General features: G+C 43.2%; 8 protein-coding genes and 2 long non-coding RNA genes across 14 annotated transcripts in view; 5 read left to right on the top strand and 5 right to left on the bottom strand.

Annotated features, from left to right (window-relative positions):
* LOC127378884 (A disintegrin and metalloproteinase with thrombospondin motifs 5) overlaps positions 1-9,028 on the top strand; it is a 16,866-nt gene extending 7,838 nt beyond the window's left edge. Inside the window, exons 2-8 of the mRNA XM_051428226.1 lie at positions 1,423-1,555; positions 1,817-1,984; positions 2,496-2,779; positions 4,061-4,244; positions 4,338-4,513; positions 4,602-4,777; positions 5,024-9,028. Coding sequence (XP_051284186.1) covers positions 1,423-1,555; positions 1,817-1,984; positions 2,496-2,779; positions 4,061-4,244; positions 4,338-4,513; positions 4,602-4,777; positions 5,024-5,714 — 1,812 coding nt within the window. The 3' untranslated portion in view covers positions 5,715-9,028. The remainder of the gene's footprint in view (positions 1-1,422; positions 1,556-1,816; positions 1,985-2,495; positions 2,780-4,060; positions 4,245-4,337; positions 4,514-4,601; positions 4,778-5,023) is intronic.
* Positions 9,029-11,163: 2,135 nt separating this feature from the next.
* adamts1 (ADAM metallopeptidase with thrombospondin type 1 motif, 1) lies at positions 11,164-17,331 on the top strand. Its single transcript, XM_051428227.1, has 8 exons — positions 11,164-12,210; positions 13,049-13,389; positions 13,498-13,630; positions 13,744-14,201; positions 14,310-14,496; positions 14,698-14,876; positions 15,110-15,285; positions 15,390-17,331. Exons 1-8 carry the CDS (start codon positions 11,586-11,588, stop codon positions 16,129-16,131), a joined length of 2,841 nt encoding a protein of 946 aa, XP_051284187.1. The 5' UTR covers positions 11,164-11,585; the 3' UTR covers positions 16,132-17,331.
* Positions 17,332-23,980: 6,649 nt separating this feature from the next.
* On the top strand, positions 23,981-33,570 carry cyyr1 (cysteine/tyrosine-rich 1). Its single transcript, XM_051428280.1, has 4 exons — positions 23,981-24,351; positions 28,507-28,606; positions 30,021-30,181; positions 32,422-33,570. The coding sequence occupies exons 1-4, from the start codon at positions 24,273-24,275 to the stop codon at positions 32,553-32,555; spliced, it is 474 nt and encodes a 157-aa protein (XP_051284240.1). The 5' UTR covers positions 23,981-24,272; the 3' UTR covers positions 32,556-33,570.
* Positions 33,571-33,689: 119 nt separating this feature from the next.
* appa (amyloid beta (A4) precursor protein a) lies at positions 33,690-69,910 on the top strand. Of its 2 annotated transcripts, XM_051428232.1 has the most exons (17): positions 33,690-33,877; positions 51,319-51,486; positions 53,732-53,861; positions 54,123-54,235; positions 55,015-55,205; positions 55,499-55,842; positions 56,431-56,598; positions 60,212-60,345; positions 61,373-61,447; positions 61,536-61,694; positions 62,348-62,476; positions 62,571-62,670; positions 63,750-63,962; positions 64,105-64,158; positions 65,131-65,222; positions 66,849-66,995; positions 67,474-69,910. In XM_051428232.1, the coding sequence occupies exons 1-17, from the start codon at positions 33,818-33,820 to the stop codon at positions 67,573-67,575; spliced, it is 2,379 nt and encodes a 792-aa protein (XP_051284192.1). In that variant the 5' UTR covers positions 33,690-33,817; the 3' UTR covers positions 67,576-69,910. The 2 variants fall into 2 exon arrangements, with proteins under 2 accessions (XP_051284192.1, XP_051284193.1); XM_051428233.1 differs by lacking the exon at positions 56,431-56,598.
* LOC127378914 (uncharacterized) lies at positions 40,380-41,254 on the bottom strand. Its single transcript, XR_007888215.1, has 2 exons — positions 40,842-41,254; positions 40,380-40,746 (listed from the first exon to the last, which is right to left on the bottom strand). It is a non-coding gene; the product is annotated as an uncharacterized LOC127378914 (long non-coding RNA).
* A 643-nt stretch (positions 69,911-70,553) lies between the features above and the next one.
* On the top strand, positions 70,554-73,110 carry atp5pf (ATP synthase peripheral stalk subunit F6). Of its 2 annotated transcripts, none has more exons than XM_051428283.1 (4): positions 70,554-70,661; positions 71,287-71,456; positions 71,943-72,067; positions 73,009-73,110. In XM_051428283.1, the coding sequence occupies exons 2-4, from the start codon at positions 71,287-71,289 to the stop codon at positions 73,038-73,040; spliced, it is 327 nt and encodes a 108-aa protein (XP_051284243.1). In that variant the 5' UTR covers positions 70,554-70,661; the 3' UTR covers positions 73,041-73,110. The 2 variants fall into 2 exon arrangements, with proteins under 2 accessions (XP_051284243.1, XP_051284242.1); XM_051428282.1 differs by having other exon boundaries at positions 70,559-70,661; positions 71,229-71,456.
* Positions 71,375-71,682, bottom strand: LOC127378912 (uncharacterized). Its single transcript, XR_007888212.1, has 2 exons — positions 71,580-71,682; positions 71,375-71,545 (listed from the first exon to the last, which is right to left on the bottom strand). It is a non-coding gene; the product is annotated as an uncharacterized LOC127378912 (long non-coding RNA).
* A 2,614-nt stretch (positions 73,111-75,724) lies between the features above and the next one.
* jam2a (junctional adhesion molecule 2a) lies at positions 75,725-90,320 on the bottom strand. Of its 3 annotated transcripts, none has more exons than XM_051428275.1 (11): positions 89,946-90,320; positions 84,848-84,913; positions 84,542-84,652; positions 83,436-83,585; positions 83,153-83,340; positions 82,804-82,906; positions 81,918-82,025; positions 81,745-81,757; positions 78,056-78,127; positions 76,866-76,899; positions 75,725-76,650 (listed from the first exon to the last, which is right to left on the bottom strand). In XM_051428275.1, the coding sequence occupies exons 1-11, from the start codon at positions 89,992-89,994 to the stop codon at positions 76,612-76,614; spliced, it is 933 nt and encodes a 310-aa protein (XP_051284235.1). In that variant the 5' UTR covers positions 89,995-90,320; the 3' UTR covers positions 75,725-76,611. The 3 variants fall into 3 exon arrangements, with proteins under 3 accessions (XP_051284235.1, XP_051284234.1, XP_051284236.1); XM_051428274.1 differs by having other exon boundaries at positions 81,745-81,760; XM_051428276.1 differs by lacking the exon at positions 78,056-78,127 and having other exon boundaries at positions 89,946-90,318.
* A 4,440-nt stretch (positions 90,321-94,760) lies between these two features.
* mrpl39 (mitochondrial ribosomal protein L39) lies at positions 94,761-103,345 on the bottom strand. Its single transcript, XM_051428268.1, has 10 exons — positions 103,174-103,345; positions 102,067-102,273; positions 101,665-101,804; positions 100,419-100,518; positions 100,050-100,117; positions 99,260-99,372; positions 98,579-98,644; positions 98,265-98,418; positions 97,762-97,809; positions 94,761-94,952 (listed from the first exon to the last, which is right to left on the bottom strand). Exons 1-10 carry the CDS (start codon positions 103,208-103,210, stop codon positions 94,842-94,844), a joined length of 1,044 nt encoding a protein of 347 aa, XP_051284228.1. The 5' UTR covers positions 103,211-103,345; the 3' UTR covers positions 94,761-94,841.
* Positions 103,346-104,114: 769 nt separating this feature from the next.
* On the bottom strand, positions 104,115-117,419 carry LOC127378906 (ras-related protein Rap-2a). Its single transcript, XM_051428279.1, has 2 exons — positions 116,619-117,419; positions 104,115-105,350 (listed from the first exon to the last, which is right to left on the bottom strand). Exons 1-2 carry the CDS (start codon positions 116,930-116,932, stop codon positions 105,113-105,115), a joined length of 552 nt encoding a protein of 183 aa, XP_051284239.1. The 5' UTR covers positions 116,933-117,419; the 3' UTR covers positions 104,115-105,112.
* Between the last annotated feature and the right edge of the window lie 1,723 nt (positions 117,420-119,142).

Raw genomic sequence — 119,142 nt, forward strand, 5'->3', positions numbered from 1 at the left:
AGGCAGTTTGTTCCAAACCGATCTGCCCGGAACGGGTAAACACCCTCCCCATAGAGCCTCTCACACACGACCCAGCAGGCCTGTCAGCACCACTTAACATGACGATTCATCCTCTCCACGGGACGGTGTGTGTGTGTGTGTGTGTGTGTGTGTGTGTTGTCCTTTTTTGGATGTTCTCGTGTGCACATCCATGTATTATTTGTCTCCATACGTCTATGTGCGGTGAATAAACATTTTAAGCGTGTTTGCAGCGGTGTGAGTGTGTACGCACACGCACGCAGGCCCATGTGCAGGCGTGCGCGCTCTGATGTGACGGTATGATTAACTGATTGATCTCTGCACTCAGCGGACCAGCCAGTGCTCCCTGAGGCCTCATCTGCATGGACATGTGTGGGAATCAAAACAAAGATCAATACCATGCACTCTGGCACCCCATGAGGCAGACAGAGAGACAGTGGAAGCAGAGGAAGGAAGCGGGTCCTAAAAGCAGTGACACTAATTTCACATGTCAAAACTTCTAGACACAGGAAGCACTACTTATCTTCTGTAGCTCTGGTGGAGAAATGTACTCTCTTCATTTGAATATCTCAGGTTGGATTTTTGTGTTTCTGTGTTTGAGAGCCAGAGAGGCTCTAAAGCAGGGCATTATGGGAGGTGTAGCATCCAGTGTTTTTGGAGCGTGGAGGCTCTGCTGCATCGATTTTGTCCTTTGTTCGTTTTAAAAACTCTCTCACAATCCTTTCCAACTTCATTAGGAGGTAGAGGCTTGATCAAGAGAACCAAAGCACCAAGAAGAACATGACGCCGGGAATTCAGCCTCGACACAATGGCTGGAATTTGACGCTACTTCAGCATCTTTACAGATTTATTTATTTTTTTTGTGTTTGCAATATTGTATAGCAAGTTGAAATCCAGCTTCTACTGCATCACCACCCAGTGGCACTGACTAAAAAGGTACAGAAGGAGAAGTCTGGCTCTTGACAGTAACAGTGGACCAGTCACTGCACTCTATATAAGTATCTTCAAAGAAACCATTAGGAACACATGTTTGGTCTTCATTAAAAAAGAATGTAGCAAGATGAACATGATAGCTGGAAGGTCCACCAATGCCTGAGGAAAGGGGGATGGTTCATAGTATCTTTAGTTAAGACACAGCAGCCCAAGACGATGATTGACAATGTCTTGTGTTTTTGTTGGTATGCCCTCAGTAAAATGAGTTTCAGTTAGTGTCTTAAAATAATTTTTTGGAAAGGTTTCACATTACATTTAAGCTGTTCTGAGAGAGATTATCTGGAAATAAGGCTGACTGTTCCTCAGGTATCAATATAATCACAAAACTATTGAAATATACCTTCCACTTATTGTTGGAAACTGTAATTTAAACTACTACTAAATACTTCATTACATTTTTCCCTGGTCCAGGACCTCTGCGGCCACCACTCCTGCGACACCCTGGGCATGGCGGACGTTGGCACCATCTGCTCCCCGGAGAGAAGCTGCGCCGTCATCGAGGACGACGGCCTTCACGCAGCGTTTACTGTCGCGCATGAGATAGGTAGGCATGGATACACACTCACCAGCATGCAAACAAAGATAGAAACACGCCGGGGCATGCATATGCACATCTGTCAGCACATCTCCCTTGTTGATTAATATCACAGGAGTATTCCCTGATGTCATACACCTGATACCCGAGCGCCCGGCGTGTTTCCTTATCTAATTTTTGCTGCGTGTGCGAACCTGCGACACGTCTCATCACTTCTCCCATGCATCAGCTCACATTCTGTACACGGCGTCCTTTCTCTCCGTGCCACAGGTCACCTGCTCGGTTTGTCCCACGACGACTCCAAGTTCTGCGAGGAGCGGTTCGGGGTGAACAGCGACAAGCGGCTCATGTCCTCCATCCTCACCTCCATCGACGCCTCCAAGCCCTGGAGCCGCTGCACCTCGGCCACCATCACTGACTTCTTTGACGACGGCAACGGTGAGCGTGGGAGAAAGTGCAGAGCAATAAAGGCCGGTGCTTGTGGTTGAGCTAACAATCTGCAGCTCTTTTTACTAGTGAGAGCTTTTCCCAGCCAGCAGAAGTTGTATTTTCTCCATCTACAAATTGCATCCATGTGAATTAGACTTTTCTCCCACAGCACCTATCATGGAGAGCTGCTTACTAAGAAACAAAGCTGCAATCTCTGTTAGCAGAGTTATTTACAATCCTATTAACTTCTTAAAAAGTCTAGTTGCAGTGCAGCCAAAGACAGATCACTGGCAGGAAATCAAGATGAGTCACACTTTGCGTTCATAAAGCAGTTTCATTCATGACACACTAACGCTTTCGGCGCAGTTCATGTAGCAACAGCATCCTTTTGAGACTGACAGTATCTGCTTCTGCTCCAGCACTTTTACTGAGTGACAGCTCACACAGGCCAAACTAGAGAATTTAGAATAGGTTGCAGCTCCTTTTTTAAAATCCCCTCCTTCTTGTTTCCTGCAAACAGCCGAGTGTCTCCTAGACTCGCCCCGCCAGCCCCTGTTGGGCCCAGAGGAGCTCCCGGGGCAGAGCTACGACGCCGTCCGCCAGTGTCGCCTCGCCTTCGGCCCCGAGTACACAGTCTGCCCGGGCATGGACGTGTGTTCTCGGCTGTGGTGCGCCGTGATTCGCCAGGGACAGATGGTGTGTCTGACCAAGAAGCTGCCGGCGGTGGAGGGGACTCCCTGCGGGAAGGGACGCATCTGCCTGCAGGGGAAGTGCGTGGACAAGACCCGCAAGAGACACTACTCGGTAAGACGGGTGGGTGGTATCAGAATGTGAGGGAGGATTGGAACGTGGAGATAGAAGGTGTTTGTCAGCTCAAATCTAAAATAGATTCCTTTTTATAGTTCAAAAACTGATATTTTAAGCACCACGTTGTGCAAACAGACAAAGGAGAAAGACAGGGCAGCTGTGAGGGAAGAAAAGAATGAAGTAGAAAGAAAAATTGTCAGATTCTTTATGTGACTTCATTGTGTGGTCTGCTTTATTTATGCCTCTGCTGATCTGTGCTATTTGTTCTCTTGGCCTCACTTAAACAGATCTAAATTGAATTTAGCCATGATGAGTTAAAGGACCAAATCTGTTCTTGGCACGCTGTCGACAGTCTGTGTGTGTGTGTGTGTGTGTGTGTGTGTGTGTGTGTGTGTGTGTGTGTGTGTGTGTGTGTGTGTGTCAGGGAGGAAAAGAGAGCGAAAGTCCAAAAGAATGGGAATGAGGGAAAGAGTATTTTCCTTGCCTTTATTTGTCACATGACATTTGATGGGACTGAGTCGATCCTTGGCAGGCGACCGTATGCGTGGACACGGCCCAAGTTCTTACACGCTTCATTTTCGCCGCCTTGTATGACGACCAGTTTACTGTTCAGGGCGACGTTGAGCTCTTCCATTTTAGACTTCAGAATCTTTTAACCTCTAAATATTTCTTGCAGTATGATTGCAGATTAAGTAGCTTTTACTGTGGAAAGAAGTGGTTCGAGTAAGACTCAGGCAGTGGAGCTGAATGGAAAAAAGCTGTTTCCAAAGGCGCTTTGCAGAACTTCAGGGTTATTAAATCAACGTTGTCTCGTAAAATGTTAAATGCTACTTATCCGGTCATTTTTTTCGCTGATGACTCATATAGCGCTGGTTGGAAAAACACAAAAATAAGTATATTACCTTAAGAATTTCATTCAGGCCGATCCTCGGGGGAAGCATGTGAGCTGTTATGCCACGGATCCAGTCACGCTGTCTTAATGAGCGGCTTCACCACATGAGGATAGCCTCGTTCTTCTCTTTTCCACACCACAATGCATGCCACATTTTCTCTATCACAAATCTCTCCGAAGGGCTTTCCCTGTGACACGTGGCTTGGCCCGCACTCCGGCTCCCAACATATCTGATAAGCACTAATTGTCCTCTCTCATCTCCTCTTTTTTTCCCCTCTCTTCATCCGTCTCTACTCTCTGATCTCTCCTCCGCTGTCATTTTCCCTAAACTCATATCTCCTCTTTCATCTTCCCTCTCCTCTTCCCTCCTCTCCTCCCTCTCCCAGGCGTCCAACCACGGCAGCTGGAGCTCCTGGGGCCCTTGGGGTGCGTGCTCCAGAACTTGCGGAGGCGGCGTGCAGTTCGCCCAGCGTCTGTGCAACAACCCGCCGCCACGGAACAACGGGCGCTACTGCACGGGGAAGAGGGCCATCTATCGGTCCTGCAACGTCACACCATGTCCAGCATCAAGTGAGTGTGACTGAGAATGCACACATGTTGTTTGTTTATTTATCATGCAGAATGTATCATTTTAAAACCTCTTTTATTGGAACCTTTCTCCAGACAAGGGTTTCCGGCAGGAGCAATGTGAAGCCCGCAACGGTCCTCAGACAGATCCTAAAGGGGTGAAGACCTTTGTTGAGTGGGTGCCTAAGTACGCAGGAGTCCTCCCTAAAGATGTGTGCAAGTTGACCTGCAGAGCAAAAGGAACAGGATACTATGTGGTGTTCTCTCAGAGGGTGAGTTAGTTAGAGAAAAAAAAGGCTGCAGTGTATTTAATGAGAAAATAAATGTGGAGGTTGACGGTGATTTTGTGTTTGTCTTCAGGTGGTAGACGGGACAGAGTGTCGTCCGTACAGCAGCTCGGTGTGCGTGAAAGGGAAATGTGTACGGACGGGCTGCGACGGCATCATCGGCTCCAAGCTCCAGTTCGACAAGTGTGGTATATGTGGAGGCGACAGCACAGGATGTATACGCGTTGTGGGCAACTTCACCAAAAAGAGGTGAGAAAACAGGCCTTATGGTCATGCTGACTAAACATAGATATGAAATTAGCTGTTGTTAGCGTGGCAAAAAATCCAGTTTAAACAAATAAGAACTAACAGGTATATTGTTTAAATGCAACCCACGCACACTAATCCTAAACATTCATATGTATATTGTTCGCAGTGCCTTTGCTTCCTCACTGTAACAAGCTAACATCTCTCCGACCTGATCTGACCTCTCTTCTACTTTCTCTTCACAAATAGTAAGGGCTACACTGACGTGGTGAAGATCCCTGCAGGCTCCACCCACATCAAGGTTCGTCAGCACAAGGCTAAAGACCAGACCCGCTACACCGCCTACCTGGCCCTCCGACGGCCCAGCGGCGATTACCTCCTGAACGGCAAGTTCATGATCTCCACCTCAGAGACAATCATCCCACTCAACGGCTCTGTGCTTAACTACAGCGGCTGGAGCCAAAGGGACGAGTGGCTTCACAGCATGGGTCCCGGGGCCCTCCAAGAGGCCTTGGTGATCCAGATTCTTGCGACAGATGTTAAAAAGGCTCTGGATGTTCGTTATAGCTTCTTCATGCCCCGCCGGACGGCCCCACAGCAGCCGTCAGCTCCGCTCATCCCCAAGCCGAAGTCAACCTCCGCGCAGAGCACTACGACAGTCTCCACCACCACCACCACCACCACCACCAGTAGCACCACTACATCTTCCTCCACTCCTTCTGTCCTGGTTCCAGGGCCACCTACAGCTCCAGGTCCCTCCACCTCAACCCCAGGGCCCCAGTGGGTAACAGGGACCTGGATGATCTGCTCCAGGACTTGTGACACTGGCTGGCAGAGCCGGACAGTGCAGTGTAAGGACCGGGATGGTAAACTGTCCAAAGGCTGCTCGCTAGGTTCCCGCCCCTCTGCCTTCAAACACTGTCTGGTGAAGAAATGTTGAGCAGAAATGATTCATAAGACAAGAAACAATTTTAATCTGTACGTCTGATAAAGGTCTCAAGTGTTGGATGTAGGACTGTGGACCGATGACTTTAAGACATACAACCCTAAACAGGACTGTGAATGTTGGCTGAAAGCGCCTGGACCAGATACACAGAGACTCAGAGACAGATTGGCATGGATGTACCTGACTATACGCCAGAGGAATGTCCTGGGATCACAGTAGCTATGCAGAGCTGGCACGGAGGACAGTTTCCGTATGATAATGACAAGTATGACCCTGGCATAGCTGAGGACTTAAATTGCATGTCATTTCCACATGGACAGTAACTGATTGTCTTCACTTCGGTCTCCAAACCCCGAAGGCTTACTGTGTGTTGCCCTGTAATGGCATGTGTTGTGTTTTTTGTTTTTTTGTTAATGCTTTTCCATGTGTTCTAATCACTGTGGGGATTTGGAAGTCGCACCCCTTCGTCGTTTGTCATGAGTGTGTCCGAGACAAGAGCCCCAACGATGGGAAGCACTCGTTATTCAGCGTGTCGCCACTTCTTGCCTGCGCCGTAGCCCTGTCCCACGACCATTGCCATTCCTCCGAACTTGGTTATTCCGGTACCTAAAAGCGGCTCGTAAAATTTGTTACAGGAAAACTTTTGAAAAAACTAACTCACTAGATGGTAGTGACATAATTTTACTCCCTCCAAGAAAGGTATCTTGCATTAAGAACAACACAAACCACGTAAAGTTAAAGATTCCTATTTCGTTAGCCAACGTTCGGCCAAAAGGTACATTTGAGTGTTCATTATTACTGAATAAAACAGTAGGCTGCTATGAAGATTGACTTCCAATGTTCTCCCTGTGAAGAATTTTGAGCCACTTGATGACTGAAATGTCCAAGTTCCAGAACAGGTTCATACATCCGATGGTCCTGGATCAGGGCTACCGTTATGCCCCCGACTATAAGCGTCCTTTTCTTTTTTGGACGGATCTGTCCGGCTAAAAACTGGAAAGGAGCACAAGCAGAGGGGACGACTGAATGTTATCAACTTCCCATAGCGCGGACCGTTATCTCGAGAGCATCCAATAGAAAGCTTATGAATATGCGAGGGTGACTTCACGATCGACAGTGAACGGGTGAACCCAGACAGCACGGTCGTACCGCGGGGCTCACCAATCGCTCGTACCCGGTCTTAACCTGTTCACATACTTTTCTGTGAAGAAAATCCGTCCAGGTGACAAAACATTGGTTGTACTGAAACTGATAATCACCTGCACAGCGTCAAAAACAGCAGCATGGTGCGATGGGAAGGGAGCGTACGGTGGCCTTCAGAGGACAAACTTTTCGACAGTTAAATCGACAAAGGGGCAAAATAACCACGACACTCCTTAACATTTATGGAGGTTAATGATGACTCACAGGTTTGGGGCAGTGCTTGATGTGTGAGTGTGTGAGTGTGTGTGTGTGTGTGTGTTTGTGTGTGTTAGCACATTCATGTACCCAGGCCTGTGTCTTAAACTCATGCAGTATGTACCAGGAAGATGTACTGCTTCTTCACTCTCAGTTCCATTTGTATCAATCATTAAGTTGGTGCTGGGAGGTTTACGGTCCTCATTTGTTTTTTTTGTTCTGGTCAATATCTGTTTGTTTGTCCTGTTTATCTGTTTAAGAGGAAATGCTAATATGACAATGTGTGCCCTGGATACTCGCAACGACAGCAAGAGAGATACTAATGCAGCCATTAATGTCCTTTTGCAATTCAACTCTTCATTCTCTTTCTTTTCATTCCTCATTCTCCGTTTTATCACTTTAAATCCGGTATTTAGAAAGGATTGTTTGAACCTGTTTCCAGCCCTGACGGGTGGTGTTTGCCACATTGCAACAGTTCAGACTGTGCCACAGGATGGATGACTTTAAAGGGTCGGTCCACCCAAAATACAAAAGAGAATATGTTTCCACTCACACAGATAGTTTCTTTTATTGTCAGTTATCAATCTGGTGTAGATAAATGACATTTCTTTCGTGGTGATCACATTTGAGCAGAAACAATGCCTCAGTTACTTCAGACAATCCACAGACCTCACTGTCAGCTACTTCTTCGGATCTACTTTCTACCGAAGAAATAGTCCCCATGACTACTGGAGGACACTGATTCTGCAAAGAGATATTGCTTTAAGTTCAACGATATAGTTTGACATTTTGGGAAAATACACTTATTCATTCGCTTGCAGAGAAATAGATGAGAAGATTGATACCACTCTCATGTCTGTCCTTTAAATATGAAGCTAGACCCAGGAAATAGTTAGCATAGCTTAGCATAAAGACTGGAAGCAAGGGGAAACAGCTAGCCCGGCTTTGTCCAAAGATTAAAAATACGCCTATCAACACCTCTTTATCACGCTAATGAACACATCATGTCTCGTTTGTTTAATCCGTACAAAAAGAAAGTATAAAAATGACAATTTGCCCCCGTTTCCAATCTTAATGCTAAGCTAACAGGCTTCTTCCTCTATCTTCATATTCAACAGACACGTATGAGTGTGGCATCGATCTTCTCATCTGGCTCTCAAGAAAATGAATAAAAATGTAAAATGATTCCTTGAAGCGAACAAACAAAGCTATGTGCATCACAAGATACCAGTAGAACATTACCTCAGCCATCCTGAATGGTACAGAGTGATGCTGATTATGTAGCTAATGGACTTTTTAAAATACCTTCCTGTAATTGTGTTAAACTTTCTGGCACCTGTTATATGTTCCTGTGTGGCAAGCCTCACCCATCTGGCGTCTGTGCGGGAGAAAAACCAACGACTACACGACCCGGGTCAACATACCACTCACCAAATATCCTTCTCTTCTTCCCTCACACATTCACATTTATTTACATTATGTAGACATTTTTGTACAATGAATAGATCATTCATATATGTGTTAGTATTCAACCATATTTACACAGAAATATACACACACAGACACCATTGAAACAATCCATCATTCGCACAGTATTTGATTATTTCAGAAACCCTCTCACACACACACACACACACACACACACACAACCTACTCTGACTCTTCCAGTGGGGAAACCCCTCTCGCTGAACGACAGAAACACAGCACTGAACTTGTAATTTATTGTTTGTACAACTGGTATGTGTGAATAAAAAAACAATGAGATGAGTTTTATTTATTATAGTAATTTTGTATCAAATTACTATTTAACTTAGGAATATGACTGTGCAGAATCATTCCTTTGTAAGAATATAGTGTTTCTTTTCTAGTCATCCACATGAATATATGTACATAAAATCTATATATTTAAATATCTGTGTGTGTGTGTTGTTCATTTCGTCATGGCATCCCTTTAAGAGTGCTATATGTACAGTATATTATGGGATTGTTATTGATGATACAAAATTCAAGTTGCATTTTAATGTAGCCAGTGAAAGAGTTTCTCATTTAAACAACCGTATATATCATTGGGAAGGTTGATCTATAAAAATGCAACATATTTTGTAAAGTAACTGTCAGCTGTAGCTGTCAGATAAATGTAATAAAGTAAGAAGTACAATATTTCTCTATGAAATGTGATGAAGTAGAAGAATAAATCATCATAATGAAATAAATACTCTGGTATCATCCGCCACAGGCCAGAAGATACATAAAGACATAAACTTTAACATTTATGATAAATATTCTGTTACAAGATGTTTAATTGCATTTTCTCTGTAGTTTTAGTTTCATGTCATAGTTTGATGATTTAAAAAAAGAATATGGCACTTAACTGAGGTTCAGATTGGAAAAAAGAAGATTCCAGCCAAAAAGCCTCAATTAAAAACCAACTGAAGGAGTTTGGTGGTTTGACAGTTCATCCATTTAGTTATATATTGAACTGTCTTCAGCTTATTGACATAATGACACTTATTTACACATATTAAAACTATAATATAAGCTTGCAGAAAGGATGTATGTGTGGGTTAAAGTCAGGAAACTGCAGAGCTCCACTGCATCCAAATGTCACCTGGTTATCATCTCCTAATCCGGCAGTTCTGATAGGATCCTCAGGCAGAGGCTCTGTCTTCCACAGGTACATCACTGCTGCCTCCCTGCGGTCAGTAGCTCACAGCTTCCACCTTCCCAAGCTCCCAAATGTGATGCTGAGGCGCCACCTGTCGGTTAAAGACATACTTGATAGATCTAGTCATGGAAAATCTGTGCTGCAGTCGGGGGGATTTCCTAAACTGCACGCCTACCATCTGCTGGGAGATTCAAACATTACAACGAGTCACTCTTTGTGACCTGGTGCTGTTAAGGTGGACTTCCATAATCGGTCCCCCTCACAGACTCATCAGTGAGGTTTTTTCCAGTGAGTTAGAAGTTACACTGCAGTGGAAATGGTGCCAATAAGCTCTCTAGTCTCCATCTGAAGTCACTGTTATGTTATTATATGGTATTCTTACATTTTGAATCATTATTTTCAGAGATTTTCTGCAGTTTCAGGTCTAGAATATATGCTGTCCTTCAAATAATTACAGGATTTTGTTAGTTCACCTCCCCTGAACAGTCTGAATTAATACATTTGTTTGCTTTGAATAGAGTTAACTCATTTGTGATGAGGCGCACTGATGATAATAGGATTTCTGCTTTGCCAGTTATTTTTAATGAAACTCCAGCGTAAACTCTTCCTGCCTGTTGGGTAAGGGGGGGGGACAGCGCGAGCGGGCGGGGTAGGATTGCGGAGGACGGGGGCTCTGCCTGCCTTGATTCCACCGCGGAGGGAGCCCGGTGGAGAACCCGCTCCACCTTAAGACCTCAACGGCCCCTCTCTGCTCCCTCTCCCCGGGGAGCAGAGCTGCGGAACCCGGCCACGGCGCACCACAGCCGGCTTGGCACGGGGGGGAGGTTAGTACGGCTCCCGGAGCCTTGGCCAGCACGGTATGGTTACCATTCCCGACCTGCTGCCATCTCCCTTCTCCAGTTGCACTGACACTACAACACTGCTCCACATCAGCCACTGCTGCCTGTCACCCTGATTTATGTTGGAATAGTTCAATAAGCGCTGTGCAGCTCGGTGATTGAGTTAGAAAGTAGAGCACTGTAACTGTGCCAGAGTGAGAGGTTTGGTTTTTATTTAGCCCACTCATGTCATAAATGTATACACTAATGGCACATGTAAGGGTGAAATGATACATTAGGCTCTATGAGACATATAATAGAATATATTCTGTATTAATATTAGTGGGTTGTGAGTGTACATCTTGTGACAGACAAGCAGAGTTTGAAGAAGAAAAACGCTCCTCTGCCCAGAGCTCTCTTTCCTCCACAATGGTTGATTATTATGGCAACGCTCCAGGTCGCTGGTGCGTTTTCGTTGCGCACGGGATTTGGCCCCTCTCAGATCAAAGGGCCCTCAGGAAAGGGGTGGTTCCCGAGGCAGGGGGATATATAGGAGGGACCGGCTCTGTTCTGACTGCAAGGCAAGAGCAGAGAACAGACTAAAGCGGGCCAGCAGAGGAAAAAATCTGCCCCCGAACTCAAAGAGAGAGCTAGAAACTGAGACATCTGCTGAGTTTTGGAGAGAAAGAGACCTGTTGGAATTTACTGCCGACATCCAGCTTTTATTTTCATTTAATGAAAGGACTTTCTTTTTTTTTTGCTACAAGTCAGACCTGCACATAATAACTTTAAATGAGTTTTGCACTGGATTTGATCCTTTTTTAGGTTTTTATGCGTGTGCGTAATTTTGGGGACAGTTTTGTGGAAGTTCAAAGACTTGGGGTTTGTAGCTTATAGTGGAAAACCTTTTAAAGGATTTACTTGCTTCCTCGTAGAGACTTTATTATCAATTTCTATTTCCACTTGTTGGATTTCAGTTAAATTATGTTGTTTTTACGTTGCGTTTCCATTGGTGTAATTGCCGCTCTGTGCCTTGGCACGGCGCACAGCGCCTGGGAGGAGAGCACCGTGGTGCCGGTCAGACTAGATCCGACGGCCCGGTCGGAGAGCGAAACTGAACCGTGGCGGACTCTCTCCGCAGAGGAGAAGGAGAAGGAGGCGGAGATGAGGGAGTACCGGTTGGACGTATTTGGCAAGGAGCTGGTCTTGCAGCTTGAGCCTGACCAGACCTTCTTGGCGCCGGGTTTCGTCTTCCACATTGTGGGGAGTCCCGAATCCGAACCGACACAGGAACCCAAGAGCGGAACCGAGCCGGGTTGCTTCTTCTCGGGCACAGTGAACGGAGAGGAGCACTCTGCCGCCGCGCTCAACCTGTGCCACGGACTCAGGGGCGGATTCTACTTTCAGGGTGAAGAGTATTTTATTCAGCCCCTTAACTCAAGTGACTTCCTGGGCACAGAGGAGGATGTCCACATGATCCGCCGGAGAGGTCGGGCAGCTTTGGCTGAGGAGGGGAGCTCAAAGTGCGGGGTCAACGAGGACGAGGAGAGGGTGCCAAAGAATCTGGAGAAAGAAACCAGGCACGGAGCCGCTAACGCAGACCAGACAGGTAAGGCTGCAGAACACTACGCCCATTTTACAGTTTATTACTCCCTTTATGAGAGTGTGAGCCTAAATCATCAGACCAGCAACCTTAAAACTGGCCAAGAAAACAGAAAAGGTGATTTATTTACTCTATAGAATGGCGTGAAATGTACTAAACGCATCTAAAGCTGAAAGCAAATGACTTATCTTTTATATAAGTCACTGAGTGTAGTGAGTATGCAGACCAAACTGCTGTCAGCTGGAGTTGTGCGTGTGCCAGAGTCCACAGCATGCGCAATAGACTCAGCTACCTTTTTGACAGCGCCGTTACGCACAGCCAGAGAGGAGGAAGGGAGGCGGGGGGGGGAGGAAAGAGGGAGGCGAACCTCTCCTAGGGGGAAAAGGGAGGAGGAGTGACGGAGGAAGGGGAGGGGAGCAGCGGGGTTGGGACCAGCCGGAGCCCGGCAGTGCTGAGACGTGTAAACTCGCCTCCTGGTACAACTCGCACCGGCAGACATTTTTCCCCAGAAAGGATTTTCGGCCTTTCTCAGGCGCACAGTTTTCCACCAGAGAAGGTCATTGTAGGAATGTGGACCCTGAGGAGGAGGGGCCGCCGGTGGTGTGACGCTGAGTCACAGCCAGGCTCCTCCAGGCACATCCGGGCCTCCCTTTGGAGCCTCTATCCCCTAGAAAAAACGAGCCTTTGTATCTGCTATTTAGAACAGATTGACAGTGTGCAGAGTGTTCCAGACAAACTGAACCACTTCTCTCAAAAATGTCTCAAAACTTAAATCTCATATCAGCTCACATGACCTTTGAACCTAATTTGGTCTGACCTCTCTTTCTCTCTTCTCCCCCCTCAGCCCACCACAGGACCAGGCGTTTTGTTTCCACCCCTCGCTACCTGGAGATCATGCTGGTGGCCGACCAGTCCATGGCTGAGTTCCATGGCGCCGGGCTCAAACCCTACCTGCTGACCATCATGGCAGTGGCATCCCGCCTCTACCGCCACCCTAGCATCCACAACTCCATCAGCCTGGCGGTGGTGAAGCTGCTGGTGGTGTACGAGGAGGAGCGAGGCCCTCAGGTGTCGTCTAACGCCGCCATGACCCTCCGCAACTTCTGCCAGTGGCAGCGGCAGCACAACCCAGCCAGCGACCGCCACCCCGAACATTATGACACCGCCGTGCTCTTCACCAGGACGGTAAGTGGCAGTGGGAGAAGAGGAACTGTGTTTAGACAGAAAAAGAGGGAGAGAGGATGCATTCAGGAATATTCAACCATTCATTTTGCCCTCTCTCTGTCTGTTTAGGACCTGTGTGGCGCCCACTCTTGTGACACTCTGGGCATGGCAGATGTTGGCACAGTGTGTGACCCTGACAGAAGCTGCTCAATTATTGAGGATGATGGGCTGCAAGCAGCATTTACAGTGGCACACGAGCTGGGTAAGTAGAAAAAATCCTAATGTGTGTAAAAAAAACCAACTGTTGCAATGTAAAATTAATCACACACACACACCAGGTGCTCAAAGAACCCTTATTTCATCTCTGTCCTCCAGGCCACGTCTTCAACATGCCTCATGATGACGCTCAGCTGTGCTCCGGGGTCAACGGTGCCCACTGGGGCTCCCACATGATGGCCTCCACCCTGTCCAACCTGGACCAGCAGCAGCCATGGTCCCCCTGCTCCGCCCTCATGGTCACCACCTTCCTGGACAACGGCCATGGTCAGTGCCTGCTGGATAAACCGGTCAAACCTCAGCTGCTGCCCCAGCCCCTGCCCGGGACGGTCTACGATGCAGACCACCAGTGCCGCCTGACGTTTGGCGATGACTCCCAGCACTGCCCCGATCTGAGTACCACATGCGCGGCTCTGTGGTGCACTGTGACTACATCCAATGGTTTGCTGGTGTGCCAGACTAAGAACTTCCCCTGGGCTGATGGGACACCATGCGGGCACGACAGCTACTGCCTGGCTGGACAGTGTCTCACTAAGAGCCAAGCCGCCAAACACCAGGTAGGACCCAGACCCAGTTGAATAACTTGCCATATTTTGCTTGCAGTTGCACCAATTTATATTTTAACCAGTTCAGAATTGTAATTGTCATCTCCTTGGTGCTTCCAGACTCCTGTCAATGGGGGCTGGGGAGTGTGGGGTCCCTGGGGCGACTGCTCTCGGACCTGCGGCGGAGGAGTGCAGTATTCCTTTCGTTCCTGTGACAACCCTTTGCCCAAGAACGGGGGCAAGTACTGTGAGGGCAAGAGGATCCAGTACCGCTCCTGTAACACGGAGACCTGCCCTGATACCAATGGTAAGAGATTCTTGCTATCACATAGAAATAATTCATCTGTAAAATGACATAGACCCACATACTGTTCTCAGGTTTGCAAAGCAATACGTCCTTCAGCTTGAATGCATTTGTTTTGATGTACCTTGCACATTGGTGTGAAAGTTAGCATGTGGGCTAGGCTGAACAAGCAGTAAATCTGACCTCTCTGTGTCTCTTTCTCAGGCCTGTCATTCCGGGAGGAACAGTGCCTGGCCCACAACGACATGTCAGCCCAAGTGTCGCTGGGTTCAGGCGAGGGTGTCGAGTGGGTGCCCAAGTATGCTGGAGTTTCACCCAAAGACCGCTGCAAGCTGGTGTGCCGGGCCAAGGGGACTGGATACTTCTTTGTCCTCAAATCCAAGGTGAGAGTTGGTAGATTGTATTAAAAAAAAAACTCTATGGGTTTTTTGTTTTACGATGTTACAACATTCTCAGGGTCTCAGCTGGAGGATCAGCTGTTGTAATTTCTCTCAGCCCTTAGGCTACTGTCTTACTGGGGGGAAGACTTTCACTTTTTTACCTTTTGACTCTGTTATGTAACAGTTTTACTAGACATAACTCAAAAGTTCCATTTGTGTCTCTCTGCTGCCCCCAGGTGGCTGATGGTACACCCTGCAGCCCAGACTCCACCTCAGTTTGTGTTCAGGGCCAGTGTGTCAAGGCCGGATGTGACCGTGTCATCGGTTCTAACCGCCGCTTTGATAAGTGCGGTGTGTGTGGTGGCGACGGCTCTACCTGCAAGAAAGTGTCTGGCGCTCTGGAGCGTGCCAGGTAAACAACTAACCGCCTCACTGTTGTACACAAACATCTTTTAATATATGCATGTCAAAATAATCCTTATGGCTGAGTCTGACCTCTCTCTGGCTCTGTTTCAGGCCTGGTTACCAGGATGTTGTAACTATCCCTGCTGGTGCCACCCACCTGGACGTCAAGCAACGTGCCCCAGGCAATAGTCGTCATGACAACAGCTACTTGGCAGTGCGTCGCCAAGATGGAACCTATCTGTTAAATGGCGATTACAAGCTGATGACCATGGAGACCGACATCGCCTTGCAAGGGGCGCTGTTGCGATACAGCGGCTCCTCTGCCACGCTGGAGCGCATCCGGAGCTTCTCGCCACTCCCCGAGCCCCTCACCATCCAGGTGCTGTCCGTGGGGGAATCCCCAAGGCCCCGGGTTAAGTACAGCTATTTTGCACCAAGACCCAACAATGCTGCTTCAGTCCCCAGCAACAATGGAGGCCGCCGCCAGTCTATCAATGCCATCCGAGAGGTGGGTGGAGCCGAGTGGACCCTGAGGGAGTGGGGTCCATGCTCCCAGACTTGTGGAGGAGGTATGCAGCAGAGAGAGGTGGTGTGTCTAGATCCCCAGGGTCGTCCCTCCAGAGATTGCCCGGAGGAGCTGCGCCCCTTGGCCTCACGGCCCTGCGCCACCCAGCCCTGTCCCTCCTGGCTTCTCGGAGAATGGTCGGTATGCTCCAAGACCTGTGGCCGAGGCTTCCGCAAACGCCAACTGCGCTGCATCGGCCACGACGGGCGCACACTAACCCATGACAGCTGTGACCCCAAGGATCGGCCGCGACCCCTGCTGGAACTGTGCAATCAGGGCGCCTGTTAAGGACTGCTTCCACAATCTAACCTCCTTTCATACACCCAGCTTTCAGAGAGACATAAGATCAAGACTCTGATCTTCACTGCCTCCTTTTTCCCATGGACAGTGAGAGTCAAGAGGTCGATGAATGTTTACATCCAGAGCGAGAGTGCTGCAGGTCTTCGTGGGTTCCAGAAAGTCTAACAGTCCCACACGTCAGTGGGTCTACAGTGACTGTGACTGTAAAGGCCAGTTTCTACCCATTCCATCCATCCATTCTGGGGCCAGATGTTGGCCCTCAATGGCACCTCCACCTAGCTGCAGCAATAAAGACTGATCACAGCTTGCTGCTTGCCTGGCCTCAGCGCAACAGTGGCACATTATGCCTCCCATTCGGGGAAAGAAAGCATGGACATTCCTGATTTCCTAAAGGAGCGTGCTGCTTACCGTGCCAATGTCATGCTTGTGCATGTGTGAGTGTGAGACTGTGTGTGTGTGTGTGTGTGTGTGTAACATTTTTAATGCATGTATATGATGTTTGTCCAAGCTGGGCTGGACAGACACATAAGGGTTGGGGTGGGGGAGGTTATTGCAGAGTATATAAAGAAACAAATAAAAGAGAATAGCTCATATTCTACTTGCTCACCCCATCAGGTATGGAAAATAAGATAGCTAATAGTCATAGTGTTTATGTTTCAAACTTGCCAGTCTACGTTTATTTATCACAAACCTGTAGCACTTCATCTTTGTTTTTGCCAGCGGCACATTGTAACACCCAGTTGTCTCTCAACGCCTCAGTACACAGTACTTTATCCTTTAGCCATATCTTGCCCTCGTCTACACAGCCTTCAATGAGGGAACTCTTCCAAGACCAAAGAGGAGTGTGTGAGTGTGTGGGTGCATGTGTGTGTGCATGTGTGGAGACCTAAAGAGGGACTTGTCTCCTGCTACTACTTCATAAGTAAGTCTCTCCTGCCTTCTGCGAAGGCACCTTTGTTTTGTTTTTTTCTATCAAGTCTTTTCCTTTTGTACAGAATATCCAAACATTATTTATTTTTGTACAGCCTGTTAAATATAATCATGTGGCTTTTTTAATATTATTTTTTATTTGTTATTGAGATCACAGAAGGGAGTAGAATATATAGAGTATTTATACAGTGTTATATATATATATATATATATATATGGTCCTAGGTTCATGAATAAAGTATCACATTGACTTGTGCAGCTACTGTCTCCAGAGTGGTTTGTCTGTTTGATGTTTGAAGGTCCATTGATTTGCCACACACACACACACACACACACACACACACACACACACACACACACACACACACACACACACACACACACACACACACACATTTTAAACATTAGAATCTGCCAATTACCCAACCCACTAACAGTCAGTTTGTGAACACGTCCAAGGCTGCCAAATATCAGTATCAGTACTAATCTACATATCCAAGCCCACTGATATTTGCCACCAACGACTTGTACTTCAAAAAACTTCCAAGTAAAGGTGGAAAACCCAACATTTCTCTAGGACTTTTCTGTTACTTTCGTCCATAAAAACAGGGATGGGGAATTCCGGCAGGTGAGCCAGATCACTTGGCTCAGCTCACCAATAAGAGCCGGCTCTTTCGTCTCCCAAACGGCTCTTCGTTGGCGACTGCGCTTGGGTCTTGTTACTTTTAATGTTATTCCTAAAGTGAGACGTTTCTGTATCAAATATATAGGATTATTATATAGGAAATAGGATTATTTTATAATCTGTTTTAGATTAGCCTAATTTATAAACAAAAAAGGAAGAAAGATTAGGATAGATAGAGCCAACTTGTTCACTGACACACATCACTGCAGAAAAACAGCATCAGGAGTGTGGGAGATGTTACAGAACAGGTCATAGGAGACATTAAACCATCCTGACATCAAACATGATTACATCTCTTGGTAACACCTCTCTGACAGCTGCAATTAAATCAATACAGTCATGTCGTGCAGCATGTACATTAACAATGTGTGCGACTGATTCTCAGCGTCAGAGTCAGAATGCAGTACACAGTGTTGGTTAATGATTTCCATGGCACCATAAACCAAGATCACACCTGTTCGCCAAGTTACAGTTGCACTTATATACGTGGAATGAATGTGGTCAGCAGTTAGGAGAGGACACACACACACACACACACACACACACACACACACACACAGGTTTGTCTTTTTTTATGCTTGTGAGGACCCTTGTTCACATAATGCACCCCCATCTTGTTTAAAGAAGCCTAGCTGTGAGTTCTGTGAGAGCGGGAGTGGGCAGAGAGATCCATCTGTCAGTGCGGAGGGGAGGAGTTTGGAGAAGGCTGGGTGTGCTCTATTCAAATCCTCTGTCTGAGATCCTTGAGTCTGAATCTCTCAATTTGCTTATTATTTACATTCTTTGAGTTCTGTTTACATGCTTTGTATGTATACTTACGTATGAGACAAAGCTGAAACCTGTAAGTAAGGCAGAGAAAATGTATGTATATAATCTTGTATTTACTAATGTTTTCTATAAATAGGGTCCAGATGACAGCTGGAAAGGTCCTTTCAAAGGCTTGAAAATATGTAATATGATAATCTAACTCTAATTCTAACATGAACCCTAAACCTTAAAACCAAACAGCCTACATACACATAAGTGAGCTGTGGGGGGCGCTGTTTGACAGGCTGTGAACACACACACACACACACACACAGGTGTTTTCAGTTAACCTGGTGGATTAGACCTCTGCTCAGGACTGTGTGGGCCTTAATTGATTAACGTCAGTCTCTATTAGGGCGGGACAAATGAGACCTTTATCGTACTTATTGGCGATAGAGATTTGTAATGTAATGAGTTCCCATCAAAGGACCAGCCCAACTTCAACCCGAGCAGAGGTCTAATCATCCAGAATAACTGAAAACACCTGTGTGGGTGTTCACAGGCTTTCATTTTGGAATAAAGGGGTTCACCTACCCAAAATGTGAATGCATTTCTTTGCAACTCAGGTTTTGTCCACTAGATGGGAGTATTTCAGCAAGTCATCCAATTTGGATCTACGGTCTCTAAATCAGCTGCGAGCCTAGGGGCCATTTTCTCCTAATAACTCTTTTAGGAGGTATTCATGGATTCTGGGGGTATGGGGCCCATTTAGTCAGGTTTGTAATGCAGCCTAAGTCTAAAATTGATGTTTTAAAGTGACATGGTAGCGTGCTAATGCCTTTCAGTCTGTTCCATATCATTTGTTGCATGTACCTGTTAGCCTCTGCTACTTAAATTAAAGCTAACATACCAATGCAACATTTTCACACAGCCTAACTGTCCGTCCCCCCCCAAATCAATGCAGCCAAATGATTTTATTATCATTAATCCAAGTCATTAAGCCTTTTAAAATGAGTTTTTATCTGTTTGTCTGGAGTATATGTGCAAACTGGAGTTGTGGCTTGGATAAGAAAGGTGGATTATAATATATTAGTCCAAAAATATGCTGTGAGTCACTGCTAAAGGTTGAATTAATAACACTTATTTCCGACACTTGAGCTGATAGTGGAATATACTGACGTCACATTAGATCAATCAGACTGCTGAACAACTGCTGCTCTAAAATTGCTCTAATCAAAGCCGCACTGATGCACCGTTTTAGATTCGACAAACAAGCGGCCATTGTAATGTAGACATACACCACATCAGTTATTTTTTTAGAGATGAATGCCATTCTGAAAGCTGTAGAATTCACATCTTAAACTCTTTGCTTTGTTTTAAATTCTCCGTGGTCGGGCATCCTCCCCTGAACCTTCCGGACCCCCGGCTGGAACCAGAAAATACCTCAGCACTGTCACTAAAAGGCCGAAGCCTGTGAGACACTTCCTGTTGGGCCCCCAGGAAGATGATCTCCCGCCTTGTCAGCTCCCACTGCAGCAGAAAGGAAATAATTATCCTGTAATTATGGATGGTTAAGAAGAAGATTGGCCATCTCTGTAATCTGCGTAATAGCATAATGTGTTACCAGACTCTGTAAGCCTAAACAACTGCTGTAGGCGAGGATGTATACTGAATGCGGTTTTTTTTTCTGACCTCACAATTGACAGAAAAATACACACAACCAGGGAGGAAAATATCATTAATATGTACGCATGTAACCTTTTTTACCTGCTTGTTTTTTTCTGTCTCAGCTTCCTTACCGCTCAAAAGCAACATCTGGAAGGCATTATGAATCATCGCTGCTCAATGTGGGTGGCATTTCCGAGACTAAATTATCTTCATCCTTTTGCCACCCTTGGTTGCCCATAAAAGTTTGTTTAAATTATGGCAAATTTGGTCCAGTTTTCCAAACTTCAAAGGAAGAATCTATTCCACTGTGGCCAAAGGCTTCAGTCAGGTCTGCGCAGTAAATGGAATAGAAGGTAAAAATATTGATCGCATAATTTACTGATCTCCTTATTAACACATATTAGAAAAATCTACTTTATTTGTCCTGTGCAATTATTGCTGCATTGCTGCTTTCCTGTTGCTGCTATTTTTACCTAAAACCAAAAAAAGCTAAATCCCTTTAAAGTATATATTTATACATTATTCTTTAAAGGTCCAGTGTGTAACATTTAAGAGGATACATGAGCTTTCACTAGTGAATAATCACAAACAGAAACCAGACGTTTTTATCTACAGAGGGGGTGGGACCTCTTCTGGCGGAGTCCACCACCATGTTTCTGCAGTAGTCCAGAAGAGACAAACCAAACACTAGCTTTACATGAGTTTCGCAGTCCTCCAAGTGGTATTCAATCTGCGACTTCACCGCTAGATGCCACTAAATCCTACACACTGGTCCTTTAATGCACACCACTTTTGGATGGTGAAGTTTTATGGTTGCTAACATCCTACCAGGGGCCTTTTCACAGCTATAATTTAGCTCTTTAATGATCAGTTTTACGACTATAATTAAGTCTCTACAGGTTAGCACAAGTGGTGTTTTTGATCCAAAGTATTCCCAGCACAGAGGGGGGTGTGTAGAGGTGGTGGTCTGCCCCTGCTCTTTTTGTCGTGGGTATCCATTCAGTGGTAAATCAAAGTCCTCCCCCCCCCCTTACTTGTTGCTTGACAAAGATATTATACCCTACCAGGTTAGGTTTAACACTATTCCCTCCACTGTGATGCGATTTCATGTCTCTGGTCTTGACTCCCCCCCAGCCATAGGGTGACTTCCTCTAGGCATGAGGCTCCTATTAAGTTCCCGGGCCCTATCAACCTACTCTTCCTTACTCTCTGTGAAATGGGTACAGGTGCTAGAATATGTGGGTCCAGATTAACTAAACATATTAATAATGGAAGATGCAATATGCAAGCAGATAACTTAAACAACATTTTGACATGGATCAAACTAGTTTTAATTTTCAATTAAAGGACCAATATGTGTGATGATCAGGATTTAGTGGCATCTAATGGTCAGATAGCAACCAATTGAAACCTCTTCACTGAACCATGCGAAAAAAACTATGGTGGCTGTGAAACATTGAAAAAAGTTCCCTATCTAGAGCCAGTGTTTGGTTTATCTGTTCTTGGCTACTGTAGAAACATGGCGGAGTCCGCCAAAGGAGGACCTGTTCCCGCTGTAGATAAAAACTCTAATTCTAAGGTAACAAAATGTTCAGGTCATTATGCTCTAATAAAAACAGACCTATGAATATGATATGACTCAGTAAACCTAAAGACTTGGGGCCAAGGGCCAGTATCCCAGTTGGAAATCCAGCAAAGAATGTAAGAGTTTCCTTTTCAGTGGTAAATAAAAACGTTCCTTTCTTTTAGATGCTGCCTTACTGCTATAGAGACCCATCATGGCCCTCGCTGCCCCGTTTTAGTGCTTGGTTTGGCCCTCTGGGGTTAGACTATTTTTCCGCATCCCTCCTCACCAGCAACAAGAACTCCCTTCAAACTACAAAAACTCTTTCATCTTATCAGGAGTGTGTTCTTGTGTCTCTTTGACATATGTTCTGTGTTAAAGGGATGATGTTTTCAGGTTACCCCCATCTCTTACACAATGGCTCCAGGGACAGATTTTAAACCCGAAGAAAGGCGGTTTGTGTTGTTTTTCCTTTCTGAAAATAGACCCTGAGTCACTTCCCACACAGGTGCGAAAGCGGAGTGCTGTGCCCCCTTTGGGTCATTACTGTCTGATTCCGCTTTCATCTCAATAGAGGTCGTGATGTGACGGCAGCACGCGAAGCAGGTGTCAGGGAGCAGAGAAACTCACGCGCGCATTTAGAAGGCCATGCACATGCGCTTTCTGCGTCAAGCTTCACAGACATAACAGGAATAAGACCGGAAGACGGATAATTCTTTAAAATAAAAGCACAAACTAATTTAAAAATCCCCCTCCAGACATGTAGTAAGACATGCAAACAGTCTGCTTGGAGCAATAATGTGTGTCTGATATGTTTTACACATTAACATCCTTAAAAAGGCATCTACTTATGTCTCATTAAAAATGCCATAATCTATGAACTTGTATAAATTGTATATATTGGACCAGGGAAGACTCCCAAATTATTAGTGATGTCACAAATCATGATTGTAGGCCCCGCCCCTTAAAAATCAAATTTTCAATAAGCACAGAGAAACTTTCCACTTTCAAAAACATCCTTCATATGACAAAATCTAAACACTACCACGGTTACTAAGATTTTTTTTTTAAATACAACCTTAAATTTGTAAAGCAATGACAATGGGGTAAACCTGCTAGACCAGAGTCAACAGATATTAACAAAAACATGTCTGATAGAAATTCTGTTTTCAGGTTTAAAAGGTCACTTTGTTGATTTTACACACAAAGGTCACGCTGCAGTCATGGGAAGCACGCAGCCTGTGAAAACAGTTGTATAATGTCATCTGACTGTGTGTACAAAGCAGTGAATCAAATTCAATCAAAACCAAATAAATAGTGATAGGGAATAGGGAATAGCAAACAGTGATGTTTTGGGTGCCTCCTTTTATTCTGCTAGACATCGTATTAAAAATCCTACATCATTATCTTAATAATTGGCATGGCATGAATACTAATATTAATTTACAATAGTATCTAAGGGAAGGAAAAAGAAAGCACAACAGGCATACATGTATGTCACATTTAACAATTCAGTAAATTGAACAGCTTGCTTTCACAGATGTTTTAAATATTAGCTATTATCCCCGTTTCGTAAAACACTAGACTAAACATTTGCACTAGATAATGTTTATAGAAAATAAACATTACACATACAAACGTGTGTATGAGATACCAATGAGCACAAATAATATAAATAAGAATAGAACAAATATATTTTTTAAGCAATAAGAAATAAGGGAGATAAATAATGACATATTTGACATATCATATTTTTCTTGTTTTTATTTTTTATCATAAATGTCATATGTTTTTGTGATAAGCAGTTTGTGTTGCATCGTATGCATGAATTGTGATACATAAACAAGTAAATAGATAAATAATAATCTTATTATCATTATTATTATTAAATAAAAATAAATATAGAGAAATCTATATACGAATATGATAATAGAAAAATAAAATGACGATGACAAATTATGATAAAAAGACATAGATCAATCTAGCTGAATTATTCCAAAATAATGTACACTGCCATATAGTACCCAATTAGAGTCTTATTTTGAAAATATTGACCAGAAGTTTCTCTTTGATATGGTGACTTCAATCTTCTCTCTCTCTCTCTCTCTCTCTCTCTCTCTCTCTCTCTCTCTCTCTCTCTCTCTCTCTATCTCTCTCTCTCCTCCGCGTAAACTCAACAGGGTAATCTGAGCAAACTGGGGACGGCGGGGGAGGGGAGGGGAGGGGAGGGCGATAAAAAGCCCAGCAGGCAGTCGGAGGTGTGGGAACAGGACGGAGCGGCGACAGAGGAGACGCTCTCTCACTCACACACACGTGGAGGAACAAACGGAGCTCCACTCTCTGAGCGGAAATATTGAAATAAACCCGAAGTCATAACGAGGGGAGGAAGGGGTGGTGGTTGGCGGGGTGGGGAGGCACAACAATGCTCCTGGGAGAGCCAAATAGGTGACCGCTACAAGTACTGGGAAAGAAGCGCTTTCTGTTGTCTCCTGTCAGTGATTAAGAAAATAAAAGCAGCCCAGGGACTGCAGGGTCATGGAAAACCCCTGCAGGAGGACGCAGGCGGGGAGCTGGAAACTGCTGAGGAACTCGCTGCTGCTTTCTTTACTCACCGGTGAGTTTTTCAATCAGTTCAGACACTTTTTTTTTTTTTTTTTTTTTTTAAACCAGCCACATGTCCCTAACTTACCACTTCTTCATGTTTTATTAATGAATTACTGAATAGAAAACAAGCTGCTGGAGAAAAAGAGGAAAGTGTTGGGGAACTAGGGGAAAAAAGTAAAGAAATCCTTTTTAAAAGTCGAATATGTGTAATATTTTATTCTGGAAAACAGAACTTTAAAAGGGGTTTATCCCCAATGAAGCACAGACTGAACATGAAAACTGCTGGAAACTTTTAATCTGAGTCAAGTCTGTGGTACAGTGCTGTGGAAGGGGGGGGTGCAGGGATATGTGTGTGTGTGTGTGTGTGTGTGTGTTAAAAGGGGTGGGGGGTGAAGGACATAGTGCCATTGTCTCCCAGCGTGTGGAGAGACAGGAGCCAGGACCTCCGAGGACCACCCAGACAGACACCAGAGGTCTGCTAGTGGGACCTCCTGCAGGCATTTACATTGAAGTATCCCAGCTTTTATGCAGGGCTGGGGGGGGATTTAAGAAGTGGGTTGGCTGTGACCTCCATCATAAAGGAGACATCCGTCAAAACTTGTTTTGATCACAGAAAAACAAAGATTTCTGTTTTAAAAGTGTAGATTTAAAAAGTACACACAGTTGTTTAATAGCATTGTGAAGGTCCGTCCTCCTGCAGTAATTAAAAGGCTGCTTTCAGTCTTTGGTTCTCTACCTGTGTGTGAACTCATGCCTGGAAATGTGCATGTATGCCTTCAGGCACACATCATTTGAGTGTGAGTGATTGCTGAGAGAAAGCAGATCCTATAAGCAAAGACACACACACACACACACACACACACAGGCAGAGCTTGTTTTTCTTTGCATTGCCCTTGATTTGAAGTGTGTGTTGACGCTCTCCCGATTTGTGAAAGACTTTCTACACGACAGCGAGGAACACAGATATCGCCAGCTCGTGAAGGAAGGTGGATGGTTGGGGGGGGGGAGCCTTCAGATGAAAAAGGCTCGTGTCGTGGCAGCAGGTTGAGACGAGTACACAGAGAGGCACAGCTGTGTGTGCACTGCTTTTGAATATGGAGGCTCTGGCTGGGTGGGGGTGGGGGATAATGAACCACATTAATCACGCACACAAAAGCATGTAATAGATCCTGCAAATGCCACGTCTGCAGGAATAAGCATGTTCGATGTAAAATGAGCGTGCCGGATCATGAATTGTGTCGGTGCAGGAGTGGTAAACGGTGGCTCTTAAATCGTCTCTGATTTGGACCCCCCCCCCGCAGACACACGTCAGTCATTCTGTGTCCCATTTTTAAATGACCTCCCACTCAAAAAGTAATTAATTCAGTTGCTGGAGCAGAGTGGCTCACGATTCTGTGTCCATCGGTTCTCACGCCTTCCGTTTCTGTGGTACAGGTTTAGAGTAACCTTCATCAACTCCTCCACTAAAGGGGGGGCACTCCATACTGCACTTCCATAAGGTGGGGGGGGATTCATCCTGACTTGTATTTATTAGTATGGGTCAAGCTCCAAAAAGGCTGGATCCTACACTTCCCATAATGCAGCTCTGCCTGGTAAATGCTCACGTCTTCAATGCTTTCTGTTAACAATCTCCAAGCCTGAGTTGAGATGACCTTGATGACCCTATCATAGTTAATTTCTAAGACTTGACAAAGCTCTTCCAGCGAATAGTCCTCCCTGTGCGGAATAAACGTGTACAATTAAACTGCCCATTTAAACTTGAAGACATCGTTTCAATCAGATTAAATGTATTTGATAATCTGCTGAAGGTCTCCTTATCTTGCGAGGCAGCTGGAATCCATCTTCCCATGATTCAATCCATGTGTGTCCAACCACAGTGGTACCGGACCAGTCGGCGCCCTGTGAGGAACTACTGGTAGTTACGACACGAGCTATGGGCTTGGTTTAACACGAGGTGTGTGTGTGACCAGTAGAGATGTTCCAATACCAGTTTGTCCTTCCTGATACTGATCTGATGTACACATATTGTTATATGACCTGACTTAGGGTGGGCGGGTCATGACTTTGCTATCTTGAGGGGGAAAAAAGCACAATGGGACGTTGCTGGGAAGTAGTCCTGTTATGGGATCGGTGCACAGACATACTCGTTGATACCTGATACTGCATTTTAGGCAATTTCCAATGCTGGTATTGGAACAACTGTAGTGAGAAGTGACTGTTAGTTGCTTGAAAACAACAGTGGCTGCCGCTAAAGAGGTTAGTGCTAGTGTCAGTTATACCAGAACTGGAGAGTTTTTATTCATGAAAAGAAAAGAACAGCACTGAAGGCTTTTCTCGACGGAAAATATGTTTTTACTCTTGTCCCAACTGGCTTTGCTAAGTTTGGCCCTATGGACTCTAAAAGACAGATGGTTCATCCAATCGCCTGCCAAGTATTCGCATGTCAAGGGGCCTGCACTTTCCCAAACAGTTTCCAACGATGAATTCCCAGATGGGTCTGTTACAGACCATTTGGTGTAGTCAGGTTAAAGAGAGTCTGGACTCACAACTTAGGCTCTGTTAGGGTTGCAACTCACCATGTTTTGCATAGTCCATTATTGAGTCCCCTGAGAGGCTGGGACCAGTGAAATCTCTATATTCAAAACAACTGTTGAAAACAAAGGACAAGCCAAGATAAAAGGAGAAAGTGGAGTTGGACACACCCTCTGAAAACCTACCACAAACATCACCCGACAAGCCCTGAAATGGACCCTCCCCTCCCCAGGGAGAAGGAAAATAACAGCTGGAGAAGAGGTGTCCAGGCCGAAATGTAGGAGCTTGAGAGAATCGCTAAAAAACCAGTGAGGTGGAGGACATTTGTCAATGGCCTGTGCTCCCCGGAGGAGCAAAAGGCTTGAGTCAAGACAAAATAGTGTAAATGTATGCAGCACAACTGAAATGTCCAACAACTTGTTCCTGATCCCTCCACTAAATTTCATTCACATCCCCTGATGGATACAAGGCAAACTAACCAACAAATGGACAAAAACCCTAACAAAAAAAGACCAGTTTTTGCTGCTGTTATGTCATAAAATTTGAGAAGAGTAACTCTGGCGACTAAACGTGGTGCAAACTCATCGATAATGCCATGCTTTCATAAGTAGTGTGCTAATCTCCCAGGCGGTGCCAGTAGACTCTTCTGTCAGATGCAGCCAGTTTGCAGTCAACAGTGTTTGATGCACATGGCCGATTCGCTGCCTCAGTCAGCCCAGGACATGGAAAAATACATCAAGCATAACTCATAGCTGTAACATGGCAACGCTCGCTTGTTGCCATGTGATCTTTGTATTGTGTTATGCAGTTGTTTGTATGTAATTAAAGCTCTGTTTGAGTCTGTTCTTAATCCAAGAAAAAGGAGGAAATCACAACCCCCTGCTTAAAAGACTTTGAAGGCTTCCTGTAGGTGGAGACTTGTTTAAATCTCCCAGTGCTTTTATTTTTTTGTTCCTGATATTTAAAAATGTTATATACAATAATGCAGGCCAGCAGGGGTTGTTTATTGGAACAAAACCCAAGGTCCCTCTGTGAACCAACCACAGAGATATTTTTCTTTCCCCCAGACGCTCCACAGGTATTGATTGCTTCTTTTTTAAAAACGGGCAAGGGCTTCTCCAGTTCTCAGAGTTCATAATAAATTGACTGTCTTCACACTTTTAAATCCGTCTTTTGAAGGTATAAATAGAGGCTGCTGGTTTGAGGTTGTGTGCTTTTTGAGGTTGGTCCATGAAAGGTTTTATTATAGCGTTCAAGTACTTTTTCATCCAGGCGAAGGTTAAAAAAGTCTCTCAGATAACACGACCTGACTGAACGGTTTCTTTTTTAAAAGCATTCTTTTGTTTTAAGTTGGCACCTCTTAGACTTCTTAACAACTTGTTTAACTTAAAGTATTTTTTTCCTTTTATAACCCCATTAACCTTTAAAAAAACATGTTATAAAGGTGTTATTTTATTCTCAATTATTCCACCGAAAAGCTTAATGTGTATTTTAAAGACTTTGTCTGTACTAATGACATTTCTCTCTGTCTACCAGCACTCTGGGAATTGCTGGTGATCTCTGGTTCCACAAAATTTAACATCCTCTATTAGCAGATACTAAAACAGTGTGTGTGCGTGTGTGTGTGTTGCAGGTGGCAGCAAAGCCCAGTGTGAAGGCTGTATAGAGTATTGCTGCGATGGATCTCCGCCTTTCTGCTGCTCCTACTACGCCTACGTTGGTGACGTCCTCTCGTAAGTTAACACGCAGGCAAATTAAGACCACGTTTGACTTTTTTTTCAAAACACTCATCTTGTATTGTTGTTGGAAAGGCTTGACGTAGGATTATCACAGGGTAAAGGGTCACAAATATGGCTGAAGTAAGTTACATTACCAACAAGACCTTCAAGCAGGTATAAAAGCAGTTGGGACACATTTGCACACATTCCTTTAGGAGTGTGTACACAATGTGTCTTTGGCCACATTGAAAGACTGCCTACTAGGGTTGCTACGGTGTATCAATACTAAGATACCACCTAGTGTTTCTGTAGTGGTGATGAAAACCTTAAATATGCGCCTTAGCGGTTTGAATTAAAAGCTCCCTGCGCCAAACTGCCTTTAAGAAATACAACATTTTAACAATTCCTTACATGTCCAAAACAACGCATAACTCTAGAAACGCAAGCTGAAGGACGTCATATGCCGACAGTCTCCTTTTCAATTCGGCATCAATATAATCTATAAAGATAAACTGCATTCCGTACAAACTTAACATTTTGTCGCCTCAACTTACTCAAAACACAAACTAAGGAAGTGCTATATCAGACTGTGGGAATGGGGGGTGGACCATGTCAATAATTAAGATTTCTCATTAAAATAAGTGCTGCTTGCTTGCAGGAAAATTATATCCAACAAGTCATAGCCTTTTCTCTTGCAGTTGTCGAACAACAAATGTATTGTGTGAGTTTGCTGTTGAAGAGCTGAAGCGTATCTCTCAACCACCATTAAACTTTATATTAACATTTTCTGAGTTACACACTCCTAGAGGTTTGGTTTAGTGCTGGATCTGGCGAAAAGGTACAAATGAGAGGGAACTAATTTGCACACCAGCTGTCTTTTACCGTGCCAGAAGACCCTTCAGAGGATCTGACCTTTAACCCTCCATCCTGTATTGATTCAGCACAGCTGCCTTCACACTTTCACCAAGTTCCCAGACTTATGTTTCCTTTTAGGAAAAGCAGTGTTTGTTTATGAAAGTTTTATGATATTTGTATTTAATGCAAACTGTTGAAGGACTTGGTAAAAGTCTGAATTTGCTGCTCTTGAACAAGCAGGGCTGAATCTGACATGCTGACTAACGCTGACTATGAAGACGTAACAAACCTGTTAATGATGAGTGTTTTTTTTTTTTTCTATTTCATAGTGCCAATTCACAGACTCCTCTGCAGTGAACACACCACACACACCAATGCACACACACGCTGTCACACTGCCACACACTCTGCACACACACACATCACACAGCTGAGTTACATCAGATGCTGTGGTCCATCTCCATGGCAGCAACTTAGAGGTATTGGTAGCATGTCTGTTTGAGACAGCTGCCTCCCATCACACTTGACTGGGTGGCTTACTGTGTGTGTGTTTGTGTGTGTGTGTGTGTTCCAGAGGCACTGCCATCTCTGGTATCGTTTTCGGCGTGGTGTTCCTGATGGGGGCGGTGGCGGCCTTGTTCCTGTGCGTGTGTATGTGCATGAAGAACGGGCGGGGCGCTCGGGTCGGCGTGTTCAGCACCTCCTACATCAACACTGTGACCCAGGGCTACCCAGGTGGGTCTACACAGGCCGTACACACACACACACACAGACACACACACTTTTAAAGGATATAAATGAGCCAGAGGGATAAAACGAAACTAAAAACTAAACCTGGTTGTGAAAAAAAAAATAAATACATTGGAATTAACTAAAGTAAATTAACGATTGTGTACTTACAAAACAAAAACTGTAAAGACTCTGAATAAAGCAGTTTCATCTTAAAAATCAATGTTTCTTTGACACTGTTTGACAGACAAAGGACGTGCCGGAGGGCCTGCGAGCTGAGGTGCAGGTTGTTTCTCTGATATAAGATCCAGACGTACTGACTGAAATCCTTTTTTATCCGTTATAAACCACCAAGATCAAAAAAGTGTGAAACTGGATAAAAAAGTCAATTTATGGCAGTTTCTGGCAGACAACGCTGACCCATGCACAAAAGGGATATGACGCCATTGGCAGGTGACCTGTGAAACGCAGCGTTACCTGAATAAAATGACAGCTTTCTCTGGGTTTGAACATTGCTGGAAACAACATTTTTAGATTTTTTTTAATGCAGAAATGTTACATATTATTATATCTTTAAATCATGTCCCTGACAAATCCCCCCTATTTTATTCAGAATAAAACACTGAAACTACCAATAAATACCTGCTTCTAATGCCGTTCAGACAGTGATGGATGCAGTGAGCAAAGATGGATGATTTTAATATTCAGTTATTATGTGTAACAAAACCACATAATAACTCTGGTTCCAGCTTATTTATCAGTGTCTACATGATGGCTAACTGCAGTTTACACACAGTGACACCCAGTCTCCCTGGCCTCAGGCGACCACATATGAAAAGAGAAATGAATGAGCGTACCGTGTTACAGGGTCCACCTTGGCCCTGAGCGCTGTTCCAGCCTAGTAACACAAAGAGAGAGCGGATTCTTTTCAGGATGTATAAGAATACAAACCATCCACCGCTTAACCATGAGCCCAATGATTTCAGACACATAACTGGCTACTTAAATTCACATAAATACACCTTCATGCCCACTGCTTCCTTTCTGTTACGGCCTGTTCCCGCTCCAAGGGAGAAAACCGGCGACAGTGTTCCCACATTGTCCTCACAGGTACGTTGTCTGCACATCAGACTCTACGCTCCGACTCTCCCCAGCCCCGCGAATGCTTTTTTTTTTTTCTCTTTTCGGGGTCTCATCATTTATTCATTGCGTTTCATTCTCCTCGGTATCGCCTTCATGCTACGCTGGACCGACAGTCTTCGCTCTGCCCCGCAGCTCTGATCATGTTTCATAAGCATGATGCCGAGACACACAAAGCCGTGTAATATGAATGCATATGTATGTATGTATGTATGTATGTATGTAGCTGCAGAGATATGGATTATATCTGTGGGGAGTGGTGTTATTATTTTCCTGCTCCACTTGCCACAAAGATGAGTTGGTGATTAGTGCTTATATTATTCACTTGTATTTAGATCCTCTTCAGACATGTATTAAGACCTATGGTGTCTGTGGCAGCTTTAAGTTTTAAGTTGCATACTGGACCAGGATTTACTTCCAAATTATTTGTGATGTCACAAATCATCCCTGTAGACCCCGCCCCTTTAAAATCTGATTTTCAATGAGCTCAGAGAAACTTTCCTCTTTCAGCAGATGAATGTGAAAACATCCTCCTAGTGTCAAACTCTGCACAGACATCATTCAAACAGCACACTATAGGGACAAGAAGAGAAACCGATGAGTGGAGGAGGGCTTTAAAAAAATAAGTTTATTTTTTCTCATCATGCCAAACCTCTTTTTTCAGGGCAGCAGTGGAAATTTTAAAACGAAACTCGTCCTGTAACATGCTGGACTGCGAGTTATTAACAGTTAGTGCTGTAAATGTGAGGTTTAGCTGACTAACATTCATTCTTTTCTTTCGTCTGTGCTGCTTTTGAAGTTTCAGTGAATAATGTAAGTTCCCCTGGTGAGACTGATGCATTGTGGTCAACAAAAGGACTTTTTGCTGCTTTTATTTTTGAGCTTCAGTCATTCACAGCAAGCGCCTTCCTCCAGGGAGTGCAGCTTCTCCGTTCATCCACTAGAGGGCGCAACTGTCCCATCAAACTCTTTTAAAATGGGGGCAGCCTTCCTGAGCTTAAGTGGGCCTCGCTCACCTTCTACCCTGAAGTTTGTAATTATGGAGAAAATTATTTTTGACCTTCTTGCTGAACTAATCCTCACTGCTTTCTCTTTCCTGTGCTCAGGTCCTCCGCCTCCATACACCTACGACTACGAGATGTACCCTCCCTCGGTGCACCCCCCGCCTTACACTCCTACTCAGCCTCGGCCGGCCAACTACTCGCCCCCTCCTCCTTACCCCGGCTGCACCCGCAAGTGAATCCCCGCCTTCTAAAGCTGTTGCTAACGGGGTTAAAGACAGTTTAAGGAACAGAAATCACCATATTTAATGAAAAGAATAAGGGTGGCCCAGTGCAATATAATTCAGCAGGCCCAAACTCCCAGACAATGCAATGTCACTCCTGCTGCTTGGACCAAATGGAGGGGGAAATAAATAACACCTTTAACACAATGCAGGTCATAAGTACACTCCCCCATTCTGAGAGACTTAACCGTTAGCAGGCCTGCTATAGCCTACGGCTGGTACTAATAACCAATATCCTTATCCGTCCCCGGCTGTGCACATCAAAGGCACCGTGCCGCTTTGATGAAGGTGAAGACCACTTTTTTGTCAGCGTGGCGGGGAACCTCACATCACTGGAGGAGAGAAGGCTTTCCAGGACACAATGTAGACTTCTATTGGAATTTACCCACTTTTTTTTTTTTTTGTTAAAACTTCAAAATTTCACTGACTGAGGCGGAATTTGATGATTTATTTTTTTTTTTAAAAGCTGATTTCAGGTTTGGACTGATCGTGTGTAGAATGCAATGTAGAAACAAAGCCTTGAATATAATGCATTATAACTCTGACCTTTTTAATGGGATGGACAACTTGAAAAGGACCGGGTCGTTGGTGATGAACTGGTTTTTATTGCCTTACTTGAAACAATGTGAGGGTGAAAGCTGAACTGAGGGGGGGGGGTCAGGTCATGTTCAGCTGAACCAAAGCAGGCTCTCTCTTTGAAATGGAAAATGTGTTTGAAAATGTGTGATGCATTCACGGTTTATCGGTTAATTATTGTAATTAAAGTGAACTGACCTCACTGTGCTATGACTGATTCCTGTGATGGATGACTGTGAAACGATGGAAGGGGTTGAACTGGGTTTTTTTTTTTTTTTTTGTTTTTTGAATAATGTGACAGGTAAATGATTTTGAAGTGTTTCCTGTCTGTTTCAGTGGCTGTTTGTAAATTAAAGATGTGATTAAAACGTAACGTTTTTTAAAGTGTGAACAATGACGTCTGCAGCCTCCATTTCTTCGTGTGTGTGTGTGTGTGTGTGTGTGTGTGTGTGTGTGTGTTAATCCCCACTCCGCTGTGGTCAGGTGATCCGGCGCTCAGCAGCTGTGCAGCCTCGGTATCGCTCACCATCAGACAACGGGAGTCACCGGCGCTGAACACACTCAGTTTTTCTCACCCGACACAAACGTTGAACCGCTCGGTGAACCGCTGCCTTTCAGGAGGGTTGTGTCAGTGAACCGACATGGTGGACCGAGTAGCTTTACTGCTGCTGGCTGTAGCGGCTTCGGCTCTGGCTGCCGAGGTAAGAGAATACGTTTTTATTGTGCGAGAATTTGTAGTATTTTCCACCATATTGTGGCTGTCAGCTGAGTCAAGCTAGCGTGAGTTAGCTGCGGCTAGACCGGAAGCTAAGCGGTTGTCCTTTCAGAGCAAAAGCAGACGTTGTTTGAAAGGGCGGTGACAAGGGGGGTATATTGAAAAAGCAGGCAACTTAAATTATATCAAATTAATAACTAAATTGTGTCAAACAAATAATAATCACAAACTGTAAGATATTTGGTGTTTTAGTCTGATATTGCGTGTGGTATTGTGAATATACCCACCCTCAATTCAATTTGATAATGCTAAATCTGTTGAGGCCATTAATGTAATGCTGCGGGAATTACTTATGTAAAATCATATTTTTAACCCTTAGTAATTTCCACATTGGTACTTGCACCGTTTTATGTTTTAAAAAATAAAAGGCAGATATTTTAGCTATTGTTTTATGTTTAAGCTTTTAACCGGAAGTCTTGTATAAAATCTAGCTAGCTTGACACTGACTGTAAAGCCTTGCATATTTCTAAATCAGACACTACACAATGTTTGTACATCACACAACCACCGAGATATTCTGGTAGTATTTGTCGTTGTTTTGTTTGTATTTAACCTTCCCAGCAGCAGAATATATAAACATAAAACGTGTTTATTTTAAATACCCCCCCTTGTTCCGATGCTCCGCAGCCTGATGCCTCCTCTCAGACAAAGTCTCCCTTTAAGCCTCTGCTAACTGATTTATTGAGACTATGTGACAATGGAGACAATGTCCGACACAGCTGATATAAAGCTGCACCCTCAGTGTTTCCCTTTGGTGTAAACCCGAGAAACAACTTGCTTTCCTCCGATTTAAAATGTTACAAACAAGTTGCGTTAGTCAACATATTAATATGTCCCCTAAAAAAATAAAAAAAATACTGCGGTAATGTTGTTATAACGCGTATTTACGGGTCACTCGGGCTGATTTAATCTCGTTAAAGTCATTACGGTGAATAAATGAAAAGCGTATTGTCTCATTTTTCATATCCCGAGGGCAAATTTTAAGGGAGTGGGCGTGTTTTGGGAACGAAAATAAGTCAATAAAGACGTGTTGTTCCCTGATAACGAAGACCTGACGCCACATTCTGGGTTTAAAGAAAGTAAACGAAGCCGTGAGGATGACGGTATCCTCGGAAAACAAACATTGTGAGCGGTGTGCCACATAATTTCAGTCAGAGGGGAGAGTGGAGGGGAGAATAGCAAAGTAAGATGGCGGCGGTGCACTGCAGCATTTATCGAGGGGTCGGGAAACTGGGAAGCCAACAGGAGCTTTGACTGTCATTGTTGCCTTTCAAGCTCTACTCTGATCCCTCGTAGAGTTAGGTGTGATAATAACCACTCTGGAAATATTAAGTGTTCTGTAATAATGTCCCTAAAATGCACCTAGTTTCACATAATCACTGCTCATCCTTTTTTATTTTTCAAGCGTATTTGCGAATAATATCGCTTTGTTAATATAACTACACTGCAAAAAATATCCATTTCTTTCCAACATGCAGTTTACTTAATTGTGTCATTCTAGGGAAACATCGTAGTTATTTAATCAAAGCCAGCCATTTTCAGCACACGTAGATATTGTACAAAGAAAAAAATGTCATGTCATCATTGTCAGTAATGTCATTTTCTTGATAATGTTATATTATATATTATATAATATTATTATATAAGAATATTTTAGTTCCCCTTTTTATGAAAAGGGAACTAAAATATTTTCTGGAAAATCCCCAAACAGGCAAATCACCATTTGACACATGGGGATTTTATTTCTCTTACTCATTTTAATGGCTGATTTCAACACTTATGTCACTTTGTCAAAAAAATGTTTAAAAGAAGCACCACACTGCCACAATATAATGCAGCGTGGCTTTGTGGTTGAGAGATCCCTGTGTAACCACCAGTTTCAGAAGGGACCTGCAATTGTGGTTTATGAGCAGCTGTGGCTCAGTGTTGTCTGTGGGATCTCTGGTTGCAACAATTATAGCTTGAATCCATGATAAAGGTGTGACTTGTACTAGATCGATAGTGCCAAACAATAGCTATTATGCTCCTTTTTAGGCCTCTTGTTTTTGCTGTCTTGGCTGTTTCTGGTCAGATTGTGAGGGTTTTTTTTGTTCCTCAGATGAATCAGGTGAAATGTAGCAGCTGACCTTTATTATTTCCAGCATGTAGCCTGTAATCAGTGTACTTTGAATGAATGGTTAGAGCACATGAAGCATTGGCTTAGCTTACTTAAGACAATCTCTCCCATTGGAGTCCTGTATTTACAGTACAAACATCAAAGGCAGAAGTGAAGAAACGCGATAGAAGAAGTTGTTTAAAATTTGAGGAGTAATTTAAGTAAGATTAAATCAGACTTGAAAATGAGATGTTGCAAGTTTTTGATCTTGTTGGAGCTTGTTTATAGCCTTTCTTACTGCGACACACACACACACACACTTCTAAACACACAGCTCCAGGAAGCTGCTTTTCCTGACGGGCCCGCGGTGTGGAGCGTGGGAGTTGGATGCCAGCCTTTGTGTGTTTGTAAATCCTTGGGAAATGGCTCTTGGATGGGTGCAGGCAGTCTGTTTGTGTGCATACTGCAGTCTTTCAGCCCGGGGCGGACCAGCCCTCTCCCCTTATTAGTGAGTTTAATGCCATTATGCCTGTTGGCACTGCCAGTGTTTCTCTCTGGCATCTTCCCCGCTGCTCACGCTGCAGTTTCAATTCTTTGAAGGAGAAATCCACCAGACGCTAATATATCTCCTCTTGCATTCCATTGTTATTATTTTACAGTGTATTGTACCCACTTTCGCCTGCCTCGCCGTATACTTCTACTTCAGTTTGTAATTTACATTTTGCAGAATGCCTTTTGACACCCTGACAGCGAGTGTTGTGAGTTCTCACACGTCAGAAACCTTTTAACCAGAATGCAACACGTCTTATGGCTGGTGCTTTTATTCAGGTCAATTGAGGCTAATTTCAGTGAATAATTCAGGATCTCAATCTCTGGATTTATTTCTGATGGTTGACTGTTGAACTGACCTGGTAACAGAGGCCTTTGCTCTCCTTCTGAGAGACACCAAAATGTTGATGATGTCTGCTGTTCTTTCTGCTATCAAACTCCATAGGGACATATTTTGTAATGTCACATTCATAGCTGAAATGATTGGTCAATTCATTGATTAGTCCTCGACAGAAAAATCAATGGCAACTATTTTGGTAATGAATTAATCATCAAGGGATTTTAGATTAGATAATTAGATAAAATCGAATAGTTGGCAATTCATTTAGTAGTTGGAAACCAATAAATAAATTGACTAGTCAACAAAACAAGACATTTTCAGACGTCACTCGCTGACGTTCAATACACCAAACGATCGATCACTTAATTGAGAAAACAATTCTTTTCAGCCATAGTAACTTCTGCTACGTTTACACATTAATCTGTGTAAATACTGTAGTGCTTAAACAATGCATTCACTTCTTGTTTCACCATTAATCGGTGATTAATGAATCTTTTCAGCAAATTTTAAACATGCAAAACAAACAAACACGCTGGTTTCAAACAGTTTTTTTTCTCCTTATTAATTGAATGTCCTTGGCTTTTGGACTGTGGGTTGGACAAAATGAGCAATTTGAACATGTCACCTTGGGCTCTCAGAATTTGTCATTGGCATCTTTTACTTATTTTTCTTGATGCTTTGACTAGATTTAATTCATTTTTAAAAGAAAAAACAGTAGTCGGATCCTCAGAAATACGAGTATAAGAAATCAGTACCAGTGAGTGTGATATTAGTCATACTCTCACTGTGCCTGCCTTTGCTCTTCTCAATAAAAGAGTGGCTATTGTCACATAGCAGAACTGGATGTCTTCCTCATAATGAAACATGAAAGGAGTTTGTCTCCGGCACTCCCTGTTTTTTTGTGTCTCCATCAATTTGTTTTTTAATCCTTCATGTCCAACCAGTGTTGCAAAGAGTTGGCCATGTTCAGACTGAACAGCACACATTGTCCATCTTGGTTGTGTCAACAACGACAATGACAGTGCAACGCTCCCAATTAATGTTCCCCCTGTATCCCCCTCTGTCTGTCCTGGAGAAAAGAATTCCTGACCTTTTGATACTGTTGTTTCTGTTGTCATGGCACCTGGAAATGGGGATGATGACGCTGATGGTGCTTGCTGTCTTTTGGGGCTGCGTGTCCATCGCTTCTGTCCTCTCTGTCCACCTAATGAAACATCTGGCAACTAATCTTTCCCTGGTAGTGACGTAAAACCGCCGTTCATGAACGCTGAGAATGGCTTTGCCCGCTATTATTTGCTTCCTTCTGTATGTTTCACTTTTCTTATTTGCCATTATCCCCGTCCGGAGTCTTCTTTGTGTGTTCGTAATGTGTTTTTTTTTTTCCCTACTGAAAGGTAGCATCCCCCCCTTTCAAAGCATGTTAGGAATCTGTGCTGATTTCAGTGGTAACAGGCCAGTTCGTAGCTCAAAGGCCTGCTTTGTGCAGTGCACCATGGCCTCCGAATGAGATACTGTGGATGAATGATACCAGGTTTGATTAGATCCAACAAGTATCTGATAACATTAGGAACTGTGCTTCCCCGCTTGTTGACCAAAGAAAACCTTCTGATTTACAGTGGAGGTCTGGGTGGAGGTGTTGCACACTCTACTGTGAGCAGCACAGAGCAATTAAAGTCTGAAATGCTGCCCGGTGAACATGGCTTGAGGGTGCATCCACTTCTGTTTAGAGAAATGTTTTTAGCCGGGTTGGGGACTGGGATAAAAGCCAGATTCTCCAGTGCTGTACAGATACAGTACTTACAATTTGTAAAGGATGGCTTGGGTGGAGATCTGGTTGCTTAAAGGTCCAGTCTTTAGGATTTGGTGGCTACAGTATAAACACAGTAGACTCCATGGAAGGCGACCCACTGCGTCTGTAGGTAAAAGCGGCTCATTGTAAGGTAACGCAAACACAATGATTCTTCTATTCAGGTGATTACACACTAATGAAGACACACCTATGAATATATATTCCATCGCTGCCAATAGATCCTTCTAAATGTTACACACTGGACCTTTAAAACCACACAGAGACAAAATGTTACTGATACAACTTGCTTACAAAATATTATGCCCCACTCATTTGGCATTACAAGTCAGTCCTTTGAAAAGCCTCCTGTTCATCATGCTCACCCCTTCCTGTTTTTGACTGGCTCATAATTAGATCTAATAGGTCAAAACATGCACACACACCCCTGGCTTTATTGCCCGGCAGTCTCCAGGGAACACGGCATTCTCCCTCCCACTTCTCATATTAAGAGCGAATCTCCCACTAGGCAGCACCGTTCATCACCATTGGACCGTTATTTCCATCTGTAAATATCAGCAGTGCGCAACGAAGACACACTCTTCATTTCGCTGCTGCTGAGTAAGCAGCCGTCGGTACAGAATCTGAATAATAAGCCGAGAAACAAGTCGCCCTGACCTGCGCAATTACTCAGCAGTGGCGCAGAGCACATCCAGCCTTCACTCCATCAGAGAGGAAGCTGCGCACACAGTATTCACGCACACACAGTCCCCATAAGTGTCGTGTGTCCCTGTCAAGGCTGTGGTGTGACCGACCTTCCACCTGACCTGAGGTATGACCTAGCCTGTGATAATCCGACCAAGGCCAATACAATCAAGTTTTAATCATGGATGTGGTCACATAGACGCAGCGTTACGAGTGGGTGATGGATGAGTCAATATATCAATGTATGTGTGGATTCACAACCATGTGCTGTTGGCTGCAATTTGTATATTGTAATATATCAGTGTATGCGTTCCTTGTCACACACCATGACTCAGACCCGCCTGGCACACTCGGAGGTGTCTGACTTAATGGTGCAGCCCGTCCAACAGGCTGCTTGTGTCCTCCCCGCTGGAGTTGTGTAATGAACCAAAGAAATGCCAGCTCGCCCCTAAGCTCTCAGTTGTAAGAGAGGACCGGCAGAGGTCCTGTTTGATTTTTTTGGACAGGATTACAAATCAAACTAAGTCCTATGTCATCCATTACACCTATTAAAAATATCAAAATATGGAATGGTATTCAGGCCTACAGAGATTGAATATAAGCATGATGCGTTTGCTTACAGTTCTACTTTTATGTTTTAATTAAAAGATTTTCTTCCATAAATTCATTTAATGAATCAATTTACATGATGAATTTGTAAAGCACGGTTCAGAAAGGGCATGTAGCTCTAGAGCAACTTTTCAGTGGCCACTGCCAGCTCCAGACATGTGGCAGATGCTGTTGATGTGTCCGGCCAAAAGGTCAGAAAGCTTTCGCAAGTGCAGAATGAAAAAAGAAAAACTCAAACTAGACTGCAAACACAAGTGGGAGTATTGGCAGTATGTGTCTTGATGTTCCAGGATTAAATATTTGGTTCAGTCTATGAGCTGTAATTCAAATTTAAAAGGCATGCGTATGATTCAGAATTCTTTATTTCATCGCAGCAGTTTAATATGACAAATCCACTCAAGCTTTTCCCAAACAGTCTTCCCATCGAAAGCAATACAAACCAGTTCTTTCAACCGAGCCGTAGAAGTATTTTGTGGAACCACAGTGGAGCTGGACTTTCTGTGCTCCCTTTTTCCTCTCCCAGTTTCCACAGTTCTCATATTTTCATCTTTTCAGCACTCTTATTTTTTTCACCAAATGGATGCAGACTCAGAAAACTGCTTTGCCCCAGTACATCTTTGATTCCTGCAGAGGTTGCTGACTCATTATTTTGAAGATTTTCTTTTTGAGAAAGTTTCTCCTTAACGATGAAGCTCTTTCGTTTCACCGCCTCTATCAACGCACAAAAAATGCCCATGAGGACCCTTGTTTTTCAGAGGTTATATTCCTCTACTTACAGAAATGATCTCATCCCCTTGTCCTCTTACTTCTCTCAATGTCTCCACTCCTCGTCCTGGGTGTTCAGGGTTGCCATAGCACTGGAGTCTTCCCCAGGTGCCTGGTACTTGGACTATAATTAGGCCGCCGTGTGTTATTCCCGTCGTTCTTCTCACCCATTCCTCCCTTTCTCCCTCCTCGTACCATTTTCCACCAGAACAATTTCTCACTCTGAAACGCTGTGTCATCCATACAGTATGTTACTGATGTGCTGCATGCCCTCGGCTTGAGATTCACAGTTCAGAGGGTTTATGAAACTAGTACCTCTTCGTGTCGGGCGACACACCATCAATTGTAGATGACAAGTCCTCTCGGAGTCCAAGTGTGAAATTGGAACACTTGTTTAAAATGCCACGATGTCTGTGTGTGTGTGTGTGTGTGTGTGTGTGTGTGTGTGGGTGAAAACGAGAGAGGGGTGAGATGGAGATTTGCGTCAGAAAGTGGACGGGTATTCTTGACTGCTCCTTGCTATTTCTGGACCTGTTTCCTGTTTCAGACTTCCTGTGTAGTCGACAGGAGTGATGCAGAACTAGGTGTGTGTGTGTGTGTGTGTGTGTGTGTGTGTGTGTGTGTGTGTGTGTGTGTGTGTGTGTGTGTGTGTGTGTGTGTGTGTGTGTGGGAAGCCATTGTTTGGAAAATCCCTGATGTTTGAATTGACGGTATGCTTTGTAGGAGCCCCAAGTCACTTAAATCCTCATTTGGGATTTGTGAAATAGTGTTCTCTTCTTGTTAAGATGGTATTAATCATAATGATATAATTTCAAAGTAATGATTTTCGTATTTAGTCTTTTTATTTATGATGAAACTGAGGTTTAAGTAGGTGAGTAGGACCCTTTGAAGACTGGAAGGTATAAATTGGGAGTACTCTGGTGGTGATTGTTTTCCTTTAGGAAACACTGCGTTCCCAGTTTACCACTGATGATAATTCTAGATACACAAATCCATCAGCACCCCTGGGGTCCTGATTCACAATGACTCCTAGTAATAACACTGATTAGACCTCAACTCACAATCAGCCATTAAATATTTTCTATGTAGCTGTAAACATGTTTTAGACACACTTAATCTCCGCCTTTGAAATGAAATTCTGCTGTTTTCTAAGGACAGAAAATAGCTTTATAGCTTTACCCTCCTCTAAAACTGATTCTGTTTTGGTAATTTTCTGTCTGGCAAGTCAAAATGGCTATGATAATAATACAGATGCTGAATCTTGTGGACAACGAGTGTAGGGTTGACTTGTATATACCCACAGTGGCCAACATGTCGAGTATTGTGAGTCAAGATGATGTAACATGATGCAAAAAGGCCGTAGTCGAGGCACAGCACTGAGGTTATAATGGGATATTCAGAGACATCTTCCAGTTGAGGAAAGTCTCTCCTGGACAAGTTTAGAGATGGTTACAGGAAAAATTGATGAATTATACCTGAATGTCACACATTCACTGCATCGAGCCAGTTTTCAGCTATGCTGCGGCACATACTGTGGATAAGCACAATTAAAAGAACAAGCAATAAAATGCTTGTATCGTGGAAAAGCTCTGACTGAATCATCAATCAAAACGCAGCTATTTCATGACGCAAGGCAGTGAGGCATATTTTTAGTTCTGGCAATATCAGCCATCATTAACATATTTTTGGGTGAGACCGTAAACAGATTTGTGTAATTTCTGATCTGAGTAGCCACAGTTCATAGTGTGATCACTTCATCTTCAGTGTGTGTGTGTGTGTGTGTGTGTGTGTGTGTGTGTGTGTGTGCGCGCGTGTGCAGGCGATCACAGCTCCATCTGTGTATGTTGGCGGTCCACTGCAGACTACCAGTTTAGCAGGCAGTTGCTGAATGAGCCGGCCATCACGCTGCCGGTTTAATCTCAATGTTAGGCGCACAGAGACACCCGCGTGCACGCCGAGCTACATGCATCATACACATCTGCACACAGGCACACACACTTCCTTTACGAAAACCAAACCAACCTGCTGATGAAATTCCTGCTCCCAGGTGACCTGGATGATGTGTTGATGATGGTGTTGCCTCAGGGTTGCCACAGCGATGACAGAAGAAGGTTATAACAGGCAGTTTCCCCCAGGGTTGAGAGCAGCCTCCGCATCCGTGGTGATTATCACTAAGGGAACTAAGAGTCCTTCCATCACGTCTAGACAAATTAAGTGGGCAGAAGTCAGAACTATTTTTCTTACACACTTCTAATCAGATTTGAAACAGATTTGTCTGAGATGCTAATTCCCGTAGAACCCCCTCGAGACAAAGCTTAATCGCGTTGAATATGAATGAAGATAATGCTTCAAACTAACTTAAATTTTCCTCACAGACTCAATGAAAACTTTTGAAGAGGAGGGCTGCTGAGACGAGCTCTATAAGAACATGGCGTGCACGTGAAGAGAGCCCGGGCGGGGTGGTGTTAGATGTGAGGAATCAGCATAGCATGTTTACAGTTGGAAAAGCTCGAAGGAAACATTTCATTGTGTCAGTTTGACCTTTTACGCCCAATAAAGTCAGGGGCTCGATATTTCTCCCAGACAGACTTTAGATCTATTGATTTAGGAAATGCCTGAATGAACATGATGCGATGCAGTCTGCGTGTCTCAAGCTCGGGTTTCACCATAACCGGATTCACCCCGCTTTACTTCAGTCTCAAATGTTGGCAGCGCTACTTGGAGGATGTGCCAGGCAATCAGTCCCACACCCAGTTTTAATTTTTTTCTGTCACATATTTGGGCCGGATGTTTTTTTTTTTTTTTTTTTTTTTCTGTCTGGTTTTACTTCTGGTCTGTAATTGAACTCCTGGATCAGCAGAGAGTGTGAGGAAGAGGGTCCGGCTTCCATGTAATCCGTGAAACACACTACTCCACTAGATCTGCTTCCCAAACATCAGGCGCGGATTGCGTTACACACACCCACACTTCGAGTCCAGTCAAAGATGATCTGAAGGTTTTAAGTGACAGCGGGGGCCCTGCTCGCCAAGGTGATTGTGTGCGCGCGGACGTGCACGCGACTTGTGCCCAAGCACCCGCCGCTGTGTGTGTTGAGCTTTTCCTGTCACCTCGCCAGTCTTATCTAATTCAGCCGTCACATATCCTCCCGAGCTAAGCAAACAAATTCCCACAGCGATGCATCTTGTAAACAACCCACAGACAACCGGCTCTTCTGCTCAATTCCACCGCAAATGATTGATTAATGACTCAAAGCGAAGCAATATAAGTTTATTGTATTACATAATGCATTATCCCAGTCATAAATGTTTAAAGGCTACCAAGGATAACTGAATAAAGACCTTATTTGCATCGTGTTACGCTGCCACTTGCAGGAGGCGGCTTTTCTTTCTCCTCTACATACTGATTGTGTATCTGAGCCACTGTTAACCGTCTCTAACGCTCACCAGTCGACTTTATCTTGGGTGTGGTACATTATGTCCCAGTCTGCACAATAAAGTCTTGTCTTGTTAAGCTACTAGCTTGGACGTAGCCAAAGATGCCTGTTAAAGATCTGTGTGTGAGAGTGTGTGTGCGCGTGTGTGTGTGTGTGTGTGTCTGCAGAGCTCCTGCGACACATCTTGCTCTCCAGGGAGTCTCCCCCTGGGATGAGAGCTGATCTAAGGCACCCTCCCCCTTCCCCCTTACCCTCCTCCCTCCACCACCTTCACCCAACTCCCCATGGCAGGCCTGGGCCACTCAGATAAGACTGTACAATTAATAGCACCGCAGGACCAGCGCCCATGGGGACACTTCAAAGATCGTGTGTGTGTGTGTGTGTGTGTGTGTGTGTGTGTGTGTGTGTGTGTGTGTGTGTGTGTGTGTGTGTGTGTGTGTGTGTGTGTGTGTGTGTGTGTGTGCGCTTACTTACTGTGCACTTGAATACATTAAACTGTTTCTCAGCTTCTGTGTGAGTGAGAAGATACATGGGGTGTGTGTGTGTGTGTGTGTGTGTGTGTGAGAGTGTGTGAGTGAGAGAGAGAGAGAGAGAGAGTGGACCTATTTGCAGTTTTTAAACGTGTGATGCAATATTTCTTTTTCTGACAACCCCCCCCCCGTTTACATTTAATGGGTAATAAACCTTTTCCTTCTTCGTAGTACTGCTGATGACATCTGTGAATGTGCCAGCCATAAGCGGGTCCGTTCACACACATATCAGTACATTTCATGCTAGTCCCTTTACAAAATTTGAGATGGGATTTTGTGCAATTTATATAAAGGTGGAGGCGAGTTATTATGTTTTACAAAGTGCCACACGTGTGGAGTGCTGTGCAGTTGCACAGATGGATGAGAATGCTCTTGCCTTTGAGAGGTGAGGGGCAGAAATTCAAACTACAAAAGGTTTTTCTGGCTAAATATTTTGAGTTTTGAATCAATGTGGAGACAAGCTTGTAAAGAATTATTAAAATTTTGGTCTTTTTTGTGTCAGTTATCATGAAAAAGTAATTTGGGTGCAGTCAGACAAACAGAGGTTAACAAACCTGTCTGACAGTTTAACCATAGCCATTAGCTATATTATCTAAACTTGAACTCTAAATAACAATTCCTTTTAGCTATTCATGTGCAGAATGTTTTCCTAATGAATGAATGAATGAATTGTTTATCTTTAAAACGTCAATCTTAGGTAGCGAGTGATGTCTTCAGACTGCTCATTTTGTCCCAACAACAGTCCAAAATCAAAATATAATCATTTTGCTTCACTTAAAATACATCACATTTGGCAATTCTGCCTAAAAAATAACTGTTCCAGACATATTATGGCAATTTAGATAGTGTGCTTGGAATAATAATGTGTCTAATGTGGTTTTTAAAAAAAAAAGTATAATTTCCATATTAAAAAATCCTTAAAAGTCATCCACCTCATTAAACATTCAAGAACCTGTGAATATGCAAATGTTGTTCATTTCTAGACACAAGATATCTCCTACTCAGAGTCTAGGGTTAGGGTTGATTGAGCACCTTCATTTTTTTGGCAATCAACTTATCAATTGATTATTATTGTTTCAGCTATAATTTATACCGCTTTATTAAGCCAATAGTGAGCGCACCTGAACAACAGAAAAATAAGACCTCATAATAAATCGGTCAGACACATCGTGACGAAAACAAACATCACGTTGCAATTATCTAAGGTTTGTCTGGATGTGATTTGGGTCATGGTTTCCACCTGTGGAAATAGGTCACCTGTCTCAGAAACTGTGATTTTGAACCGCTGTGTAACAAAATCACTCCCACACGTGGTGACGGTCCATGTGAACCGCTGCAGTGAGCTCATCATAAACCTCCTTGGGGTAGCAAACCACTCTGTCAAATTGCAGTAGCAAATAATCTCACTTTAATCGCTTTACCATTACAAACTTTTATGTTATTGCATTACATTATTAGATTGTTGATTTGTCTGTTTGTGTTTTCCTTTCTTTTATGTGACTCCCTCGGGGGGGGGACAAATTCCATTCATCCTGAAATTATTATGGGGAAGCTGAATGCTTTGTTATAGTTTATAAACCAGCATTGCATGCCCAGTTTTAATAGCTTGGACATGGGCAATGTGCGACTTCATTTTGTGGTCTCATATGGGTCAGCAGGCCCAGTAGCTTAAGTCCGTATTTTCTTTACGTGACTGAGTGGATTTTGGACACAATCCTGGCTGTTTTCTGTTTTATTGTGGAATTTGTTATGACTGTGGCTTCCTCGACTGCAACTTTTTTGCTTTGCGGCTCTCATTTTTGTCAAACTATAGAGGTATTTCATCAGATAGTGTGGTTAATAGAAGTCACATGAAGCTGGAATTTCTTTTTTATTTTTTATGGATATTTCTGTTTGGGGGGGGTAGAATTAGCACGGCAAGCAGTATGTGACTGGGGTTTCTGCTGACTTTAATTGAACTATCTTCTCAGGGTCAATCTCATATAGCATCAGCCTCCTTTCCCCTGGCTTATTCCCTGTTGTTACGGTGATGGCTATCATGCCAGATTGAGACCAAAGGGGGATATTTCTCCTGACCGGGCTGCCGTCCTAATCCTCAGTGCCCAGATTACTGCTCCCTCCCCTCCCCTGCAGGATGACCGGCTGGCAGACTGGCAGAACCGTGAACCAGAGCTGAGATAGGATAAAGACGGAGAGAGAGAGAGAGAGAGAAAGAAGGAGAGGAGGGATGCTCTTCTTCTGTAATATACATTTTGTCTAACACTCTACTGCTGATGTGTCTCACCATTTGTCAGTCTGCCTTCCTTCCAGTCCATCTGTTGCTAGCTCAGGGTAGATTCCCAGCCCCGCCAGAAGAGAAAAAAACAAAAACCAGCCCTTCAACTCTTACTCTCATTATCTTTTCTATACGGGGATTTGTAAAATGCAAATGATGTGCAATCCCTTATTTCTCCAGTCAACTGGAGGTGTAGAAAGGAAGTGCCGTGATTATTTCTGTACACAGTATAATCAGCGGCCTTCCTGTTTGCCATCCTTCATCTTGATGTAACGGGCCCTGAACTTAACTGATAAAAGAGGCAGTCATTATTTTTCTCTGAACTACCTCGTTCCGACGCCAGAATTCCCCATCTTTTCTCAGTTAAGCCTTCCCCGATTTCTTTCAGCCTTCCTCTCTGTCTCTGGCCCTCCATCCCCACATCCTTTCTGTTTTACAGAGCGCTTGACCTTCCGCTCGAGCCCGAAGGCTTATTGTCCAATTCATCTGTTCTCCAATCTCTCTTCGTCTCTCGCCATTGTGGTTATTGTTCTTTTCTCTCACCCCCCCCCCGCCTTCGCCATCATCCTGGGACTCTGATTTATAAGCTTGCAGGGAAGGCTTGGCCCACCCCCCATCTTCCTTTTCCTCCTCCTCCTCCTCCTCCAGTAGAAGACAGAGCGGCGGAGAGATAGCAGTGGAGAGGAAGGAAGGAGAAGGGAGAGCGATTGGCGAGGATATGATTTGCCAGCCAAAAGAGGACGACACAAAGAATTTGAATGTCAGCGAGCAGTTGGCACAAATTTGCCTACCTATGCCTCAAGCAGAGAGGAAGCGGGTTTATCTCTTTCAATAAGCGACTGGGAGAGGCCAGAGGGTGGGCAGATAAGGTCAAAATGAAAGTGGGCACCCAAAAAGTCAGTTAATTAAAAGATAGTACACATGCAGATGACTTTTTTTTAAAGATTATTTGAAAACTTTCTGCTCTCAGTTCGCCCTGGGTTTTACTATTAATGAGCAGGATGGGATTTGATCTGGTCCCCCTTAGCGCTGCTCGCTCACAGATGGTAGTGTGGGAATCGAGCGACAAACCTCTAAATAACCCCGTGTGCTGCAGATGGCTCAGTGTCAAGACTGATGGCCACCAGTGTTAAGTTGCCATGTGTTGGAGCTGAGGAGGGCTGGGGGCAAGATGGGATTTTACCTACACTGTGTATGTGTGTGTGTGTGTGTGTCTGTGCGTGCGCGCAAGTCTGTGCATGAGGGATTTACTCATTTCCGTGCTACTACAGCTTGCGGCTCATCATGTCGGCTTGTGAGGGATGTGAACTTTGCAGGTGCATATTTGACCCACGGGATCAGGTTTCACTGATCTGTGTGTGTCTGTTTTTACCCTCATTTGACTGCAGTAAATGCTGGAACCTCCAAGAACACATTATGACCCTTTCTGACAGTTGTTTCCTTTATTCATAGAGAAACAGAAATGATGTTAAATCAATCCTCATGGCTCCAAACTGCAGTGAAATGTGACTTAGTTTTGTTCAGAGTTTAAATTAATCGACTGCAGTAGACAGTTTAACATAGACTAAATCACATAGCTTTTAGTGAATGTTTTAAGTGTGTTATCGATCATATCAGTTCTTTAGAATACATGCCTAACTCACCTTTCCTGCTTATTTTACCAATCAGTGTTGTTTCCCACGAGTTTCACCAATTATAGCAGTCCCTGGAGCCATACGTCATCAAACTACCAGCAATTTTATTATCCCTGGAACAAGTTGCCTTCAACATTTAATCAATTATACAAAAGAAATTGCTACAATTTTTTTTTTTTTACCTTTTTCACTTTCTCCTGCAGTTTAATCACAAAAATAATGCCTAAAAGATGTAACATGCATCACAGTTTGTTGTTTTCTTCTTCTAGAAAAGCTGCCGTGAAATCAGCCATTTTAGGCCACAACAATCCCCCCCCAAAAAAGCCAGCGAAATCCCGGAGGGACTGATTAACAGATCTAATCTTAAAGTTCACTCTAACATAGTTCCAATAAACCAACAAACCCGGCCTATACTGACTGATAGGTATGTCATTTTGCAGTTTATGACTCCCCAAAACCTGAGGCCATTTTGGAATTATTTTCTGGTGACCTTCTTAAAGGCTGTAGAAAGAAGGAAATGTTAACTGACAATAGAAATCAGCAGCTGTATTGCAACATTGTAATGTAATCAATAATAATTCAATAATGACTAAATAAGACATTTCAAACAACCATATTAATAAATACAGACAAAATATGTTATATGACCATGGCATTGTGAAATAAACTGACATTTTAAGACTCTCAGCTCAGCATTACAGAATATTTCATCCTGCTTCTTTTCACAATAGCATGTATTCATTTGAGGTCATTTTGTAGCTTTATTTCCTAATGTCCCTTTTTCAAAAGTCTGTTATTTCTCAATTGGGTTTCAATGTCCCAGTATGTTTCAATACAGCCTTTGTCAATAAAGAGAAATAACAGAGTCGGTCATGTGATTGGCTTTGGTCTGAACGAGCAGCCAACCAATCACATAACTGGCTTTGCTCAGTTTGCCCTTGACAGAAAAATACTTTTTGTTACTGTGACTTACTGTATAAACATACTGCAGTACAGAAATCTGATTCTCGGGTGTAATTATTTTGCAGCCATCACAACCTCCACCAACCCCTACCCTTTACCTCAGGGGGCTGGACAAAGTATTACGAGAGCTCTAAAATATAATGCAGAGCAATAAGACAACTGCATTACCTCCATACAGGTGTTCATTTTTACTGCATTCACCTCATCTATGTGAACCTGACAAGCTTCCTGCTCTGCTTAGCCTGGCGTCTCCAAGCAGAAGGAAGTAACAGCTCCACAAAGCGCCGTCGTCTCCTTCTGCCAAGTGTGTATATACAGTTAGTGTATAAATGGAATATAATGAAAGTTCATCTTTCCCGCCGATACACCAGATAGATGACTAAATCGATTCAAAGATTTGAGTTTTCACCTTCTGATGTATCCAAATTGATGGCCCCCACCAGCTATTCTCATATTGGAAGAGCACTTCATGCCCCCTGGCTGCTTGGAGAGAATCAAGTCTGGAGGAAAAAATATGCTATCCATCTCACAAAACAACATTTGTTTGCCTGCCAGGGCCTTCAAAACCATTAACAAGATTAGGGAGCACACAATGGCAACAGTCCCTCTCCTCCCTCCCTCTGTCTCCTTCTCTTTTTTCCCCCCTATTCCCTCCCATTTTGTTCTAGCTCATTTGCCAGTACAATGCAGACATTCAGTAGTTTGTCTGCACCTCCTCTCCTAAGGGAACTTCAGCACAAAACCTCCTTATGCAGGCAGACAGCAATAACACACACACACACACACACACACACACACACACACAGAGGCTCAAAACCAACACACAGGAGTGTAAATTAACACAAAAAATTAATACATTCATGCCAAAGGCGGACTTTCTCTTTCACACACACGTTTGCTTACACACAGACACACACTCTCCTTGCCTCCAGCCAACCTGCTCTTGTGCTCACTCTGTGCTGCACTAACAGAGCGAAATGAACCAAAAATGAATCAACAGAGGTTATATAAACACTATACTGTCCTGGAAAAAACGCTAAAAAAAAAAAAAAAGCCTGCACGGATACAGCGATGTACACTATTCCCATAAATGGTATTGCACAGGGCAGTTGAGTGGGTGTGTGTACTTGTGCGTGAACATCATAGACAACAGAGGGTGTATTGGATTGCTCCAGGCCTGTTGTTTGAGGCAATTTATTCCTCTAAAGCTATCGATTTTTGTGATTTTTGCACTTGTTTTTCCAGCATTTTTCAGCAGGATTTTTCCCATTTGACAAGTCCCAATTGGAAATATGAACAGAGGCATTGAGTATGACACAAGCACTGCCATGGTTAAGAGTTTGATTATAGGAACAAAAATCAAACCCAAAATGTTGTTGAAACTGGGAGAGGAAAATTAGTTCCTACCCTCCTTTCGCTAACACCTAATCTTTGATTTTCCTCTCCCTCCTTCCATCCTCTCTCTCCCACTGCTCTCATCTCAAACTAGCTCACCTCATCTTACTTTTCATCTCACACGCTAATCTCCTCGCCTCTCCCGGCTCCCCTCTATCTAAGTAATAAAATTTAATTGCATCCGTCTTGCATTTTTCAGCGCAAGTGCTCAAGGAGTTTAACACGAGTGGTATATCTCATTAAATCTCTCTCCCACTCTCTCTCTCGTCCGTCTCTCCTCACCCCCAGGTGCCTACAGATGTTTCGATGGGTCTCTTGGCTGAGCCCCAGGTGGCCATGTTTTGCGGTAAACTCAACATGCACATCAACGTGCAGAGCGGCAAGTGGGAGCCGGACCCCTCGGGCACCAAGAGCTGCATCGCCACCAAGGAGGGCATCCTGCAGTACTGCCAGGAGGTAAAGTGTGGGACCCAGTAGCTGTTATAACTGTTTATTTCCCCAGTGGAATTAATTACGTCTGCTATTACATGATCATATTAATCCACCCTTTAAAGCTGATATGAATCTTTATTGTATTGTAGTGAATCAGCCTAAAGGGGTGTAGAAAAAGGTGTGGGATATAGATATAGAGTGTCGGGAGCTCATTGAAAAAATAATAACAGTGTGAAGGTAAAATTTCAGTGTCTGGTAGCAGCAAAGATTAGTTAGGTTAGGGAGGTCATTTCTTCTCAGACCATTTGTAATCATCATTTTCGCTACCTGTCATTCCTTTCAGAATGGCTCTCATTTGGCCATGTATGCTATGATATATGGAATACTTAAACTGTAATTACCCAGTGTTTATTTTGTTTTGAGCGAGCAATAAGCCCAGATGATAAATTTTTATGGCTGTGACATTTTAGTTGCATTTTTGGGTCGGAGAATTTACATTTCAGCCATTAAGCTGACACTCTCAGAGCAAATTACAATGATTGAGCAGGTAGCGGTGCAGCTACTTTATTGGGAACACTTTAGGGGAGTTTTCACAACAAGCAAGATTAGATTATTTTCTTTAATTTACAATTTTATTTTTGTGTGTTTGGGCAAATGAGAATGATTTAAAATGGCACCCAAAAAGAGGTTTCTTTCCTTTTGGCAATCTGCAACCAACTACACAAAACCAGGTATTTTAGTAAAGTTTTAGTAGTAATTTTAGTAAATTAGAGGGGAGACTGAGGTGCTTGTGCTCACAAGTTTGAGAGAATATAAGACCACAGAAGAGTGAGTGGGTAACAGAGCTTGCAAGCAGATTTGTTTTCACTCACCAAAATCCCCAATTTGGCAAGATGACATGATGCCAAAACTCCGCTCAGTAAACAAGCTGCTTAAGTCCATGTGACTTTACTTTAAAAGCTCTGGATGGGTTTTAATTAGGCAGCATGAAGCTAACCAAACCAAAAACAGAAATACAGCACAGTGAACCTCTTTGTTGTTGTTCGGCCAATGAAAACCGGGGCTTTGAACACACCCCTGACGCCTGACATTCATAAATTGACTGTGGTGGTGTCTGAAATTAGGATTTTTCTCCTGCGACCACATTTCACAGGCTTTCACTGGATAAATGCACTGTGTAAGAAAAGCCTGCCTGATAAGAGGAGGTGATGCATAATGAGATTTCTCTGAAAAAAGCATGTGAGGCAGAATCAAAGAAAGATAAGCTCATATTTCCATTGTTACCACTGATAATACATCCAGCGATAACAAACAGTCAGTCTTAGATCCCGGCTTTAAACATTTTAACATTTAGGACTTCAAAATATCAAAAAGAAAAATAGAGATATGGAGAACTTGAGGATTTTCCCTACTCAAAGCTGAATGGAAGAGACGATTTGGGCAAATATGAGCGTGACAAGGAACCCAGAAGGTTACGGAATTATTATCTGCATTGAGAGAGAAAAACCGAAGAGGAGGTGTCATGAAAAAGAATGAGGGGAGAGGTATTTGGAGAGGGATGACACGTCGACTCAGAATATTGTGCAGAGGCAGATGTCATGCATGGCTGAGAGGAACATAGAGGTAAACAGAGCAAAGTCTGCCAAGCACAAACGACATCAGGGAACACTGCAGTAATGTACAGATTGGAATATCTCGGAAATAAATACATTTCCCAAAGTACGGGAGCAGAATATGTTAACAAATGCAGGAAAAGAAAGAAAGAATTGATTATCTTCAAAGTAAATGAGTAAGAGCTTAACCAGATGGCTGGAACTATGTAGCCAAGAGTTTAAGAAAGATTAGGTCAGGCAGACCAGAGGTGACCTCAGAATCGGAGGTCAGAGTTCATTACAAGTCTGATAAAGTGCTGATTAACAGCCCCTGAAATAGAAACTGAGCTATATGCTATCAGTAGTACAAGTACAGCAGAAGATATATGCTATTTTAAAAGACACCACTGGAAGAGTTCAAACAAGAGGAAGAGCTGCAAATCACAAAAGACTGGACAGTGTAGGAGTAAACATGTGTCAAAAATATCGGGATATAAAGTGTGTGTAGGAGCTCTGCATTTGGTTTTCCCACTGTTGAGCTGGTGCTAAAAAGAGTTTCACTGGAACTATAAGTGATGTATATGAAACATATGTTAATGTGAAGAGGAGCACCTATTCTAAACTTTCAGCTTTATTGTGTTATGACTCCATTATGATATATAACACTGTGTGTGTAGGTGTACCCAGAGCTCCAGATTACCAATGTTGTGGAGGCCAACCAGCCAGTCAGCATCCAGAACTGGTGCAAGAAGGGCCGCAAGCAGTGTCGCAGTCACCTGCACATTGTGGTGCCCTACCGCTGCCTGGGTGAGTCCCATATATGCTGTTTACTGACTGTTTTTCAGTGTGCCTGTGTGAAAGCATCTCTAGAAAGCAGTGTTCATTTTGAGTATAGCAGGAGAAACAAAGAAAAGATCACTATCTCTATAGCTCTGGTTACTACAAGAGTTACCATAGCAACTAAGAGTTTTTGGCGTCTGTTGAAACGTGTCTTCAGTCAGTCAGAAGGCTTGACTGAAGCTGCCCATTGTGTATGAATTATAAATATGGATATTGTTTTCGCTGCAGTAGGAGAGTTTGTGAGTGACGCCCTGCTCGTTCCTGACAAGTGCAAGTTCCTGCACCAAGAGCGCATGGACCAGTGTGAGAGCCACCTGCACTGGCACACTGTTGCCAAGGAGGTGAGTACACACACGGATGCTACGTTCACACTGCAAGGCTTAGCGAATTCTGGTTTATTGCTATGGTTTTTTTTTTTTTTTTTGGCCTGTTCACATTACTTTTTAAATGTTGCACATATCAGGTTCCAGTGTGAGCCGCATGGCGAATGTCAGTCTAGAGTGGCGTAAAAAAGTCACATGAATTCTGATAGGACTGTTCACACTAAGGTAACACTGCAAAAACCTGTATCTGATTTGGACCACATATGGGGATCAGTTTGGCTAAAATCCAATAACCTGAATTTAGGCCTTAAAATTTCTTCAATAAGACTTTTTAATAGGTCTGGGTTATGAAGTTCATGTTTTTTTACAAAAAGAAACCAACATAGAACCAATAACCACCAATGCAGTCTGGTCAGAATTGATCAGAACACTCAGTGTCGCTGTGTGGGTGTATATGTTCTCTCATAAAAAAATAGCTACTTCTAGAAGTTAAAATGGTTTCTATTAATTTTACTTTAGGTAAGTGCAAGTTCATGCTTCAGTGTCTTTGGGTATAAAGGCAACTGAATGTTAGAATACATTTACTTTGCAAGTACTGTAATTCTTGGACTCCAATTTTCCTTCATATTCTATATACCTTTTTGCCAGTATGGATGTGAAATAGTTCTTAAATTGAATTCATAATGGTCTTAAAACCATCTGAGAAGTCCAACATTTAACTTTAAATTTAAAATTTAAATTTAATCCTGTGTAATGACTAGAAGGAACAGCCACTGATCTGTTCTGTGTCTCTGCAGTCCTGTGGCGACCGCACCATGAACCTCCACGACTACGGGATGCTGTTGCCATGCGGCATCGACCGTTTCCGCGGAGTGGAGTTTGTGTGCTGTCCCGCGGAGGCAGAGCGCGACGCCGACAGCGCCGAGCAGGATGCTGATGATTCGGATGTCTGGTGGGGTGGAGCGGAGACTGACTACTCTGACAACAGGTACACACTAACAAACACACACACACACACAGGGCAAGGCAGCAGCAGAGTAATACATCATCCCTGAAATGATCATCGATACTGCCACTTTCATTTTTAACACTGGCATGAGGATAAAATTTCTCTCCTTGGAAGCAAACTGCAGGTTGGTTATAATTTATAATCCCTGTCCTTCCCTCCTTCTCATTCATCCTCCTTCTCTGTCACCTTTCCTTCCCCCAATTGCTCTGGTTCTCTCCATATGTCTCTTCACTCCCCTCCCTCCCTCTTTCCTACCCCTCCCTCTCACCCAGTATGGTGCGGGATCCGGAGCCAGTGGAGCAGCAAGAGGAAACCAGGCCATCTGTGGTAGAGGAGGACGCGGACGCGGACGCGGAAGAGGAGGAGGAGGTGGCCGACGAGGAAGACGAGGAAGAGGAGGAGGAAGCGGACGCACTGGACAATGACCAGGACGGAGACGGAGAGGAGGACGAGGAGGTGGTGGAGGAAGACGAGGAGGAGGAGGAAGAGGAGGAGGAGGGAGACGACGACATCATTGACACGCTCGGCGATGACGCCGACGAGCCCACCACCAACGTTGCCATGACAACCACCACCACCACCACCACCACCGAGTCTGTGGAAGAGGTTGTCAAGGGTGAGGAACATTTTCAGACATCGGCGTGTGTGTCTAGTTTTGGTTCTCGTCTTATAAATAGTCCTGTCCATCATATTTTTGCTTCCATTATCTGGAGGTCCTTGAAAAGCCTGGAAAATTATCTAAATTCAAGGCTTCTAACGAACATACAGTAATCAGGTAACAAGTTTCTTTGCATTGAGATTAATGTGGAACAAGCTCAGTAGTACAACATACAAAACGTGTTTTTCTCTCCATTTTTAATGCTTTGCTGAACACAATTGAACTTCATGTTCTTCATCAATTAATTTCCTGCTGTCATTTTTCTCATTGTGCTCATTTGTCATTTCAGAGCTTTCATTAGCTACGTTCCATTAGAATCAGAATTGCTGTTCCCAGCTTTGTTTCTTCATTTTAGTATTAAATTGCTCCTAAATTAAATTCCAAGTAGCATTAATAATGCTTAAACCTGCCTTTCTTTACATTCCCTGTTTAAGTAAAATCAAGTATTTTATTTTGAAACAACAAAAACACACTTGACACGGTGTGTGCAAGATACTTTTGTGGCTGCTTCACGAATGACGATGAAGTGTGTGTGTGTTCTCCAAGATGTGTGCTGGGCCAACGCAGAGACTGGTCCATGCCGGGCCATGCTGCCCCGCTGGTACTTTGACCACCAGGAGGGCCGCTGTGCTCAGTTTATCTACGGCGGCTGCGGAGGCAACAGGAATAACTTTGAGTCAGAGGAGTACTGCCTGTCTGTCTGCAGCAGCGTCAGTAAGTCCTGTAGGCAGCAACCCGCTGACCTGAACGCCACTCGTTTCCATCTCTGGTTTGTCTCTAACCCTCACTTTTACCGGCCGTCTACCCCAGCTGACCACTACCCGCAAGATATTAACAGCTGCTTGGTGTGCTTCTCTTCTAGACCTGTCTGTCGGCTCCATTCCTGGCTAACCTTTGCTTTTTCACTCACTGTCTCTGTGTGTGTCCGTCTATCAAATAAATGTGTTTGCACTAAAAACAGACCTTACCTTTCCCCATAATCCCTTGTGGATTCCTAAAGCCACCAACCTGATTGTCTCACTGTTCCCTTTACTTTCACACCCACTTTGTCAGTCTGTAGGTGGAATCCTTCTATTGTGTAAGCAAGATATATTTGTGAATTACATTTCACTTTGAGCCACACTGGACCCAGATGTGTTTTTTGAAAGCTGTTGACAGCACTTGATCAAACCATAGCGAGGAAAAAGCTTTACTGAATCCTCGGTGAAAAGACTCCCAGGTTTGGTGTTTCTGAAAACCAGATTAAAGTGGAATATAGTGATTTCTTTTCAAATAAAGTTGTGAAACAAAATCTGTACAGTATGCGGCAATAATAACTGTTGCACACGGAGGACTCATTTTCATGGACAATTTGCTTTAGAGGCTGACATTCTCCAGATTTTCCATTTCAGATTGTACGTCGCCATGGTTACAGTGTTGTAGACCTATAGAGTAGCCTACATGTGATAACTACTGTAATTCCTATGATTACAGTCATTTCATGGGCATCATCTTATATATTACTTTACCATGAATATGAGCTATAAAACCATCCAGGCAGGAAATATTTAGCAATAATCCTCGGCTCGCCCGCGCTTTATCCCTGACGTGTCGCAGGCTTGCTTACATTATTCCTCCCTCGAGAAAATCAGTTCTAGTTAATTCATTACATTCACTTAAACCGGATGTTGAATTACCCTGCCGCAATTTAGAAAATGTGAAACGTCTCCAAGGTAGCGGTATGGAAACACTCATCAATACATCATTACACACTCTCAGAGCACACCTGCCTCCTGCATCACATTGTGATGATTGATTATCAGTGGCAGCGCTGGAAATGAGGGTTTTGTTCGATTATGTCCCCACCTTGTTAGTTTGTTTGGTCATTAGATTTTCTTTTGAAAGAAAGACTATTTCTCGACACTTCCTGTTGAGCTAGACGTGATCAGCCAGTCACGAAGTGGACTTGGATTTCAAATAATAAGTCAGTCTCGGATTGCCAACCTGTTTTTCCCCTGGATTTCTTTTTCATTGCCAGGAGGGTGTGTGTGTAAATGTTTGTGTGTGTGTGTATGTGTGTGCAGAAGGGAGGTTGTATGCTATAGATGAGGAGAGGAAGGCAGTTTAAGTGATCAGCTGATTTCAGCGTTGTGTAAGGTTCAGTGACCTTGCCCGGTGTGTGTGTGTGTGTGTGTGTGTGTGTGTGTGTGTGTGTGTGTGTGTGTGTGTGTGTGTGTGTGTGTGTGTGTGTGTGTGTGTGTGTGTGTGTGTGTGTGTGTGTGTGTGTGTGTGTGTGTGTGTGTGTGTGTGTGTGTGTGTGTGTGTCACGAAGTGCATAATCTCCCCTGCAGCAAAATGGAGTCATGCTATCTCCATCTCCCTATATTTTGATCTAATTTTATACACTGCGTGTGTGTTTAGGTGTGAGAGTGCATGTGCATGGCTGTGTTTTGGTATGGGATTTCTGATCTGCTGAGCATAGTGGAGGTGAGAAAGTGCGGCAGTGTTTTTTTTTTTTCTCCACACAAACATGCACATACACACACACACACACACACACCGAGTACTTGCATTTGTGGTCAATTAACAATGATTCACAATCGCTCTCAGTGCAACTTGTATTTTATCAAATGGCAGCTTTTTGTAAACATTAAGCACATGATAATTGCAGTAATCAACGTAATTTTCTTACAGCAAATGTCACTTTTGCATCTTTGGATGAAAAATATTGATAAATTCTTTGTCCAGTTAATGATAGCTTTCACTGCCCTAAAAGGTTGTACTTGGGGAAAGTTCTGCAGCACTTGGGAAGTGATGCACTTTATATTTTTGGTCAACAACAAGGGAATTCATGTTTGTTCAGTCTTTCACGGTTCCCTACACAATTAACACTCAGTAGTTTACTTTATAATCCGAGTAATTGATATTTCAGGCAATTATGTTTTATGAGCTACCATCACTTTGCACCATCACTGAGAGCTGTAGCGTCTCTTAACTGTAATTCACACATCTATCAAAAGCAAAGAGTTGCATTGTGGAATTTCTCACAGTAATTTATTTTCATTCCATTGTGGGCTTTTGAATCCACTTTCAGGGCACTCAAATAAAAAGTAATGTAGTGCACTTGGTTGGAAATTTCGAAGTAAACAGAAATTCTTAGGAAAAAAATGTGAGTGCTTCAATTATTGAAGAATATACAGCCTAGAAACAGTACAACAGCGAATGCTCAACAGCAATGATAACAGCAAATTGGAAAACTTATGACTTAATGGAATACTACTTTAAATACACTGCAGTACAGTAAAGGGTCGGTTCACCCAAAGTACAAAAAAGAAACACTCTCCGTTACCTCTTGTGGTGTCTAACTATGCAGATAGATTTTATTTACATGGGTATCTCTTTCCTCAAGAAATGTCCTCATACGTTTAATTGGAACTACTTTCCACCAAAGAAATAGTCCCTGTGAGAGCTGTTCAGTGTGTTTTGTGTTTTACCCAGAGTAACAAGGACACAAGTTGTTTTGAATTGAACTGAATGTATTTTCAGTGCTTTGACGCACCACAAGCTACATTCCACTCACCTCCATTGTGTTGGGTTCGAGGCAGAAATCTCAAACCTGTGTGAAGAAAACCAGAACTATCTGCGTGGTCCTGCTCGAGATTAGCGAGGAAAATTAAATTTTTTTGTAACTGGGTTGAACTTATCCTTTTTAAATGATTTTGGGGAACAGAGGCTAACCAAACTCTCGCCTCAGGTCAAAGTGAATAACACTTCTACGTTGTTATTATGTCTTGTGCAGTCATGCGCTCTCATCAGTCGTAACCCATTTCACATGACGGTGACCTTCATGCTCGCACACACACACACACACACCTCCAACTTCTGTTGATAGCACTAATGTGGAAAATAATCAACTTTCTGCTGATTAAATCCAGGTTTTGCCCAACATGTGGTCCATTTCTTGCTGGTAAGTCAGTGTGTGCGTTCGAGCCCACAGGATATATTCCAGCGTCAGTGTGTTGGCATGAGCGCTGCGTTGAATCAAGTTATATAAATGAGAGAAGGGTTTTGTCTTTCTTCTACAAAGGACTAAGGGTCATCTGAGGCATTCACTTGTTTGCTTTTGGAGGGGGGCTGGCTTCCAGCTACAGCTACTATCTTGTTTTCTTTCTCTCCTGATCTCCCACCAACCCTATTAACCCATTTTGGACTCTGTGTTTTTGTCTTTTGTGTGTGCTGAGGCATCACAGCTAGTCCCAGATCAGCCAAATAAAAAAAAGCTGCACTGAGACATCTTTTCACCTCCCTGCCTCCTCTTTTTTCTTCTCTCTACCTCCATTTCATGCAGTACCCACAGCCATGCCCAGCTCCCCTGACGCCGTGGACCACTACCTGGAGACACCTGCTGATGAAAACGAACACGCCCACTTCCAGAAGGCCAAAGAGAGCCTGGAGGCCAAGCACCGCGAGAGGATGTCACAGGTACTGACAGAGAGGGCAAAAGAAGAAAGGAAAGACAAAAAGGGAGTAAATGAGGAGGGAGGATTTTCTCTTTTCTTTTTTTTAAACTGATCAGCAGTCAGTGCATACACGTGAGTAATTGTAACTAAGCAGGGCGAACGGAGTGGAGGATTTTCTTTGTAGCAGGGAGAGGACAAAGATATTTCTATGAATGGAAAATGGAGGGAGAAAAAGGTGTGTCAAGTGAAACGAATAGGTGCGTTTGTTAATCCCTCCCGGGTGAGTCGACCGAGCCAATTCGACTTTAATTGTATTCTTTAATCAAGCGGCCCGCTCTCCGGAAGAGAGCCAGATGGTCGGCAGCAATGTCACAGTTTGCAAAGCTCCAGACAAGAGCACGGACAACCTTGTGTGGCTCTAAAAGCCTTGTTTTTCTTTTTCGGCAGAGTTTGTGCACGGCTCTGGATCGCTCTGTTTGTTTGGCGTGGGTAGCTACAGGCGCAGCATTGTCCGATTTCACGCGGTTCACTTCACCCTTACAGATACCGTTAGGTCATGTCTTTGGTTTAGGCCTGAGCTGAATGCAAGACCAGTGAGTCAGAGAGGGTGGAACTGAGGTAGGATGAACCATCATCCCTCTGAGGAAGATGTAACTGACCAAAAGGGGAACAGAAACTGTTAGATTTGAATCTGTTTGCACTTTGACCAAGCATATAACACCCCCTCTTTGATTTAAAAAAAAAAAAAAAAAAAAGGCAGAAACTCCCCACTGTCGTCATTCTCAATCTGATTATTTACACTGACAGGAAGGATCTGGCATTTACCCTCTGCGGCCTAGATGTTATCTTTTCATAGCCACGTAAAATGTCAGATTTTCTTTCACGTCGACAGCCGTGAAAAAATCAGATCCATGCATAAAGAGCAATGAGACGTTTCACTCAAGTGTAAAATCAACCTGCGATAGAGCACGTGGAGCGCTTAAAGTAGCTTATCTTGTAGTAGCTATCGGCAATAATTGATGTTTTTCCCTTCCTTTTCTTGTACACAGGTGATGAGAGAGTGGGAGGAGGCTGAAAGGGAGGCTAAGAATCTTCCCCGCGCTGACAAGAAGGCCGTCATCCAGGTGAGTCAAAGCGGACATTTACAGAACCACCCAACGTCTTTGATGTTCTTTCATTCATCCGCTCGTCGCAATCTGTGTGTGCGTGCAGCGTTTCCAGGAGAAGGTGGAGGCGCTGGAGCAGGAAGCGGCCAGCGAACGGCAGCAGCTGGTGGAGACCCACATGGCCCGGGTGGAGGCTCTGCTCAACGACCGCCGCCGCCTGGCTCTGGAGAGCTACCTGACCGCACTGCAGCAGGACCCACCCAGGGTACGCTCTATACACATCGTTCAGCAGCCACCGTTCTTCCTGTAACTGGGGCAAATGATTGAATCATTATCAAAGTCCATTCCCCTGTGATTTAGAGCACTTTTAAAACGTTATTTTCTTGCAGAGCTTACTGTTGTTCTGCCATTTCTCACCTTCTAGTTGTTGCTTTAAAGATTCTCGCCTATTCGTTAGGATATTTCTTGTTCTGTTTTTATTTGAAGTGAGATATTTTCCCCTTCATCCGACCTGCTGCTTAACATGAATAACTCGCCTGCTTGTGTTCTGTTCTGTCAGTTCACAAATGGAGCCTTTTGTAAATTCAGAGAAATGGATTGCATTACCATAAAAAAGAAAAATCTAATCCCTAAAAGTTGAAATAGACCCTCGTTCTGAAGCCTTTGATGAATGTGTGAGGTTTGATAAATAGAATCAATATATGAATTAACCTCATATTGTAATAGGCAGAAGAAAATGATGTTACTGACTGATTTGTGGATCTGGATCAACATCTCCTTTTACAAATTTTTGCTTCAGTTTGGTTGCAAGTACAAAGTTTTGTTTTCCGATCCAGACTGTGTAAGAAGATATCACCCCGTCCTTCCTCCGCTCTTAACCATCTGTCTTGTCTTATTCTCTCCGTCTGTGTTTTGCAGCCTCGCCATGTCTTCAGCCTGTTGAAGAAGTACGTGCGTGCAGAGCAGAAGGACAGGCAGCACACCCTTAAACACTTCGAACACGTCCGCATGGTGGATCCCAAGAAGGCTGCGCAGATCAGACCTCAGGTAGCATCAGACACACAACTTATTCACACATATAACACCGTGTTTTTTTTTGTTTTTCTGAAGAGGTTGATGCATTTATGTTTGTGTGTCAAAGGTACTGACCCACCTGCGTGTCATTGAGGAGCGTATGAACCAGTCCCTGGGACTTCTCTACAAGGTGCCCGGTGTGGCTGACGACATCCAGGACCAAGTTGGTGAGTTTTTTTTTCTTCCATTTTGACTCTTAAAGGACCACTGTGTAGGATTTAATGGCATCTACAGGTGTAATTGCATAGTACAATCTTTCTCGCCTCACCATGCCGTACAAAGCTTATTGGAGAAACTACAGTGCCACAAAACTGCCCAAAAACAGACTAAAAGTAAAAAGGCTTTACAATATCCAGGAAACCATAAAATAAGCATAGAAGTGCCAATGAGAGAGATGGAAAATAGTTTTTAGCTGAGAGAGCAGTTACAAGGTAGAGAGATAAGAAAATAAAAATCCTTCACAATGACATGAGCCACGTCTTGTAAATATGACTTTTTTGAAGTCTTTCGTGCTGAACCTGGCATGAGAGAGAGATGGGGGAAGACAAAGTGTCCTGATTGTGCTACATGTAACAGAGATTGAATGCTCTAAATTCCAGGCCCCAGAAAAATGCAATTTTTTTTGTTGATAAGGGCATTGGAGCCATTTGGCCTAATTCTTCTGTTCGGAGTCAAATGAAACTGTTTGCCGGGAAGATAAATCCCCTCCCTCCCTCCTCCCTTCGCCCCTCCCACCCCTGCATTTGCTAGGTTTCTGTGGGTTTTTTGGGTTTATTGGAGTTGTGTGCGTCACGCAGCCATCTGTGTCTCTGTCTCGGAGACTGTCACAGTCTGTGCCGCCCGGCAAAACACACACAGGAACAAACATACACAGAAGAAGAAGCACCATTCAGTCATTGCTAGGAGCCAGGTCTATTAAAAAATTGAGCTAAACAACATTTCTTGGAGGCCGGCTGTCCCTTCTGACATTTGTGTGGGGTACTTTCTTTAAGCAGAAAACACAAACACATCAGCAGCTTTAAAGATTCAATTGTCCTCTTTTATCATTTTAATTACGAAAGAAAGGATTCTTTCTGTAATATATTCTCCAGTATTTTGTGTTGAAACTAACTGAAAACAAGAAGTTGAGTAATAGTTGGATAAGTGAAGTGAAACTTCCTTCCCCTCCCTCTCAACTTTTGTTTCTCCTCTGTCCTTCCTTCGTCTCTCTGACCTCTCTCCTTCCTTCCTTGCGTCCTCCATCCAGAGCTCCTGCAGAGGGAGCAGGCGGAGATGGCCCAGCAGCTGGCCAACCTGCAGACGGATGTGAGGATGAGCTACGGCAATGATGCCCTGATGCCCGACCAGGAGCTGGGAGACGGCCAGACCGACCTGTTGCCCCGGGAGGAAACTCTGGGCCTGGGGGGAGTCGGCTTCATCCACCCTGAGAGCTTCAACCAGCCCAACACTGAGAACCAAGGTACTTAATGAGTGGCTCTTTTGGACTTGCCTTGAAAATATTCAAGAAAAAATTAAAAAGTAAATTGAATTTCTCTCTCTCTCTCTCTCTCTCTCTCTCTCTCTCTCTCTCTCTCTCTCTCTCTCTCTCTCTCTCTCTCTAGTTGAGCCAGTGGACTCTCGCCCCAATCTCGACAGAGGCATTCCCACACGGCCAGGTTGGTGCTACTGTTCATAAAGCAATCCCAATATTTGAATAAGTATTCATATGTATTTAGAAAATCAGATTGATAGGGTTTATGGCCTGCTGATATTACACTGTTGCTAGGCTACTACTACTTGTGTTTATAGACATTATCTTCCGAGCCCCTTATCAATGTTTGCTTATTTGTATGTGAAATGGTTCTTGATGAGGGAATGCACCCTCTGGTGGCAGAATTGGAGGCCCGGTAGCTTAGGCTTGGTGGCCATAATAGTCATTAATAGTCTGATCTGAGTACACTCAAATTGATCTCTACAGTCCTGACAAGAGATACATGTACAACTTTATAGTAAGTAACTCTTTATAAAGGATTTATAGGTTGTAACTAATGACTTTATTAATAAATCATTCAGTGATGCTTTCTAGATCAGACATAAATAAGAACATTTGAGTTGGCAGCTTTTAAAAACGTACTATCAGTAATTTTTGTAATTGCTGCTAACTTTAGAAAATGGCTTATACTAAGGAGAAAGATTCAATAACTTCTAAAGCCTAAATAAAGGGTGTCCATTTAGAAAGTGGTACCAACATTTGTGCTTGTTTTCCAGTGAATCCTGTTATTTCCTGGGTTAACAATCATTTGTTATGTTCTCCTCTTAAAATACATCACACGACTGTTTTGAAGTAGAGACTATTCTCTCCTTCACTCAGCCATGATTTGCACACAGCACACACACACTTGACCTCCATTAAGGCGCCAGCTGTGGTTGTTAGATTTGCGACGCAGCTGCAGGGTCTATGCGTACTGTGCTGCATATGCTGCGCTATATGCGCTATATTCAATTCATACTGCCGTTACAGCCAACACTCGGCTGTCCGTCCTGCTTGAGCGAATGAGTTTGATTCAACTGTGTGTGTGTGTTTGAGAAAGCGAAAGCGGCTGAGTGTCACCATCCATAATAGATAGTACTTTTCTTTCCCTTGCCAGTGACTGGAATGAAGATGGAACCTATTCCTGAGCTGAGGATGGAGACGGAGGACAGACAGAGCACTGAATATGAAGTTCACCACCAGAAACTGGTAAACAAACACAGAGAGCAGCTCGCTTGACACAAGCAGGGATATGCAGGCTCGTTTGAAATTCACAGATTTATTTATATATGCAGGCTAGTTAATAAACACAGAGAAACTGACACAGACTCAAAGATGCATTTACTGACACAGGCAAGCTTGCACTCTGCCCTTTCTTTTCCACAAGCACACACACACACACACACACACACACACACACATTCAGGTCCATGTCTCCACTTTGTCCTCCTGGTAAAGTCCCAAGGTTGTCACCATGGAGACAGGTGTCCATGGTGACAACCGAGATAATGCGTGCGTCACACTTGTCTGCTATCCTCTAAAATCCACTGTCCTCCGATCAGAGTTAAGTTTTGTGCTGTTAGTATTTCCCTGGTCAGCCACAGGTCATTGTACTCAGCATCATAAGGCTCTTACCCGGTTCTGCATTCATTCATTCATTCATTCATTAATCTCATCCAGTATTGTAATACCAGCACAAAAACCTCAATCCATCCTCAGTCAAATCCAAATCGGCGTACCTTATTCCTCTCACCTAAAGGCTTTAATCTCTTAATCCCTACATTTTATTACATATCACATTCCTTGCACTCACAATGAGCAGTCAGAGTGTCAGGCAGTCTCCTTAACTCAACTCTTTAATTTGATATTCACCGTAACCCCAATCAGCTTTCTGCAGGATTATTCTGGAGGAGGCTCACCAGCCTGAAATGAAGTCCCCACTCTCTGCAGTGTTTGACTCAAGAAGGGGCAGCAGTGCAGAGATGTCAAGATGGGTTCCTGTTCGTTTATCTGCAGTTTAGTGATGTTTTGAAGTTTGTGCCAGCTGACTTGGTTTCTGTCCCATTATCCCCGCTGGTGTCAGCACCGTTAGATATCAGCAGTTGTTTTCCTCCCTTCAGAAGACTCCATTTGCGTCTATTTATTTTTGTTCTGCATGGAAATTGAGTCCCACAGAGTTTCATAATCTGTGACAAAGCAGCTGAAGCATTCAGTAGGTTTTTGCAAAATCTTAGCATTGTGTAGGAGCTGAGTCATGTTGCGCTCTGCTTTCTGTAAATCACCTGACAGCCACAGGAAGAAATTACCATGTCCACCAGGAAATTATCTCTCAAAGGGGAGTCACCTTACAGTCATTGTAATGCCTGTGTTTTCATATGTTTTGCCTTTGTTCCCCAGCAGTACAGCTGTAATTTTCAAGACAAATTTGACTCTGTAATGATGCTATTTTAAAAATGACACAAAATTACATGCAGCATGCACAGCAAAATGATTTGGGTAAAGAAAAACTGGAAAGAATCAGAAGTAAATGGGCTGTAACTCTTAATGTCAGCACTGTTCTCTTCCTCAACACGCTGGACTGAAGGTAGAAGCTATTAGAGCTCACTGGAACAAGAACAGTCCTTAGTGTACTTCAAGTACATCAAGTCAAGCTTTACAATCTGTACAACGTTCAACACCCTCTGTTCCTAGAAACTCCCCCCGAAGAAACTTTTAACAGGAGCATTACCTAGCGTAACCGACAGCATTTCTACACTCTCTGTATTCAAACCTTAACTGGCTGTGATTGGCTGTTGCCACGTGACCCGACCACTGTCCATCCCTCGCCTCACGCAGGTCTTCTTCGCGGAGGACGTGGGCTCCAACAAGGGCGCCATCATCGGCCTTATGGTCGGAGGCGTCGTCATAGCAACCGTGATCGTCATCACCTTGGTGATGCTGAGGAAGAAGCAGTACACCTCCATCCACCACGGAGTCATCGAGGTGAGAAACAGCTGACCTGTGTGTTTATGTGTGTGTGTACAAGCTGTTCTGTACAGCAGTCAGTCTGGTGTGTGTGTGTGTGGGGGGGGGGGCGCGGGGGTGATGCTTTGCACGTGGATGCACGTGTCAGTGCAAGCTGTTTATCACTACAGTGGCGTATGCGTAGATGTATATCAGGGTATAAATGTGCATGCTACTGTACACTAAATATATCTGCTCAATAAATATAATTAAATTAATGCTTGTTTCCAATTAATTTCCTGCTTTCCCATTTCTAATTATCCTCATTTGTCATTTCAGAACTTTCATTAGTCGTTTAATTAAAAAAATACGGTAGTTGTGGCAGCCTTGTTTCTTTATTTTTGTCACTTACTCACTTCTAGGAAGCATTAAAAAGATCTTAAAATGTAAATTGTCTTTACATTTTAACGTGTGTAACCCCGCCTCCTCTCCCCCCCTCTCTCTGGCTCTCCTCCAGGTGGACGCTGCCGTCACCCCCGAGGAGCGCCACCTGTCTAAGATGCAGCAGAACGGCTACGAGAACCCAACCTACAAGTTCTTTGAGCAGATGCAGAACTGAGGAGAATGTCACACGTCCACATACACATATACACACACACAAACATTTCCTCCCACACATTAAGCACCTCCCCCTCCCTCTCCCCCCACCCCCCACCCCCACCCCACCGACTAGTCCAAAAAAAGGCAGTGCGGCTTAGGTCATTTGCGTGACCGAAATAGTCGGTTACGAGCGTACGGAGCGACTGTAGCCGGGGTTTCCTTTCGCTGCTGCCTGGGCGGACACCGTGGCCGAGCCGGTTTGCACCAAGTTTGTTAACTTTATCGGAGCAAGGCGCCTTTTAATTAAAGGAAGGCGTTTTTCTATACGTCGCTCCACCCCTGGGCCTGCTGATGTATGTCAAAAAGGCCCCGCCCAGTGCATCGAAACAAACCCACTCTGGGGGAAAGAAGCGTGCTCTCTCCACACTGATTCAGGGCCAGTGTATAGTTGGGGTTTTTTTTTTTTTGGCTTGGGATGGTTTTAGGTGTGGACTTGTGTACGCAAATCTGACCACTGATCAGTAGGATTTCCGGCGCGCGCTGACCTGGGCTTCATTTACAGAAATTGAGTTGCAGTATCATCAAAATCAATTTAAATCATGACTCGACATGTGGACGTATTCGTTTGTTTCTAGCATATTCTTTGTAATGATTATAGAATGAAAATCAAGCAACGTGACCTTTTTATAAATGAAGCCCAGTGCTTCCCCACCAACTGCACCACTACTGCACTCACTCTACAGTCTACACTGGAGTATAAGCCTCCCCTCCCTCCCCTCCTCCACCCCCATCCCTCCCTCCATCCATCCTCTTTTTCTTTTGCGCATTCTTACGACAGCTGGGCTGTGCTAAGTCACACAAGGCTCTTAAAGGATATCTGGAGACGCTGATGATAATGAATATGTTGACGACGATGGTAGTAATTATGTATTCCGAATGACGAGCTGTTTTTACTTTGGAGTTTTTCTCTTTTTGTTTCCAGTTTTGTTTTTCAAAAAAGAGTGAAAATGGAGAAAAAAAACCAACCAGGTCAACTGATGTAAAGTCCCTTTTTTTAAATTGCGTGTAATGTTACTGACGTAATGCTGAAGTCTTAGCTGTTCCTATGTAGTGCATGACAACAATGACAACCGGATTTGGAAGAAAAAAAAAAACCAAGATCTTATCGCTGCTCTCTCTCGAGATCCTTTCTCACGTATAGATTGTCATTCTAGCAAGATTGTACATTTAGTATCTTCTCGTGATCACGTGACTTCAAACAATGAAAAATATATATAAGTCTAGATGAACGGGCTCTGCTTTGATATCATGTAAAATACACATTTAAAAGAGATCTGTGATTTTAGAATTTAAGTGTGTTCCTCATTTCTTGTCATTTTTATTTTTATGCGACGTTCCTGAAGCTCCAGGAGGGGGGATTCATCTCTGTTTGTACATTATTCTCATCAACTGAAATATATTGTGTTGAAAATCACCCCCTTTCATTTTTGCTTCTTTTTTAAATTTTTATTATGTTTGATCATTGTCGTTGTGTTTGTCGAAAAGGGCATGTTGTGGGCGTGAAGGTTACAGAGAGCGGGAAGGGAAAACTAGGAGGAATCCAGTATGGGGGATGGGTTAGGATTATCTCTGCCTGTATGTGTTTTGTCATTTTCAGTCTGGTGTTTCGTCCAGTTGTAAGGTGACGCCGTCTACTTTTTTTTTTTTTTTTTTTTTTGATTTTGTAATCATTTTGCTGTCTGCTGATAGAACAGGAGTGCTGAGAGGAGGAGGAGGAGGAAGGAGGGCAAGGTAGAGAGGAAATGACTTGCAGTTCCAGATGGATAGCCAGCCAGGCAGGCAGTCTGTATATATAATGGATTTTCACTCCCTCCCTCCCCCCCCCGCAGCACCTCCCTTCCTTCCTTCCTTCCTTCCCTCCCTCCCTCTTTCGCCTTCACTCCCCCCTCAGGCATGCTGCTCACCTCTCTGCCATCAACGCACACTTGACTCCTCAGAGGCAGAGCACTGTAGTCTGCACAGAGATATGATAGGCGCACACGGAAAGAAACGCAGCGTGACCTCTCACTCTGTTATTAAATCTAACGGCGAGTAAGATCTACGTGGGAATGGGGAGTGAAATGTACATACGGAGGCTGCAGCTGGGTGGGTGTTTGGTTTTCAGAGGGTGCTCATTAGAAGCCCAACAGAGGGCAGTAGAGTAGAAGAGGAAGCAGGATTTTCTTTCTATCGTTTTTCTGTGGATTATATATTGGTTTTGTTTTCCACTGTGTAATATTGTGCAGGCCATTTGCATTGACTTGGAAAACGCTTTCTACACTGTATTCCATAATAAAGTTTTGAATGTACATACAGATGGTGTGTCTGTGTTTTTTTATTATGAGGTTTAATGCACATCACCATTTTATTCTAATGATTTGTGTCTGTGTGGTCAGACAGGCAGAAACTGGTAGACTGAAGGGGCATCATGTAAGGAGGTCAGAGGTCAGTCTCAGAGGTCAGTGGAGCTGACGGGGATTCAGTGTGTTACTCACACATCAGGTCATCCTGCTAAAGGTTTAATTATTTTGCATTAAAATGAAACCAAACCCAATTTTTGGATCACATCCACATTCACCTACATTATTTTAAATACATCCTGGAGATTTATTTTACTACCAAAGTCAAAATAACAGTGGTGTATAGGACATTACTAACTTGTGTAAATGTTTAGCTACATTTGTAAAGCCACTTTTTTAACCCTAGTAACATTAATATGTATCATGACAAATCATAAACTGAACTAAACAATAAAAGTAGCAACTACATTTACAGTGGAGTAAACAGTCACAACAAATACAAAGCAATAATAACCAAACAGCAGCTGATAATAACACATATATATATATATATATATATATATATATATTTTATTGAAGAGACATTCACTGTCATACGCTGCTCTGGGATATTTGATGTTATGTGAGGTCAACCGAAATATGCGCAGCGCTGCGCAAAGGAGGCGCCCTTTTGACGTCCGCGAACGCCTCCCTGTCCCCACCACAATCCCACAATCCACCGCGGTCCTCCACATTTGGATCCTCTGCGTTGAGTGTCAAACCCAAGGTGAGTACCGAGTTGTCACAGAAATGCTACTAAACGTTCAACTTTACGCGGTCTGCCACTGCTGAGCGCACCGATACACTACCGTTCACCTCTTTAATGAGCGTGAGTCAGCGTGAGTCAGCAGACCGCTCCGTTAGCGGCGTCAGATGGGGTTAGCTTAGCTTGTTAGCAATAACAGTCGCAAGTAACTTAGCAGCAGAAAGCCAGACTGAAACCGACTGTAACACCGTCGGGACTCTGCTGACGTTAGGTCGAAGGTGCTGTCCTCCTGTCCTCCTGTCCTCCTGTCCGCAGTGGCTGTAATGTCGCAGCTGATAAAGCTTGTGTCGCTAAATGAGCTCCGCGGATGCTAACAGCTAACTGAAGGTGTTAGCCCCAGCTGCGCGTCCTTGTCTGCGCTGTTGTGAGGTTAGCAGGTGACCCGAGCCCTCCACGGTTCAATGTGTTTAAGAGCTTTTAACGTTGTCTAGAGGATTTAGTTTCCAGACCCCCGTTTAGGTTTTATATTAGCGGATACTTCCTCCTAATGTAATTCGAGGCTACGCATTTCCTGCTAATGTAATCCAGAGACACAGTCGCATCTTCTGGTCCTGATAACAAACCCCGAGGCTGTCCGCTCCTCCAGATGGCTCTGCACCGGCTCTCCCAGCTCTCCTCCCTGCTGCGCTCCGCGGTGAGCCTGACCCTGCGCAGGAACATCGGCCTCTCCGCCGTCCTCTTCAACAAGACCAAGGACCTCGACCCCATCCAGAAACTGTTCCTGGACAAGATCCGCGACTACAGAGCCAAGAGCAAGTCAGTTGATCGCACACAACTCCTGCCATACACACAACTCCTGTCATACACACAACTCCTGTCATACACACAACTCCTGCCATACCCAACTCCTGCCATACACACAACTCCTGCCATACACACAACTCCTGTCATACACACAACTCCTGTCATACACACAACTCCTGCCATACACACAACTCCTGTCATACACACAACTCCTGTCATACACACACATGAACCCCCCCCCTTTGCTTTGTCCAGGTATGCTTACATTTAAACCAAAGCAGGCTTCCAGCTCAGAGTTCAGTCCCTGGTCAAATATTAACTTTATAGCCAGAAACTGATAAAAGCTGCCTTCTTGGTTTCTTTGGCATGCTGTTTAATTTCAGTCCTCGCTGCTTCTTTGCGCTGTATTCAAATGGCATCTCTCCCCCCCTCCCTCCCTCCCTCACCGCTGTCATCCCTTGAACATTTTGTCATCTTTTGATGCCTTGGCTCTCCCAGGGCTTCAGGAGGCATCGTGGATGCGGGGCCCGCTTTCGACAATAACCTGAGCGAGGAGGTCAGCAAGCTGCAGAGGCTATACGGAGGAGGCGACCTTGAGAAGTTCCCTGAAGTTAAATTCTCAGGTTAGTTTGGGCTCTTTTGGGGGGTTTAGATTGCGTCCCTAATCTTTATCAGTTGAAGAAACGAGTTGAAATCAATCTAAATGACATCTTAACTTAGACAGGGGTTGTTTTCCCAATTATTGCTTAGGAAAACAACAAACAAGTGAAGTAATTAGTGAAGTTATATTCAGATATAGTGTTGTAATGTTCATAATATCACTTTGTGAAAAGGTCATTTTAATCTAATGAGCCACGGTTTTATTATTGACCATGGCTTACTGATGTATGGAGGACAAAGTGAGCCAGACGGTGTATTACTTAATGGCTTTAGTTTAAGCTGAGAGATGTAGATGTCTTAAACGAGATAGCCAGTATTATAAATTGTCCATGTCATAGAAAAGTCATTTATTAGAGCTGGGTGATTTATTTATTTTCCCATAGAGTCCTATAAGAGAAGAAGTGATGAGACGATACAGATCCAGTGGCGTTTCACAACATCTTAGATATCCTGTCTTTTCCTGTAGTTAGTTTTTAAGGGAAAACAAACAATTAAAATCATAAATTGGATGGGTTTCTTTTGGGTTTTTTTTTTTTTTTTTTTAGGCTGTTTTGCGGAGCCCTAGTGCTCACGTGTGCTTTTGAAGTGATTCTTTGCTTTAGCACATTTAAACAGCCCTCCCCCATAAATATTTATTCCTTTGCCACCGGAGAGATGCACTGATTTGGCTTTGTCTGATTCTATATATAGTGACACAAAGCCAGATGATTTCCTCATTCTGTTTGAAATGGCTTCAGGAAGCTTTCATTACTGAGCTTCACTGCATTTTTGATGAAGCTGCAGTTAGATAGTTGCTACATATTGCTCTGATATATATATATATACTGTATGCAGTATGTCTCATCTCAGGGAATTACTCATCAACAACTGTCACTAATGGTTCTCTTTGTGTTTTTATTTCCAGAGCCCAAGTTCGAGGAAGGCGGGGCCAAGTGAATGCTGTCCATGCTGTGTATCTCCTACATGTCACCAATATGTTGTATTTAATAAAAAGATAGTGGATTGAGCCATGATGCACTGGTTGTTAATGAAGCTGCCTCTAATGGTTACCACACAGCCGCACTCCGTTTGTGATGCCAGAATTATACAAAATATCTCCAAATATACGTGACACCAAATATATTAGTTTCCTGTTTATGACTTAGGTGAGTCCAAATGTTTTCAGATACAATTCGGCCAAATCTGTTCCGTTTTGTTACTAATAGATCATTAGTGATAGTGCCTGACAGGAATAGTGTTCATGTGGATGAATAAGAGCCTGTTGACACTTCAATGTACAGAGTTTTCTCTGGTTTACCATAATTTCTTTATTTGATCAGAACCAGTATTTTTCATATAAAATAACAAGTATGTTTAGTTCCATATACCTGTTTGAGGAAGTCAATTGTTTTGTGGAAAGACTAAATTAACTTTTGTAGGAGCAAACGTTGGTGAACCCTGAGCTGCAGGTAAATACAGTCAGGTGGCACACAGTTGTTGGTTAAATGAATCAATGACATGAGATGTTTGGGGGAGAAACTGGGCAGCACTCAGTTTAGTCTTACCATAATGAACCTACACAGGTCAACCATTCTGCGGGTAATTATCAAAATATTGTAAAAAGTAAATCACAGAATCTTTTTTGATAAAAGTAAAATGTGAAAAGCATTATAACATTATAATGAAGTAGAGCAGTGCTGCAGAGGACCCAGCCTACAGATCTTGTTCTCCAGATAAAATAGATTTTTACAGTATAAATTAAATCGCAAGAGATTTATTTTCCTTTTTCTTTGTTAGGGCTGCATGATATGGTAAAAACATTGTTTAAATTATTTTGACAGATATTATGACGATTAGTTGTGTTATTTCGTATATAAGAAATACTGGATCTGCTTCAATAAAGAAATAATGATGAAACAATAGAAAACAAAGCTCTCAGGAGGTTCATATACTTCCCAGCAGCACACTGTATTTGCCTTTTAGAGAACACGAGTTGAATTATAATAAATTAGCATCAGAATTGGTTGTAATTTTCGTGCAGATGGCTGAAATTCATTGATGAGAAATTGCAGTGATTCAACTGTTGGCTGACCCAGATGAAAACCGGCTGTCGCTCTGCGTTGGTCTCGAGTGTGCTGCTTTATGACGAGGTCAGAAATACATTTATGCCCTTCCAGGAAGAATATCTGAAACAGAAAGGGCACGTTTCCATCTCACGTGCAGCCAGGCTTTAATGTCGAGCGCAGAAAAAGTACCAAGATTTGGCTCAGTGTGACTGCATCCAGTACAGAATAGCACATCCATACCTTGCTGTGTATTATGATTGACAACAACTAGAGAACTCATATATAAAGAGCCCAGAGTCCATATTGGCAGACATTTTAAAAATTCAAGCCGTGAGCCCTGCGGGAGTGGATGCATTTTATTTAGCGTTCACTCTTAAATATTGAACTGTAATTTGGGGACTGAACTCTGGCTCCAAGCTCAATCTGTCCATCAACCTGTCTCTGATGCCTGTCAGTAGGAAATGCATTTGAAAGATTAATGTACAGTCTTGCTTCCTGCGCTTCAGTATGTCCCCCTGTGGGAATACAGAAGAGGCTTTCAGCATGCATGTGATGACGTGCAGATGAGAAAGATGCAGTTAGTTTCAGGAATAAAGGAGTAAAAATACTGTGGGTCACAAAAAGCAACCAACTAACCAGCTTTAGATTCATTAATCAGTGCTGCTGTAGATTACAGTTAAATCATTTCAGTTTGATACCTGTGTTGTTGTAGGTCTTCTTCACAGAAGCCATTTTCACCTGAAATAGTGTTGGGCAGTAAACGCATTACTAGTACTATTACAGTTATAATATTATTTTCCCCAGTAACTAAGTACTAATACATTTCAGTAATATTACAATAAACACCCTCAAAAATAAGTTATAACATTACATTTGTTGTCACCACCCTACTCATTTAAAATCCAACAATCCAATCACATCCTTGGATTCATTTTTGTGATCGTTGAGTAAACTAGTTTGGAAGATAAAAATGTTTATATTCAGCACTAATACTTTTATTTTACCAAACAGAACTGGATTTTAATCGTCAGTCTGAATTTCAGGGTAACAGGACATAATTACCAATTTTGTGGGTACTAGCAAAAAAAGTAGTAGAGTAACTAATTACTGTTTGCAGGGAGTAGTAATTAAAATAAAGAGTAGTGAGTAACTAGCCCAACCCTTGGAATAGCAGGCTGAACACCACCGCCAATGACACTAGTTAAGGTTCGGTTCCAGTTAGTGGAGCAGAGCCTTTGCAGGGAGCCAGCGTGTACTACGGCAGCCTTCATTAGTATCATTGGTAACACCTGTGTTAGTCCCGCCATTTCATTTCAAAATGGCTGCTGTGAAGGTCTCTATTGCAGGGGTGGAAGAAGTACTGAAGTCCTTTACTTATGTAAAAGTAGCATTAGAACAGTGTAGAAATACAAGTCAAAGTTATGTAATCACATTTTTACTAAAGTAAAACTGGTTAATAGAGTAGAAAATGTTAATACTAGTAAAGATCAAATACTACTAATAATAAAAAGCACTAGAGTAAATGTGCTTTCCGCCACTGTGTGACTGTGATTGCAATAATAATGACGAGTATGGTTTTGAATAGAAAACCTTTTTATTACTGGTACACCATTCAAATAAAACTCTGAACAATCCATTCACACACTGTCTAAAAACAGACACTCCGTTTTGATAAACATCGACAAACAGTGGCACAAAAATATAAAGACAGAAAAAAGTAAGGCAAGTTCTTTACAAAAAACTGTGATCCATAGATAAATATGACAGACAAATTAAAAAGGCACAAGGTATATTTATATATATAAAGACCATGCAGGCACATTAGGATGGAATGGGGTTGGTCTCAGTAGAATTGGCTGCAGTGGCTTCCTGTTCTCTTGGTCTGGTACCATGTTGTTACTAAGATCGTGGGGATCTTCTGGGGCTCCAGTGTTACAGAAGACAAAGCACTGGCATGTGGCAGATGCTGAGGTAAACTGCATTTATGTTTGTGTAGATTGAAAACAAAGCTTTCCATATGGCTTTAAAGAGAACTCTGTGTGATGATTAAAACCTTTATATTTACCACACAGTCTTTGGTAAAAGAAAACAAAAGGTAGTTAAAAAGGATTGGCCTGCAAAGTCTGTAGAAAGCTCAGCTAGCCCCTGGATCATTCAGAGAAGATCAATTGGAATATCAACATCTGACCACCAGGGGGGAGCAGAGTGCCATGAAACTGAACTTAATCCCTTAAGAGCAGGAGAACGACAGACCCACACAGCAAAGCAAGAGAGTAAGAAGAAGCCTTGCAAAAAATTGCTTGTCATAACCCATCCACGAGGAGTGGCAGAGGAAGAAGATTGAAATTAGCATGTATTGGAAGATTAACAGCTCACTCAAGAGTCCAAAAAAAGAAAAGAAAATCATCCAGTGTTGGCACCTTATCACGAGGGTGATGTATTCTCAAAGGAAGGCCAGCTTCTCAGAGCATGAATGACTGGGTGTGTTTAAAGTCCTGGGGCTGAGGGACACAGAAAAAAAACACACATTTAGTTATCCGGTCGTTTTCTTGCACTTGTTTCAGAAATATGGCTCAGGGTGACGGTGTTATAATTTCAATCAAAAACCAACGTTCATTAGGTAAGTGTGAGCAGCTTGTGCTTAAGTCAGCGCTTTGCTCATGTTACCACTCAGAGCCCAACATGAGAGAGGGAGAAAAAAAAAAACAACACTTACTTCTTGGGGCGGGGGGATGTAGTTGACATTGGACCTGGAAGACAAAGACATGGTGAGCACATCGGACAGTCTGACACAGTCACAGAGAAGAGAAGAGACTCGAGGCGGACAGCTGTATCCTGAGTCATATCTTGCCCTGCATAAATAATGCACATCATACATGGCAAACCTCCCATTGGGTAAAAAGGAAAGTCTCACTTTGAATTCTCGATGGCTGAGCAGGATTGTATTAAGCTGGAGAGAGGAATGTGTAAGGAACACGCAGTCTAATACCACGGTTCTGCTGAAGGAAGCCTTGAAAACATTACTGCCTGCATCAAAGTCAATGTGGGACTGTTTTAACAGTGTGTACCTAATGACTACTGAATATAAATGTACACAATGAGTCTACACTTACTCTGCTCGTCTGTCTATGGAGGCAAAAACAGACCGAAATAATTAGAAAACTAAAAATCTAATTGTAATATTGAACCACTACTGAATACTTAAAGGACCAGTGTGTATGATTTATGGCATGTAGCAGTTGCCCCCATGCATCACCCTCCCCTTCCAAGCGCAAAGGAGAAACTACGGTGGCCACAAAAAACGCTAACAGTCGTATCTAAAGCCAGTGTTTGGTTTGTCTGTTCTGGGCTACTGTAGAAACATGGCGGTTCAACATGGCGGCCTTCATGGAAGGTGACCTTTAAATGGCTCATTGAAAGGTAACAAAAACATAATGATTCTTATTTTTAGGATTATACACTAATGGAAACATAGTTATGCATATTATATTCAATTTCTGCCAATAGATCCTCTTCAATGTTACACACTGGACTTTTAAAGGAATAGTTTGACATTTTGATAAATCCAACACAAATTGTCAATTATTTCTGTTACTGAATGGTTTAAACGAACGAGATGTGCTAAAAAAAAATCCTGTTATTCGTTACTTTTATTGTATTTCTGCATTTCATAATGAAACAAATTCTCAAAACTTTTTTAATGTCATAGATTTGATGAAAACATCTGTCAAGTTTGGTGTTAAACTAAAGTTGTGGTTAACGTTTTTACAGTTGCCCAGAACAGGTCTACTGGAAGGTAATTGTGTTATGAATAAATTTCACTATTAAGTATTTAGTGAAAGATTCATATTATTATGGATGTTAATTGCTTCCGTATCTGTCTGTGGGCCTAAGGGTCACACTCACGTGTCCTCAGTTCTGTGCAGGGTTTGGCTGCTGATGTGGGCTGCACCATGACACTGGGAGATCCAAAATGACCTGTAGGGGTCAGTTTGTTGGCTTTAAAGAGGGTCAACAAGAGCGGGGTCATTTCGGACTCAAACTGCACACCATGCTTTAATGGAGTCGGGTGGGGGGCTTATTAGTATGGAATATTTAATAATTCACAAGGGTGTGCTTGAAAGTATATCAAATACATCTGATGTGTTCCTGAACATTTCTATATTCAGGTCACTGCTTGCAGATTTATTTATTTTATTCTGAACATAAAGACTTCTGGTGCCTCACATGTTTGAGCATTCAAATCCACGCCTGCATAATTTCACAAGCAGGAAGGCTCCCAGCTCACCTGGCGTCCAATAGGTTTCAGTCACTCAGGTAAATAACGTAAAAGCAGAATCTTCCAGGCCAGCAGGTCAACAAAATACACAAAGACTCTACAATGACCCAGTTAGTGAATTTATGAGTAACACAAACCTACTGGACGCCGGGTGAGCTGGGAGCCTTTCTGAGTGTGAACTGACCTGTAAGGCTAACCTCCTTTTGGACGACACACTGCGTACACAACTATACTATGCAAAACAATCTCTCTGTGTGGATCATTTTTGTCCTCAGCTTGTAAAATGAAGCTTAAAGGCATGAATCTGAATGCACTGTACCTGCGAAGCACAGTTTGCAGGCAGAAGTCTTAAATATTCAGACTGAAAAAAATAAATCTGCCAGCGATGACCTGAATACACAACATCGAAACTGAAATCAAATATACAAGTCAGATTACAGTGAGATGGCTGTATTTTCAACCACATGCTTTGAAATGACAAAAACAAACCTAAAAGTTCAAACCCACCATTACGGGTACAAAGCTCTATTTTCAAGCACACCTTTATGAATGATTTAATATTTCATACACTAGTGGCAATGCTGTACAGACATGCAGCCAATCATGATGCAGCAGAGCTCAACGAAATGCTGGGATGAGCCGGTCAAGTGGTGAGCCAATCACATGCAGCAATCCAACACCCCAGTATACAATGTCTAAAGCCAATGAGACTCTTTTCTACTGTCTTTCTTTCAGGTTTGTGCTACAGCTGTGGAAGTGTCCTTGAGCAAGACACATGCACAATCTTTACACATTTATTTATTCTTAAATGGACATTTTATAATTGGTGTTCCCCAAGGCTCCAGTTTAGGCCCCTTCTAGAGCTCTTTATTGCGCAATTGTCATCTCATAATGCACACAGACCAGCAACCCCCCAGTGGGTTCATCCCTCGTTCGTGCGGCACTTTAGCACATTCAGTCCATGCCCGCGTACTTCGAGGGCCCCAAAGTTCTCACCTTTGTATAAATTAGACTGAGACCAAACAATCGTAGTTAAAGGAACCAGTGGGGCCCTCAGCTTAGAGGCCTACGCCTATACTCTTAAATCTGGAGTTACAGTATGTCACTACCCACTAGCACAAACACACCCACTTTTCCTCCAGGAAGTTACAATTACCGCAAATATAACCATTTCCTGTAAATTCTGCTCAACGCTGCAGTTTTTCTTCGCAGTACATCATATGTGCACAAATGACAGTCCCTAATATTCAGCATGAGGGAATGAAACTGGAAAACAACATAAAACCCACTGCTGTGAGAGACGGAGACAGTGCTTATGGACAATAACAGAGAAAACTGCACTCGGTGCACAGAGACACATGAAGGAAAGCGCACAGTTAAAGCACTCTAAATAACAATCACTGACAAAACACTCAATAGGGAGTGAGTCATAGAAAAACAACAGACATCCACAGGAACAAATCAAAGCAGGGGGAGTTAACAGAAGGAAATGTCTCAATCAAACATTTTAAGGAACAAGTGGAAAATACTGTTTTTGCAACTGCATTTCTCACAGTTTATGACTCAAACGTAGCTGTGTCGTAACTATTTCATGTGATCTGCTTTTCAGTAAACCTTAAGAACAAATATGACTGGCACCACTGCAGATGAACATTTAATAAGCTAGTATACGGCTGGCCTGTGTACAGTCAGCGGCAGTGTCTGTGTCTGTATGTGAATTTCTGATGTCTTGAATTTGAAAATGTGTATTTTATTACACTTCTGTATTTAAAAAAATTTATTTTGACATGTTCACCAAAAAAAAAAATCTGTTTTGTTCTCTTATAGATTTTGAAAATATATTTAAAGATGTAAATTATTTACTTATTAAGTTATTTATGTTGAATATATTATATTAAAGTAATTTATTTTGAGTAGTTATTCATTTGAAATAAATACAGTTATTCATAAACTTTTGTTTGTCTAGTTTATTACTGGACCCGCCCCTCACACGCTGCACCACTACAAGTAAATTATCCAATTTATTTACATCTATTGTTTTGTGATTACAATTGGGAAAAACAGAACTGTAGTAAAAATAATGTTTCTTCAAATATCCGTCTGAAACACTAGCTGAGGGAGCTACGTATTTATGTAACCATCAGGGTACATGGACAGCTATGTGTATTGTTTTCTTTTTTAGGGTCTTAAATCTCAGAGACAAACAGCCCAAATTCTCCTTTTTACAAAAACCATCAACTGTAAGGACAATTTCAAACTGGACCCTGCTCAGTGTTTAGCATGATAGAATTCATCCATCTATCTTCATCTCCATGTCCATTTCTCTGTTAAAGGCAGAGCTGAATCCATGATCTACAGTCCTACTCTGTTAACTTGTGCCTACTATTGGTGCATCAGATATCATGTCACATTGTCTTTGAGTCTTTGTGAAGAAGCCTGTTCTATAAATAGGAAGTTGACACTGACAGCTCCAGTTAGCTCAGTGGGATAAGCATCAGACTTTAACCTAGACAAAGAGCTTTCGCATCAGCTCCAAGGAGAGCTCCACAACGACTCTCCATCAAACGCTGCACGGTAACAAGCCAGTAATCAAATAACATAAAGTCAAGTGAGTTAGGCCAGTCACATGGGGACAAGCATTTATGTCTCTGGTTTCTGGCTTAACAGGCAGTCAAGCATCAAAACGTCCTTCCGCCCACACACCCTGGTGTGTTTACTGGACGGGGCCTGATATTGTGTGTAAATGCACTGCACTCACAGCCCTCTGTTATGCCACAGTCTCATTCTACAATATCTAAATAATCCATTTCAAATTACCCATCCAATCAGTTTAATTGCTTGCGATTCTTTCTACTGCCAATATTTTCCTCCTTGCTGATTAACAGCTGGTAATTATTCCATAATTATGCTGCACTGATTATTTCTCCTCCTTTAATTGTCTGAATTTTTGGATCATCTGTCTTGCTGCATTTTGACACAGTTTCAACAGATGTACATCTGCCTGGAAGTGGCAGTCAGTTTAAAAAACAAACACACACACACACACACACACACACACAACCTTTTCCCATGGTTTTTACATCTGCTGGCGCCAATCACTGGATGAGTAGAACAACAGGCACGGCTGTGGCTCAAAAACACACACATATAGGCGCACACAGCCACAGCTGTCACTCTATACAGTCCTGACTCAGCACGCAGACACGCAACACAGTCTAAGTGCAACAACAATCCCCCCTCCTTCCTCAATCTCAGTGTGTAGGGTATTAGCCTGTGTTTGTTCACATCAGTGTTAATGCAATCACAGAGCTCTTACCTTCCTCTGTGTCCTGCTGATGGATAAGTCAGGAGGGACCGTGGAAGAGAAAACAGAGTGAGTGTCACTTTTTTTTTTTTGGAGAGAATAAAAACAATATGTGTATTAACTGATTCACTGTTCAGGGAGGCAGACAAAGCGCTTATTGGATTGGACTAAAAAGACAAACTCACGACTGAAGAAGCCGTTGCGATGTAAGAGGAACCCCCCGCATCCGCAGACCGCGATGACCAGGCAGACCACCAACACTCCTGCCACCACGGCTGCGACGTTGACGTCCTCTGGAAGCGAGAGGGAGGCGGGAATAAAGAGTTATAGTCTGTTTTCCACATGCAGCAGAAAAGCTCTCCATTTCCAGCTTTGTTTTATTGAAGCAGTAAGTCAGGAAAGATGGAGGAATATCTGATCGCCTAACAGTAGTAACTATAGGCTCCAAACATGAACATGAAGGCCACATTTTAATGCAACTCTGTCTAAAGCCTTCTCCTGTACTCCAATATGCAATAATAAGTGGCTGCTTGCATCAACCTAGAGTACATTGTATAATTTATTAGCGAGCTGAAGACCTTTCCAAACAAAACAGTCTCATTTTAGGCTGCGTTCATGCTGCAGGCACAAGTGGCCCAAATCAGATACAGGTCAGATTTTTTGTAATGTGAGTGTGAGCAGTCTTATCAGAAATCATGTGACTTTTACGCCACTCTGGAGCTACGTTCGTCATGCAAGTCACTTCAGGAACAGGACCTATTCACCGTGGAATCGGATATGGGCCACTTTTTACAAATAATGTGAACAGACAAACAAAGAAAATCAGTTCTGAGCAATACATGAGAATTGAGCGCTGAGGCTTCAGACTATTCAGATTGTCCCAGAATGGATACAGTGGCCCTTCAAGTCTAGTTTGTAAAGGTGTTTTTAAAAGCAGGGGGAAGTAAGTTTAGTGGGCTTTTCCTCTCCACTGCATCCCTGATTTTCTCCAGTGCTGAAAGGTGTGGGGGAAGAGGCAGGATGAAGTGTGGAAAAACACACACACACACACACACACACACACACACACACCTATCGTCATGTGCTTGCCCTCGCACATCATTGGTGGCCCCACTCCATTCGATGCCCGGCAGCTGTAACTGCCGGTGTCCTCTTTGGCTACAGCTTTAAACTCCTGCAGGAGACACAGAGAGGGAAGAGGAAAACTTGTTAGAGCGGCCGTGCTTATAAATCGAAGCATCTGTTCTGCTCAGGCGTCCTTGAGAAAGACTCTATAACGCTACCTACTATCAAACGAGAGCACCTTGAAGAAAACTTCCTCGCTTCTTTTGATAAGACATGATACTGCAAGGAAACCATGTAAACAACCTCCCAATACACACTCCATTCTACCCAGTTTTCCTTATCTGCCGACACTCACCAGTATTCCTGTGTGTGAGTTGATTAGATAGGTGGCGTTTGGGAGTCGAGGCGGGTTGATCAGCTGGTTGTCCTTGAACCAGGAGTATGTAGCGGGCGGGATGCTCTGCTGGTCCCTACAGCGCAGCTGCACCGTTGAGCCTGTCACTGCCCCGCTGGGGATTTCGCAGGATGGGGTGTGTGGGGGAACTGCAGGACAGAATTACAGAAACATAAGCCACTCTCTCAACACTTCAGCCTTTCAAATTTCATTCAGTGTATCATTGCTTGTCTTTAAGTCGTACCCAGGACTTTGAGCGTGACGTTGGTCTCGCCCAGGCTGATGGAGTCAGAAGGAGCGCTGATCTCGCAACGGTACTCCCCAGCATCCTCCTGGGTCACCCTTTGCAGCGTCACCGTGGCTCCATTGATGGTGGCCCGGCCCTCAAAGGGACCTGAGAGAAAGGACGGAAGGTCAGGAAGATCAGGGACGGAAAATGTCTTCCCTAGCTGCGGGCTATAGTCACTTTGTTTTCATCTATAATATACATTACCTACAGAGCACAATATAGTGATATTCAGACTTCATGATATATTATTAGTGGTGAATGCAGTGAATCTGAAACTCTTCTTGGCTTTAGTTTTAAGGTTTCAGCTCATTGTTCAGTGTTCTGTTTTGGTTCATCCTGTGCTCTCATAGCGCATTTCTGGCCGTAGCAGCTGTTTCAGAGAAGAAGCTCTAAAAACCCACAGTACACAGTTAAAGACTGGCTGGTGAACATAGTGGGGCATATAGCAGCTAAAGAGACAGATATTTCCTGAAGACCAACTTTTGAGGGAATAGCCCCAGACTTCTGAGAGCCTCAGTTTCATTGGCGGCCCCCTAACCCGATAATCCAGCCTGTGGGTGGAAGAGTGACTTTTCGTGAATTTACGAGCTGCTCTTTCTAAGAAATCACCTGACATTGTGAAGGCAGTAATTCATGCAACCTTTTAAACTAACTTCAGCTGGGAATTAGTTGCCAACGAAGAGGCAGCGACGGGTCAGAGGCATTTCAAAGCCTTGACATATTTGAGAAAATGGTCAGGCTAACTGCGCCGCCTATAAAAGAGACTGACCGGGGGAACACTACTGTATGATTTATTATTTATTTCAGCCATTAAATCCACATCCTAAACCGCAAATGAGCGGGATCAAGGATAAGAGACAGGTTAAGATTTTATGCCTTGACATCATTGACACAGACAGTTTATCCATCATTCCTGTCTCACCGTGCCCGGGTGGGGTTTTTTTTTTCCTCACCCTATGTGGCACACCCCTTCCAGCTGGCACTGCAAGCTGATTAAAACAAACACCCTGTTGGTCGCAGGAGGTGGGGGGGGGATGAAGCACAACAGGCTGCTTTCTCACCTCTGAAGTGTCCACCATAGTACACGAAGGAAACATCTTTCCCCTTCTTCTTCCACTCGATCCGCGGGTCCTGTTCTCTCTCAGTGTGGAACGTGCAGGACAGCACCGCATCTGAAAACAGGGAACGGGACCAATGAGATATTTATGGCAGAGCCTTCAATCAGTGGCATTTTTAACTGCTTGCTCTATTTATAGCCTCGCTGTTTATCCTGTCAGAGAGAATCTGACAGGAGCAGAGGCTCTAAAAATGACTCAAAAGTGAGATGAGGCGGCCGAGAGACGAGCTGCTTCTTTTTTCTCCCTCACCTGAGAACTCGCGCACCTCCACCTTGTGTTTGTTGGTCGACACGGTAACAGGAACGGAGGGGGAACCTGGTGTTGGTGGAGAAGAAGAAGAAGAAGAAGAGGGGAGGGAGAGTGGGTGATAAAAAATGTTAAAACGAGGGGTGAGAGCAGTTCAGAACGCAATATCTCTTGTCATCCATTAGGGGGCAAGGTGAATTGGGTAAAGTGCTCCACATTGCCCGCCAACTGCAAGAGGAGAATGCTTAATGGCTGTCTTTGGTTCTTTCTTGCTCCACTGTCTGAGGCGCACACAGCCCACAGTCCAGGAGATTTGAGGTATGAAGGCAGGATTACTCCCTCCTCCGCTTTAATCCTGCGAGGTTAAGGAGCACCCCGCCGTATGTTTATTTAAACGCAGGTTAGGACAATGTCACCAAGCATCACACCAGAGGCTTGTCCAGATTAACCTGATGAATGGGTGGGAGGGCGGGCGGGCGCGTGGGGGCATTAGTAAGAGGCGGTTGGCACACTGTCCTTGTTTGTTTCCATTTGCCATCTGCGTGTCACTGATACCCAACATCCAAACAGGAAGAGGAAGCAGGAGCTGCCTTTCCTGTGTGCTGATTGGTTTACGGGGGAGGGAGGGGGGGGATTATTGTGTGGTTGTCCTGTTGTTAAATACAGGTTAACAGTGGGGGGGAAGGTTACCCGAGGGACAAACGGGTTAGACACGGCAAGCACAGTAAACACTCTCTGAGAGCCGATAACGTCTCCCAAAAGTCTGCAAATTAGGAAAATGAAAAAAACATTTTTAGACTGAAGGCCATGCATTTTTGAAATTACATAATAAATGTTGAATGGGCCTCAGGGGTACTTACTTATTAAGGGCTACAAAAAAAACTCTAACAAACTTGGAATTTGGTGGAATAAAGATGTTTCCTTCACATATTCTTAAAGGCGAAAAGCCTAACTTGGCCTCTCTCTCACACTGATTTATTTTTCCTGCCTTTGTTTCAGCAAATGACACATCCAGATTCAAATCTCACAACCCTACCAATAACCCAACAGCACCTCTATACCCACAACCCCCAGCCCGCCACTGGAGGGTTTTAACAGGTTAAAAACCTACACTGAAATAACTGCTCGCTGTCCAGTTTCCTGTTTGTCAGTCATTTCCTGCGTGGGCCCATTGTTAATGGATTACTACGCCTTATAGAAATGTTCTCCTGTGAAGGGAGGGCTGGCGTGGAAGAATGGAGGGCAGGCAGAGACAAAGGGCAGGAAGTGTGGAATACAACAGGAAGATGGCCATGTTGGACCATACAAAAAAAGAGCATGCAGTTTCTATGCATACCTAAAGGTCTCTCGCTCTCTCTAATTTCCTCGCCAACGGCTATTTTTAAATTGGCTTTTGAATAAACAACAGCCTATACAATAATAATGTCATCCGCCAAATGCGGCATGACGCACGCTCAAGTTTTTTTTTTTTTTTTTAAAGCTTTTCCTGAAGTTGGCTCAATTTACACCAACTTCACTTGGTCAAACTTTGAGCTAAGTGAATTAAAACTGCACACTCTCCCTCCAGACGCTTCGTCTTCCCCTCGCTTTGCCATGTGTTGACTTGCGGCAGTGTAACAGGATTATCATCGTAGCCTTGGCTCGCGTACCTCGACACCCTCTGAGGAGCATTGTCTCACTAAAGGATGAACAAGACGAGGGAGGGAGATACAATGAGATTAAAAAGGGACGAGAAGGAACGACAAAGGAGAGATGAGCGGCCCTAAGAATAGAATACAAATGAAGTAGAGTGGAGGAGAGTGAGGCGGAGTGGGGGACCTGGTGGAGGGACAGGGAGGGGGGGGGACCAGAGACCCGCAGAAGCATGAATAAAAGAGAGAGTGGGATTGAAGGCGAGGGAGATCCTCTCAGACAGTAGGACTGTGAATGGGAGAAGCTCTTGTCACATAGTGTGAGAGCAGGCCTGCCGCCACCTTGAAGGGTGTCTCTTTGAGAGAGAAGAAATGTAGCGGGGTTGACAACTTGCCCGCACTTTACTGCTTCACTGACTGACACACACACACACACACACATATTAAAGTGCACACATGAAAAAAAAAAAAAAAACGCAAAAAGGCTCTGCATGTGAGGCCCCGCCGCTCCTGTGTCGTGCCTCGCTGTGAGTTCCACTACTATGAACACTGTCAGCTTCAATGGTCTCAATTAACTACAAAGGCGTCGAGGCAGACAACGAACACATGGCCTGTTCAGATCCTTTCACAACTGCATGGTGGGTAATGTTAACATGGTGTAGCTCCTTAAATGAAAAGAGCCTGTTGTCCAAGAATTCAACAAGAAACGTTACTCAGGTTTAAAGCGTCTGCTTAGCATGCGAGGGTTGACCCCGCGGAGCTCCGGCTGTCACTTCAGAGTTGTGCCTCGCTCACATGGAGATGTAGTTTTTTTAGCCGCACTGCCCGGTATACAGGAGAATTCTAAAACATGCATAAACAGCTTTTAGCAAATTAAATGTGCATGAGACAACCAGATGTGAAATATAACCCTACAAGACGTGCAGTCTAAGGCTGGAATAATGGTCCTCCAAAAGGTACACGTGAACGTCTCCGAGGGTCCACGCAGGGACATCTCATCTACGCATTATGTGGGGGAAAAGCGTTAAGCCAGCTGACTGGTTGATCCATTGTTGGGAGGCGGGATTGTTAATGGAAAACAGAAGAAACAGCCAGCTAAATGTCAACCAACAACGCCAGAGCAGCCCGAAGAGGCCGGTTCCAGCCTTGAGATGTAGACAAAGAATAAATGTCACTCATTTCAAGCCTCATTTAGCCGAGCAAAAGTGGTTTTAGAGTAGGTTAGAGAGTATAGTAGGGCTGTTCCCTAATGGCCGATTAAACTGATAGTCGATGAGAAGATTTTTATTTATTATTTCACTTTTTATTTGTGGGATAGTCGCAAAAAAACAACATTAAATTACTGCTGCCACTAGCTAGTTAGCGGTCCCTTTCGAGGAGAGGTGTGTTTACAGCACTAACACAGGAGCGGGGCCGGAATGAGCACCATAGCCAGAGTGTGGCGAAAAGGCAAAGGAGCTGGGCCCAGCAGCCTCCCAGTGACCACGACCGGGACCGAACACAGTCCCCTGGTTCCGAAAAGGACCAGTGTGCACCCGGAATTACTAAAACTGCTTACATAGGCTTTCTTTTAAATAAAGTTCTTCATGTAGCAGCAGGTCTCTCATGGTCCTCCAATGTGGCATCATGTGTCCACTGAGGTAATTAAAATGCCTCTGCTATGGGGCTGTTGTGGCTCTGAAGCACAAAAACATCTAGACAAAAGGCGTCAAGACAGCCAAGCTTACACACACACACACACACACGCACGCATACACACACACACACACACACCTCGTGCGTGGCATTAACATCAACCAAACACTGCGACAGCTTAAACTCACAGAGGGACAGCCACCCTCCTGCCTGAGCAAAAATAGAAAGATGGCACACTCGCTCCTTGGCACGCAGCTTTCCTCTCATTACGCGGTCCGTACAGAGTGTTACAGAGACTGGGGTGGGTGTTGCCAGGGCTGTGCCGAGGTCAAAAGCATGGCGCAGTAATAATTAAGGCACTTATTCAAATTAACAGGGAACAAATGAAAGAGGAAGGGAGATGGACCCATAGGACGTATCCTGTCTGGCTGTGTGATATAGATAACGCCAATGTGGGCAGCACACACGTTTCAAGGCTGTGGGGGTACAGACAAAAACAGGGTGAGGAGTGTGTGTGTGTGTGTGTGCGTTCTCCATTTGAACAAAGCCCCTCTGTATGACTGTAACCCTGTGAGCAACAGCTGTCTCAGTTAGACACGGGGTGTGTGTGCATGTCTGTGTGTGTCTGTGTCTGTGTGTGTGTGGGATGTCGGGTCTCCTGCCAGAGACCCACCCAAAACATTTCCTCCTGGATTTTTTTTCCAAATAATACACTCCAGTAGAGCTGAGGCTGATTTGATGCTGCTTTGGTCAAACTGTTAGATGAGTGATTTCTGTCAGGTTGTCTTGGACGGACACACATACACACACACACACACACACACACACACACACACACACACACACACACCTCTGTGAACTCGTGACCTGTCAGCCTGACAGGTGGCAAAATGTGGACAACAGAGTAAAATGTGCATCACTCACTCTCCCTGTCTCATCACATCCATCTCAAACTGCTACTGCTCCCCTGGACTCCTAACTAATTATACTCCTTTCTATTCCCCTTTATCTCACACACAGCTCTCCATGCAGGACCACCAAAGGAAATGCATATTCGCTGTTTAATAAAATTGGTTTTAACGCGTTCTTTTTCTCTTGTATCTTCACTTTTTTGGCCGCCTCCAACCTCCTGGTAACATCCCTGCTTATAGAAACACCTCGTCACGAAGAGAAACAGTTTGAAGTTTCTGATGGTGATCCAACCAGTGACCTCATACACGGATCCACCTCTACTTCTGCCAAAACGGGTGCCCACCCGCCACCACTACGCCGCCCACACCCTTTAGGTGGCACACCGCCAAGTACAACTTTAGGGCCACCTTGTAGGAACCCAGCCTGGCTCCACCGTGGCCACAGCCCGCTCCCACAGAGGGGCTTCAGATAAACCGGGGAACTGCAGAATAACGCCTAACCAAATGTGTTTATGTACGGAAGTTTAGAATTTGTGATTAAAAAAGAAATAAAAAAATAGAAATACAACAAAGCTCTTAAGAAGATGTCAGTTAATAAAACCACTTTAAAAAAAAGTGTCTCTACTTTGTAAGAACTCCTTTGTCAAAAAATAAATGAATAAAAAGAGTTGAAGTCTGAAGCACTAAATTAAATGACTTTTTTTTGCTGAGTACACATCCCAGGACATTCATGTAAAATAGAAATCATTGTAAATAAAAAGTAATAGGATCACTTAAAATCCACTAAAGCTGCCATCCTGCACATTCATCATCTATTCCCTGGCTTCATGTGGCGGAGAGAAGTAGAGAAAAACACACACACACACACACACACACACACACACACAGAAAGAGAGAAGCAGTGGATGAATAGTTGCCACTTACATTGCATCAGTAAAATAACAATAGGAAGATACAGGGACGTCCCCTCCATTATCGTCCACAACTCCTGGCTGAGTCTTGTCTTCCCTGGACGGAGCGAGGAGGCAGATCCCGAGCCTCAGCTTTCTTCTCGCACTTGTTCACAACTCTCCAATTATTCATCCAGCTTCCAGGGAATAAACTGCTCTCCAGGGGGGGTGGGGGCGAGCGGACCGGCCCGGCGCGGAACGGAGCGGCACGGTGTGGCACGGAGCTGCTGGCAGGGCGAGCGTGTGGAGGGACGCACCTCCGGGGGAGCGATCGGTGTGAGACGCCGGTGTCCTGGCTTGAGAAGGAGCGGCGTGCCTCGGGTTGCGATCGCAGGCGGCGGGTGAACGTCCTGTCTCCTCTTTTGCTGTGCGGTTTCGGAGCTGGTGGAGGTGGAGGGATGGAGGGATGGAGGTGGAGGGAGGGCGGAGTGAGCTTTCAGACGGAGCGGAGCGCCGAGAGCGCAGCGCCGTGTCCAAGACGCGCACTGCACTGCCAAATGGCCACAGAACGAACGGGAGGCAACTGGGTATGGCAACAAGGTGTGGCACCCCATCATACCTTAGCGGGACCCGGGGTGACCCCTTTTAATACTGCTGGACAGCATAGATTTATTAGAGAGCCACATTCCCTCCAAACAGACTGAAAGATTTGAATCATTTCTATTCCATCAGGGACCTAGATCATGGGGAGGAGTACAGGTTATTATGGTACCACTCGTTAATAAGGCACAATTTAAAGGCTAAAGGGTTTATAAGTTATGACATGTATTAAGATATATGCAAATAGAAAAAAAATGGAATAAAAGTCTAATTTCCCCATTCAGATCTATAAAAAAGCATCTACTCTGCACACTGGTTTCTGAGTGAGGGGCTTTAAAGTTTATGGCAGTAAGGTTAATAAGTCTTGTGTTTGTCCTTTCTATTCATTGTAATGTAATGTTTAATGTGTTTGTTCGACTGGAATGTGCCTTAAGGAGCAAATGTGGATCCTCACAAAGAAACAAATCTTTATCTGGATACTATGGTTACTATCACTTTGGAGTAAATGTTTCTTTGGCATTAACTCTGGAGAAGCTGAACTGTGGGTGTGTTTTTGGCCCCCTTTAAGTTTTTTGGAAAAATGATCCAGTTGTGAGGAGGATGCTGTTTGATGCTTTATACTCTGTATGTCTAATCTAATGTTTAAACTCCCCTTCACTGTTTGTCAGTGTTTATTTTCTAAGATTGGCAGTTTTCCTCATTCTGTGCGATTTTTTTTAGGTTGTTTTTCTTTCTTCATTGCGATGGATAATTTGGTTTGTTTGTGGGTGCTGTAATCTGTTTTGAGTCTGTATCATATGGAGGACGGAATATGACTCATCGTGTACGAAAAATGTACAAAATAAATGAGATTACCAACATTTTTTTTGAAGACGGGGTGCAGTCATAAAGTTTGCAAAATGCTTTTAGGGAACCGGTTTCAAATGAGAAATAAATGATGATCAGTTCTGGTGTGTTCAGTGCAGAGATAAGAGGGAAACAGACGGTTTCATTAGCCCAAAACCTGCCGATCAATGATTGCCCAGTGAATTACTGATGACTAAGCAACTTTTAAGCCTGAAAACCTGCTTAGACTCAGCGCTTAACAAACACTTTGACTCGGTTCAGCCAGTCCTTCCCACTATAAAATTAAACGAGGGAACCTCTTGGGTGAATTCGCCGACCTCGTACTGCACGAGCTCCTTAGCATAAAATGGAGAACAGAAACACATTATAAATTCATTTCGAGGAATGCATTATTCCAGAGTGTTTTAGTCGCTATTCAAATTTAATCATGTTTGAGCAGCGGCGTCACAGGCCCAGCAGTGATTCCTAAACATCTCTGAAGAACTACAGCAAGTGGGGAATTCAGGGTACAGAGTCGATCCTCCCACTCTGAAAAAAAAATCTCAAATAGCTCATGGTGTTCGGTCAGTGATTGGAAGCTCTGAGGTTGTGGGTTCAATCCCTGGTTGAATTTGAGAATTTTGAAATCCAACACCAAGAAGAAACTGTCTCAAGTCAGATATCTCGCGGTGCTGATGGACTGTTAGGAAGTTCTGAGGTTGTGGGTTTGATGTTTGCTTGAATATGTGAATTTTGAAGTTGGTTGTCCAAAGGAAATGCAAAAAACTCAGAGAAAAAGAGCTGCAGTGTCTCAGATCAAATAGCTCAAGGTGTTAGATGACTGTGTGGAAGTTTGGAGGTTGTGGGTTCAAACTGTTGACGTTGTGAATTTTGAAATTCAACACCAAGAAGACGAAAGCCTCTAAGAAACCAGTAAAAAGTGTCTGCGAACACATAGTGCAGTGTGTTAGTAGGCTAATCGACACTTCTGAGGACATGTGTTCGATTCCCTTACGAGGCTCAGTGAATTTTAAAGTCCAGCGCCCCAAAGTGAAGAAATAAAAGCGCTCAGAGAAAAGGTTCTTGTGCGAAGGAAGGAAATTGATGACATCAGAGCTCCCCTAGTGGCATACGCAGCAACTGCAGCGGTCAGACTCAACCATGTGTCACTGAATCCTTGCCCACACACAGCAGCGATTTGGATTCCAGGTAGGATTGGATTATCCCAATACTGGGGTCCAATCTAGATCTTAGAAATTGTGTATTCGAAAACAGGAGAGGATGATCCTACCAAATTAAGATATATGGGGTATTTGAAAACTCTAAGGTGATGGATGTTGTTACTGTGCCTCTCAAAATTCACAGAGCAGCTTGAGGATCAAACCCATAATCTAAAGTACTGAAGACAGCGGAGTGAAGCGGAGACAAGGCCGAGGCATGTGTCCTTGGGTGTGTCTCACACATCGTCAGCGTGTGTTGGTGTGGGGGCAGTGGGGGCAGTAGTAGGATCTGTGAGTGGGAGCAACAGCTGCACAGCTTGGCTCAATCTTCTTCATGTCCTGACGGGGGTTTGAACTGTGATGGAATGCAGGAAAAAAAAAGTTTCCTGTCATCGGGACGCAGAACCAAAATAACCAAAATAACTAATCAGATAATGTGAACATGTTCTTGTTTGTCCAAAAGGAACACACACACACACACACACACAGGGCAGAATGAGCGGTGATCGGAGGAAGGGGAGGGGCTGAAATGTTTTCTTCATGTCATTGGTCATTAAACATTACCAGCTGTCTGCAACCACCTGTAGCATTACACAAATACTGGGCGTGATATTAAAAACTACTGGCAGCACTTTGTAATAAGGAATGTGTTTTTAAGTTGTAACTAAAGCTTTATAAGGGGTTTAAAGGAAAGGTTTGACATTTTGGGAAATGAGTTTATTCACTTTCTTGATGAGATGCTGAGAAGCTCAGTGCCACTCTCGTGTTCATTAGCTTAGCATAAAGACTGGAGACAGGGACACTGCTACACTATATACACTGCTAAAATACTTCTACCAGCACCTCTAAAGCTCTCCATCACTTAACAATAAGCAGTGAGCGTTATAGGGGCCGGTAGTCGCATTTTCTTCTTAGAATTTTCCTCTTTATTTACTTTTTGAAAGCCTTGGTACATGGCACACATATATTGTTTACAGAATACAAGAACACAGGGTACATTTTTATATAATATGAAGGCAGATTCCAGTGCAGAAAAATCAACAACAGAAGGAAACATGTCATATATTAATCTTTACAAGCATTACAGGATCACACGGGCAAAGAGGAGACCTAGCTGCTTATGCTATGCTAAGCTTCATATAAAGCTTACATGTATCAGTGAGATATCTTATCCAGCTCTGAGCAAGAAAGCGAGTGAGCTCATTTCCCAAAATCTTGACCTATTCCTTTAATGAATTCTTTATAGATGACCTATAAGATATTCATTAGAAAAACATCTTTTCCTGTTCCTCTGCTGAAGGACTACCTTAGATCAACTTGGCCGAGATAAAACAGAGTGTGATATTGATCGTCTGAATGCGACAGGAAGTCACATACATTCATTTTATAAATTCCTAGATTAGATATAAGGTTTATAAAATGGCAGAAAATAATGAAAATTGCTCGTCACAATTCAAGGTGTTGTCGTCGACTATCGTAGTGGAAAACACAACTTTGAAAAGTTGTGTATTAATAACCTAAAAAGCCTGTATAAAAAGATGCCTTATTTGAGTGGTACAAATAAATGTAGCTTTAGAGATCCAGAGCCTCTCTGCACACTGACGTACTGTGAATGAAGTACAGGGATTTTGTTTGATGAGAAAAGGGGCAACCTCTGGTAGAAAGCAGAAGTGTTGTGCCTAATGTGTTAAAACGCCTGGAATCCTGGGAAGAAAAAAACGTAAAAAGAAACCGCCTCATGGCTGGAATCCTCGGGCTTGCTGACACTTTCTCACACTCGACTACGAGCACACTCTGAGGATTGAGAGCCACCTGTTTGACGAGTGACAGACGCAACAGCTGCACTGCTGCCTGACCTTCAGCCAATACACACACACACACACACACACACACACACACACTCTGCTTCTGTTGTTAAGCAAACTGCTGACACACACGCAGATCCCCCTCACTCTTGCACGCCCGCAATCAGCTGAACAGTAATAACCCCCCCCCAAGGACTGTGAAAATCTTTCCACACACACACTACACACACACACACACACACACACACACACACACACACACACACACACACACACACACACACACACACACACACACACACACACACACACACACACACACACACACACACACACGTGGGGGGATGGTTTCCTTAAATTTGCAGTGATTCCCGTAAGAAAGAGTAAAGTGATCTGTCACATATTCTTACACATTTATTGAACACATAATACAATCTGATCCAAGTGTCTATGTGTGTGTGGAAGGTTACACGGAGGCTGTTACTGGCTGGTCGGAGGTGGAGTTGAGTCGGGAGGAGTAGATTCAGGAGGAGGAGTAGATTCAGGAGGAGGAGTGGGTGGAGTTGCTTCTTCAAGTCTCTGCACCTCAACCTGTGCAAAGGAAAAGAAAAGAGCACATATTATATACATATTTTTAATATTATTATTATTATAAATAATTGTTGCAGCACCTTGTCTGTCGTTGGCGTACTATTGTCCTTTAATGTATGTGTTAGAGGGGGTGTGGAGGTATCTGTTGGTAGCGTGGGCGGCCGTGTTTTGAGCGCCAGCTGGAGGCAGACAGGGAACATGCTTCCCTACCGCCTGCAGCCGGCTCAGAAAAAAAAAAACCCACCCGCCCACGCCTCGCTGCTTTTATAAACCTGCTTCTGGTGAATCCTGTATGATAGCGCATACAGAGGGTGGACAAAATAACAGAAACCTTTCAACTTTATGATCACATTGAATCAATGTGTCAAAATGGATGTCAATGCTAGATTTATCAGGCCTAATAGGCCCTTTAAAACGGGTCTCATAAGCCCGACAGTAGCCTTGTTAGGCTGCAAAAGCAAGAAAAGAGCAACCTAGAGTTTGGAAGGAAGAAGAAGTGGAGCCTCAGCAGGCTCATTCCACCACAGAAAACTGGGAGAAATAGAAGAACCAGTGCTGTATATTGATAACCAAGCCTGTCTGAGAAGAGACAAAGGTATATAATCAGTATATAATCTCTCAGAGTGTATGATTGTATTATAATACAAGTTTTATTTTTTGAGGAAAGATAATAAGGAATAAGAATTAAAAGTATAAAAGTCCTACAGTGGAAAAACAAAAGGGAGTAGAGCTGCACCACGTGATGGAAATACAGTCAGGCCATTAAGAGTGAAAAGGTGAAAAGAAAGCAGAGGAAGGCTTCAGGAAGAACACAGACGCTGGATGAATCTTCTTCACCTCAGACTTTATTTTTGATTAGAATCCAGTACTGGGGTTTTTTAATCAGGTAGGCTAATTCATCCACTTTAATGTGAGGGCAGAGCAGTGCCTGGGTAACAAAAGTCTCTTTAAAACAGTCCCTAAAAGGTTGATGTATTGTAGGGCTACTGTACAGGATTACATTTAATAATCGTAAGGTGTTCCTGTTATTCTGTCCATCTGGAACCAGCCTTTCAGGGCAGAAACTTGTGTGTAATCCAACGCTACAATATGAAAAATCTGTTTAAATACTGACCATGTTTAAGCTTTACCTTAGAATAAAGTGGTTTATATAATCTGGATCAACTGTAGGTTTGTTTACAACTTGTCAGACTGTCTGAGTGCTCCCAGATCAATTACTTTAAGAGTACAACGTAACATAACTGATCAAAATGATCACCAAAACAACAAAATTAAGACCAACATTAGAATAAAGTTATCATTTACAAACCTGTAAAACCCACTGACTATCCTGACTTAACACAAATGAGCTTCAAATATTCAGGTAAGAAAACATTCAGTTTTTTAATTCAACCTTTATTAGTCACCAACCTGATCTTTTTTACAGGAGAGACCTGAAACGATTTCCGTTATTTAAAATGTTCACATAAAGAGAAGCAGGACGATTCCTACTTACTTGTGAAACATTTGGTAACACTCTACCAAACCTTTTCTGAATGTGGAAACCTGATATGAGGGCAGCCTTTCCATTGAGGTGTTTACCAAAAATGGCCTAAAGAATGAAAGGAACACACAAATCTTTCTCTATTTATTTTAGTGAAATGATGGAGACCATGTGGTCTTAAAGGGTCTCAGAAGCATATCGTATGCATCAGGCTTGGTTTGCCTACATAAATTGAAATCATTGCAGTATAAACGTCCTTCAGGGAGGTTATGGGCCTGTTTCAGTTTATAGCTCGTCTACTGATTAGTGGTAGTGATGTTCTGTTAACACATGGGACACAAAGGACAGGACGGCTGCCCTCTATACACGTCATGTACACACTCCACACAGCAAACATTAGTGCGCCAGGTCATAATATGGAACTGTGTCCTCTAAGACCATAAAACCGCCGTCCTGTAGCGGCTCCGCATGCTAATCCTGTGCCTGTAAAAACTTGAGAAAGACGTGATCCAAATATAGTCCGCTTTTAATGTTGGTCCAACTCCGACAGCCGTACTTTTGTCTTTAATAAAGTGCTGTTTCAATTCCCTGAATAACCAAATCTCTGTGAAAATAAAATGTAGGCCACAGAGCTCACTATGTCATCAGTAGCCAAATCAAGTGTGTCTATTAATGAGTACTTTTTTTTTTCATTACGCAATCAGTGATGCACAGAGAATGCCAGAAAGGCAGCAGCAAAGTATATTTCTCCTAGATGGCTCCATCCAAAATTAACTCGTAGCCTAGTTTGAATTTGAAGAATTTATGCTTCTCTTTTAGTGCTCCGGGAGAACTTAGAGCGGATTCAACTGCATCAATCCGAGTGTCACGGTGTACAACGTCTACAATAAGAGCCGTGAACCTGGAGAGATTTAAAAATACTTTCTCCTTGGATCTCCAGTTAGTGTCTGTGGCTTTGATGTCAGGTTCAGAAAACAGCAGTCTGTCCTTCATGAGGAGGATGAAACCTGCTTTTTCCTGAACGTCACAGCCCACACTGAGTCTCCGCTCTGTTTTTGCCAAAATATAAACGCAAAGCAATAAAAATAGCTGTGTTAAATCCTGTCCTCTGGCTACTTTGTGAAATCTCAAGTGATGGCTGCAGCCAGGGAGCAGGCTGGCTGACTGTGGACCAGGCAGTCATTTGGATCCAGCATCTAGACAAGACCACTGCCCCCAAAACACTAACAGCCCTCCTCCCCGGAGTTGGCCTCGGCCCTCAGCTTTGATGTCGCTGCTTTTGGACGAGTTTGTGAGGTAGAAAACCGAGATTTTTGTTGTTCTTACCAGTTTCTCCGCCCGCTGCCTCAGTTTCCTCCAGACTGTGTGGTGGCCCTGCAGAGAGGAAGACAACGTGACTAGCAGGCACATGTAGACACCGACAAAGTACTTTTACTGTGATATTAGAACAATTAAATGGCATATATGATCTGTTCCATGGCAAATCACCTTTTTACTAAATTAAATTGTGACACTAAAACCTGTTATTTTCTAAAGTGAGGGTGCCAATATATGACATTTTAAACAGATATTTACCATTACATTTGACTTTTTTATGACACAGAAATTTCCCATAACGCTTAGACAATCATAGGTCAAAATCAGGTACCTGTCACAATATATTATATATATATATATATAATAAGTATAGTTTTAAATCCAGATTTTAAAATCCAACTAACAAAACTGTCTCACAATAATGTCTTCATCCTAGTGTGATCACAAATACACACAAAAGAAACAATCAACCAAACACACAGAGTCCTCAGCTACACACACATTGTCCCTACCTTCAGCTGCAGAGGAAGGGAGAGGCCCTGTACTCGACGGTGGAGGCCCCAGGGTCCCTGTCCCAGGTTGTGGATGGCCATCACCTCATACTGGGAGCACAGGCCTGTCCTGGCCACCAGGGGGCCCGCACTCAGCAGAACATGGTCACCACATCTACAAAAAGAAATAAGGTAAAGGATAGTGGGGGATTAGATATAGTACAAACTATATACTCTTCTTTAGAAAGACATAATGTGACATGAAATGGACACAACACTAGAAACATGAAGGCAGAAGTAAATGTTTAAACCACAATGTGTGCGTGAAATGTCACCTGTAGAGCGTCACTGTGCCTTTGGGGTTTTGTGCGGCCTTCTCTTCTACCTCTTCCTGTTTACACCTGGGAGAGAGAGAGAAGAAGCTTAAAAACAACAGCCCTCATGTGTTTCTGAGTCTAGTGGGGAGCCGTGTAACTCATCACTAGTAATAATATTACTTTCCCCATTAACAAGTAACTAATTACTAATAAAAATCAGTAATAATGTTAGTTACCCCCCCTAAGTAGTTACAATATTACTTTTGTTGGCACCCCCCTAATAATTTTAAATCCAACAATCCAATCAGATCATTTTTGTAATGGTGGAGGAATCTAGTTTGGAAGATGGAAAAGCTCACATTGAGCAGATGGAAATATTCCATTACTTTGATTTTAACAAACAAAACTGGATTGTAATCGTCCTAAGTGTGAATTTGGCTAATTACTGAAATAACATATCAAGCAGGGAGTAGCAGCAAAGTTGTTGTACAGTAATAAATAAAGTAATAATATTACTTTTGAAAAGAGTAATGAGTAATAATTTAAATGTTTTGAGTAACTAGCCTAACACTGCTGTGGAGGGACAATGTAGGGAAGAGAAACAAAGAAGAAAGAGGAGTGACAGAGAAAGACCTGACCTCTGAAAAGAGATCTGAAAGATCATCAGTGTTAGATATAACTGTGCAGGAGTCAGTCTACCTGCTGTGTGAGAAGACCTCCAGTGCCACAGAGGGCGTCACTTCCAGAGGCTCCCAGGCCAGGTCCTTGTGGATTAGCTGCAGGGCCGCTCGGGTCAGAGACCGCAACGTCTCCTGGGGAAAAAGAAACGCAGCCATGTTGGTTTACAAACAGCACTCACAAAAGGATGAGGTACGGTCAGACACAGGAGTTCTGTAATCCAAAGCACGAACCAACAAATCAGAGCTCTGAATCATTCCTCCCCAACTGCTGCTGACAAACAGAGGCTTCACTTTAAAGGTGATGATAAAAAATGTATGCTACTCTGTCTGTCTGTCTGTCTGTCTGTCTGTCTCTCAGTATTAGGAGTTTAAAGCAGGAAGTTAGCACAACCTAGAAATATTAACTCTATTCAGGTCAGATGATGACTGAGTGGGTGGAGAAGTTTAGCTGAGCACAGCGTCTGTCGTTTCTGAAGGACAAAACCACCTCTGAAGTCTACAACAGGCGAGTATTTGATCCTCAAAATATGAATTTCAGGTGGAATGTCACTTTACACAGAAACACTGAGAATTGTCAGGTTTTGCTGACCTCTAATGGTAAAACATCTCATCTAGCTGCAGTAATATAATGTAGATAAAGAAACTGGTGACAATTTCCAGAGACTTTTTAAAGAAAGATGAGAGAAAAACATTTATAAAACATATATATCTATTTATATTTTATTGTTGTCAGTGCTGGCAAATGTTTGTTAGAGAGTATATGCAGACAAGGAGGTAATGACTACAGAAGGTTAACTGTGCTTTCTAACCTCAGAGGGAGTCCATGAGTCCAGCTGAGGGTCGAGCACAACATCACAGCAGAAGGCTCCAGAAGTGACTGCAGGGAAACATTATTAATAATTAATGAATAATGATCAACTAAAACAAATACCTGCAAACAATTCTATTTTAATGAGCCTAAATAATATATATACACACTTTTTTTTTACAGAAATATAACACCAACTACCTATTTTACATCTGACAACAGGCCAGAGACTCCATCTAACTGAGCCCTTCAGTCCTGTCTCAAACCTTCCTGGCAGCGTAGTGCAGTGATTGTCTAGCACAGATAAATCCTACCGGTATCTGCGGGTTGTTCAGGCTAAATCTGGAGACATAGAAAGAAGCTCCTCTACCTGGCACCTCTGGTACGCTGAGTAGGTCCACAGTAAAGTTGTCCTTGAACGCAGTCTCCAGCACCTGGCCGAGCAAGGTAGCGCAGGAACGCCAGTAGGCCTGAGAGGGGACAAGAGGACACGCTGAATGTGTCACACTCTCTTCATGCTATCACTAACTGATCCTGCCTCATGTACACTGAGCAGAGACACATGCAGATAGAACGGCTGACAGGAAAGGATTTTGGAGGCTTTGAGACTGTTGAGGTATGGATTGAGCACAAAAGGTCTTAAAGGAAAGATGTTCCGAATATTTTGCGCAACTCAGGATGGGGATAAAGAAGAAGCCAATATAACGATGCCTGATTTCACAGTTCCTGTTCTAGGTGACTCACAACACGGGAATTTAAAGTGCAGATGGTGGATCTAACACCTTCAATTGGAGTCACATACATTTGGATATAGATATATTGCTATATAGCAAACTGACCTACTTCAGTGTTTCTGTTTCACATTTCCACAGGATACACACACTTCTCGTTGTAAACCTCCATTACTTTCCATGACTAAGTAAAAGCACTTTATTACCCCCAAAAAATGCAAGTACTTCCTAGTTAGTTGATTAAAAGGATAGATTCCCATTTTTCCAACTCTATCTGACTACAATACCCACATAGCCCATATGTACACTGACAGTAACTGTCCTCCCTGTCTGTACAGGCTGCAAAGTCCTCATTCTGGGCAAAAATATGACACCCTAAAGCCTGAGTTAACTAAATCAAGAAGGTATTTTGGTAAGTCCCCGCTCTATGTTACTATTCCTCTAGCACGAGTGAGCCAGCACACTTTTAGAAGATACCTACTGGATTTGGCTAACTCAGACTGCCAACGCCTTATATTAGCTCAGCCTGAAATTAAGAGTACATTTTACTGTCAATTTTGTCCACCACGACTTAGATTAGAAGCGCATTAGGAAGGGATGTCTTTGTTTACCGGAGGAACAATTACAGCAACAAATGACAAAAGGGACATGTGAGTATTGTATTAAGATGCTTAAAGAAATTTGACCCTATCCTTTAAAAGGTCAGACTGTGTAAAAGGTCTCAATAAAGCTGGAAGAAATAGTGAAATACATAATTCTCATTCTCTCTCACTTCCTGTGAAAGTGCATGAAATACCATAACTTCCCTCATGAGCAGGAGACGCTTAACGTCCAAATCAAGCCCAAATCCCAAACAAGTAAAATATATTTTTGTTGTAAAAGTACCTGGTTGACCAGCGTTGGGTCACTGCTTTTAAATGTGAGCAGAGTGAGAGAGCAGGAGCGGGTGAGGGGCTGGTGTAGAGGCCACGGTTCCCCGTCCACCAGGGCCAGCGCCGAGTTGGTCACGTGATGCTCTGTCAGGTCTGAGGGAAACACAGAGGACTTCATCTGAGTGCAAAACAAGTATTTATTTATAGTGAAACATGCTGCAATGCATTATTAATACATGCAAATGAAGCTGAGGGGTTTAGTTTCTACACAGATTGTGTTTTACAGGAGACGTTGACCTGAATTTAAAAATGGCAACATGAAGGATTAAATCTGGGGGAAATTAAATCAAAGAAACCAAGTTGTTTTTTCAACACATTTTTTCTTAAATATACACCCACAATCCCTTTCACTCACGTCTGGCACAGCTCAGCGGAGTGGACATTCCTCTGTTCATGATGAGCAGAGTGCCATCCAGCCCCGGGCCCTGCATGGACACCTCTATCTTCTCGATGCGAGGGTACAGAGCTCGCTGCCTGGCCTGCTCTCTGGAGAAGACGGCGTTGCGCTGGCTGCGCACCTCGGCGGTCAGGGGACGCACAACCGCTGCGGCAGAGGCAAAGCCTGTGGAGGGAGAGGACGGATGGATGGATTCAAGCAGAGAAGAAAGAGAGCAGAGGATTCTCTGATAGCTAAACTTGGATATTCAAAAATATATAGCATACTGCTTCATGTTGACACCACTTTGTGTATAAAAACAGTTGTATAATATAATAATAATATAATATCCTCTGTGGCTCATGAGGAGTTTTCAAAGTCTTAGAAATGAACCCTGATGATGTCATAGTGATGTCATTAGGGTTATTATAACAGGAAGTCTGCTTACCAAGCATTAAACATGCTATTGAGTTGCATTATGGGAAGTGTAGGCTCCAGTGTTTTGGCAGCTTGACTCATTTGATAAAAGTCAGGTTATTGTGTATTTACTTGGAATTTATAATTCATGTAAGCATATAATACCACACTTTATCAATACTGACTATTATAAAAGGTTTTAAGGTTTTCATAGCGTGGTTTCTACAATTATACAGGTAGTCAGTAGAAGTTTATCTAGGTTTGTTTTTTTAAATTAAGCAGACTTAAACAATAATGTGAAGCTTTTTATGTGTGTGTGTGTGTGTATAACAGTGGACAACGAGTCCGGGGTTAGGATGCAGTTTGCTTACTATGATTACCGTATTGTATTAAAAGGGGTTTGCTAACTGTGTTTGAGACTAAAAACCCAAGTTTATAAAACATAAGACATGTTACAATTTTTAGAAAGAACTTCTAGACCACCTGTATTAAGTCAAAGCTGCACAATGGAGCTACAGGCACAGGTGAATTGAATTAATGCTGTCCTGTTAACGTTATATAACGTTATATAGTAAATATTAGCTTACTGCGACAACCTGTCATTTCAACCTAGCCAGCGTAGCTCACATGCTAATGTTACCCGGGTAACGGTTGCTAACAGTTACTCACGGCGCGGGAGAACTCGACACACGGTCCTGGTCGCCATTGTGAAGGAATATCTACAGCTACATACAAAAAAAACAACCGTAATGGATACAAAAAAGGGCAAATATATAACTGTCTGTTACTTGTGTCTCTGACTGAAGGACGCCATGCCTGCTTGCTGTGTAACTAACATTTGGGTCCGGGTAGGAACTGAAGTCTCAAAAGGTCCGTGTGACCTACAGGACGATGTGCTGTTCTAGTTTATGACAGCAGGTGTCGCTGTTGTCACTCATTTCAATGAGGCTTATGTAAAAGCAGCCCTGCAACAATTATTGTATTGTGTGGACAGAGAGAGAAATCATCTTCTATATCAGCACCTCTTTCTTCAAGACAGTCCCTAACAACATAATATATCACTGTATAATACTTCTTTGATATTCCTACAGGCACTTGTGATAAAGTTTTGATATTTATGGCGTCTCTCTACAATTTATTATGAATTACCTCAGTCTCTGTCTCCTAAGTGTCGAAAGACTGTTGCTCTTATGCAGATTGGATGGAATCCAAAGTTTATGATCTTGGCTCTAAAGTCTCACATGTCCCCAATTTCATCCTCTAATGGGCTCTAATGGCACTCAGAATTTGACAAATGCTTGTTGGATTTTTCAGGACCAGAATCAGCAGTAAGTGTTGGCACTAATGGCAGCAGCAGGAGCAGCAGGACGCAGGGCCAGGGAAGGCAGCCGCAAGACCAAAACATCATAAATCATCTCGACGCGAGGCCGAGATGGAGCCAGATTACTGGTAAATAGTAAAGCGTAAAGGCTATTTTCACAATGGGTGCAAATTGTGTGACCTCTGGAGGGTAAAATGAAAGGAGAGAGATGATTTCAGAGTAAGAAAAATATAGTTTCTTCACCATTAAATGCTTCACAACATGATTCATAATAAACACGCATGACACGTCTGTGCATAAAGATTTATTTTTTGTTGAAAATAAGTGTTTCTGACATTGAACCGCTAACATATCTGATGTGACTTAAGATAAACGAACTATACACTGACACTGATGTTCACGTCATACAATGTAACAAGGCATTTGTATCATCTGTAAGGTGTAAAGACAAGTGTCCGTACGTGTCAATGACTGATTGATTGACTGATTGATACTGTCTCTTTGGGTGAGGTTGATTGTACTCAGTGTCAGTGTGACAGCACAACTTCATGCACACATCATCCACAGTATGTCAACATTTGGGATCTTCTGAATGAATTTCCCCAAAGGTGCGATTTCCTTTTTAGACATTCGTTCATCTTTTCATTCATTCATAGTTAGGCGGGCCTGCTGTGAAATTAACTCCCAGTATGACTCCTTCACAGTGGTGTTACTTGACATCCGTTCAGATACTTGGTGACTGGTCTTTCGCTGCCAAAAAAAAAGTCCCCCAAAAGTGCAAAAAGAAAAACACAAGCAGAAGAAAACAGGGCTGATAAACCTGCCGAGCACACTGCCATCCCTGCTTGGGCCTATGGCTGGTTTCCCAAAACAATTTAGCACTATGATCCTCATTGTCGATGGCTTTTATGATGGTTTTTGGCACCGCGCTGCCTTTGGGAAACCCCGAACATTTGCCTCTGTTAATCAGGAGGACGGTGGTGAGTGTGGGAGGTCAAGTGTTGTTCCACCCTGTGTCCGAGGAGTGACGTATGTTGAAAATTAAATTTCCCCCTAAAGTCTGCTTTGTCCGCTTCACTTAGTGATTTCCTACATTTCCCATGGATGCCTTTTGACCACAGCACAGGCCTAAACTGCTAGATACAGAAAGCAGGTAGAAACAGTTTTAGAAAGAGTGGATTTTTCCTATAAACCCCTCCATCTTCAAGCTATCTAACATGAATTCATTTGCATTCTAATTTCTAATCATCCTCCTATCCATCACCCCTCTGGCAGACCGATCGACTGCTACTGTACGCTGCAGGCGGGGCAGCAGGTCTCTCTCCTGTCTGGCAGAGGGCAGAAGTCCATCTGCCTCACGATCTCGGCGAAAAGCTCGTCCACCATGGTCTTGCTCTTGGCCGACGTCTCCATGAAGGGACAGCCCCAGTCCTCGGCCAGCGCCTGGCCCTCGCTGGGGGACACTTCCCTCTCCTCCTCCAGGTCCACCTTGTTACCCACCAGCACCACCGGCACCTGCTGATACCTGGAAATGAGAGAGAAAGTAACATCAGAGGAGTGTACAGCTGAAATCCGCTGCCTCCTCCCCCGCTGGGTGTGTTTTGTTACGGAATGAGACTACAGGAACTTCCTGGTACCTAAGGGAGAAAGCGGGAGGGAAAGAGAGACTAAACTCAGTGACGGCATGTGTGTGTGTGTATGTGTGTGTGTGTGCATTGTTGGCCTACATACTGTATTTGTTAGATGCTGAGACAATACAGATTTTGAACAATGCACAATGGAGCAAGAGGAGAGGGATAAACACTCGCTACATTCAGCTCCAGCTTCCCAGGAGGCGTCCATCACTCCCCGGGTGTCTAATATCAGTAGGCGGTCCCATTAGAAAACTGTCATCACGAAAAGACACAACTGCCTCCTTTGAACGCTGTGATGCTCTATTTATTCCTGGATACATTATATATGTGTTAGCATGGCATGCGAGCTGTATAGTTAATGGCTTCCAATTCTTGTTTAAAATCGTTAGCTCTCTAACCCTGCATCATTTCCATCATGCACTAAGCATGTCTTAGCGGATCAAAAGCTTTCTTCCCCAGCGTGTGGCTGACGATCCCAGTGCTCTTCCATCGGAGCCATCAATACAAGGAAACCAGCCTGGAGAGAGCGATGGTATAGGTTATTGAATAATTGAATAAAGCTAATGTGCTGCTCTCACATGAGCATTGGCCTCTTACCTCAGAAACAACTGTTTTCTCCTTAATATTCAGCTTCAGTTCCTTTGTGTCCCCTCATTTAAATCAATTAACATGGAGATTATCACTAAATATCATATACTGCATGTTTTCGAGGAAGTAATGTAAATTTATAGGTGTAAATGTCATTCAAATCACAAAAAAATACAGACGGAAGATAAATAAATAATAAATAAACCAATGCAGATAGAGTTGGTTTTGTGGGAAGAGGTTTTGAGATATGGAGTAGAAATTATAGTTCCAATGAATGAATAGAGTGAGTAGAATATGGCTTCTGGAAGTATATGCCACTATATGGAAGTGGCGGCAGAAATCACAGAGACAGATATCTCAAAATCTGGACAAATCAAATCAAAACTATCTCTGTGGATAGATACCACTAAATGTAAACAAGAAAATACACTATGTGGTCAAACATATGTGAACATTGTACCAACTTTGTGCCGTTTTGGACTGACCTTTCCATGGTTTGGGCCCCTTACTTTGGATTTAAAGGGCCAGTCTAAAACCGCTTGCCTCAACTAAGCATTTAAGGGCATTATTGTCTGTAAGTGTCTATAATCAATATCTTAATCTTTGGCCAACAAATTTCCCATATCAGCGTAAAAGGTAGTAATATGGCAGTGTTGTGTTCACTGCTTGCTTCTAGTGTGGCCACAGTTGTCTTACGTTAGTACACTAAGGTTGTTACAGGACAAAGACGTTCAGACACTAGATATTTCATTTCAGTGAGACGCCCTTCATGTTTTCTCTGATTAAATAACTACAGAATGTCAATTACAGAGGGTATATATTCTCACAACAGGTAATGGCACAGACCACCTAATAGCCTCCACCATCAGTCATTCCTAAGTGCATTTCGAGCTTGGCTTATTGATCTGCTGGTGCTATTGAGAAATGAGCTCTTATCTACAAATTGGTGGCCTGCTGCCACACTGCTCAGCTGGGAGAAGAGCTGAGGCGTGGAAAAGAGCTGGCAAACGTCTCACTGAGCTAAAGAGGGCTAGAGTGCTAGAGGAAATGAGTGCAGGCAGCAGGGTGGAGGAATGAGTACAGAGAGGTGGGGGGGGGGGCTGCTGAAGTGTCCTTGAGCCCCTAAAAGTTTCAAGGGCACTGCTCTCTGGCTTAGCTTGACCTCTGACGTCCCAGAGGAATTCACAAGAAAGGAAAAAGCATCCCAACAAGTGAAAATGATTACAAATAATGTCAACAATTTCTCCCCAATTGGTCGACAAACATGCTTTAAGACTGTCAAGCAGAGACAGCTCGCTCAGAAAGGCTCAAATGCCAGACATCCCTGCAGCTTGACATTTCCCCCCCACAGCCAGTGCACTGTGCAGCACACACACACACACACACACACAAACAGCAGCTGACCTCAGCAGGACAAGCATCTCGCATGGCCTGTGTGTTTGGAAAGCTGGAGTCTGGAGGGTGTGAAGTGTGAACAAGGAGAGCACCATGCAGACAAATGCAATCTGACAGCCTTGTAGGAGAAACTCTATATATAACTACAAAGACACAGGGAGAGCCAGCTTCTCTAGGGTGGGGTGGGTTGGTTGGGGAGTTTGTATAGAGATTGTTTGTTGCAGCATCAAAATACTGCTCCCTCCTCGCCAGATGAGGAGAAACTGAAACTGCTCAACAAAGCACAAATAAAAGTTGCCCCACGGCTGGTGTATTGAATTGCATGTATTATTGAAGAATATGTCATTCAGTGTTTAGGGTTAAACATTGGAGTAGGCTGCAGTTTTGCAAGCTGGTCTGGTGCTCAGTATCTCAGAACTGTCTCTACCTAAAGTATAGAATTAACTCTTAAATATGTGCTAACTGCTCTTATGACTGAAATGTGAACTATTTTTAACATTTTGGATAAAAAATAAAATGATTCTTTTGTGTCTGCAGAGGCTCTTCCAGTATGTACATTTATTTCTGTACAGTCATACCTCCATTTTCTGCTACTCTATATTAGAAAATAAATAATGGGTTGTAGATCTATTTTAGACTTTCAATAGACCCATAATGATCTTAGAAAATGTGCTGTTTAATTATAGATTAAACAACCCAACTTAACATAAAATTGATAAAATGAGCCCCATCTTAAACCAACTACAACATTAAAACAGTTTTCATGTCAATGTGTCAGTAAGCCAATACTATAACACTGACAGAAGCCATTATTTTTTAATTGGTGCTTTTATTTTGAAACTTTAAAGCTGCATGAATCCAAATTTTATATAAAGACTCATGAGAGACAGACAAATTACTACGTGTAATATGAAAAGGTTCACTCGTAGTGATGGACCCAGAATGTTTTTACAAACCTACAGTGACTGTACAAATCTACAGCACTGTAGATTTGTAGCTAAGCTAACAAGCACGGTATTGTTGCTATAAAACCCTTTGCAAACGTTGTATAGACAAATACGATGGTACAGAACAATGACACAGCAAGTAATCTGCAACGTCACCACTAGATGCCACTAAATCCTGCACACTGGTCCTTTAAGTAAACAATATGAATACTTCCAGAATTTCTGACTTTAAATTGAAATCCTCCCAAAAAAAAAAACCCCACTGTCTGTATACCATTACTTTTTTACACATCTATTTCATAATGCTGTATCACTGTTACACCCATAATGACAATAAAATGCTTCTACTCTACATACTGCATGAATATAAAGCAGGGGAAAACAACAAACATTGGTAACTTGTTCCTGTTCCAGCACAAGAGTTGGCAGCCGCGTATTATAGGAATTATCAGCACAGTTGGAATGTGTTTGGATTGCTTGGCTGAAACTACCAGCTGCATGAATATTCAGCTTTTTGTTTTCGAAATGCAGTGGGAGAGAAGTCGCGTTGGATTCCAGGAACAGACAACAGCAGGTGGCAGACAGCTTATGAAATGATACGGAGATATGGATGTTAAAATCTGAGCCGATTTCTACAATACTGCCGTAAAAGGAAGCTCTGTTTGTTTGAAGCCATCATGTCCAGTTTTGTTGCGAAGCTGCAGGTTGACATGCTGCATCAACGGATGTGGAAACTTTTTGCTGATATTCATTTGACCTTTAGAACACACACAAAAAAATGAGTTATTTGCCTCTGCAGGGTGTTATTCCAAATGTTGGGGGAAAACAGGCAAACACACAAACCCGCCCACACACAGAGAATCAGTGTTTATAACTCACAAAAAAAAGATGGACTTTCCACTAAGCCTCGGGCTACAACAGCCTTATTAAGGCTACCCGCTGTGCTAAATAGCTACAGTGACTTCACTTACCCGTTTTCACAAGCCCCACAGCACCGGCAAACACACATACAAATTACAAAAGAACAGTCAAGCATCTCCAACGTGAAGCCCTCCAACCCCGCAGCCGCCTCTTTGCTCTCTGCATCTGCTGTTAATTAGCAGTTGGAGCAGCTACACCGTGTGACAGCCAGCGCCTGTATCTGCTTGTAGGACCGGACAACAAAAATCACACAACCTATAGTGCCTGCACCGCGTTAACTCCCAAAGGGTGATACAGCTGGAGAACAAAAGCTTCTATAGTTCATGTTTCTGTAGCGCCTTGCATCCCGGCTGCACGAAGAAGAAAGCAAGGAAACAAAATAACATGACCGCAAACATTCCTGTGATAAACAGACCAAGAGTGGGCCTGCACAGCAGATGGAGAAGGTCTTTAGAGTCTTTTTTTTTAATGATGAAACCCCAGGCTTCATTTCAATCTTTAATGGTGCAGCCCAGCTCCTCTAGATTATCTTATTTTCTTTACTGCAGATGCAAAGACGGTGTAGGGAGGGAGTATGGGAGTTACCAAAGTCCTCATTAGTTTTATTATTCCCGCTGTTCGGTGCAGTTAAATGAGCACGAGGATTCAAAGTGAGAAGTAAAGAGGTGGGTTTTGTGCTTAATAAACCCAAATGGAAGTATGGGGAAATGCCTTATTAATGTTCCAGGTTGAAAGAGGAGGTTCAAATATAATAACCCATCCTTAGACCCGCCCCTTTTCACTCTCTGCTCCAATAACAGTTGAGCAAGCGTCGGTCAGAACCTTGGTCAACTCCCTCCTTTCCTGTACTTAGATATGCTATGTGCTAGGCTAATCTATGTTGAAAAGACAACCACATTTTTAAGGTATAAAAGCAACAAATAGATAGCTTATATATGGTTACATGAATCGTTAGGTAACGTTTTGCTCACATTAGCTATCTACGATGATGATGACGATGATGATCTTTAAACTATTTCAACATAGGTCTACAAAGTCTAGCACGTACACCGGACCGAGACTTGCTCAACTGTTATTGGAGCACAGAGCAAAAAGGGGCGGGACTTAGGCTCTGGCCTTTGTCTGGATGGGGATCCTCAGTTTGATTTATTACTTTGACAGGGGGGTTAGTTTGTTTTCTTTTGCCCTAACCTATGAGTCAGCTTACAACAACTTGGACAGCTGCATTAAACCTATAACCATTTTTTCCCCCTCACTGTATTTCTGCCTCCAGCCAGGAAAATGACATTCTTAGGACATAATGGACAGCGATTCAAAGGTCTGGAACCATTCAATAATGACTACAATGTAAGAGTGTGAGATGATGTGCAGAGAAAATGGAGCCCCTTCAGTCCTCTGTAAACCTCCGTCAGCTCCTTGTTATACCATAATGCTTTCTGATTTGGTCAGACATTCCCTTGGGATCTGGAATCACAATCAATCTCTGTTTTTCAGTTTTTTAGTTTTTTAGTTGTGTGGCTAAAGGTGATAACCATCTAAATGTGGGAAATCCCAGATAGATCAAAGCAGTGTAATTGATTCCTAAGGGGTCACAAGATAAATCTGGGAAGTCGCATGATGATTAGCAATCTAGGAAACATATTTCTGCCACACAAATTCTGCTCGTTTGTCCTCACTTTTCTCAGTTCTTTTCTTTTTTTATTGTGATATATTTACCTCCGCAGGGCTCTAAAACAGTCTGGGGAAAGGAACATCAATATTTGGTTGAACTATCTGCGACTCAGTGGCATACTCAAGGCCTGTGCCGAGGGGCTGCAAGTAGACGCCTAGTGCACATTAATTGGGATTCACATAATGCATGTTTGTTTTCTGATATTTGATCGCTGCCAGAAAGCTGCAAGTCACATCTGAGTATGATGAATGGTAGAGAATGGTGAGAACACTTAAACTTATAGTGCAGCAAATATGTTAAGTCCCAGCACTTTGCGCAGTCTAACACACCAACAATGAGCACTTTACTGGCGGCCGTCCTTAACATTTTTAACCGAGCTTGCTGCTTTAACAACTCTCTCCCTCCTGATGGCAAACACTAAAAGCCTGAGGTCAGGAAGTTGCTCTGTACCTACACCAAAGTGCCCCCTGGGATACGTAGTTTTGGTCTCTCCACCCTATTCCCACTCAGCGGCCCGTGATGCTCACCTCCTGCTATTAGACACAGCATCAGTGCAGCGTGAAAACGCAGCTCGAGTGCTTTGAACGCGCTTCCTCCTCCTGGGCCGGCGGAACAATAAATCTTTACATGCGAGCGAGGAGATTATTAGATTGCGAGGAGGGCTACACCCAGATGTTGTTTTCACAGATAGCAACTGACATGGGGGTTTATTTGGTTAGCCTGTGAGGTGCTTAAGTATACTGAGGGTGAAGTACGTCAGAGAGCGTTCTCCAGCTAAAATATGCATCAGTTATACATGAAAAGCACGTAATGTCATCATTAGAGAGATTTCCTTAAACAGCCTTTCTGCTGGAAGACCTAAATGAACCATCTGGGAAGCTGCAGTGCTCAGCTAACATGCTAATTTATTGTATTTACGTGTCAATTCTGCAGCTGTTAATGGTGATACATGATGGCTAACAATCACTATGTTTCTATTAGGCTCGTATCTGCTGCTCTAAACTATTAAAAGACATTTTGACTTGTTGAGTTAAACAGTGGCTGTGTGTGAATCCTAATTCATTTGCAGTCTTGTCACAGTAGAGGCAGTAAACGTTGGGACAAAAGTGCTAATTTATATGACAAACACACAAGTGGGGGAATGCTAACCATGTTAAAGGAATAGTTTGACATTATCGGAAATATGCTTAGTCACTCTCTTGCTGAGAATGAAATGATACCGCTCTCATGTCTATAAGGTAAACACTGTATTGGGCTGGGGCTATTAGCTGGTTAGCTTAGCATCGCATTGGAGAATGGAAATGGAAAACACCTAGCTTAACTATTTCCTAGCCATGAAATATCCATGAACCCTTGAAAAATGGGGGGAAACATTTTTCTTTACACAGTTTTTGTGCAGATAAAACAAATTAGATTTACAGTGTTAAATTAGTGAGCATTAGAGACGCTAGCAGGCAGATTTAGCTACATTTGGACAGGACCGGGCTGCTACTCTCCCTGTTTAAATGGTTCATGCCACTGTCCATTATTCTGAAACCCCAAGAGTCCTAAAAATGTCCCATTGATCCGAAAATACACACTCTGGTATCACCAACCTACATTAACTGACTGGGGTTTCGGAATAATGGGGGTTTAAAGTCTTTATGCCAGGCTAAGCTAACTGGCTGCTTGGTCCAATTAAATATTTACAGAAGGAGTGGTATTAATCTTCTCATCTAACTCTTAAATATGTTTCCCAAGATGTCCAACTATTACTCTAAGTGTATTTCTGGCTTCTCACTGCACCCCCCCGTGCATATTAGTTAAGACAATGAAGGTGATATATGTGGACACACAGCAGCAACATATAGGATCTCACTTCATTCCCATGCATTCCCCACCAAGAGCCCTGCATAAGCATTCTGGTTTATATGGCTCCCTAATGGAGGCCTGATGTCTTCTTGGCTTCCAACCCAACACAATCCCATTAAGTTCTGGTGAGTGGGCACATACTATATCTCTGTGTGGGGCACGTTGTTGCTGCTGCTGGCTCAGCAAGAAGTTTGGGAGGAGGGAGGCTGATCGCCTGGAGACCACTTAATGGAGACCAGGAGCTGGTTGTGCTATTAAAGATGGACACCCTGTGGATGTCTGCATATGTTTAAATGACCAACTGAGCCGATCCCTACTGTCCTTAAATAAACGGATAGTGATGCACGTGTCGGCACTGAGCAATGATTTGGTTCTCTGAATTTTGTTAAATGAGCTGCACAAGATCAGGTTTATTATAATATGCAGCAAAAGCTACATCAGTAAACAAATAACCTCTGTTTTACTGAATACTTTAGACTGGGCTTTTTGTATGATCACACTGTATTACAGAAAGAACAATATTATATATATGTCTGTTGCGTCGTGTTGATTATGCCATCGTCTGTTGTGTGACTCATCCTTTGTCTTTGAGAGCACACAGTAACAGCAGCACAGTGAATTTCAATGGTGGGTCAAATGAGTAAATGAGTTAAGTTAATATTGTTCACTTATGTGGATAAAAGCAAACACGCCAATAAATGTACTGAGCACAGAATAGATTTTTGTTTGCTCAAACTGACTTATTATTTGCGTGGAATGCAGCTGCATTTACAAGTACTGTACTTCTGCTCAACTACACTTCGGATATAGAGATAATTTTACTCCATTACGTGTATTTTACAGCTTTAGTTTGCTTGTATATTTAACTTTAGTTGTAGCTTGCATGCAAAACATATGAAGAGCTCATAAAATATGATGTGTTATTATAAATTAAACCACGACAGTATTGTCAAGTACGGCTGAAAACGATTAGTTGATTAATTGATTAGTTGATTGTGAAGGTTCCAGCTCCTCAAATGTGAGGATTGCTGCTTTTCCTTTTAATCCTTTTAATCATTTGAATGGAATTTGTAATAATTTTGAGGTTTCGGACTAGTGGTTAGACACTTGAAGGTGTCACTTTGGGCTCACGGCACTAATTTTTATATTTTTTACCAACAATCAATGAATTCATGGATAAAATAATCAGCAGATGAATCCACGATGGAAATAATAATTTGTTGAAGTCTGATATAAAATAGTTCAAAATCCACCTCAACTTCCAACGGTAAAACACTGCTTTTACATGAATGCATGAGTCAAAATAATATATATAATACTATAACAGTCACATTTTGCAGATTTAAGTAGTTTTAATTTTAATAAATACTTTAAGTACATTTTCCTATATTACACAGTATTTTTCCTGAATACTGGTATACTGGTGATAATACTCTCTCTACTATGTATGATTTGAGTCCACACGCACATATTTCCGTGCTTAAATAGTCCAATTACATGTCCAAAATATGAGCCACAAATATAATTTAATAAAAACAGCGCTCCAAATCTCCCAGAACCCAAGGGCGACGTCTTCAAGTGACTTGTTTTGCCCAGCAGTCCAAAACAGAGCACATATTTAAGAGCATTTTACTTATTTGTAGTTTTGCACATACAGTATGAATCCCCACTTCAAACCCAGAGCAGTGTGAAATAAAAGAATGAAATATTTATGAGAATACACTTGAGGACGGTGGCTGGTGCAGTGTCTGCAGCTGCACTGGGTGGCGGCTGGCTACAGGCAGCAGAGCACACTTTTATCCAATGTTATATTTTTCATTTCAGAGGAGTTCCCTCGTGCACTCGTCCCTGCTGTGCATCATCAGCTGTGACGCTCTCCTACTTCCACTCGGCCCTGTGACGTCTGTGCCACGGGAGCCTTCTGTTCACTCCAGGGACGGAGGTGGAAAGCACTGCACCAAACTGCACAGGTTAAATTATAAATCATTATTACACAATATGCAGTTAGTTGAATAAAGGTGCCACAGCCTTGTTGCGTGATGTTTTAAAATGCTGTTTTTTACTGATCAAAAGCTGAGAGAGAAAAGACTGATGGGAGCAACACAGCAAGTGAGATAGGAAAAAGAAATGTTCAGAATCAGAGGTGAGGGGGAGTTTGCAAAGTTCAGTGTGCGGACACGTGCTTTCCACAATTAGAGGTGTGCCATTATAAGATTTATTTTTACCGAGGTCCCTGTCTTTTTTTTTCTAAAACTAATGACCCAAGCTGTCCACATAAGACACTAGAATGGGTCTGTCTACTTTGTGTGTTATCCTCCCTTCTGCAGAAGACTATGTGACAAGTATTACACCCAAAAGTCTGGTTATAAAAAGAGGTCCGGTCCTGATCTTATAATAATGAGATAATTGTGTAAAAGGTCAGCCAACCTGCAGGTTAAAAAGATAATTGTGATTTTTAACAACTTATTTTTGAAGTCTTGTGCTATTTCTTGGCCGAAGCAGTGGCTTCTAGGCAGCTGGTTTTGAGAAATAAGAAGAAAGTCCAGCACATAATGGGCCCCCCATCCCCAGACTAAGCAAATGCAATATAACGTGTTAATTAGTGAGCTCTACATGTGCGGTTAGGCGTATTTTTTTGCCTTTAGACAGAGCCATGCTAGCTGTTTCCCCCCTGACTAGGACTGACTTCCTATAACTATTTGTGATGTCATAGACCATCCTCTAGGGCCCCACCCCTTAAAAATCTGAAGAGCACAGAGAAACTTTCCACTCAGCAGATGAAAGTGAAAACATCCTTTGGGTTTGGGGGCGCAATAGGTAGTCACCCATTGTGAAATCGTGCACACATCACTGACATAAATGTCTTTAAATTGTCATTTCTAACCTGAATATCCTTAAGTGACTTTTGTCAGTCGAGTGACTTCATCATATTTGTCCTGCTAGTGTCTTGACACGGCACCTAAAGTATTAGACTTAATCAATCCAAGCCCTTTCAACTAAAAACCAAATACATTCTTAACTAGCAGACTGCAGTCATAGCCGTAGTCTGTCAGCGTCATTAAACAAATAATGGGAGGGTCCAAGTCAAAAACACCAATATACCACTACCAAAAGCAAAGATTCCAGTTTTTCTTCCACTCTCTCTCTCTCTCTCTCTCTCTCTCTCTCTCTCTCTCCTCTCTCTCTCTTTCTCTCCCAGCCATGAGATGAGCTCAGTGGATTTGTTGAGTAATGGACTCAACCGATCAAAGCCATCCAGAGTAAGTCATGTGTGAGAGACAGAGAATATCAAACCCAGTGAGAGTTCAGCGGGTTGATGTATGACAGGTGAGCCGCAGCTGGGCTCTTATGAAGAACATATGAGCTGGTCGAGGCTTCTCACGAAGCGCCTGAAGACAGACAGGAAGAGGAGGGAGCTGTGAGGATGTTTGAGATTCCTGGGCCGAATTCTAAAAAAAAACAATTTTCTTTTTGGTGGTTCTTGAAGTGGGGTTCATGGATTTTTAGGGGCCCTTGAGAGGTTCCAGGGGGTACTCCAGCAAGATGACAAGCAGTTTATTTGTTTTATTCCACTGTAAATCAATTAGGGAATGTAAAGAATGATGAATGAGTGAATGAATAATATTTATACCTTCCCCTCTAACCAACACAACCAACTTTTAGTAGCCATATTGCCCCTTTAATGTGAGTATTTAAGGGGCCTAAAGCATAATGAATAACCCCTGGCCTATTGCATCATGTCGAATACAATGCTGGTCTATATAATAAAGTGGACAATGTCTCACCGTTTGACCCTGATGATCTGGTCTCTCATGGGCTTGATGTCCTGAAAACTTTGCTGGTTGACCAGACTGTAGACCAGAATGAAGCCCTGGCCGTTCCTGATGTAAAGGTCCCTCATTGAGGCGAACTGCTCGGTGCCGGCTGTGTCTAGGATCTCCAGCACCGACGGCGAGGAGTCCACCTCGATCTCCTTCCTGTAGAAATCTTCAATGGTCGGGTCGTACTTCTCTATGAATGTCCCGGTGACAAACTGGACCGTCAGGGCGGACTTCCCCACCCCGCCGCTGCCGAGCACCACCACCTTATACTCCCGCATAGCGCTCCCGTGCAGTTAAATCCGGCATGCAGAGAATAAAGTCTACAGCAGCGGATGGAAGGAACGCATCCCCAACGCACAGCCTCGCCCGGACTCACACTACAGCCATGACACAGGAGCAGCCTGCGGTAAATGAGATGCTCTCGCAGTTATAGGCGGGTGAAGTGAGAAGATGCTGGAGCATTTAGCCCTGAGATGCACAGCCACAGCCTCTACTGGAATATTCCCACGCTATCTTGCAGGGACACCATTCCAGAGGCATCCATAATGCAATAAGGCGTCGGTGTGGTAAAAATAAGATTGGCTATTATTAGAAGCAACTAGACGGCACATCTTTTTATGCGCCGACAAAACAGAAGGCTAACACTACATTTCTCTGCACAGTGGGGCACAGTCGAGTTAAAGGCAAAGAGCAGATTTATCCTTAAAGACTACAGGGCTGGGAATCCACGCCTCTGGAGTCGGTGCATCCACTGGATGTTGCTATTTCCTGGAATATATGGGGGGTGATTAGTGCCACACAGAGGGGCAGTGGATGGAGAGAAGCAGGGACGTTTCTGACAAGGATAAAATATGTAATATAATAGAATATAAATAATAATATTGTATATCATTTTTGGTTTATATTTTGGATATGTTTTTTTATTTGCTCTGGAATCACTGTCACCAGATACAGGGTAGCAAACTAATCTATGAAGAGCGCTACCAGAGTGGAAAACTATGCTGCAAGATAATAATAATAATAAAATAAGTAAAATATATGTAATTGCACTCCAGATTCACAAATATATTTTTTAGAGTTTTTATAAATCCACATTGCTTATTGCCATTGATGCTGGAAGTAGGGGTTCCCAAGGGGGCTGCAGCACCCCCTAAAATCTGGCATAATAAAAACCAGTATAGCCTTTATACCAGCTTTATCTGCTAAAGAATTATGAAATTTGTGTAAAAATATTGTTAATAACTATTAAATAGGCAATACATTATCCAGGCCATTCGAAAGAATGAAGATATCTGAGCTCAAAAACATAAAGTCAGTGAATAAAAGACTAAAGCAATAATATTTGCTATAACCTATTGTATTAGGAAATAATTAACAAAATATAATTTGTATAATCTATCTAAAGGCACCTCATTTCTTGACAAGCTACTTGCTGCTGTCTCAGACAACATCTTTTGTCCTGCGAAGGCCACCGTAGATTCTCCTATGTGCCTGAAAAGGAAGGGCTGGATGAGCAATTAATTAATAAAGATGCCACTAAATTTTACACACTGGACCTTCATCTGAGTTAATGTGATACATTTGACACCAAACTGGGGTGGCACCAGGCAACCCTCTGGACTCTCCCCACTGGCTGTGTCCCACTTCAGAGGCCGAAAAAGGATCATGCCCCACCACTGCACAGGTTTTGTCAAACATTAACAATGACAGGGGAAGCAAATAAAAAGGATATAAGTTGCATTTTAGTGAAATAAAGGTCAGCACGATGGTGGCAAACTCTTGTTTGTTTATTTTCCCTACATAATTCATTTTCATTCAGCTTAATTTCACTCCATGTGTTTCCCCTGGTCATCCACGCCCCCCTGCAGTGGGACAAAGCCCCTCTCACAGTTTGAAAACCACTGACAGGTTAAGGCAAAAAATGAGGAAAAATAATGTTTAGCATCCACCACCTCCTGTCTCTGCAAACTCTGTGGCATAGTGTCTCAATATTTCAGTCATAATTCCAGCAGCCACGAGAGGGCTTTGTCCCTTGAATGTTATTTTCTTTTTAGGGCATTTGCTAAAATGACTTTTAAAGACTTATCGGTCACGGAACCTGCGGGGAACCGGTTAAGCGCCCATTAGACGACGGGAGTTGTTCCAGACAGGTCTCTGATGAATTTTCTGAATGTGCCGACCAGCAGGGTGCGTCTAACTTTCTATCCGGTGCTCTCGACCTTGTTTAATAGGCTTTTTTCTTTGTCAGGCTTCCAGTGTGCTACTGTATGTGGTAGCATGTTATGTAGCAATATGCAGCAATGAATGGAAACGTGTTACTTTAAGATGGCTCTATTTCTATCCTAACTGTGTAATTAGTCAGAGATAAAGAAACAGTTATCACTAAATTCATACTGCGTTTCTGAGAGCACTGAGCTTTATTGATAATTATTTATTTACACATTGCAGCTGCTCGTAGATACTCCAGAAGATGATGTTCAAAATAGTG

This window comes from Dicentrarchus labrax, unplaced genomic scaffold (genome assembly GCF_905237075.1).
Source record: "Dicentrarchus labrax unplaced genomic scaffold, dlabrax2021, whole genome shotgun sequence".
NCBI lineage: Eukaryota > Metazoa > Chordata > Actinopteri > Moronidae > Dicentrarchus > Dicentrarchus labrax.

Coding starts and splice junctions, on each gene's coding strand:
- atp5pf (XM_051428283.1), top strand. CDS start 71,287: ATGGCTCTGCACCGGCTCTCCCAGCTCTCCTCCCTGCTGCGCTCCGCG. Junction 71,457..71,942: donor GACTACAGAGCCAAGAGCAA/GTCAGTTGATCG, acceptor TGGCTCTCCCAG/GGCTTCAGGAGGCATCGTGG. Junction 72,068..73,008: donor CCCTGAAGTTAAATTCTCAG/GTTAGTTTGGGC, acceptor TTTTATTTCCAG/AGCCCAAGTTCGAGGAAGGC.
- adamts1 (XM_051428227.1), top strand. CDS start 11,586: ATGTTGTTTTTACGTTGCGTTTCCATTGGTGTAATTGCCGCTCTGTGC. Junction 13,390..13,497: donor CCGTGCTCTTCACCAGGACG/GTAAGTGGCAGT, acceptor CTGTCTGTTTAG/GACCTGTGTGGCGCCCACTC. Junction 14,877..15,109: donor TCTTTGTCCTCAAATCCAAG/GTGAGAGTTGGT, acceptor TGCTGCCCCCAG/GTGGCTGATGGTACACCCTG.
- appa (XM_051428232.1), top strand. CDS start 33,818: ATGGTGGACCGAGTAGCTTTACTGCTGCTGGCTGTAGCGGCTTCGGCT. Junction 63,963..64,104: donor GCCCAACACTGAGAACCAAG/GTACTTAATGAG, acceptor CTCTCTCTCTAG/TTGAGCCAGTGGACTCTCGC. Junction 66,996..67,473: donor TCCACCACGGAGTCATCGAG/GTGAGAAACAGC, acceptor GCTCTCCTCCAG/GTGGACGCTGCCGTCACCCC.
- jam2a (XM_051428274.1), bottom strand. CDS start 89,994: ATGGAGGGGACGTCCCTGTATCTTCCTATTGTTATTTTACTGATGCAA. Junction 83,341..83,435: donor CGTCACGCTCAAAGTCCTGG/GTACGACTTAAA, acceptor TCTGTCCTGCAG/TTCCCCCACACACCCCATCC. Junction 76,900..78,055: donor CTGCACAGAACTGAGGACAC/GTGAGTGTGACC, acceptor TTTGTCTTCCAG/GTCCAATGTCAACTACATCC.
- LOC127378906 (XM_051428279.1), bottom strand. CDS start 116,932: ATGCGGGAGTATAAGGTGGTGGTGCTCGGCAGCGGCGGGGTGGGGAAG. Junction 105,351..116,618: donor CAGATCATCAGGGTCAAACG/GTGAGACATTGT, acceptor TCTCATTTCCAG/GTATCAGCAGGTGCCGGTGG.
- mrpl39 (XM_051428268.1), bottom strand. CDS start 103,210: ATGGCGACCAGGACCGTGTGTCGAGTTCTCCCGCGCC. Junction 101,805..102,066: donor TCCGCTGAGCTGTGCCAGAC/GTGAGTGAAAGG, acceptor TGTTTCCCTCAG/ACCTGACAGAGCATCACGTG. Junction 94,953..97,761: donor GGCAGCGGGCGGAGAAACTG/GTAAGAACAACA, acceptor TCCTTTGCACAG/GTTGAGGTGCAGAGACTTGA.
- cyyr1 (XM_051428280.1), top strand. CDS start 24,273: ATGGAAAACCCCTGCAGGAGGACGCAGGCGGGGAGCTGGAAACTGCTG. Junction 28,607..30,020: donor TACGTTGGTGACGTCCTCTC/GTAAGTTAACAC, acceptor TGTGTGTTCCAG/AGGCACTGCCATCTCTGGTA. Junction 30,182..32,421: donor TGTGACCCAGGGCTACCCAG/GTGGGTCTACAC, acceptor TCCTGTGCTCAG/GTCCTCCGCCTCCATACACC.